The sequence below is a fragment of the Coregonus lavaretus genome, assembly GCF_964263955.1.
Source record: "Coregonus lavaretus genome assembly, chromosome: 2".
Classification (NCBI taxonomy): Eukaryota; Metazoa; Chordata; class Actinopteri; order Salmoniformes; family Salmonidae; genus Coregonus; species Coregonus lavaretus.
In genome coordinates this window covers 19838893-19952035 of record NC_139989.1, presented here as the reverse complement: position 1 = coordinate 19952035, position 113143 = coordinate 19838893, and the positions used below count along the sequence as shown (strand labels likewise).

The 113143-nt window shown below is 44.5% G+C and overlaps 2 protein-coding genes across 2 annotated transcripts; one reads left to right on the top strand and one right to left on the bottom strand.

Annotated features, from left to right (window-relative positions):
- Window positions 1-34933: 34933 nt before the first annotated feature.
- myripb (myosin VIIA and Rab interacting protein b) lies at window positions 34934-91110 on the top strand. The gene is made up of 13 exons (XM_084184331.1): window positions 34934-35148; window positions 58421-58501; window positions 58941-59038; window positions 59509-59589; window positions 59702-59869; window positions 63711-63882; window positions 64180-64838; window positions 65373-66149; window positions 75356-75547; window positions 75843-76004; window positions 76346-76444; window positions 76537-76597; window positions 90625-91110. Exons 1-13 carry the CDS (start codon window positions 35088-35090, stop codon window positions 90663-90665), a joined length of 2652 nt encoding a protein of 883 aa, XP_084040457.1. The 5' UTR covers window positions 34934-35087; the 3' UTR covers window positions 90666-91110.
- Window positions 91111-97686: 6576 nt separating this feature from the next.
- prlh2 (prolactin releasing hormone 2) lies at window positions 97687-100400 on the bottom strand (the record flags this gene model as incomplete). Its single annotated transcript, XM_084145603.1, is given in 4 exon segments — window positions 97687-97895; window positions 99866-100056; window positions 100333-100382; window positions 100386-100400. Coding segments are annotated over 4 exon segments (465 nt in total).
- Window positions 100401-113143: the final 12743 nt, after the last annotated feature.

The window sequence follows — 113143 nt, the reverse complement described above, 5'->3', positions numbered from 1 at the left end:
CACAAACGAGGGGAAGGACAGAGGGGAGGGGAGGGGAGGAGAGGGAGGGTGTAGGTTGTGATGGAAGGTTAGGAGAGAGAGAGAGAGATAGAGGTGTAATGACAGAGAGTAATAATGACAGAGAGTAATGCAGAGCCATAAACTGCCTCCCTGTTCTCCAGCAGTGAGTTTTTAGGATGCTGCAGTGTTGTTGTCAGTGTGTGTCCACAGTACGTACAGAGGAGAGACTTTTTGTGTGTTTTTTGTATATGTGTGTGCTGTCTGAGCGCTGACACCTGCATGAGGCTAGACTAACCGTATTGAGCTGCGTTACATGGGAGGAGGATGAATTGAGTTGAGTTATTATGTTGTGTTATACAGGCTATATGCTATACTATGGGCTTGATGAACACTGCTTTTCATGGGTGTGAACTGGGTGGGTGGAAAGCTGTGTGTGTGTGTGTCTTCACGTAAGTGAAGACTTTATACAGTATGACTGTGCGTTGTATGCCACATCTTGTGTGTGTGTGTCAGTCTGCTTAGGGTTCTTAGATGTATGTATGGTAACGCCTGAGGGGGGTGAAGACGTAGTCAGTCATGTCTCTGCCACCTGAGTCCCTGACATGGAGAACTAATGTGCTCCCCACACTGTCTAAGACAGTGATATCACACTGCGGCGTGTGTGTGTCACAGTGTGTGTGTGTCTTCAACCTTGTGTGTGTGTGAGTAGAAGTGGTGAGTGAAGGGATTACTGAACATGACAAGGCGAGGGGGAAAACGTGACGTGCTTGCACTCCCTCTTTCTACATCACTCTTCATCTCTTTCTCTCGCTGTGTGTGTGTGATTGATATTGCTGCATGGAATCGAATTAGACGCCCAGCCCCAAACTCTGGGTTTACGAGACGAGAGAGGGTAGGTTTTTATTGATCAGGTTGGTAAAGGTTGGAGTCTTGGTCTCTCACTCTCTCGCCCCACCTCTCTCTCACTCTCTAACTCTCTCACTCTCTCACTCTCTCTCTCTCTCTCTCTCTCTCTCTCTCTCTCTCTCTCTCTCCTCTCTCTCTCTCTCTCTCTCTCTCTCTCTCTCACTCTCTGACTCTATCTCCCTCTAGCCTATTAATGTTATTGAGATGAGTAGAGGCTTTGATGCCTCCAACTATGTAATACGCCCATTACTTTTCAGCCTCACTGATGTAAATTATATTAAATGTTATCAGAATATTAACAACCATGATGGGATGTATATAAAGGACATCACTTTTCATTACTGCATATTAGATGGTCTACATTACCAGTCAAAAGTTTGGACACACCTACTCATTCAAGGGTTTTTCTTTATTTTTACAATTTTTTACATTGTAGAATAATAGTGAAGACATTGAAACTGTGAAATAACACATATGGAATCATGTAGTAAACAAAAACATGTTAAACAAATCAAAGTATATTTTATAGTTGAGAATCTTCAAATAGCCACCCTTTGCCTTGATGACAGCTTTGCACACTCTTGGCATTCTCTCAACCAGCTTCACCTGGAATGCTTTTCCAACAGTCTTGAAGGAGTTCCCACATATGCTGAGCACTTGTTGGCTGCTTTTCCTTCACTCTGCGGTCCGACTCATCCCAAACCATCTCAATTGGGTTAAGGTCGGAGGATTGTGGAGGCCAGGTCATCTGATGCAGCACTCAATCACTCTCCTTCTTGGTAAAATAGCCCTTACACAGCCTGGAGGTGTTGGGTCATTGTCCTGTTAAAAGACCAATGATAGTCCCACTAAGCCCAAACCAGATGGGAATGGCGAATCGCTGCAGAACGCTGCGGTAGCCATGCTGGTTAAGTGTGCCTTGAATTCTAAATAAATCACAGACAGTGTCCCCTAACCCGGACGACGCTTGGCAAATTGTGCGACGCTTCATGGGTCTCCCGGTCGCGGCCGGCTGCGACACAGCCCAGGATCGAACCCGGATCTGTAGTGACGCCTCTAGCACTGATCAGTGCCTTAGTCTGCTGTGCCACTTGGGAGGCACGATTAAACATTTTATCGCCATGCAATTTAAAAGATCAGAGCCATACTGTTCAGGCTTTCTTTCTTCACCCATAGTACTAACTGTTATCCAAGCACTGGTGTGAACATTTGAGATGTGTATATTTCTCACACACCCTTGACAGCAGTAGATGTCGCTATCGTTCAGAATCTATCCTACACCATGATCTCAACCTCATTTCAACAAGGACAGAGCGTCCATCTTTCCCCACTGTCTTATCAAGCATCACACTGAAATACTACAGTTGTCTGTAACAAACTACTACCGTAAAATTTCGCTACTATTCCATCACCTTGCCTGATATCAAGTCTTCAGATCTGGGTTTGAGACTCCAACTCAGGGTGTGGAGGTTGGCTAGTGTTGCTGTTCATATTCCTCCTCTCTATTACCGCGGTACTATTGTGTACTGCTGTAGGTGTTGATGTACATGTGAAGCTGCCTGTCCATGTGGCTGGCTGTCTACTGGACTGCACGTCAGCCTCTACCACAGCCTCACATAATTAAGAAGAGGTGTATGAAATTATGAATTATGATGTTAAACCCACATTGCAGTATTTATATATTGGTTGATTTACACCAAATAATGATTTGGCATAGTTTGAAAATCATTATCTATAGTGTACACAGTATGCTCTTCCTATGTCACCAAAATGATACACAGACATCATTTTGGCTGCAAAATAGTCTTCACCAGGGTTGTATTCATTAGGGTATTCAACAGAGAAATAAGTGTTCAGATCGTTCCTACCTGTTTCAGTCAATTTTCTTCTGTTTGGTGCCGACTGAATAAGACCCAGGTAGAGATGTACTGTAGCTGAGACATACCTAGCTTCTTCTGCTGTGGGTCTTCACTGTAGTGACAGGCCTGTCACACTACTTGCATGTAAGTCCCTGAACTCACACACACACGCACGCACACACACACCTACCAAATCAAATCAAATCAAATGTTGTTTTTCACATACACGTGTTTAGCAGATGTTATTGCGGGTGTAGCGAAATGCTTGTGCTTCTAGCTCTGACAGTGAAGTCTCCCGAGTGGCGCAGTGGTCTAAGGCACTGCATCACAGTGCTAGCTGTGCCACTAGAGATCCTGGTTCGAATCCAGGCTCTGTCGTAGCCGGCCGCGACCAGGAGACCCATGGGGCGGCGCACAATTGGCTCAGCGTCGTCCAGGGTAGGGGAGGGAATGGCTGGCAGGGAGGTAGCTCATTTGGTAGAGCATGGCGTTTGCAACGCCAGGGTTGTGGGTTCGATTCCCACGGGGGGCCAGTATAAAAAAAATACAAATAAAAAAACAATTCTAAAAAATTATAATGTATGCACTCACTAACTGTAAGTCGCTCTGGATAAGAGCGTCTGCTAAATGACTAAAATGTAAATGTAAATGTAAGTAATATCTAACAAGTAATATCTAACAATTTCACAACATATACCCAATACAAACAAATCTAGTAAGGAATGGAATTTAAGAATATATACATATATGGACAAGCAATGACAGAGCAGCATAGACTAAGACACGGTAGAATATTATAGAATAGAATACAGTATATTCATATGAGATGAGTAATGCAATATATGTAAACATTATTAAAGTGACTAGTGTTCCATTTCTTAAAGTGGCCAGTGATTTCAATAGGCTGCAGCATACTCTAATGTGCTAGTGATGGCTATTTAACAGTCTGATGGCCTTGAGATAGAAGCTATTTTTCATACCTGACCACTGTGACTGACCCAAACTTAAGGAAAGCTTTGACTATGTACAGACTCAGTGAGCATAGCCTTGCTATTGAGAAAGGCCGCCATAGGCAGTCCTGGCTCTCAAGAGAAGACAGGTTATGTGCACACTGCCCACAAAATGAGGTGGAAACTGAGCTGCACTTCTTAACCTCCTGCCAAATGTATGACCGTATTAGAGACACATATTCCCCTCAGATTACAGAGATCCACAAAGACCCAATTTTGATAAACTGAGTGAAATACCACTGTGTGCCATCACAGCAGCAAGATTTGTGACCTGTTGCCACAAGAAAAGGGCAACCAGTGAAGAACAAACACCATTGTAAATACAACCCATATTTATGTTTATTTATTTTCCAATTTGTACTTTAACTATTTGCACATTGTTACAACACTGTATATATACATAATATGACATTTGAAATGTCTTTATTCTTTTGGAACTTCTGAGTGTAATGTTTACTGTTAATATTGATTGTTTATTTCACTTTTGTTTACTATCTACTTCACTTGCTTTGGCAATGTTAACATACGTTTCCCATGCCAATAAAGCCCTTAAATTGAAATTGAATTGAGAGAGACTGGTATATTGCAGAGCCATAAACTGCCTCCCTGTTCTCCAGCAGAGCAGACACTCTGGCGAATTTTATATAAAATCCTCTTTTTATTTTTCTCTGAAGGTGCCGCGTGCTGCTCTCCCCACATCCATCTGTGAGATGAAGTCACCGTTCTCTCCACATTTACATTCCCACTGCGGACCTACTCTGTATCACTCCATGGAGCAGACTGCACTGAATGGAGAATGGAGTGTCTGTGTGCGCACGTGTCTGTGTACGTGCACAAACACCCATGACGTGCAGACATGTCAGTATTCAGAGTGTTCTCATCCTAAAGCATTCATGCACATTTCTCTGCGTGGAAGAGATTATGCACTATATGAAATACCATAAGCATGCAAACATATGCACACACATTTTGGACATATCAGTCAATCTGATTGGTTGAACCTAATGGAAAATAACATCCTTGGCACCTTAGATGTAACCAAAAAAGTGTTAAACAAATCAAAATAGATTTTAAATTCTTCAAAGTAGACACCGTTTGCCTTGATGCTATTTTACTGTAAACAAATTGACAACAAACCTTCAGCATGCTTATAGAGATGGACATTCAACAAGCATAGCACTTACACAAATGACTGATGATTGGCTGAGAGAAATTGATGATAAAAAGATTGTGGGGGCTGTTTTGTTAGACTTCAGTGTGGCTTTTGACATTATCGATCATAGTCTGCTGCTGGAAAAATGTATTTGTTATGGCTTTACACCCCCTGCTATAAAGAGTTACTTGTCGAACAGAACACAGAGGGTGTTCTTTAATGGAAGCCTCTCAAACATAATCCGGGTAGAATCAGGAATTCCCCAGGGCAGCTGTCTAGGCCCCTTGCTTTTTTCCATCTTTACTAACGACATGCCACTGGCTTTGAGTAAAGCCAGTGTGTCTATGTATGCGGATGACTCAACACTATACACGTCAGCTACTTGAGCAACTGAAATAACTGCAACACTTAACAAAGAGTTGCAGTTAGTTTTGGAATGGGTGGCAAGGAATACAGTTGAAGTCGGAAGTTTACATACACCTTAGCCAAATAAATTTAAACTCCGTTTTTCACAATTCCTGACATTCAATCCTAGTAAAAATTCCCTGTCTTAGGTCAGTTAGGATCACCACTTTATTTTAAGAATGTGAAATGTCAGAATAATAGTAGAGAGAATTATTTATTTAAGCTTTTATTTATTTCATCACATTCCCAGTGGGTCAGAAGTTTACAAACACTAAATTAGTATTTAGTAGCATTGCCTTTAAGTTGTTTAACTTGGGTCAAACGTTTTGGGTAGCCCTCCACAAGCTTCCCACAATAAGTTGGGTGAATTTTGGCCCATTCCTCCTGACAGAGCTGGTGTAACTGAGTCAGGTTTGTAGGCCTCCTTGCTCGCACACGCTTTTTCAGTTCTGTCCACAAATGTTCTATAGGATTGTGGTCAGGGCTTTGTGATAGCCACTCCAATACCTTGACTTTGTTGTCCTTAAGCCATTTTGCCACAACTTTGGAAGTATGCTTGGGGTCATTGTCCATTTGGAAGACCCATTTGTGACCAAGCTTTAACTTCCTGATTGATGTCTTGAGATGTTACTTCAATATATCCACATAATTTTCCTTCCTCATGATGCCGTCTATTTTGTGAAGTGCACCAGTCCCTCCTGCAGCGAAGCACCCCCACAGCATGATGGCGCCACCCCCGTGCTTCACGGTTGGGATGGTGTTCTTCGGCTTGCAAGCCACACCCTTTTTCCTCCAAACATAACGATGGTCATTATGGCCAAACAGTTCTATTTTTGTTTCATCAGACCAGAGGACATTTCTCCAAAAAGTACGATCTTTGTCCCAATTGTGAGTTGCAAACCGTAGTCTGGCTTTTTTATGGCTTTTTTGGAGCAGTGGCTTCTTCCTTGCTGAGCGGCCTTTCAGGTTATGTCGATATAGGACTCGTTTTACTGTGGATATAGATACTTTTACACCTGTTTCCTCCAGCATCTTCACAAGGTCCTTTGCTGTTGTTCTGGGATTGATTTGCACTTTTCGCACCAAAGTAAGTTCATCTCTAGGAGACCGAACACGTCTCCTTCCTGAGCGGTATGGTGTTTACACTTGCGTACTATTGTTTGTACAGATGAACGTGGTACCTTCAGGTGTTTGGAAATTGCTCCCAAGGATGAACCAGACTTGTGGAGGTCTACAATTTGTTTTATGATGTCTTGGCTGATTTCTTTAGATTTTCCCATGATGTCAAGCAAAGAGGCACAGAAGTTGAAGGAAGGCCTTGAAATACATCCACTGGTACACCTCCAATTGACTCAAATGATGTCAATTAGCCTATCAGAAGCTTCTAAAGCCATGACATCATTTTCTGGAATTTTCCAAGCTGTTTAAAGGCACAGTCAACTTGGTGTATGTAAACTTCTGACCCACTGGAATTGTGATACTGTGAATTATAAGTGAAATAATCTGTCTGTAAACAATTGTTGGAAAAATTAGATGTCCTAACCGACTTGCCAAAAATATAGTTTTTGTAAACAAGAAATTTGTGGAGTGGTTGAAAAACGAGTTTTAATGACTCCAACCTAAGTGTATGTAAACTTCCGACTTCAACTGTATGTTTGGACCCCAGGAAGAGTAGCTGCTGCCTTGGCAGCAGCTAATGGGGATCCTTAATAAATACAAATACAAATGACAGCTTTGCACACTGATATAACGTATTTTTAAACAGTATTTGTTAAAGTCTTTGATCTCATGAGCTGCATGGGATTGGGAGGATGAGGACATGCCATGTAATTATTTCTGTCACTGGTGGGTGCAAGAAGGTCTATGTGCCAAGATAGCTTGGGGGCCACTTGTGTTAATCTTAGAATGAGTACGTGATGGAATATCCTTATTAGGAAGGGAGCTGACTGGGTTGGGAGTGACACTCAATAATGGTTGGCAACTGTTGGATGGAATTAGCTTGCAAAGCCGTATATATACTGAGAGATTTTGTATGCCTATCATTCAGATGACAATAGGCTATGCCCGTACCGCTTGTCATGCGAATCCGGTACTGTAATAATTAAATACTCTGAACCAACTCTCCCTCTATGTGTTTAACTATTCTCTTACATCCTGAAGTACTCGATACCAGAGAAACTCGTCATAACACACACTCTTGGCAACACTCACTACCAAGTTCCAAACTGCCTCTGGAAGCAAGGTCAGCACAATAACTGCTCGTTGGGAGCTTCATGAAATGGGTTTCCTTGGCCGAGCAGCCACACACAAGCCTAAGATCACTATGCGCAATGCCAAGAGTCGGCTGGAGTGGTATAAAGCTCGCCGCCATTGGACTCTGGAGCAGTGGAAACACGTTCTCTGGAGTGATGAATCACGCTTCACCATCTGGCAGACCGGCGGATGCCAGGAAAATGCTACCTGCCTGAATGCATAGTGCTAACTGTAAAGGTTGGTGGAGGAGGAATAATGGTCTGGGGCTGTTTTCCATGGTTCGGGCTAGGTCCCTTAGTTCCAGTGAAGGGAAATCTTAACGCTACAGCATACAATGACATTCTTGACGATTCTGTGCTTCCAACTTTGTGGCAACAGTTTGGGGAAGGCCCTTTCCTGTTTCAGCATGACAATGCCCCCATGCACAAAGCGAGGTCCATACAGAAATGGTTTGTCGAGATCGGTGGGGAAGAACTTGACTTGCCTGCACAGAGCCCTAACCTCAACCCCATCGAACCCCTTTGGGATGAATTGGAACGCAGACTGCGAGCCAGGCCTAATCGCCCAATATCAGTGCCCGACCTCACTAATGTTCTTGTGGCTGAATGGAAGCAAGTCCCCACAGCAAAATTCCAACATCTAGTGGAAAGCGTTCCCAGCAGAGTGGAGGCTGTTATAGCAGCAAAGGGGTGACCAACTTTTTGGGATGATTGCTGTTCTTTCTCTCTCTTGCAGCTGGGTTAAATGCTGTCTGGGGGTGGGGGGTGTAGCAGCTCACAGACTGTTAATAACCTGTCTGCGTGCGTGCGTTTGGCAAGCGTGTTTGTGGATGCGTGTGTGTTTGTGTGCCTGACCCACTATATGATCCTCTCAGGTAGCATTTAGTCAATTGAAACGGTTCGGGCTAAATGCAGAGTGGAGCTGAACACTTTACCTGCTGCCCAGTCCACATGAGTTAGAGGAGGAATCATCTCCCTCTTTCTCGCACCCTTTCCTCATCACTCTCTCACTCTCTCACTCGTTTCTAATCTCTCTCTCGAGCTCCTTCTCTCTTTCCTCATCACTCTCTCTCTCGCCATTTTCCTCTCTTTATCATTGTCTCTCCCGTTCTCTTCTCCTTTACAGCTCTCTCCTCATGTCCCTCCCACCTGACATGATAGCCATCGGCTGCTCGTAACTCCTGGGTGATGAGTTGTGTTCACACATACAGAGACACACACAGGCTGGTCTGTAGTAGTCTGTAGAGGTGGTAATTTAGGAGTTTGTTTATGTTGCTTGTATGTTCCCTGTGGACCAGAGAAGACATTGGAATTGTTAGGGCTTGATTAAGATTCAATTTATGAGAGCTGGGTTGATAACTGTAACAGCCTAATTCACAGACCTGGTTAGTTTTTACCAATGGAATTCGTGCAGAAGCTTCCTCCAAACTAATTACAGCTGAACGCACTAGCCTAGAGGCAATTTTCCTGTGTGTGGGTGCGTGCATGAATCAGACGCATACGTGTCTTTTTTTGGATAGTGTGTGCTCTCTGTTCTAACTGTCTGCTACTCTGTTGGCCCCATGTGTTCTATCAGAGCAGGTCTCTATGTAGAGGCTCAGGTGTGTGTGTGTGTGTGTTTGTGTGCCTGGAGCAGGTGATAACCCACTGCTACTGCTGCCAGCGCTCCAACCTGACTGACCATGAGCCAAATAGACATCCACCAGCTCTGGCAGGTGCCAAGCCATTGTGTGTGCGTGTGTGTCTGTGCATGCGTGCGTCGGGTGTGTGTTTTGCATTGTGTCTGTGCTGTGTGTGTTTTCTGCTCTGTGTCATCCTGCAGAGATGACTCATTGTTGTGGGTTATTATTATTGTGTGGCAGTGTTGGTGTGGGTTCTCTGTCAGTCTGCAGGCCTCCCTGGTCTCTGTGTGTGACGGAGTGAGACCCAGAGAGTCACGCTTCTGCAACTCAATTGTGGCTCCTGTTGTGCCTCCAGTTTCACCAATTCAACATTGAGTCAGGAAACTGAGTCAGGCAGCATGCAAGATCCAGTCATCGCCGTGTACTGCACTTATGCTGTGTGCTCTGACCCCATTGTGTGTCCTCAGATGATTTCAGTTGCATTAGTTCTGCACAGTGAATTAGGAAACTGGCTGCCATACTGGAGCTCTCCATGTGAAATGGCACTTTCAGATGATTCAGTCTGTGCTGCGGCTGGTCCTCATGTTCACACACAGGCGATTGGGAATGTCATGATTCTTACATCCGTTTATGGGTTGCCAGGTCTGGTGCTAAAGACCTTGTTGTTTTACGGCTTAGTGGAAAAGGATTTGAACTTGTTTAGCCTCACAATGAAACAAGGTAAAGCTACAATTTCTACACTGCGCAAACCTGTCTTTTTCAGTTAGAACTAAATGTGCACCCAGCCCACACGGTATTGGCTATACAGTTAGCTTTAGATGTGATCTATCAGTAGTAATGTTAGTATCAGAGTATCTCTGTCTCTCTTCAACCCCCGGAGTGCCGTATCTCATATGCTGCTGGGCTGCTGATAGCCTGGCTGCAGTCTGCCTCCAGGTGATACAAGTGGGTTGTGATTGGCAGATCAATGGTTCAGATCTCCTCATTTTCTCTGTGATTAAAACCAAAGATTGTGTCTTCACCGGGAGATCTTTGATACGACTCAAGTGTAATTAATCTCCTCTCTTATGTAGTCTCATCTGTCTTTTATTCTCTCTCTTTCATTTGTATTCTCTCTTTCCTTCTCTCTCTCTCTCTCTCTTTCTTTCTCATCTCTCTCTTACATTCTCTCTCTCTCTCTTTCCTTCGCGCTCTCTCTCTCTCTCTCTGTCTCTTATCCCTCTCTCTCTCTGAGCTCTGCGTGAAATACCAAGCAGGGAGGTATCCTGAGGTGCTGCTGGGTTAGAAATATCTCTGTCTCACTCGTTTTTTCTCTCACTCCCTCGTTTTTTTCCCTCCCTCCCTCCCTGGCTCGTGCACCACCCTTCCCGAGGGCAAGACGGTTCCATTCGGATCCTGTGCCACTGTGAGGTCTCCAGCGCCCAACCCCAAATGAGATATTAACACCTCAGTGTTCATATTCCCCACACGTTCCCTCCTTCCCTCTCTCTCTCGCCCTTCCTCCTGCCCCGAGAGCCCACTTTGAAGAAGGAGAGAGCTAGGGTGGGGGGGGGGGGGGGGGGGGGCGGGGGAAATAGAGAAGGAGACTGAAATAGAGAAGGTTGGAGAGGGAGAGAGAAGGAGGAGGGCGAGGCGGGATTTGAGCTCCTTCCAATGCAAACATTTCCATAATTGCACAAATCTCTTCCCTAATCACCACAATGCAGTAGATGAATATTAGAATAGGAGAATTAGTGTTCACTCTCCCTGCTGCACATGTGCATGCCTATAGCGTACGGAGAGACCTTGTGCCCATTTTTGACATCTTACAATTTGTCCTTTTCAGTTGGCTGAATTGGGCTAAAGACAGAAAGTCGAGTTCTATGGCTTTACAGCGGGTTTGCTTTCTCATACACACATGCCTGCGTACTAGCACACACACACACACACACACGCAGAGAGAGTCAGAGATATGCAGCACACACATACTCATAGGCTTAGTTTTTCCTGGAAAGTGAGGTATTGTGCATACATAACAATTAGCTCAATATGCTTATCCTGATATCCCACTGTCCCTGTTGTGTGTGAGTTCTGAGCCACACTTTGTTTGTTCCTTTTTTCTCCCTCTCCTCTGTCTCCCTCTTCCCTATCTCTTTCTTTCTCCCACTCTCTTCTCTCTCATCTCTCTCTCTCCCTCTCATCTCTCTCTCTCCCTCTCATCTCTCTCTCTCCCTCTCCTCTTCTCTCTCTCTCTCCTTCTCCTCTTCTCTCTCATCTCTCTCTCTCCCTCTCCTCTTCTCTCGCTCATCTCTCGCTCTCCCTCTCCTCTTCTCTCGCTCTCCCTCTCCTCTTCTCTCTCTCATCTCTCTCTCTCCCTCTCCTCTTCTCTCTCATCTCTCTCTCTCCCTCTCCTCTTCTCTCTCTCTCCTCTGTCTCCCTCTTCCCTATCTCTTTCTTTTTCCCACTCTCTTCTCTCTCTCATCTCTCTCTCTCCCTCTCCTCTTCTCTCTCTCTCTCATCTCTCTCTCTCCCTCTCCTCTTCTCTCTCTCATCTCTCTCTCTCCCTCTCCTCTTCTCTCTCTCATCTCTCGCTCTCCCTCTCCTCTTCTCTCGCTCATCTCGCTCTCTCCCACTCTCTTCCCTCTCTCATCTCTCTCTCTCCCTCTCCTCTTCTCTCTCTCTCACCCTGACGCATATCAATGATTCCGCACCGCTCCAGGTCTCTCATCTTTGCTCTTCTCCCATTCTTCACTGCTTTGAACTAGGGCTGAGACTCTGAGACGGTGCAGTGCACTAAAGCGATCTCTTCTCTCACTTCTCCTCTTCTTACTTTGTTTCATTATGATTTAGCACCTCAGCGGGAAGTGTGTGTGTGATCATATTTGTCTGATGTTATTGCACCAGTTAGGTGATGAAATCAGAGGCACTTTGCTGGAGGTGATAAAAGATAAGAAAGGTGATCGGTGTTCTGGCATTGACTGTGTAGTGTAATCTGTGTGTGTCTGCATGCTCTCTGCATCCTCCTAAAAATGTTGGGAAATTATGCTTTGTTCTGCAGGAGCTGAGAGCTGGGAGAAGCAATTTTTCAAGGCACAGCTGACTGTTTCTCTCTCTCTGTGTGTGTCTCTCTCGCCATCCTGGCTGGCTGGCGGGCAGTCGTATGGCCCTGTAGATGGACTCTCCTTGTGTTGTTTGGTTTAAGCTGGATCACAGTCAGTGGCCATTCAGATTAGCCTGCCAAAGCATGAGTTATCAAAGTAGCAGGCAGCTGAGGCACACACACACCAACTGACTGAACGCTTCAGAGAGTATAGATCAACCAGCTCCTCCCTAAGCATTGGCCAGACCTTGTTCTAGTGTGTGTGTGTGTGTGTGTGTTTGCATGTGTTTTTGTGCGTGCATGTGTGTGTGCCTAACCCACGGCTGCGGTTGCATATGAGGTCGCAGTCCCTGTGGCTGTATCTGAAGGAGAGTCTTCAAAGCAGTGTATATGTGTTTGTGCTAGCCTACAGAGGTGAGCTGTAGGAGCCTTGTAGCAGCTGGAGTGATTGCCTGTGGATCCATGCATTTTAAATGAAGGTTATTTTCCCCCCATCCACTCACAGGCTATGGATCTGGGGTACTCAAAACAAGTTAGGGTTATTTAAATTCACAGCATAAAATGGCCAATGGAGTATTCTTATTTTTTACTTAGACTACCTAAAACTATAACTTGTTCTAATCGTACCTGTAAGGCCATAGTTTTTATTTATTTTTGGTCACAGAGAAATGGCACTGGCAGTGCTTTCTTTGCTGCAAAAACAAAATGGAAATGGAAGTGACAATTGAGGGATAGATGTGTCAAATAACATGGCTGCACCTGTATATCAGCCTGGGGTGATATGACCACACATTCACCTGTCCTTAGGTTACTGCCCATCATGGCTGCACAGTTTCACAACAACTATTACAATATTCAGTTCTCTGCTGCTAGCTGTATCCTAGTTCTCACTGTTGGCAAGCAGTCAGTGTTGAAGCTCTGTTTGTAAACAGAGTGGTTCCCGGAGACTGACTGACTGCAAAGGGACTCAAAAACACAGCAGTGTTGTTGTTTCCACCTCAGCCCAGTGTAAAGACCCCCTCAGGCTAACGTTAGCTTAGCGCTAGCTAGCTCGCTAACACTCAGCACACACATATTCCCCACCAGTTTTGTCCCGCTGTTGTTGGCGGTTTTGTTTTCTAATGGCATGCAGGCAGCAAAACATTTCCGGGCGTCCTCCTTTACAAGTCAAATTCAGTTAATTACTTTTTACAACCAGCTGCACATGTTTATTCATTGTCGAGTTCACAGGGTCAGTTAGTGATTCGCGACATGAGGCTTCCCCTTGCCTCCCAATTAAATCACCCACCTTTTCTATCTACCATACCTTCTTCCCCACATATAGACCCATGGCATTACTATGATCTTTGACCGCAAGCAATCAGCCAGAGTGGCCTTTCACATTAGGCTATATGAGGTTTATAATCTTTAAATGGAGAGGTATGTGTCCCAACCCGAACCCATACACACGTAATGTGTTTGTCTCATTGCAATCTACTAGCTACTATGATCTCCTGAATAAATAAACGATACATTAATTAATTAAATCCACTGTGTGAGCCTTAAGCCACAATGTAATAATGTAAAATCGCAATGAAATCTGACCAAATTGGATTGCTGACAGAAGGCCTGAGTGCCTTCTCAAAATTTTACTGTGTCATTTCCACCTGCAGTGCAGTTGCTATTCATTGTGTTGTTTATGCGCTCTCCAGTCCCATCTCATCTCATTTAGGCTCTGTCTCAAATGGCACCCTTTTCCCTATATAGTGCACTACTGTTGACCAGGGCCCATAGGGGGAAAAGGGTGCCATTTGGGACGCAGCCTTAGTAATGAACATTCCTGGAGATGGAGGAATCGCCTTGGATCGCTACTGCACATGCTCAGAAGGTCGCCAATAGCGATCAGCGCAATTTATACCAATGCAAAATCCTACAGCTCTTCCCCCTTTGGCTACTATTACTCAATTTCACCCCATTTACATGAGGTACGCAGCGATTGTGATATCTCTCTCAGGCCTCATGGAATGCTATAGCACGTATTTGTTTACATCAAAGAGTGAGTATAGGGGTCTCGGGGAAGATCAAAGGCACGTTAAACTAAGAGGTATAGCTACGCCCTATCCCTCTTCTTGAGGCTTATAGTAGCTTGCACTAAGTCATGCACACTGAAGGCCATCATAATGAGGTTCTCTAGTGTTGGCCATAATTCAAACAGTGTCATAATGCACATGCTACCATGACATATCATGTTGTTGATGCAGTGTATCGGTTTTGATTTAACATGTTAGAATAAGTATTTTTTGCACTGCTCTGTCCTATTTGATTTTACATCAACATTTTACATTTACATTTTACATTACAAGTCTTCATGGGAAATCTGCTAAGTACATGCTTTTCAACGACAGTATCTTGATCAGTGTGGCTTCCCAGACCTATCCCTCCATTTTTCTAATGACTGTTCAATTAGTATTGTAATTATCAGAGAGCCAGCCTCATGTCACGAGGACCCTCCATTGATTCATTTGTTTCATTCGCAAGTAGACTAAACACAAAACAGAGCCAATGCATTCCCACCCACACAAACTAGTCTCCATATCTCACTTTACCACAATCCTCCTCCCAAACATCCTTATTTTAGCCCAGCGTTTTCTTAATCTGTCACACATTCTAACGGGATTAAACGACATGTTTACTGTTTGTTTCTAAGAATGCAACCATAGGAAATGCACGTCAGCACTACCATCTCAGACTGTTGGCGAATGTTAGCGGCTAACACAAAACAAATTGAATACGTAAGCTTCTGTTAGCTAACGTTCGCAAACTATTTACCTTGTTGAACGCACCTCAGGTTTGCAAATGGCTGCCTACGTAATGAGAGAAAGAGAGAGAGACAGAGAGAGAGAGAGAGAAAGGGGGAGAGAGACAGAGAAAAAAGGGAGAGAGTGCTCTTCCTTTGACCTCAGTGCTGAGAGGCAGCGTACGAAACATCTACATAAACTTACATGCATGTGATGTCTATTGAGCCATGAATTGTGATTCAATGTCAATCAAACGTTGACAGTCCTCTCATAATGACTGTCTTTGCAGAGAAAGAGCAAAGGAAGGGGATGATGTGTGTGTGATGTCAACCTGGACTTCCTAATGTACTCCTGGAGATTTAACCAAATAATAACACTGTTCTATTTGCAATGGACTCTTATTTGCACAGATAAGAGAGAGAGATAGTGTAACAGAGAAAGTGAGTGGGAAATATGCGTGATATCTACAGCTTGTCTCGTGTAGTCACTGATCCATCCTGGTCTGTATCTCCCAGTCTCTGTCTGTTGAGCTGTGTGAGTAGTGAATAAACCAGACTCACTCTCTGGCCTGACAGTTGGGCTGCATCCCAAATGGCACCCTATACCCTACATAGTACACTAAGGGCCTTGGTCAAAAGTAGTGCACTATATAGGGAATAGGATGCATTTAGGATGCTGCCACACACGCACTTGCACGCTGCATGCTGCCTGTCTGGCTTGTCAGGACAGCTCAGGACATGGGCCAAGCAGACAGACTGATGAGTTAGGTCTCTCTGACTGACTGCTGTCTTATGGACGAGTTAAAGCCGGACAGGAAATGGAATGAGTTTGTTGTATGTCTTTATCTGACACATTCCGCATCCCAAATGACACCCTATTCCCTGTATAGTGCACGACTACCCAAGACGTTGTAAAACGATATAGGGAATAGGGTGCCATTTTGGGACATACCTACAGAGAACATGGGAGCTTGAATTCACTGTCGATGTTGTATAAATGAATATATACTGCAGCTATACAGTGAGGGAAAAAAGTATTTGATCCCCTGCTGATTCTGTACGTTTGCCCACTGAAAAAGACATGATCAGTCTATCATTTTAATGGTAGGTTTATTTGAACAGTGAGAGACAGAATAACAACGAAAAAATCCAGAAAAACGCATGTCAGAAATGTTATAAATTGATTTGCATTTTAATGAGGGAAATAAGTATTTGACCCCTCTGCAAAACATGACTTAGTACTTGGTGGCAAAACCCTTGTTGGCAATCACAGAGGTCAGACGTTTCTTGTAGTTGGCCACCAGGGTTGCACACATCTCAGGAGGGATTTTGTTCCACTCCTCTTTGCAGATCTTCTCCAAGTCATTACGGTTTGGAGCCTGACGTTTGGCAACTCGAACCTTCAGCTCCCTCCACAGATGTTCTATGGGATTAAGGTCTGGAGACTGGCTAGGCCACTCCTGGACCTTAATGTGCTTCTTCTTGAGCCACTCCTTTGTTGCCTTGGCCGTGTGTTTTGGGTCATTGTCATGCTGGAATACCCATCCACGACCCATTTTCAATGCCCTGGCTGAGGGAAGGAGGTTCTCACCCAAGATTTGACGGTACATGGCCCCGTCCATCGTCCCTTTGATGCGGTGAAGTTGTCATGTCCCCTTAGCAGAAAAACACCCCCAAAGCATAATGTTTCCACCTCCATGTTTGACGATGGGGATGGTGTTCTTGGGGTCATAGCCAGCATTCCTCCTCCTCCAAACACGGCGAGTTGAGTTGATGCCAAAGAGCTCAATTTTGGTCTCATCTGACCACAACACTTTCACCCAGTTCTCCTCTGAATCATTCAGATGTTCATTGGCAAACTTCAGACCGGCATGTATATGTGCTTTCTTGAGCAGGGGGACCTTGCCGGCGCTGCAGGATTTCAGTCCTTCACGGCGTAGTGTGTTACCAATTGTTTTCTTGGTGACTATGGTCCCAGCTGCCTTGAGATCATTGACAAGATCCTCCCGTGTAGTTCTGGGCTGATTCCTTACCGTTCTCATGATCATTGCAACTCCACGAGGTGAGATCTTGCATGGAGCCCCAGGCCGAGGGAGATTGACAGTTCTTTTGTGTTTCTTCCATTTGCGAATAATCGCACCAACTGTTGTCACCTTCTCACCAAGCTGCTTGGCGATGGTCTTGTAGCCCATTCCAGCCTTGTGTAGGTCTACAATCTTGTCCCTGACATCCTTGGAGAGCTCTTTGGTCTTGGCCATGGTGGAGAGTTTGGAATCTGATTGATTGATTGCTTCTGTGGACAGGTGTCTTTTATACAGGTAACAAGCTGAGATTAGGAGCACTCCCTTTAAGAGTGTGCTCCTAATCTCAGTTTGTTACCTGTATAAAAGACACCTGGGAGCCAGAAATCTTTCTGATTGAGAGGGGGTCAAATACTTATTTCCCTCATTAAAATGCAAATCAATGTATAACATTTTTGACATGTGTTTTTCTGGATTTTTTTGTTGTTATTCTGTCTCTCACTGTTCAAATAAACCTACCATTAAAATTATAGACTGATCATTTCTTTGTCAGTGGGCAAACGTACAAAATCAGCAGGGGATCAAATACTTTTTTCCCTCACTGTATTATACAGATCTTCAGAGACCTTTGTTTTGTGGTTTGGAATCATTCACAGGGAGGAGGGAGAGAGTTACAGAGAGAGTTACCGAGAGCGAGAGCAAGATAGAGATGGCCACTGTAGGGTTTTGTCTTGTGGCTTGCATTGTGTCTATAACTTGGAGGAAGCTGAACCTTAGGAGCTCGAGAGGCTAGGGGCTTGTTTGGGAGAAGGGGCCATTCATTGGTTTGTTAATTGGCCGGGCTGCAGTGAAATGCCTGAGTTTATGGCCATGTTTTTGGCAAGGCAGCCTGATGTACAATGCACTCAAGTGACTGGAGAATGTGGCCTTAGGGTGACAAGCGTGGAATAATTATTCTGATGGGAAAAGACGTGCACACACACACGCACAGATACACACATCCATTACATCCCTATTCATTCCTATTATAGATATGCTTTTATGAGTACTTTTATGAGTACTCCACTCACTAACTCACACACATACGCACACACACACACTGGTGCCTTTCTCTGTGAGCTAGTCCATTGAGGGAGTATTAAAGTATTCTAAGCCTGGACCAGAGGAAACACACTCGTCTCTGCAGGGTAAGTCCATTCACTGTGTGTTGGTGGAGCGACGCAATACGACTGAAGCTGGAAAATGCTGCTTTGTTAGGAGGGAGCCGAGAGCTGCAAGAGGAGATTGTTTAAAACACAGCTGAGTGCTTCTTTGTGTGTGTGTGTGTAACATGAACACATCGATAATCCTTCTTGTAGAGAAATGGCATAGATACACTAACACACCATCTGGCAATACATTACACTACCAGCAGTATGCACACGTTACAACCCTGATGGTCATGGGTTTGATCCCAGCCTTTCTGACTTTCTCTCCTCCTGTCTTTTCGTACCCATCTGTTTCTACATTGTCTAAATAAATCTTGACTAAATAAATGAGGGTGGAGTTCTACTGCCCTTTAAAAAAATCAGCATAGAACTCTAACTGCGACAGAAAGCATCCCTGACACCCCACAGCTGTTTTGAAGAGCATTTCCACTCTGCGACACAGGAAGCCACACAGGAAGTACACTGACAGTTACCCATCATGCCCTTGGGTTTCAGGAAGCAGCGCTCCACTTCCTCAATGTCATCTCTGTTTGATTTGACCACCTCTGCTCTCTCCCAGTCGATCTTTGACTTGTTTTAGGGCCATCTAAACGGTGATGTGGCGCTGCCGATTGATATGCCATATCTCAGAGTTTGAAAGTTTAGTCTGTTAGTAGTAGCTAAAATAAAGTGGTTGGATGCTTTGACAGAGGTTGATTCACCCTTCATTTCTTGGACCACCTCTCTTCCAGCATAACTACCCTAGATATTCCCTTTCTGGGGAGAAACCACTTTTGGCCCGACAGGTCGGCTGGCTGGCTGGCTGGCTGGCTGGCTGGCTGGCTGGTCGGCTTGCTGGCTGGCTGGCTGGCTGGCTTGCTGGCTTATCAGGCAAAGACTTGCCTTCAAAGGGCGAATATAAATGTTTTGTTACCCGCGGAGCGAGCCAGGGCAGAGAGAGAACACTTGAAGGAACTGCAGCCCCGGAGATGAAAGATAGCTGGTTGTTGCGGCCGCACGGACACTCTTTCTCTCTCTCTCTCCATTTGAACATCGATCCGCATGGATTACACACACTGGGAATTATGGTGGCGGGGAAAAGAGGCTTCTATAAATAGGAGTCTGGAATAAATAGGAGTCTGTCTGGGTGTGTGATATTGTCGCCATGACCTCTCTCTGTAATATAGATAGACAATCTCAATTCTCCTTCTCGCTCTCTTTTTCGCTTTCTTTATGTCTCTCACACCCCTCTCTCTTTTTCTCTCTCTTTCTCTCTCTCTCACAGATTGGCTCCAATGGTATTTACAGTTTCTCTATCCCTGATTATTTTACCCTCTCTGCAGGTGTCATTACGTGTCTACGCGGTAGGTATATGCTATCCCCCACTGTATGTCCTACATACTGATAGGTTCTGAACAAACAGAGTAAAAACTCACGGATAACTAGAAAAAGCTCAAACAAAGTTTATTCACACACTGGGTCATACAGCTGCAAAGACAAAGACATGTTTACATAAGCACATATATTTATACCCTCCGACTAGGCGGAGTCAGCTCCTTGCACATCTAGACAGCCAATAGATCTCTGTTGCTAGTCAGGAACTTAATTGGTTCCTCTCACTGGTGTAGTCATGGCCCTGCCTGATGCTAAAACCTTTGTGGGCATGGCAGTACACTACCAGTCAAAAGTTTGGACACACCTACTCATTCAAGGGTTTTTCTTTATTTTTACTATTTTTTACATTGTAGAATGATAGTGAAGACATCAACACTGTGAAATAACACATATGGAATCCTGTAGTAAACAAAAACGTGTTAAACAAATCAAAGTATATTTTATAGTTGAGAATCTTCAAATAGCCACCCTTTGCCTTGATGACAGCTTTGCACACTCTTGGCATTCTCTCAACCAGCATCACCTGGAATGCTTTTCCAACGGTCTTGAAGGAGTTCCCACATATGCTGAGCACTTGTTGGCTGCTTTTCCTTCACTCTGCGGTCCGACTCATCCCAAACCATCTCAATTGGGTTGAGGTCGGGGGATTGTGGAGGCCAGCTCCATCACTCTCCTTCTTGGTAAAATAGCCCTTACACAGCCTGGATGTGTGTTGGGTCATTGTCCTGTTGAAAAACAAATGATAGTCCCACTAAGCCCAAACCAGATGGGATGGCGTATCGCTGTAGAATGCTGTGGTAGCCATACTGGTTAAGTGTGCCTTGAATTCTAAATAAATCACAGACAGTGTCACCGGCAAAGCACCCCTGCACCATAACACCTCCTGCTCCATGCTTTACGGTGGGAAATATACATGCAGAGGTCATCCGTTCACAAAGACACAGCGGTTGGAACCCAAAATCTCCAATTTGGACTCCAGACCAAAGGACAAATATCTACCGGTCTAATGTCCATTGCTCGTGTTTCTTGGCCCAAGTAGGTCTCTTCTTCTTATTGGTGTCCTTTAGTAGTGGTTTCTTTGCAGCAATTTGACCATGAAGGCCTGATTCACACAGTCTCCTCTGAACAGTTGATGTTGAGATGTGTCTGTTACTTGAACTCTGTGAAGCATTTATTTGGGCTGCAATTTCTGAGGCCTGTAACTCTAATGAACTTATTTCCTGCAGCAGAGTTAACTCTGGGTCTTCCATTCCTGTCGCGGTCCTCATGAGAGCCAGTTTCATCATAGCGCTTGATGGTTTTTGCGACTGCACTTGAAGAAACGTTCAAAGTTCTTGAAATGTTCCGTATTGACTGACCAACATTTCTTAAAGTATTGATGGACTGTCGTTTCTCTTTGCTTATTTGAGCTGTTTTTGCCATAATATGGACTTGGTCTTTAACCAAATAGGGCTATCTTCTGTATACCCCCCCTACCTTGTCACAACACAACTGATTGGCTCAAACGCATTAAGAAGGAAAGAAATTCCACAAATTAACTTTTAAGAAGGCTCACCTGTTAATTGAAATGCATTCCAGGTGACTACCTCATGAAGCTGGTTGAGAGAATACCAAGAGTGTGCAAAGATGTCATCAAGGCAAAGGGTAGCTATTTGAAGAATATATTTTCATTTGTTTAACACTTTTTTGGTTACTACATGATTCCATATGTGTTATTTCATAATTTTGATGTCTTCACTATTATTCTACAATGTAGAAAACCCTGGAATGAGTAGGTGTGTCCAAACTTTTGACTGGTACTGTATATGTGTGTGTAATAGGACTGTTCCTTCTCACTTCATCTGACCTGACCTCGGGCCGAATTCCTCGCTCCTCCCTAATCCACGTCTGTCCTACCTTATCAATGACTGAAACCAGACTGTTGCGCTTTGCCTCCCTCTTTAGGATTTAACAATACCATGTTTTGACAGAATGTAAACTTTCTGCACTCCCCCTTCCTCACTCAGTAACTTTCCATACACCTACAGTGGGGAGAACAAGTATTTGATACACTGCCGATTTTGCAGGTTTTCCTACTTACGAAGCATGTAGAGGTCTGTAATTTTTATCATAGGTACACTTCAACTGTGAGAGACGGAATCTAAAACAAAAATCCAGAAAATCACATTGTATGATTTTTAAGTAATTAATTTGCATTTTATTGCATGACATAAGTATTTGATCACCTACCAACCAGTAAGAATTCCGTCTCTCACAGACCTGTTAGTTTTTTTAAAAGAAGCCCTCCTGTTCTCCACTCATTACCTGTATTAACTGCACCTGTTTGAACTCGTTACCTGTATAAAAGACACCTGTCCACACACTCAATCAAACAGACTCCAACCTCTCCACAATGGCCAAGACCAGAGAGCTGTGTAAGGACATCAGGGATAAAATTGTAGACCTGCACAAGGCTGGGATGGGCTACAGGACAATAGGCAAGCAGCTTGGTGAGAAGGCAACAACTGTTGGCGCAATTATTAGAAAATGGAAGATGTTCAAGATGACGGTCAATCACCCTCGGTCTGGGGCTCCATGCAAGATCTCACCTCGTGGGGCATCAATGATCATGAGGAAGGTGAGGGATCAGCCCAGAACTACACAGCAGGACCTGGTCAATGACCTGAAGAGAGCTGGGACCACAGTCTCAAAGAAAACCATTAGTAACACACTACTCCGTCATGGATTAAAATCCTGCAGCGCACGCAAGGTCCCCCTGCTCAAGCCATCGCATGTCCAGGCCCGTCTGAAGTTTGCCATTGACCATCTGGATGATCCAGAGGAGGAATGGGAGAAGGTCATGTGGTCTGATAAGACAAAAATAGAGCTTTTTGGTCTAAACTCCACTCGCCGTGTTTGGAGGAAGAAGAAGGATGAGTACAACCCCAAGAACACCATCCCAACCGTGAAGCATGGAGGTGGAAACATCATTCTTTGGGGATGCTTTTCTGCAAAGGGGACAGGACGACTGCACCGTATTGAGGGGAGGATGGATGGGGCCATGTATCGCAAGATCTTAGCCAACAACCTCCTTCCCTCAGTAAGAGCATTGAAGATGGGTCGTGGCTGGGTCTTCCAGCATGACAAAGACCCGAAACACACAGCCAGGGCAACTAAGGAGTGGCTCCGTAAGAAGCATCTCAAGGTCCTGGAGTGGCCTAGCCAGTCTCCAGACCTGAACACAATAGAAAATCTTTGGAGGGAGCTGAAAGTCCGTATTGCCCAGCGACAGCCCCGAAACCTGAAGGATCTGGAGAAGGTCTGTATGGAGGAGTGGGCCAAAATCCCTGCTGCAGTGTGTGCAAACCTGGTCAAGACCTACAGGAAACGTATTAATTGCAAACAAAGGTTTCTGTACCAAATATTAAGTTCTGCTTTTCTGATGTATCAAATACTTATGTCATGCAATAAAATGCAAATTAATTACTTAAAAATCATACAATGTGATTTTCTGGATTTTTGTTTTAGATTCCGTCTCTCACAGTTGAAGTGTACCTATGATAAAAATTACAGACCTCTACATGCTTTGTAAGTAGGAAAACCTGCAAAATCGGCAGTGTATCAAATACTTGTTCTCCCCACTGTAGTTCTCCATTGACCTCAACATATACATTCATTATACAGTAATCAATAAGTTCTAGTCTGGTAACATGAATAATTATATTTCAAACTAGACTCCAACAATACGTACAGTGAGGGAAAAAAGTATTTGATCCCCTGCTGATTTTGTACGTTTGCCCACTGACAAAGAAATGATCAGTCTATAATTTTAATGGTAGGTTTATTTGAACAGTGAGAGACAGAATAACAACAACAAAATCCAGAAAAACGCATGTCAAAAATTTTATAAATGTATTTGCATTTTAATGAGGGAAATAAGTATTTGACCCCCTCTCAATCAGAAAGATTTCTGGCTCCCAGGTGTCTTTTATACAGGTAACGAGCTGAGATTAGGAGCACACTCTTAAAGGGAGTGCTCCTAATCTCAGCTTGTTACCTGTATAAAAGACCCCTGTCCACAGAAGCAATCAATCTATCAGATTCCAAACTCTCCACCATGGCCAAGACCAAAGAGCTCTCCAAGGATGTCAGGGACAAGATTGTAGACCTACACAAGGCTGGAATGGGCTACAAGACCATCGCCAAGCAGCTTGGTGAGAAGGTGACAACAGTTGGTGCGATTATTCGCAAATGGAAGAAACACAAAAGAACTGTCAATCTCCCTCGGCCTGGGGCTCCATGCAAGATCTCACCTCGTGGAGTTGCAATGATCATGAGAACGGTGAGGAATCAGCCCAGAACTACACGGGAGGATCTTGTCAATGATCTCAAGGCAGCTGGGACCATAGTCACCAAGAAAACAATTGGTAACACACTACGCCGTGAAGGACTGAAATCCTGTACGCCCGCAAGGTCCCCCTGCTCAAGAAAGTACATATACAGACCCGTCTGAAGTTTGCCAATGAACATCTGAATGATTCAGAGGAGAACTGGGTGAAAGTGTTGTGGTCAGATGAGACCAAAATCGAGCTCTTTGGCATCAACTCAACTCGCCGTGTTTGGAGGAGGAGGAATGCTGCCTATGACCCCAAGAACACCCTCCCCACCGTCAAACATGGAGGTGGAAACATTATGCTTTGGGGGTGTTTTTCTGCTAAGGGGACAGGACAACTTCACCGCATCAAAGGGATGATGGACGGGGCCATGTACCGTCAAATCTTGGGTGAGAACCTCCTTCCCTCAGCCAGGGCATTGAAAATGGGTCGTGGATGGGTATTCCAGCATGACAATGACCCAAAACACACGGCCATGGCAACAAAGGAGTGGCTCAAGAAGAAGTATATTAAGGTCCTGGGGTGGCCTAGCCAGTCTCCAGACCTTAATCCCATAGAAAATCTGTGGAGGGAGCTGAAGGTTTGAGTTGCCAAACGTCAGCTTCAAAACCTTAATGACTTGGAGAAGATCTGCAAAGAGGAGTGGGACAAAATCCCTCCTGAGATGTGTGCAAACCTGATGGCCAACTACAAGAAACGTCTGACCTCTGTGATTGCCAACAAGGGTTTTGCCACCAAGTACAAAGTCATGTTTTGCAGAGGGGTCAAATACTTATTTCCCTCATTAAAATGCAAATCAATTTATAACATTTTTGACAGCGTTTTTCTTGATTTCTTTGTTGTTATTCTGTCTCTCACTGTTCAAATAAACCTACCATTAAAATTATAGACTGATCATGTCTTTGTCAGCGGGCAAACGTACAAAATCAGCAGGGGATCAAATACTTTTTTCCCTCACTGTTTTTTCTATGGTCCTCTGTAGCTCAATTGGTAGAGCATGGCGCTTGTAACGCCAGGGTAGTGGGTTCGATCCCCGGGACCACCCATACGTAAAAATTTATGCGTACATGACTGTAAATCGCTTTGGATTAAAGCGTCTGCTAAATGGCATATTATTTATATTATTATATTCCGGACTCTGACATTGCTCGTAAGGATATTTCTTAATTTCTTATTTTTTTTATTATGTTTTTATTTATGTGTATTGTTTTGTAGGGTTCTATGCTTGCTTCATATATGGCACCCCTTAAGCTTCATATATGGCACCCCTTACGGTTCTATATAGAACGTAAATTGGTTCCATATAGAACCCTATATGATCTTTTTTTAGTGTTAGGTATTACTGCACTGTTGGAGCTAGACACATAAGCATTTCGCTGCACCTGTGATAACATCTGCAAAATATGTATATGTGACCAATAACATTTTATTTGATTTGATTTGAGAAGGTGACATTGCATCAAAGCATTGGGCTCTTGGTTGGGTTGTTCTTATGGGCATTTCCACAAGGCATGGTTCTCCTTCCTGAGGATTCTGAAATCTTGCCTTTTCAGCCTGGAAGTTATGTAATCTCAAATCCTTTAATTTCCAGCCAGTTGAAATATTCCGTCTAAGGTGTTAGGTTTCAGTAAGAGGATAGCCATTTTATAACACAACAATAGATTTCAAACTCTGAGCAACATTGCACTACTGGTTCAATGCAAGGTCAGAGACAGTTATGCAGGGGTTTTCAACCTTTTTTTGCCCAGGCAAACAAGCGACCCAGGGACCGCCATTATATGTTTGCACACAAAAACAAGGAGAAGTAATCAACATTTTAAAATGAATAGATTTGGTGGATAGTTATTATTATTTTGACCTCCTCACACTTCCTAACACTTATGATTGACTAGTTCTTCTATAATGTGTTAGGAGTGGCCATTGATTTGTTTACATCCTCAGATCCCTGTGTCTTCAGCTGCTGCTGTGCTCGCCTCAATAGATGTCATTGCTATAAACAAGGCTAGCGTTACCTGCAGCTATCATTAGCCACACATTACAGTCGGCCACATACTGAATGAATGGGAAGAGACTCAGGCAACGGAAAAGATTAGTGCCATATACCTTCTCACGATTTTGTCCCCTCGTAGCTGTTCTGCACTGCTTGCTTAACAGATGCTCGCTTCACGTGCACGCAGGCTCTCACAATCTCATACCATGTGCAGCCTCTCCCAGACCAATTGTGATGGATACTTTGGAAGGAGGCTTTTGGCTTCTTTATTCCCATTTCCCCATCTCTTCTTTATCTCATATCCAATTGCTTTCGCAATACATATTACCTGCATGGATTTATGTTCGGATTGGGCCCGATATAAACAGTCTGTCCTGGGATGTGTCCCAAATGGCACCCTATTCCCTACTATGGGCCCTGGTCAAGGTAGTGCACTATATAGGGAATATGATGCCAATTGGGAGGCAGCCCTGGGCTCGCTCAGCTGCTGCCATGGCCAGTTGCAGTGCTAGGGGTCTAGGGAGAGGGGGGAGGGGGGAGAAGGGAGGGAAGGAAGGAAGGAGAGAGAGAGAAGATGAGAGTTCGGGTGAGTGAGAGAATTGCCTAGCGGTGCCTGAGCAGAAGTGAGGATGTGCTGCTCCTATATTTAGACTTTTTAAGACACAAGTGAGTTAAATGAGCAAGAAAGAACACCTTAGACCCTCTAAACCGGCCAGGGGATGTGTGTGTGTGTGCGTGTGTGCGTGCGTATGCGCATTTACACACACATACACACACACACACACAGAGGTCAGCTGCTAGAGGGGATCAGTGCTGTTTCAGTCTGCCTGCTGTCATCTACCTCTTCACCTGCCTCTCCTGTTAGGGCTCTGCACTGAACACGCTCGCTGGATTAAAGGATATCTCAAGTGTTCACCTCTTATACTGGACCAGCAGTGCCAGGCCACTTCAATGCCTGTGATGGCCCAAGATAGTATCCCTTTCTCAGGGAAAGTATGATGTATTGATCCCCTGTCTGGGTCTGTTGTGGGATTCCTATTCTGGGGATTAGGGTTTGCAGTGTTTCTCATGGTGGACTTTGTCGATCCGGACCTCCTACAGGGCTGTGGCCAGAAACGCTTTCTTTACATTGAGGGCCACAAGAACATTGGAAATGTGTTAGATTGGGTCTAATGTGATGGCCTTTAAAATAAGCCATGCCACTGCTTGTGATGGCTTAGCATGCATGCCTTTCTTAGAGATGAGGTTGAGCTATCGATTGACTGTCAGTGTCTATGTGGTTTCCATTCAGACAGGTAGCCTAGTGATGGCAGGTAGCCTAGTGGTTAAGAGCGTTGGGCCAGTAACCGTAAGGTCGCTGGTTTGAGTCCCCAAGCCGACTAGGTGGAAAAATCTGTTGATGTGCCCTTGAGCAAGGCACTTAACCCTAATTGCTCCTGGAAGTCGCTCTATATAAGAGTGTCTGCTAAATGACTCAGTTTTTATTATGAAGCAGTATGAGCTCTCTCTGCATCTCCACTACATTTAAAGTTTTTTTTTTAATGTAGTGGAGATGCAGAGTGAGCTCATACTGCTTCATAATCAGTGGTTAGTGATGGACTCCCCTCTTGTCTGTGTCTCCGAATACACACACATGCGCGCGTGCACACACACACACACACAAAATAGAGAGAGAGAGAGAGAGAGAGAGAGAGAGAGAGAGAGGGAGGGTGGGATTATAGCGGATGGGAGGATGATATGGGCATTATTTTTTTATTGAATAATAGCCTTTACAATTCTCATCACTTAACTTTATTAATATGAATAGATGCTGCTCCCAGGCTCAGACCTGACCTCTGATATATTTATTTAGAGTCAAACAATATTACATAAGGATTTATATAAATCAGACATTTGCATATACCCTTTTGCTAGTGAAATACACAGTCTGATGCTGACCATTTCACCTTTTCTGTTGTGCCGTGCTTATAACTGCCTGGTTATGATTCAAATCACAGTAAAATTATGTCTGGACTAATTTATGTTTTTGTGGCTGGAAATGGAATTGGTTTTATTGGATTACATTTCCACCCAATGGCAAATACGTTTGTGTGTCTGTGTAACATTTCTTGTAAGATTTTCCCACACAAAAATAGTGAAAACGTTTTCTAATTCCTATTTTTTTATGTATTTCTTTCTTTATTTTCCGCAGATGGGAAGAAACAAAACTTAATTTGACACATAACTTGAACCTTCCGTGATGTTTTGACACATTCTTACATGGAATGGGAGAGTTGTGATCCCACAAACACCCTTCAAACATTTCACAGCAAACTCATTAAGATGTCCTCCTCAAACTTCAAAACCCCTACACTAAACATAAAACAGCTTTATTTCACCACCATCTTATTTTCTTTCATTAAATAGAGGGATCTTATTTTTTATTTTATTTTAGTCATTTTAGCAGACGCTCTTATCCAGAGCGACTTACAGTTAGTGAGTGCATACATTTTTCATACTGGCCCCCCGTGGGAAACGAACCCACAACCCTGGCGTTGCACACGCCATGCTCTACCAACTGAGCTACACGGGCCCCTTATCTTCTGTAAGGGGTTCAGAGCGGAGATTCTATTTGATCTTTGATGTTAAAGGCGGCAGGTAGCTTAGTGGTTAAGAGCGTTGTGCCAGTAACCGAAAGGTTGCTGGTTCTAATCCCAGAGCCGACTAGGTGAAAAATCTGTCGATGTGCCCTTGAGCAAGGCACTTAACCCTAATTGCTCCTGTAAGTCCCACTGGATAAGAGCATCTGCTAAATGACTAAAATGTAAATGTTAAAGAAACACAGTTTTTACCCACCCCCAACCCTCGTCTCCCCTCTCCCTGCACCACACCCTTGACAGAAACCACGCCGATTCATTAGAAGCCTCAGAAAGTCAATTATGGTAATAGTTCCTTTTGCCAGGGGAAATGGGAGCTTGGCAGAACCACAGAGGGGCTTCTTTTCTGCACTTCACATACATATTTTATTTAGATCGCATTTATATGTGCAAATTGATCGGAGAAGAGAGAGCTAACTAGGCGAGGAAGGCCAGCCTGGTCTCATAGACTAGACGTAACATAGTAAATGAAAAGCTATGATATGTTACGTTTATATATATATATTTTAATATAGTTTAGTAATTTAGCAGACACTCTTATCCAGAGCCACTTACAGTTAGTGAGTGCATACATTTATTTTTTTCATACTGGCCCCCCGTGGGAATCGAACCCACAACCCTGCCGTTGCAAGCGCCATGCTCTACCAACTGAGCTACACGGGACCTATACATATAAGACAGAAGGTTACTTAAGGCAAAAACGAATGGAGGGTGGTTGGTCAGGGTGAATGGGTGGGCATTTAATGCGAGCATCTAGCAACCCAAAGGTTGCGTGTTCGAATCTCATCATGGACAACTTTAGCCTTTTAGCTAATTAGCAACTGTGCAACTACTTACTACTTTTTAGCTACTTTGCAACTACTTAGCATGTTAGCCAACCCTTCCCCTAACCTTAACCCTTTAACCTAACTCCTAACCTTAACCCTATCCTTAACCCTAACCTTAACCCCTAGCCCTTAACCTAGCTAACGTTAGCCACCTAGACACCTAGCTAACGTTAGCAACAACAAATTGGAATTCGTAACATATCATATGAATTGCAATATGTAAGATCATATAAATTGTCATTCATAACATTTCATACAAAATGAATGAAGGACATCCACAAATTAATACATAATTTCTTAACCTTATGGAATATGGATTTGCACGAAACTGCTGTACTGCAGCAGTGGGCTGCCGACCGAAACCTCCTCTCCCCTTATACACTTCACTTTCCCAAATTCTCACTTTTGATTCTTCCTCATATCAGATAAACACACAAGACGTTATGTTTCATAAATCACAACACTTCCCTCTCCGAAAATACTCCTCACGAAAACGGTAGAGCCAACTTAATTTGGGAGGGTTAGTGTAGTGGATAGCCTGACGTTTAAGTAGCCTTTAAGGGAGAAGGAGAGAAGGAACAGATGCCGGACCTGAACTGTACATTCTCACCAATCTGTTTCACTACCTGTCTTGAGTGACAGGCATAGGGAGAGGAGGGCTGCTCGGTTTCACGTTGAGCCCACTGATGCAGAACTAAAATATGCATGCACATGGATCTGATAGCACTGGCCGTCTAGTCCAAAGTCATCCCACATTGACGTGACAAATGAGGTCTTAACCTCCCATTTAATGAACAATTACACATTCACATTTCACTAACGAGGTGAAATTACGTTGTAGCCGCCTGGATACTGCTCGATTCCAATATAGACAAGATTGATGTGATTTTGTGTGGCTTAACTCTAACACCAAACCAAACACCACACGGGACCATTTTCTGTTGTTCAATATACTTCTGGGGTTTCAGGTCATCCTCTGTGTCACTTTAAGACATATTTTCTTAGTTTCTGAGTTCACACAGAAACCACGGTTCTCTTCTATTGCTATTCTGAGTTTATTTATTTATTTATTTCCCATTTGGCTGTGCCGCGGCAGTGAGAAGCAAGCAGCCAGAGATAAAAAAAACAGCCAGGCCTTTTCATTTGGGCGCTCTGCTCTCGCTCGCTTTTGGCAGCCATTACCGTTACATGGATGACCCCGGGCGTGAATTAAGGAAGAATGCCACATTTGGCGGGAGAGGAGGATAGATGATAAATCCACAGAGAACAGAGGGAGGGAAGAAAGCCTACAAACCCAAGGTCCTTCAGGGGCACTCAGGATCCTCCATTAGCAGCGTGCCCATTTCCCCCGTCTCTATATGTTTGTGTGTGTGTGTGCATCATTATGTGAACAGTATGTAAGAAGGGTTTGGTGTAAAAGAAATAGGGTGGGCGGAGGTACTGTTACTGGCCTTTCCAGTGTTCACAATGCAAATGATTCCACTCCAGAGATCTGTCGTAGCCGACCGGGAGACCCATGGGGCGGCGCACAATTGGCCCAGCGTCGCTCAGGGTAGGGGAGGGAATGGCCGGCAGGGATGTAGCTCAGTTGGTAGAGCATGGCGTTTGCAACGCCAGGGTTGTGGGTTCGATTCCCACGGGGGGCCAGTATGGATTTTTTATTTTTAAAAATAATAATAATAATGTATGCACTCACTAACTGTAAGTCGCTCTGGATAAGAGCGTCTGCTAAATGACTAAAAATGTAAAATGTAAAAAAATGTTTGGGAGAGATTAAAAACAAAGTTGGCAGAGATTCACGCAATCCGATGCAACAGTGGCGCAAGGCGAGCGCTTTTCTCATGTTTTGTAAATCAAATAAATAAATAAATGACTGCTTACGTAACACACAGACCACAGCAGTCTGGTCTGGACAAGCAGCTAGCGCCCTTCAAACACACACCAGCTCCAGATCCACACCAAGCCATGGGAAAAAGGATTTGGCATCCAATCACACACACAAACACACATGCACGCACACAACACATACACACACATGCATATACAGACACACACACACCCTCAATAGACAGTCAATACACACAGAGACATACACAACACACACATAATATACTCCAATGGCATTGGATCATCGGATTAACAAGGCAATTATTCCCATAGAAGTGCTGGAGAGGGGCTGTGAATGGGCCTGTTGACTGCTTGATTTGACTGCGTGACATAACACCATGGACTGGCTGTGTGTCAAATGGCACCCTATTCCCTATATAGTGCACTACTTTTGATCAGAGCCCTATGGGTTTCCCTATTGCACTATGTAGGGAAAAAGGGTGCTATTTGAGACGCAGCCCATGGACGGAGAACAGGACAGAAGCCAGCTCTCTCTCACTGACTTCTTCTGTTCACAAGGGAAAGTGTTTCCCACGAAACGCGCAGCGTCGCCTGAAAGCGATAAACTGTAGTTATCTCTCTGCCACAGTAATACAAAGACATCAAATTAAACACTGCGTTTTTTAAATGGATTTCTTGACGCCGTGTCAAAGTTTGACTCGGCCGTGATAAGAAGTTTTCCTTGGTTCCTTTGTGCTTTTTTTCTCCATCCTCTTTACTCTTTGCCATGTTTAATTTCACCTCTGACTGACTCTCTCTCTCTCTCCCTTATATCTCTCTCTCTCTCTCCCTCTTTCTCCTCTTCTCCAGGATATTCAGGACCCAGTCTCTAGAATGGTACTATAACAACGTCAAGAGCCGCTTCAAGAGGTTCGGCAGTGCCAAGGTTCTGAAGACGCTCTACAGGAATCACATAGTGGAGAGAGGAGGCATCTCGGATCTACCAGGTACAGGTCATTTCTCTCTCTTTTGCCTCTTCCATGTACGGAACAGTGTGTGCATCCCAAATGGCACCCTTTTTCCTATATAGTGCAGTACTTTTGACCAGGGCCCTAGAAAGTGCACTAAATAGGGAATAGGGTGTCATTTAGGACGTAGACAGTGTCATGTCTCTAATGTTGTGTTTTTGATGTGATCTCGCTCTTCTGTATGTCCACTTCTCAACGACTGCCTGACATACACTGTATGGTCCAGCCCTAGGATGTCATGTGTTCTCTGTTGGCTATGACGATGATGCCTCATTAATGAATCTCAGTTAGTAACTCAACTACAGGGGGAAAAAAGATCTCGCGTCGAATGTACACTCGCACACATAAACAACCACACTCTGTCAGTCACACATCACATGGAGAGAAACTGAACCATTGGCTAACAGATATACACGCCCACGCTTTCTCTTTTACACACACACACATTACCTCTCTTTCGTACACACTCACACACACTCACACACAGAACGATTTCAGGACAGGGCTGTGTGTGAGTCACTAATGTTCTAAGACCAGAGAGCAGCAGGAAGCAGGAGAGCGACAACCAAGTTCATGGTATTGGTAGGCTACTGTCACTGACTCACTGAACCAACTGATATCATGACATTGGTTGTGTTTCAGGCCGACTAAATTGTAGCCGTTGCATTGCTGAATGGCGCCGGAGAAGATGGCTGTCGTTTTACGGGCTCCTAACCAATTGTGCTATTGTGTGTGTTTTTTCGCGTTATTTGTAACTTATTTTGTACGTAATGTTTCTGCCACCGTCTCTTATGACCGAAAAGTGCTTCTGGATATCAGAACAGCGATTACTCACCTCGTACTGGACAAAGATTTTTTCTTTAACGAGTCAGACGCGAAGGATTTACTTCAGACACCCGACAAGGCCCAAATCCCCATCATTCGCATGAAGAAGTTACAGAGATATAGGGGACGTACAGTGGGGGAAAAAAGTATTTAGTCAGCCACTAATTGTGCAAGTTCTCCCACTTAAAAAGATGAGAGAGGCCTGTAATTTTCATCATAGGTACTCGTCAACTATGACAGACAAAATGAGGAAAAGAAATCCAGAAAATCACATTGTAGGATTTTTAATGAATTTATTTGCAAATTATGGTGGAAAATAAGTATTTGGTCAATAACAAAAGTTTCTCAATACTTTGTCATATACCCTTTGTTGGCAATGACACAGGTCAAACGTTTTCTGTAAGTCTTCAAGGTTTTCACACACTGTTGCTGGTATTTTGGCCCATTCCTCCATGCAGATCTCCTCTAGAGCAGTGATGTTTTGGGGCTGTCGCTGGGCAACACAGACGTTCAACTCCCTCCAAAGATTTTCTATGGGGTTGAGATCTGGAGACTGGCTAGGCCACTCCAGGACCTTGAAATGCTTCTTACGAAGCCACTCCTTCGTTGCCCGGGCGGTGTGTTTGGGATCATTGTCATGCTGAAAGACCCAGCCACGTTTCATCTTCAATGCCCTTGCTGATGGAAGGAGGTTTTCACTCAAAATCTCATGATACATGGCCCCATTCATTCTTTCCTTTACACGGATCAGTCGTCCTGGTCCCTTTGCAGAAAAACAGCCCCAAAGCATGATGTTTCCACCCCCATTCTTCACAGTAGGTATGGTGTTCTTTGGATGCAACTCAGCATTCTTTGTCCTCCAAACATGACAAGTTGAGTTTTTACCAAAAAGTTCTATTTTGGTTTCATCTGACCATATGACATTCTCCCAATCCTCTTCTGGATCATCCAAATGCACTCTAGCAAACTTCAGACGGGCCTGGACATGTACTGGCTTAAGCAGGGGGACATGTCTGGCACTGCAGGATTTGAGTCCCCGGCGGCGTAGTGTGTTACTGATGGTAGGCTTTGTTGCTTTGGTCCCAGCTCTCTGCAGGTCATTCACTAGGTCCCCCCGTGTGGTTCTGGGATTTTTGCTCACCGTTCCTGTGATGATTTTGACCCCACGGGGTGAGATCTTGCGTGGAGCCCCAGATCGAGGGAGATTATCAGTGGTCTTGTATGTCTTCCATTTCCTAATAATTGCTCCCACAGTTGATTTCTTCAAACCAAGCTGCTTACCTATTGCAGATTCAGTCTTCCCAGCCTGGTGCAGGTCTACAATTTTGTTTCTGGTGTCCTTTGACAGCTCTTTGGTCTTGGCCATAGTGGAGTTTGGAGTGTGACTGTTTGAGGTTGTGGACAGGTGTCTTTTATACTGATAACAAGTTCAAACAGGTGCCATTAATACAGGTAACGCGTGGAGGACAGAGGAGCCTCTTAAAGAAGAAGTTACAGGTCTGTGAGAGCCAGAAATCTTGCTTGTTTGTAGGTAACCAAATACTTATTTTCCACCATAATTTGCAAATAAATTCATTAAAAATCCTACAATGTGATTTTCTGGAATTTTTTTTCTCAATTTTTCTGTCATAGTTGACGTGTACTTATGATGAAAATTACAGGCCTCTCTCATCTTTTTAAGTGGGAGAACTTGCACAATTGGTGGCTGACTAAATACTTTTTTTCCCCACTGTAGGTTGGGGTGCCTTGTAAGAATCCGACAGCGAGTGGGTAACCCCCCTCTACCATCAGTCCTATTAGCCAACGTGCAATCATTGGATAATAAACTGGATGAGCTCCGATGAAGACTATCCTACCAACGGGACATTAAAAACTGTAATATCTTATGTTTCACCGAGTCGTGGCTGAACGACGACATGGATAACATACAGCTGGCTGGGTTTTCTGTGCATCGGCAAGATAGAACAGCTGCCTCCGGTAAGACAAGGGGTGGCGGTCTATGTCTATTTAATTTATTTAATTATTTATTTAATTGTATTTATTTATTTTATTTGTGTCCTCAAAGCTGGTGTTTGTTGGATATATTGGCACGGTTTGTCGGCCCTCGACTTCGTCTCGGGCCTAACAACACCTGTGCCAATATATCCAACAAACACTGGCTTCTAGGGCATTATCACTTTTATACAACGGGTTACCAACATATTCAAATCATGATTGACATATTTTCATAAAATTTTTTATTTGTATTAATTTATTCGTACTATTTCATCCTTCCACAAGATATAGTCCTGACACAAATCTAGGGTTGCTAGAGACCCAGTCATTCATTCTTTTTGTTCTGTATCTATGGACGTGACCCAGTCGTTCAGTCTTTTTGTTCTTTATCATAGACGACCCAGTCTTTCATTCTAAATGTTCCATTGCCATACTGGCTGGCAACTTTCTTATCCCTTGCTAGCTAGCCAACTACGGCTAACTTACAGTCACGTCAAAAAGTTCAGCCAGAATAACAGCCAGCAAAGTAGCTGCATTTGCATTTGTTTAAGCTGTTTTCTAGTGACATTTATTTGGATACATCCATAACAATAAGCTAATGAGGCGCAATTTTGCCTGGCATAGAAAATGTGCTCACTCGTCAGCACACTGTTGTTCAGAGGAGCTAGCCAACAACACAGCTACAGTTACACAATCACTTCAAACTGAAGCTGGAAAGACTGCAAATTAGCTGCATTTCGTTTTACCTTTTTTCAATAGACTTAAAAAAAAATATATCCATAAAAAATAATGCCAGCTGATTCATGATTTAGACCGGCTGAGAAACACTGCCTGCCTTTCTGTCTCGTCCCGACTCCCGACACATTCATTACTATGGGACAGCAGGAGATCGAATTTGAATATTGAAACAATGTTGCAAATGTCGGAGACAGACAGCAAGGTTTATACAAATCTCCGCTGTTGAAAAACTAAATGTTAGTCTAAAATAAATGTGAGATAATGTCTAGATGCTTTTTATAGTGGAGATCAAGTTTGTAAAGTGCCTGACTGGGTTGATGAGACAGTGGATTGCGCAGTTAGAAGGAACAGAGTAAATAGGCATTTTAACGTCATAGATATAGCTGGTGGTAACTTGTGGAATAGACACCGGCTGGAATGCGGTTTTAACCAATCAGCATTCAGGATTAGACCCACCCGTTGTGTAATTGTCATAACAGCTGGTGCACAAAATCTAATATTAAGGAAGTCTCAAGGTTTTGCTCGCCTGAGGTAGATTATCTCATGATAAGCTGTAGACCACACTATTTAACAAGAGAGTTTTCATCTATATTTTTCGTATTTTTCGTGAATGTCAACATTCACAAAGTCGCAGGGCCAGACGGATTACCAGGACATGTACTCCGAGCATGCGCTGACCAACTGGCAAGTGTCTTCACTGACATTTTCAACCTGTCCCTGACCGAGTCTGTAATACCAACATGTTTCAAGCAGACCACCATAGTCCCTGTGCCCAAGAACACCAAGGTAACCTGCCTAAATGACTACCGACGCGTAGCACTCACGTCTGTAACCATGAAGTGCTTTGAAAGGCTGGTCATGGCTGACATCAACACCATTATCACAGAAACGCTAGACCCACTCCAATTTGCATACCGCCCCAACAGATCCACAGATGACGCAATCTCTATTGCACTCCACACTGCCCTTTCCCACCTGGACAAAAGGAACACCTACATGAGAATGCTATTCATTGACTACAGCTCAGCGTTCAACACCATAGTGCTGTCAAAGCTCATCACTAAGCTAAGGACCCTGGAACTAAACACCTCCCTCTGCAACTGGATCCTGGACTTCCTGACAGGCCGCCCCCAGGTGGTAAGGGTAGGTTACAACACATCTGCCACGCTGATCCTCAACACAGGGGCCCCTCGGGTGCGTGCTCAGTCCCCTCCTGTCCTCCCCGTTCACCCATGACTGCATGGCCAAGCACGACTCCAACATCATCATTAAGTTTGCCGACGACCCAACAGTGGTAGGCCTGATCACCGACAATGATGGGAGACAAAGGAGATGATCGTGGACTACAGGAAAAGGAGGGCCGAGCACGCCACCATTCTCATCGACGGGGCTGTAGTGGAGCAGGTTGAGAGCTTCTAGTTCCTTGGTCTCCACATCACCAGCGAACTGTCATGGTCCAAACACACCAAGACAGTCGTGAAGAGGGCATGACAACACCTATTCCCCTTCAGGACACTGAAAATATTTGGCATGGGTCCTCAGATCCTCAAAAAGATCTACAGCTGCACCATCAAGAGCATTCTGACTGGTTGCATCACCGCCTGGTATGGCAACTATTCGGCCTCCGTCCGCAAGTCACTACAGAGGGTAGTGCGTACAGCCCAGTAAATGACTGGGGCCAAACTTCCTGCCATCCAGGACCTCTATACCAGGCGGTGTCAGAGGAAGGCCTCAAAAATTGCCAAAGACTCCAGCCACCCTATTCATAGGCTGTTCTCTCTGCTACCGCACGGCAAGCAGTACCGGAACGCCAAGTCTAAATCCAAAAGGCTGCTTAACAGCTTCTACCCCCAAGCCATAAGACTCTAGAATAGCTAACCAAATGGCTACCCGGACTATTTGCATTGACCCCCCCCCCCCCCCCCCCCCCCTATTTTTAAAGCTGCTGCTACTCTCTGTTTATTATCTACATATTACCTCAATTACCTCGACTAACCTGCACATTGACTCTGTACCGGTACCACCTGTATATAGCCTCGTTACTGTTATTTTATTGTTGCTCTTTAATTATTGTTATTTTTCTTTTTCTTTTTTAATTTTTTACTTCAGTTTTAGTAAATACTTTCTTAACACTTATTTTTCTTAAAACTGAATTGTTGGTTAAGGGCTTGTAAGTAAGCATTTCACTGTAAGGTCTACACCTGTTGTAGTCGGCGCATGTGACAAATACAATTTGATTTGATTTGATTGCGTCAACCAATGGTTGTGTGCCACGCCATCGACTGCACAGTTGGGCATCAGATTGCTAAGTCATATTATGGGGCCAGGCGTAGTGAGATCTGGCAGACGTCTGCATTGTAGTCAGCCTGGAATGCGGCCATTTTGTTTGTTTGACCTCACACCCCATTGGACCACAATTCGTTGTCAACATTGTTTCCACATCATTTCACCGAACCTTGTCGAAATGATCACGTTCCATCAGCGTTGCATCACTGAATTAATGTTTGTTGACAACTCGATCAAATATCAATCAAGACTGGATGTAGACCTGATGTCTTTTCCCGGTGGGATGGTCATGGATGTTAGAGTAACGATTTGGGAGCATTATCTCGTGGTTGTGTGCTATAACATTGTTCTACATAAACATTTATTGTGCCACACTACCCTATGAAGGCTATCTTGCTTGTGCTGTAAAACTTGATCATGCATGCGGCTCGGTTATCGTGCTGTTGTGGGAATGTTATCGTAGCATTGTGCTGTTTGTGTAAACCTACATAGCATTAAGTAGAGTGGCTTCTTTTTACTGTGTGGTGCTAGCTCTGTCTGACCACTACCCTCAGGCCACACTGAGGCTAGAGAGCACAGAACTCTAGGACATATATGCACAAACAAACGAACGCACACACATATATGAGGTACATTTACATTTACGTCATTTAGCAGACGCTCTTATCCAGAGCGACTTACAGTTAGTGCATACATAACTTTTTTTTTCATACACCCCGTGGGAATCGAACCCACAATCCTGGCGTTGCAAACATCATGCTCTACGAACTGAGCTACATCCCTTGCCGGTCATTCCCTCCCCTACCCTAGACGACGCTGGGCCAATTATGCGCCGCCCCATGGGTCTCCCGGTCACGGCCGGCTACGACAGAGCCTGGATTCGAACCAGGATCTCTAGTGGCGCAGCTAGCACTGCGATGCAGTGCCTTAGAACACTGCGCCACTCGGGAGTCACCTGGAATGCATTTCAATTAACAGGTGTGCTTTCTTAAAAGTTAATCTGTGGAATTTCTTACCTTCTTAATGCGTTTGAGCCAATCAGTTGTGTTGTGACAAGGTAGGGGGGGTATACAGAAGATAGCCCTATTTGGTAAAAGACCAAGTCCATATTATGGCAAGAACAGCTCAAATAAGTAAAGAGAAACGACAGTCCATCAATACTTTAAGAAATGTTGGTCAGTCAATACGGAACATTTCAAGAACTTTGAAAGTTTCTTCAAGTGCAGTCGCAAAAACCATCAAGCGCTATGATGAAACTGGCTCATGAGGAACGCCACAGGAATGGAAGACCCAGAGTTACCTCTGCTGCAGAGGATAAGTTAAGTAAGAGTTAACTGCACCTCAGAAATTGCAGCCTAAATAAATGCTTCACAGAGTTCAAGTCACAGACACATCTCAACATCAACTGTTCAGAGGGGACTGTGTGAATCAGGCCTTCATGGTTGAATTGCTGCAAAGAAATCTCTACTAAAGGACACCAATAAGAAGAAGAGACCTGCTTGGGCCAAGAAACACAAGCAATGGACATTAGACCGGTGGAAATGTGTCCTTTGGTCTGGAGTCCAAACTGGAGTTTGTGGTTCCAACCGCTGTGTCTTTGTGAGATGCGGTGTGGGTGAACGGATGATCTCCTCATGTGTAGTTCCCACCGTAAAGCATGGAGGAGGTGTTATGGTGTGGGGGTGCTTTGCTGGTGACACTGTCTGTGATTTATTTAGAATTCAAGGCACACTTAAGCAGCATGGCTACCACAGCATTCTGCAGCGATACGCCATCCCATCTGGTTTGGGCTTAGTGGGACTATCATTTGTTTTTCAACAGGACAATGAACCAACAAACCTCCAGGCTGTGTAAGGGCTATTTTACCAAGAAGAAGAGTGATGGAGTGCTGCATTAGATGACCTGGCCTCCTCAATCCGCCTATCTCAACCCAATTGAGATTGTTTGGGATGAGTCGGATGGCAGAGTGAAGGAAAAGCAGCCAACAAGTGCTCAGCATATGTGGGAACTCCTTCAAGATCGTTGGAAAAGCATTCCAGGTGAAGCTGGCTGAGAGAATGCCGAGAGTGTGCAAAGCTGTCATCAAGGCAAAGGGTGGCTATTTGAAGAATCTCAAATATAAAATATATTTTGATTTGTTTAACACTTTGTTGGTTACTACATGATTCCATATGTGTTATTTCATAGTTTTGATGTCTTCATGATTATTCTACAATGTAGAAAATAGTCAAAATAAAGAAAAACCCTTGAATGAGTAGGTGTGTCCAAACTTTTGACTGGTAGTGTGTATATATACAGTGAGGGAAAAAAGTATTTGATCCCCTGCTGATTTTGTACGTTTGCCCACTGTCAAAGAAATGATCAGTCTATAATTTTAATGGTAGGTTTATTTGAACAGTGAGAGACAGAATAACAACAAAAAAATCCAGAAAAACGCATGTCAAAAATGTTATAAATTGATTTGCATTTTAATGAGGGAAATAAGTATTTGACCCCCTCTCAATCAGAAAGATTTCTGGCTCCCAGGTGTCTTTTATACAGGTAACGAGCTGAGATTAGGAGCACACTCTTAAAGGGAGTGCTCCTAATCTCAGCTTGTTACCTGTATAAAAGACACCTGTCCACAGAAGCAATCAATCAGATTCCAAACTCTCCACCATGGCCAAGACCAAAGAGCTCTCCAAGGATGTCAGGGACAAGATTGTAGACTGTCAATCTCCCTCGGCCTGGGGCTCCATGCAAGATCTCACCTCGTGGACTTGCAATGATCATGAGAACGGTAAGGAATCAGCCCAGAACTACATGGGAGGATCTTGTCAATGATCTCAAGGCAGCTGGGACCATAGTCACCAAGGAAACAATTGGTAACACACTACGCCGTGAAGGACTGAAATCCTGCAGCGCCCGCAAGGTCCCCCTGCTCAAGAAAGCACATATACAGGGCCGTCTGAAGTTTGCCAATGAACATCTGAATGATTCAGAGGAGAACTGGGTGAAAGTGTTGTGGTCAGATGAGACCAAAATGGAGCTCTTTGGCATCAACTCAACTCGCCGTGTTTGGAGGAGGAGGAATGCTGCCTATGACCACAAGAACACCATCCCCACCGTCAAACATGGAGGTGGAAACATTATGCTTTGGGGGTGTTTTTCTGCTAAGGGGACAGGACAACTTCACCGCATCAAAGGGACGATGGACGGGGCCATGTACCGTCAAATCTTGTGTGAGAACCTCCTTCTCTCAGCCAGGGCATTGCAAATGGGTCGTGGATGGGTATTCCAGCATGACAATGACACAAAACACACGGCCAAGGCAACAAAGGAGTGACTCAAGAAGAAGCACATTAAGGTCCTGGAGTGGCCTAGCCAGTCTCCAGACCTTAATCCCATAGAAAATCTGTGGAGGGAGCTGAAGCTTCGAGTTGCCAAACGTCTGCCTCGAAACCTTAATGACTTGGATCTGCAAAGAGGAGTGGAACAAAATCCCTCCTGAGATGTGTGCAAACCTGGTGGCCAACTACAAGAAACGTCTGACCTCTGTGATTGCCAACAAGGGTTTTGCCACCAAGTACGAACTCATGTTTTGCAGAGGGGTCAAATACTTATTTCCCTCATTAAAATGCAAATCAATTTATAACATTTTTGACATGTGTTTTTCTGGATTTTTGTTGTTGTTATTCTGTCTCTCACTGTTCAAATAAACCTACCATAACAATTATAGACTGATCATGTCTTTGTCAGTGGGCAAACGTACAAAATCAGCAGGGGATCAAATACTTTTTTCCCTCACTGTATGTACAGTGGGGAAAAAAAGTATTTAGTCAGCCACCAATTGTGCAAGTTCTCCCACTTAAAAAGATGAGAGAGGCCTGTAATGTTCATCATAGGTACACGTCAACTATGACAGAAAAATTGAGAAAAAGAAATCCAGAAAATCACATTGTAGGATTTTTAATTAATTTATTTGCAAATTATGGTGGAAAATAAGTATTTGGTCACCTACAAACAAGCAAGATTTCTGGCTCTCACAGACCTGTAACTTCTTCTTTAAGAGGCTCCTCTGTCCTCCACTCGTTACCTGTATTAATGGCACCTGTTTGAACTTGTTATCAGTATAAAATACACCTGTCCACAACCTCAAACAGTCAAACTCCAAACTCCACTATGGCCAAGACCAAAGAGCTGTCAAAGGACACCAGAAACAAAATTGTAGACCTGCACCAGGCTGGGAAGACTGAATCTGCAATAGGTAAGCAGCTTGGTTTGAAGAAATCAACTGTGGGAGCAATTATTAGGAAATGGAAGACATACAAGACCACTGATAATCTCCCTCGATCTGGGGCTCCACGCAAGATCTCACCCCGTGGGGTCAAAATGATCACAAGAACGGTGAGCAAAAATCCCAGAACCACACGGGGGACCTAGTGAATGACCTGCAGAGAGCTGGGACCAAAGTAACAAAGCCTACCATCAGTAACACACTACGCCGCCAGGGACTTAAATCCTGCAGTGCCAGATGTGTCCCCCTGCTTAAGCCAGTACATGTCCAGGCCCGTCTGAAGTTTGCTAGAGTGCATTTGGATGATCCAGAAGAGGATTGGGAGAATGTCATATAGTCAGATGAAACCAAAATATAACTTTTTGGTAAAAACTCAACTTGTCATGTTTGGAGGACAAAGAATGCTGAGTTGCATCCAAAGAACACCATACCTACTGTGAAGCATGGGGGTGGAAACATCATGCTTTGGGGCTGTTTTTCTGCAAAGGGACCAGGACGACTGATCCGTGTAAAGGAAAGAATGAATGGGGCCATGTATCGTGAGATTTTGAGTGAAAACCTCCTTCCATCAGCAAGGGCATTGAAGATGAAACGTGGCTGGGTCTTTCAGCATGACAATGATCCCAAACACACCGCCCGGGCAACGAAGGAGTGGCTTCGTAAGAAGCATTTCAAGGTCCTGGAGTGGCCTAGCCAGTCTCCAGATCTCAACCCCATAGAAAATCTTTGGAGGGAGTTGAAAGTCCGTGTTGCCCAGCGACAGCCCCAAAACATCACTGCTCTAGAGGAGATCTGCATGGAGGAATGGGCCAAAATACCAGCAACAGTGTGTGAAAACCTTGTGAAGACTTACAGAAAATGTTTGACCTGTGTCATTGCCAACAAAGGGTATATAACAAAGTATTGAGAAACTTTTGTTATTGACCAAATACTTATTTTCCACCATAATTTGCAAATAAATTCATTAAAAATCCTACAATGTGATTTTCTGGATTTTTTTTTCTCATTTTGTCTGTCATCGTTGACGTGTACCTATGATGAACATTACAGGCCTCTCTCATCTTTTTAAGTGGGAGAAGTTGGGTAAAATTACAACAACACATTTTTTTAACAAAGTAAACCAAATTACAATTACAAATGTTCCTCATTGAGGATAATTGGAATTGGAATTAGAATTTCAGTGTACATCTTGAATTGACTGGAATTTAAATGGAATTGACCCCTGATGGACTCTGGTCAAAGATAGTGCACTATATAGGGAATAGGGTGCCATTTGGGTTGCTCACCAAGCTTTCAGAAGAATACAAAACGTCTTTATCGTGTATTTCTGCAGCCCCATGGCCTTGACCCATTATGGGTACATATTGACATTCTCTTCCCTTTCAATCTGGTATACGAGGAGGAGGAGGGGGAGGGGGGGAGCACATTCAGAATGGTGAGGAGGACATTCTCAGGGACAAACGCACGCAATGTCACACACACAACGCACTCACACATATGCACGCACGCACACACAAACGAGCAAAATAAAGCCGTAACTCATGCATTCTTTGTATAGAAGAGAACTCCATGTTATCACCCCTTGTCTCAAACACACACGCACAGCCCCCACTTCTCCCCGTTCGTCCGTCATTCCATCAGCCAGCTAGTCAGTCATTCGGTGTGATGCAGTAGTGTGTGTTTCTAACTCTGAAGCTGTATAATCTGTTCAGCTCATCTGAAATGGGAGCCCAGCGGCAGCTAGCAGCTAATCCTATTAACTCCTTGTGTGATGTAAGAGTGGCAGTGGGAGGAGAGGAGGAGAGAGGGAAGGGGAGGGGAGGAGAGGAGAGGAGAGGAGAGGGGAGGAGAGGAGAGGAGAGGAGATCTTAGAGGGACAGCTGGAAAGACAGATTAGGACAGGAGGGCCTTTTGGACTCTATGGGGACACACAGACAGTGGAGCTGATTGGACCAATAGCCAGCCAGCAGTCACGTGGACACACAGACAGAGAGTGGAGTTGATTGGACCAACAGCCCCCAGTCATGTGGACACACACACAGACAGATGAAACTGATTGGACCAACAGCCACCTGTCAGGTGGACACACAGACAGACAGTGGAGCTAATTGGAACAACAGCCACTACCAGTCAGGTGAACACAGTCACCAGTCAACACAACAGCTTTGAAACTCCTAATGCTTCAAACGGTGATATAACTGCCATGACTAGTTGCTGTTCCGGTAGACTGGCTAAGAAAATACAGTGGCCCTATTCCTGCCATAATTGGTATTACCGCTAACAGTAGGCCTAATGGCCATGTCGGATACTTTTGACAATACCAGCCTGTTCCACATCAGCGTTCGAAGTCAGGAAGATGTACCTCTCGGTTCAATCAACTCATCCCTTTAAAGGGGCAATCTGGGATTGGTATATCCATTTTTGAACTTTGATATAGAGCCATTAATTCTTGAAGAACTTATAAAAACCTATAAAAGCCCCATTCCTCCGCTGTTGTTGTTTGAAGCGCAGATTGCCCCTTTAACCCAGTGTGCTATACAACAGTAATACTCCCTAACTCCACACACTCTAACAGGTCAGGCTGATGGGGGGGAACAATGGCATTTGGATGAAGAGAGGATGAGGGCAGATAAAACGTGTCTCCACTGTTCCCACAGCAGGAACTAATCACTCAGAGGACAAAGTGGCCAGGGCGACGGAGGGGATTACTAGCCAGCAGCACCAGCAGCGGGTCCATCACCACCACCCCACTCGGCCCGAGCAGCATGGCCACTCTCCTCTCTCCCCCATTAGGCTTGCTGAGCAGCAGCCTTAACACAAGCTGTCTGCTAATATTACACAAGGATTACCCCCTCCAACTTCAGGGATTAGTACCATCTATACTGTATCCAGTGGCTGGACAGTGGTGGATGAAGAGGGTGTTTGTGTACAAAAGAGATCATGTGATAGGGCGAGTGATGTGTGTTTGTGTGGGGGGGTTGTAGAAAAGGGAGATTGTGTGTCATATTCAAATCAAATTTTATTTGTCACATGCCCCAAATATAACAGGTGTAGACCTTACCGTGAAATGCTTACTTACAAGCCCTTAACCAACAATGCAGTTCAAGAAATAGAGTTAAGAAAATATTTACTAAATAATCTAAAGTAAAAAAATATCTAAAAAGTAACACAATAAAATAACAATAACGAGCAGTGGCGGCTCCTGAAAAAATTCTCAGGGGGGGCAATTTTTCTGATGATTTAGGTGACCTACACACATTTTAAAAAAGATATGTCCAGCAACAACATGAAGACAGGGGCAGCATATAAGTCAATACCAGAAGCATTTATTGACTGATCTCAAAAGTGTTGGCTTACAAAAGCAAAATAAGTTATCACAGTAAAAATAATCAAGGGTGTTCTTTCACATTCCTCAACACTGCATAAACAATATATATTTCCATAAAACACCTCATCTAATTGTGCCACAAAGTTGACAAGTCCAAGAAAAATACCAGGGTTGGTGGAGCCCTCAGTTTCATCTTTGCCTCGCAAAGCTAACTCAAACACTCCGCAAAACTTCACACACTGGATTAGCCGGCTGAGGATGTGGCGGTTCTTGCTAACCTCATCGTTGTGGCGGCGGACAGCTAGCCTGTATCCCTCATCCAGTTGAGTGGCAATGTTCACTTCCCCAAAGCAGACAATCTCAAACAGCTATCCATGTGGGTCTTTGACAGCTCATGTTTCTTAATCTTTTCTGAAAGATGGTGCATGTCCGTTACACCAGTCGCTGTCCAAGCGGTGCTGTCTGCCGTGCCGCCTTCAGGGTGAAAGAGTAAGCAGGGGTAGCAGAAGACTGCATTAGCTACATCGCAGCCTGCTAGCCAGGTTTTTCGTTCGTACCAATTTTTGTAGGACTTTCCCCCTTTAGTAGAAACCTGTTGAATTATTAAATTTGGTCTGGGAGGTCCTAATTGTTTCGTTGCCAATTTATCTTGATTTGTTCGCCGACAAAAAGGAACTTCTTTCAAAGAGACAATCGAGTTGCACTGAACGCTAGCCATCTTGACAGTAGTACGTGAATTGATTGACGCTGCTACCCGCTCTTTTCTTAGTTACGTTCATGGTTATGTTACGTATGACGAAAGCGCGTAAGTGCAAGCCCTCCCGGAACCCATAGAGATTGTATTGAAAGCTCTGATATTTGAAAAAAAAAGATTTTACATGAGAGTCTATGAGAGACTTCTGGGGCGATTTTCAACCTGACTGAAATTGCCCCAAAAGGGGCGGGGCCATTAGCCTGATTGGACATTTAGTGGCAGATCAGACGTCTAGATTAGAACACTGATAACTACTGTTGCCGTGATATAATTGATTAGAAAAAAAATCCCTTCCTTTTCCCGTTTGGCAGTGCGTCGCCCATATCGCCCTAATGAACACACCGCCCCTGATAACGAGGCTATATACAGGGGGTACCGGTACCGAGTCAATGTGCGGTGGTACAGGTTAGTCGAGGTAATTTGTAAATTTAGGTAGGGGTAAAGTGACTATGCATAGATAATAAACAGCGAGTAGCAGCAGTGTAAAAACAAAGGATGGGGGGGGGGGTCAATGTAAATAGTCCATCTGGCCATTTGATTAATTGTTCAGCAGTCTTATGGCTTGGGGGTAGAAGCTGTTAAGGAGCCTTTTGGACCTAGGCTTGGCGCTCCGGTACTGCTTGCTGTGCAGTAGCAGAGAGAACAGTCTATGACTTGGGTGACTGGAGTCTTTGACAATTTTTTGGGCCTTCCTCTGACACTGCCTAGTATATAGGTCCTGGATGGCAGGAAACTTGGCCCCATTGATGTAATGGGCTGAACGCACTACACTCTGTAGCGCCTTACGGTTGGCTGCCGAGCAGTTGCCATACCAGGCGGTGATGCAACCGGTTTGACGCTCTCGATGTTACAGCTGTAGAACTTTTTGAGGATCTGGGGACCCATGACAAATCTTTTCAGTCTCCTGAGGGGGAAAAGGTGTTGTCGTGCCCTCTTCACAACTGTCTTGGTGTGTTTGGACCATGATATTTTGGGACAGGATGGGACTAAGCACGCACCCCTGAGGGGGCCCCCGTGTTGAGGATCAGTGTGGCAGATGTGTTGTTGCCTACCCTTACCACCTGGGGGTGGCCCGTCAGGAAGTCCAGGATCCAGTTGCAGAGGGAGGTGTTTAGTCCCAGGGTCCTTAGCTTAGTGATGAATAGCATTCTCACATAGGTGTTTCTTTTGTCCAGGTGGGAAAGGGCAGTGTGGAGTGCGATTGAGATGGCGTCATCTGTGGATCTGTTGGGGCGGTATACGAATTGGAGTGGGTCTAGGGTTTCCGGGATGATGGTGTTGATGTGAGCCATGACCAGCCTTTCAAAGCACTTCAAGGCTACCGATGTGAGTGCTACGGGGTGGTAGTCATTTAGGCAGGTTACCTTCGCTTTCTTGGGCAAAAGGGTGTGTGTGTGTGTGTGTGTGTGTGTGAGTGTGAGAGAGACATATTGATCTGTCACTAACCATCCATCAGATGTTTTAGGAGGTTTAAGGACAACACACACTCACACACACCTCTCTGTCACACACACACACACACACAGTCACACACACACGCACATCGTATATGGCAGAGGTGTTGTCAGTGTCAGAAAAAATTGAATAGTTTGAGAACAGAACAGAAATCCACCATGCCCCTCTCATCTCAACCCCTAATGGCTGCTGTAATGTCTGATGAGCTGCAGTGCCCCTGGTGGCCAGTATGTTACACTACAACATGCAGCAAATGGAGCAGTCAGGTGTACTCCCAGTCTGTGCATTTCTCTTTCTCTCTCTCTCTCTCTGTGTGCGTTTGTGGTGCCAGATGCTCTGATGTAATTGAAAGCCGTCTGTACTGCCCTTCCTCCTGCTGCTGGAGGAACTTCAGCTTTAAGTGCTCTTTCTCTCTCTCTCACTCACACAAACACACACACACAAACCGGTGCTGTCGTCTGCATTGTTGTCATGGTGATATCGAGTGATTCCTCTGCCAAGCCGTGAGTGGGGAAAAGGTGAGACCGTGGTCAGTGAGAGGAAATGAAACGGGAACAGGGAGGAACACAAAGGAGATAGTTATCTCTCTCCATCTCTATATGATCATTTGACATGAGTAGGGCCCTGTGTTTTGGTTAATCATGTCACATTACCTGTATTTCAACCTTTATTTTAACCCTTTTCCAGAAATGAGAATTAGACCAAAAATGAAAGCAATTGTCTGAAGATGGTGCTGGACCATCTGACATAAAAAGAAAAGGTGACAGTTTGATGAAAAAGCTTTAAATAAAGGTTCAAATCCAGGTAATCTAACATGATTAACCAAAACACAGGGCCCTAGACATGAGATGACATGAGCTTCCTGGTTTGAGGAAAACACGCCCAGTAGAGGTGGGGAGGGGGAGGGGCTCTGCTCAGTGTGAAGGCTTGTAGGGGTTGACAGGAGAGGGTCATGACAATAGCAATGCAGTAGAATGGCATCATTCATGTGTTTGTCATGTGTACATTTGTGGGTTTCACACAGACCTGTTCCGTCTGCCTGTCTGTCATCCCCTGTCTGTCTGCCTGGACGGTGAGGCGTCGGGAGGTGGACATGTTGTTGCTGTGATAGATGACAGACCGGGTCACCTGCAACAATGAGACTGTTACTCAGGAATTCAATAGTTCTCACATCCTCAGCAAAGCACACACATTCATCAGCACTGCATGCATGCATGTCCGCGCGTGTGTGAAGGAGAATGGGAGATATAGAAATAGCGAGAAGAAAAAGAGAGAGACGTGTGTGTGTGAGAGAGATTGAGATAAATAGAGAAAAGGAGATGGAAAGTGAGCGTGGAGACAGAAAATAAAGAAAGAAACAATCAGAGAAGCATTACTGTGCCCACGTAAAAGACCAGTAAACAGGATGTCACACGGCCTCCATCTTGTGATCATGTTTGTTTGCAGGGCATTATTGTCGTCCCCCCGCATGCTTCATTTCCTTCATTAGTAGAACCATGTAGGGTTTTTTGGTTTGTCCCCATAGGGGAACCCTTTTTGGTGCTAGGTTGAACCATTTGCAGAGGGTTCTACCTAGAACCCTCTTCATAGAACCCCCTGTAAATGGTTCTACCTAGAACTCTCTATGAATGGTTCTACCAAGAACCCTTTTATCTTTGAAGGGTTCTTCCTAGAACCTTCTATAAACAGTTCCACCAGCCTTATTAGCATTTAAAATTAAACTCTTTATGACAATACATTACGTATATCATAAGGCCCTTCTTTGAGAGTCATACCCTAACACAGTGTGTTAGGAAACTCCTGGTTTTCAGGCCACATCAGGTCTGCATTTCACATTATGCTGGCTTCCAAAGTTAAGTGAAATTCCTATTGCCAGAGTGAGGATATCCAACTATTTGAACTTTTCATCACCCACATCCTGCAGAATGACTGCCAGGGTGGGGAAGATTGATTAATTGGACTACCTAAACTAGGAAAACCATCTCAGTAACGGGTACAATATGTACTACTACTAACAGATTGGATTAGTTTATAAAAATGTATGTTATGTATCTTTATGTAGCATAAGATTAATCAACCAATCAATGTACATGCAAAAACACAGACATTGAAACAAACAATTCTGAAAATCAACCTGCAATAGAGCATGCTGGGAAATATTATAATGATGGGCGTCGTTTTGAGTGTTTTACTCCACAGAGAGTAAAAATGACACGATCACACTCAACTCTGGTTATTAACACGAACATGGGGGTTCTTTTACACCACTTTTAACTCCTAAGTCAACACTGCAAAATCAACACTAGGTAAAACTGGCCAATTTGTTGTAGAAACCTATCCCTCCTCAAAGAACCCTTTTGGAACCCTTTTTTCTAAGAGTGTAGGACTTGGTTATCTCGGCAGTGCCATCGTATATCCCTGTACTACTAAATACATGATTATAGGCTTTATTTGTGCTGGGTAATATACTGTATGTTGTTGTTGGCAGTCTCTCTCCTTTAAGTCAAATGTGCAGGCAGCCACACACACACACCACACGCACACACCAGTGGAGGCTGCTGAGGGGAGGATGGCTCATAATAATGGTTGGAACAGAGCAAATGGAATGGCATCAAACAAATGCAAACCATGTGTTTGATATATTTGCTACCATTCCACTGATTCCGCTCCAGCCATTACCACGAGCCCGTCCTCCCCAATTAAGGTGCCACCAACCTCCCGTGGCACACACAGATACAAACACACACATACACCCTGCATCTCGAGCAGAGGAGAGAGAGAGAGGTCTTGGAGTGGCATTTAATTAAGCTGACCTGAAGCGGTCGAGAAGCGGTCGGAAAGTGGACTTAAACCATGCGCTGTGGAGTTGTGGTGACACGATTCTCACTTATTATCGGAAGGATAAAAAAATCCATCAAATGGACAAACAAACTCCAGAGAGTAGTGGTGGGATGGTCGAAAGATGACAGGAAGAGGAGGAGGAACCGAAGAGGAAGAGGGAGGTAGGGAGGACAGTGATGTGGATACAGATGACATCGTTGGGAGTTCTTGTCTTGATCAAAGAAGAACTGAAAGACTGACCATTCCCACTGTCCACTCCCTCCAAGCCAGGAGGGGACTAAAACTGTTAAAACACAAGACAACCTGTCCTGTGCCTGACCAAGCAGAGTCCCACTAGAGGCAGACAGACAGACCAACACAAGCAAGTCTAGTACTGTCTGTTTGCCTAGCTCCAAATATCACTGCAATTTCAGCCTCACTGCACACAGGCACTCAGAGGATGTTTAGTGGCCTGCCGCGACTCCCAGTGCTCGGCTCCGAGTGCTTCGTGTCACGGCTACAGCCGTTATAGCCCCAGCCCCTACACACACACACACACGCACACAGTTCAGTCCTTCAGGGGCACAGGCTATGGCAGGATGATAACTTCAGCTGTGACACCAGTGTTATTCCCAGAGCTGTGGCTCTAAGCTGCTAATTGGAGGAAGTTGATTTGTCCCGTGAGAGGAAGTACAGAGTCGATGAAAGACCTCCTGGAGAAAACAGATGGCCCTATGGGATACATATCTGCCACCAAATGGCTCTCTGGTTTATGAAGAGACTACTCTACACCGGCAAACACACACACACACACACACACACACACACACACACATAAACACAAACACACACACACACCCTAAGCACAGAGGAGAGAAAGAGGCCCTGGAGTGGCATTTAATGAAGCTGACCTGAAGCGGTCAGGGAGCTGACTTAAACCATGTGCTGTAGTGGAGTTGTGGGGCCACGATTCTCACTTATTATCAGAAGGATAAAACAAGCCATCAAATGGACAAACAAACTCCAGAGAGTAGTGGTGGAATGGTAAAAAGATGACAGGAAGGGGAGGAGGAACCGGATAGGAAGAGGATGGTAGGGAGGACACAGATTAGTGATGCACGGGTCAGCTAACTGAGCATTGCATTCTCTCAAGATGCAGAAATAAATAAATCATATTTCTCCACTACTGTTCCCAAATTTTGCCTACATTTGGCGTATAATATTACTGCAGGAGTTATTATTAAGGCAATAGCCCTATTCGCGCTGGACTAGTATTACTAGAGAACGTTGGTTATGTATTTATTACCCCAGAATGTCCGTTATTCCAGAGGCACAATATATTTTTAATTATGCATTTGGCGATGTTCAATTCATTTGCACAAAACGTATAAACAAAAGCATTCACTGTGAAAGTCGATCCATGTAGGCCCTTCATATACAGTGCATTCGGAAAGGATTCAGACCCCTTGACTATTTCCACATTTTGTTACGTTATAGCCTTATTCTAAAATCGATTAAATTGTTTTTGTTTCACTCATCAATCTACACACAATACCCCATAATGACAAAGCAAAAGCAGATTTTTAGAAATGTTTGCACCTTTTTTTTTTAATGAAAAAACTGAAATATCACATTAACATAAGTATTCAGGCCCTTTACTCAGTACTTTGTTGAAGCACCTTTGGCAGCGATTACAGCCTCAAGTCTTCTTTGGTATGAAGCTACAAGCTTGGCACACCTGTATTTGGGGAGTTTCTCCCGTTCTTCGCTGCAGATCCTCTCAAGCTCTGACAGGTTGGATGGGGAGCGTCGCTGCACAGCTATTTTCAGGTCTCTCCAGAGATGTTCGATCGGGTTTTAGTCCGGGCTCTGGCTGGGCCACTCAAGGACATTCAGAGACTTGTCCTGAAGCCACTCCTGCGTTTTCTTGGCTGTGTGCTTAGGGTCGTTGTCCTGTTGGAAGGTGAACCTTGCCACAGTCTGAGGTCCTGAGCGCACTGAAGCAGGTTTTCATCAAGGATCTCTCTGTACTTTGCTCTGCTGATCTTTCCCTTGATCCTGACTAGTCTCCCAGTCCCTGCCGCTGAAAAACATCCCCACAGCATGATGCTGCCACCACCATGCTTCACCGTAGGGATGGTGCCAGGTTTCCTCCAGTCGTGATGCTTGGCCTTCAGGCCAAAGAGTTCGATCTTGGTTTCATCAGACCAGAGAATCTTGTTTCTCATGGTCTGAGAGTCCTTTAGGTGCCTTTTGCCAAACTCCAAGCGGGCTGTCATGTGCCTTTTACTGAGGAGTGGCTTCCGTCTGGCCACTCTACCATAAAGGCCTGATTGGTGGAGTGCTGCAGAAATGGTTTTCCTTCTGGAAGGTTTTCCCATCTCTACAGAGGAACTCTGGATCTCTGTCAGAGTGACCATCGGGTTCTTGGTCACCTTCCTGACCAAGGCCCTTCTCCCCCGATTGCTCAGTTTGGCCGGGCGGCCAGCTCTAGGAAGAGTCTTGGTGGTTCCAAACTTCTTCCATAAAGGGCGGCAGGTAGCTTAGTGGGTAAGAGCGTTGTGCCAGTAACCGAAAGGTCGCTGGTTCTAATCCCCGAGCCGACTAGGTGAAAAATCTGTCGATGTGCCCTTAAGCAAGGCACTTAACCCTAATTGCTCCTGTAAGTCGCTCTGGATAAGAGCGTCTGCTAAATGACTAAAATGTAAATGTAATAAAAAATGTTGGTACCCTTCCACAGATCTTTGCCTCGACACAATTCTGTCTCGGAGCTCTACGGACAATTTCTTCGACCTCATGGCTTGATTTTTGCTCTGACATGCACTGTCAACTGTGGGACCTTATATAGACAGGTGTGTGCCTTTCCAAATCATGTCCAATCAATTGAATTTACCACAGGTGGACTCCAATCAAGTTGTAGAAACATCTCAAGGATGATCAATGGAAACAGGATGCACCTAAGCTACATTTCGAGTCTAATAGCAAAGGGTCTGAATACTTATGTAAATAAGGTATTTCTGTTTTTTATTTTTAAGACATTTGCAAAGTTTTCTAAAAACCTGTTTCGCTTTGCCATTATGGGGTATTATGTGTAGATTGATGAGGGGAAAAAATCATTTAATCCATTTTAGAATAAGGCTGTAACGTAACAAAATGTGGAAAAAGGAAGGGTCTGAATACTTTCCGAATGCACTGTATAAATAGCACAATAATTATACACTCAATATTTAATGGCCCTAAACCCGTCCGCCCCGCGGATACAACCGCGCGGACTGCGGGTTATGAGTCAACCGTGCATCACTAATACAGATGACGTCATTGGGAGTTCTTGTCTTGATCAAAGAAGAACTGAAAGTCCATTCCCACTGACCACTCCCTCCAAGCCAGGAGGGGACTAAAACTGTTAAAACACAAGACAACCTGTCATGTACCTGACCAAGCAGAGTCCCACTACAGACAGACCAACACAAGCAAGTCTAGTACTGACTGTTTGCCTAGCTCCAAATGTCACTGCAGTTTCAGCTTCACTGCACACAAACAGGATTCCTAGTGACCTGCCGCGAATTCTGAGTGCTTTGTGTCACAACCCCAGCCCCCCACCCCCCCCCACCCCCCGACACACACACGCGCACACACACACACACACAGTTCAGTCCTTCAGGGGCACAGGCTATGGCAGGATGATAACTTCAGCTGTGACACCAGTGTTATTCCCAGAGCTGTGGCTCTAAGCTGCTAATCGGAGGAAGTTGATTTGTCCCGTAAGAGGAAGTACAGAGTCGATGAAAGACCTCCTGGAGAAAACAGATGGCCCTATGGGATACATACAGTGGGGAAAAAAAGTATTTAGTCAGCCACCAATTGTGCAAGTTCTCCCACTTAAAAAGATGAGAGAGGCCTGTAATTTCCATCATAGGTACACATGTCCAGGCCCGTCTGAAGTTTGCTAGAGTGCATTTGGATGATCCAGAAGAGGATTGGGAGAATGTCATATGGTCAGATGAAACCAAAATAGAACTTTTTGGTAAAAACTCAACTCGTCGTGTTTGGAGGACAAAGAATGCTGAGTTTCATCCAAAGAACACCATACCTACTGTGAAGCATGGGGGTGGAAACATCATGCTTTGGGGCTGTTTTTCGTCAAAGGGACCAGGACGACTGATCCGTGTAAAGGAAAGAATGAATGGGGCCATGTATCGTGAGATTTTGAGTGAAAACCTCCTTCATCAGCAAGGGCATTGAAGATGAAACGTGGCTGGGTCTTTCAGCATGACAATGATCCCAAACACACCGCCCGGGCAACGAAGGAGTGGCTTCGTAAGAAGCATTTCAAGGTCCTGGAGTGGCCTAGCCAGTCTCCAGATCTCAACCCCATAGAAAATCTTTGGAGGGAGTTGAAAGTCCGTGTTGCCCAGCGACAGCCCCAAAACATCACTGCTCTAGAGGAGATCTGCATGGAGGAATGGGCCAAAATACCAGCAACAGTGTGTGAAAACCTTGTGAAGACTTACAGAAAACGTTTGACCTGTGTCATTGCCAACAAAGGGTATATAACAAAGTATTGAGAAACTTTTGTTATTGACCAAATACTTATTTTCCACCATAATTTGCAAATAAATTCATTAAAAATCCTACAATGTGATTTTCTGGAGAGAAAAAAATCTCATTTTGTCTGTCATAGTTGACGTGTACCTATGATGAAAATTACAGGCCCCTCTCATCTTTTTAAGTGGGAGAACTTGCACAATTGGTGGCTGACTAAATACTTTTTTCCCCCACTGTATCTGCCACCAAATGGCCCTCTGCGCTAAAGCGGTGTGGTTTATGAAGAGACGACACTAGACAGGCAAACACACACATCTGAAAAAAATGGGTTCACGGATGTGTTAAAATGAATTGGAGCAGTGCCATAGGTTCTCTGCTCTCTGCTCCTGTCTCATATCATTGCTCTCCTCTGCTGATGAGGGTGAGGTGAGGCTCTCTCAGTGTGAGCCAAGTTTCCTCCCAGCACAACCGTAGCTGACCTCCAAGCTCTCCTCTGGTGGTCCTGTGTGGCATGGTTGGTAGAGCATGGCCCTTGCAATGTAAGGATCGTGGGTTCGATTCCCGAGCTGGGGCCACCCATATGATGATTAAATCAAATACAATTGTATTTGTCACATGTGCCAAATTCAACAGGTGTATACCTTACCGTGAAATGCTTACTTACAAGCCCTTAACCAACAATGCAGTTTTAAGAAAAATAAGAGTTAAGAAAAAATATTGACTAAATAAGCTAAAGTAAAATATAAAAGCACAACAATAAAATAACAATAACGAGGCTATATAAAGGGGGTCAATGTGTGGGGTTACAGGTTAGTCGAGGTAATTTAGGTAATATGTACATGTAGGTAGGGGTAAAGTGACTATGCATAGATAATAGATAATAAACAGCGAGTAGCAGCAGCGTTGTCGTGCCCTCTTCACGACTGTCTTGGTGTGTTTGGACAATGATAGTTTGTTGGTGATGTGGACACCAAGGAACTTGAAGCTCTCAACCTGCTCCACTACAGCCCCGTCGATGAGAATGGTGGCGTTCTCAGTCCTCCTTTTCCTGTAGTCCACAATCATCTCCTTTGTCTTGATCACGTTTAGGGAGAGGTTGTTGTCCTGGGAACACACTTCCAGCCTCCCAATAGGCTGTCTCATCGTTGTTGGGGATCAGGCCTACCACTGTTGTGTCGTCGGCAAACTTAATGATGGTGTTAGAGTCGTGCCTGGCCACGCGGTCATGGGTGAACAGGGAGTACAGGAGGGGACTAAGCACACACCTCTGAGAGGACCCCGTGTTGAGGATCAGCATGGCAAATGTGTTGTTGCCTACCCTTACCACCTGGGGGCGGCCCGTCAGGAAGTCCAGGATCCAGTTGCAGAGGGAGGTGTTTAGTCCCAGGGTCCTTAGCTTAGTGATGAGCCTTGAGGGCACTATGGTGTTGAACGCTGAGCTGTAGTCAATGAACAGCATTCTCACGTAGGTGTTCCTTTTGTCAAGGTGGGAAAGGGCAGTGTGGAGTGCAATAGAGATTGCGTCATCTGTGGATCTGTTGGGGCGGTATGCAAATTGGAGTGGGTCTAGGGTGTCTGGGATAATGGTGTTGATGTGAGTCATGACCAGCCTTTCAAAGCACTTCATGGCTACAGACGTGAGTGCTACGGGTCGGTAGACATTTAGGCAGGTTACGTTGGTGTTCTTGGCCACAGGGACTATGGTGGTCTGCTTGAAACATGTAGGTGTTACAGTGCGGATGTTGCCTGTAATCCATGGCTTTTGGTTGGGATATGTACGTACGGTCACTGTGGGGACAACGTCATCGATGCACTTATTGATGAAGCCGGTGACTGATGTGGTATACTCCTCAATGCCATCGGATGAGTCCCGGAACAAATTCCAGTCTGTGCTAGCAAAACAGTCCTGTAGCTTAGCATCTGCGTCATCTGACCACTTCCGTATTGAGCGAGACACTGGTACTTCCTGCTTTAGTTTTAGCTTGTAAGCAGTAATCAGGAGGATAGAATTATAGTCAGATTTGCCAAATGGAGGGCGAGGGAGAGCTTTGTACGCGTCTCTGTGTGTGGTAGTAAAGGTGGTCTAGAGTTTTTTTTCCTCAGGTTGCACACGTAACATGCTAGTAGAAATTAGGTAAATCGGATTTAAATTTCCCTGCATTAAAGTCCCTGGCCACTAGGAGCGCCGCATCTGGATGAGCATTTTCTTGTTTGCTTATGGCTTTATACAGCTCGTTGCGTGCGGTCTTAGTGCCAGCATCGGTTTGTGGTGGTAAATAGACAGCTACGAAAAATATAGATGAAAACTCTCTTGGTAAATAGTGTGGTCTACAGCTTATCATGAGATACTCTACCTCAGGCGAGCAAAACCTTGAGACTTCCTTAATATTAGATTTCGTGCACCAGCTGTTATTGACAAATAGACACAGACCGCCACTCCTTGTCTTACCGGAGGCAGCTGTTCTGTCTTGCCGATGCATAGAAAAACCAGCCAACTGTATATTATCCATGTCGTCGTTCAGCCACGACTCGGTGAAACATAAGATATTACAGTTTTTAATGATAGGGTAGTCTTGAACGGAGCTCATCCTGTTTATTCTCCAATGATTGCACGTTGGCCAATAGGACGGATGGTAGAGGCGGGTTACCCACTCACCGACAAATTCTCACAAGGCACCCGGACCTGCGTCCCCTTCTCTTCATGCGAATGACGGGGATTTGGGCCTGGTCGGGTATCTGGAGTAAATCCTTCGCGTCCGACTCGTTAAAGAAAAAATATTTGTCCAGTTCGAGGTGAGTAATCGCTGTTCTGATATCCAGAAGCTCTTTTCGGTCATAATAGACAGTGGCAGAATCATTATGTACAAAATAAGTTACAAATAATGCGAAAAAACACACAAAATAGCACAATTGGTTAGGAGCCCGTAAAATGGCAGCCATCTCCTCTGGCGCCATTGTACATGATATATGCATGCACTACTGTAATTCGCTTCGGAGAAAAGAGTCTCTATATGTTAGGTATGTTGTTATTGTGTCTCTGTGTCCCCCGCAGAAAGCAGTGTTCACGACGGAAGCAATGACAACGATGGCAGCGTGTGTGGCAGTGACTCCACCTTCTACAGGCAGAGTGAAGGTACACAACCCCATATAGGTGGCGTCCTGGTCAAAAGTAGTGCACTACATAAGGAATGGGGTGCCATTTGGCACACAACCATGGAAACCAACAAATTAAAAATGGTAATTTGTAGCAGGTATATCTGTTTCATCAGGCTAGCACATTACATATACCCACAGCATGACACAGCATTATAGTATGGGGGTGTAGAACTACACACTGCGTGGTCTTCTTGTTCCAGAGGTCTGAGTCCCTCCCAGTCGGCCACTTGTGAATCACAGCAGCACTCCACCACAGCACTGACATTAGTTCGCAAATAAACCACTTTGCTCTGCACTAGTAATGTTTTGTTTGTCTAATATATCTGTAATTAAATCTGCTATTTAGATAATGACTGCTCCTGAAAGGGCTGCAAGTAAACGTGTGTGTGTGTGTGTGTGTGTGTGTGTGTTCGCAGGACACAGCATGGCAGAGACCCTCACTGTTGCCCTGCGTGTTGCTGAGGAGGCCATAGAGGAAGCCATCGCCAAGGCAGAGGAGTTTACTGACAGCTTGGTGAGACAATAGTCCTGCTGTGTGTGTGTGTGTCTGTTTCATTCTTTCTTTCTTTCTTTCTTTCTTTCTTTCTTTCTTTCTTTCTTTCTTTCTTTCTTTCTTTCTTTCTTTCTTTCTTTCTTTCTTTCTTTCTTTCTTTCTTTCTTTCTTTCTTTCTTTCTTTCTTTCTTTCTTTCTTTCTTTCTTTCTTTCTTTCTTTCTTTCTTTCTTTCTTTCTTTCTTTCTTTCTTTCTTTCTTTCTTTCTTTCTTTCTTTCTTTCTTTCTTTCTTTCTTTCTCTCTCTCAGATTCAGATAAGCTTTATTAGCATGAATGACAAGGCCACTGTTGCTAAAGCGACATGAGATAATGACAACAATAACAGTTAAAAATAAGTCTCTCTGTCTCTCACCATGTCTCTTTTGATTTGGAGCTTTTGGGATAAGGGTTTTGCTGTAGTTCTGACCAGGCTTTGATGTCTCTGTGTTGCAGGAGAAGCAGAATGAGGCACGCTACCTGCAGGACCACAAAGAGGAACTTATAGAGGAACTTGCCACAACCATCGTACAAAAAGTAAGTTTGGAGTTTGGTGTGGAGTTTTTGGTCACATCTAACATTAAGCTCTCGCTCTCGCTCCTCTCCTCTCGTCTCGTTTCATCTCCTCTTCTCTCCTTCTCTCTCCCAGATCATCCAGAGGAGGAAGCGTTCAGAGATGCAGACAGAGTATGACTTTGTTTGGCCCCAGAGCCAGGGCCAGCCCCAGGACAGTGAGATGTCCTCCCCCAGCCTGCCCCCTCACAGCATCCTGGCCCAGGCCAACCGGGCCCACCTCAAGAGCTCCTATTCCCTCTGGGTCAGTCTGGTTAGGAAGCCCTCACTACACTACACTACCCTACAGTACGCTATACTTCACTACTCTACACTATACTACAATACCCTACGCTACCATGCACTAAGATAAGCTACACTACACTACGCTACCATGCAATACTCTACCATGCACTACGCTATGTTACACTATGTTACACTATGCTATGCTACGTTACACTACACTACACTGCACTGCACTGCAATACACTACACTACAGTACTGTACAGTAAAGGCGTCCGCATACTAGGTTCGGTTTGCTTCTAGGAAAACTCGGCTAGGCGTAGCAAACATCTATGCCTCGCATACTCCGTTAATTAAAAGACATTTGCTTGAAAAACAAATATTACTGCCAATATTACTGTTTGTCCCTCTTGAGACGCCATAGCCTTGGCAAAAGTATTCATCCCTCTTGGCGTTTTTCCTATTTTGTTGCATTACAACCTGTAACTTAAATGGATTTTTATTTGGATTTCATGTAATGGACATACACAAAATAGTCCAAATTGGTGAAGTGAAATGAAAAAAATAACTTGTTTCAAAACCCCCCCCCAAAAAAATAACGGAAATGTGTATTCATCCCCTTTGCTATGAAGCCCCTAAATAAGATCGGGTGAAACCAATTACCTTCAGAAGTCACATAATTTGTTAAATAAAGTCCACCTGTGTGCAATCTAAGTGTCACATGATCTGTCAGATGATCTCAGCGTATATACACCTGTTCTGAAAGGCCCCAGAGTCTGCAACACCACTAAGCAAGGGGCACCACCAAGCAAGCGGCACCATGAAGACCAAGGAGCTCTCCAAACAGGTCAGGGACAAAGTTGTGGAGAAGTACAGATCAGGGTTGAGTTATAAAAAAATATCAGAAACTTTGAACATCCCACTGAGCACCATTAAATCCATTATTAAGACATTTAAATAATATGGCACCACAACAAACCTGCCAAGAGAGGGGCGCCCACCAAAACCCACGGACCAGGCAAGGAGGGCATTAATCAGAGAGGCAACAAAGAGACCAAAGATAACCCTGAAGGACCTGCAAAGCTCCACAGCGGAGATTGGAGTGTCTGTCCATAGGACCACTTTAAAAAAGCCATTGCTTAAAGAAAAAAATAAGCAAACACTTTTGGTGTTCACCAAAAGGCATGTGGGAGACTCCCCAAACATATGGAAGAAGGTACTCTGGTCAGATGAGACTAAAATTGAGCTTTTTGGCCATCAAGGAAAACGCTATTTCTGGCACAAACCCAACACCTCTCATCACCCCGAGAACACCATCCCCACAGTGAAGCATGGTGGTGACAGCATCATGCTGTGGGGATGTTTTTCATCGGCAGGGACTGGGAAACTGGTCAGAATTGAAGGAATGATGGATGGCACTAAACACAGGGAAATTATTGAGGGAAACCTGTTTCAGTCTTCCAGAGATTTGAGACTGGGACGGAGGTTCACCTTCCAGCAGGGGAAACATTTAAATGTCTTGGAATGGCCTAGTCAAAGCTCAGACTTAAAGATTGCTGTACACCAGCGGAACCCATCCAACTTGAAGGAGCTGGAGCAGTTTTGCCTTGAAGAATGGGTAAAAATCCCAGTGGCTAGATGTGTCAAGCTTATAGAGACATACCCCAAGAGACATGTATGCACACATGACTAAGTCGCTTTGGATAAAAGCGTCTGCTAAATGGCATATTATTATTATATTAGACTTGCAGCTGTAATTGCTACAAAAGGTGGCTCTACAAAGTATTGACTTTGGGGGGGTGAACAGTTATGCACACTCAAGTTTTGTCTTATTTCTTGTTTGTTTCACAATAACAAATATTTTGCGTCTTCATAGTGAATACATATTTCTGTGGAAACATAACCAACCCTGTTACACAGACAATACAATAATATTTACATTTTTTGTTCCAATACTCATTTGCATGTTGTATAAATCAAATGATACAAACCCCCCAAAAATCAATTTTAATTCCAGGTTGTAAGGCAACAAAATAGGAAAAAGGCCATGGGGGTGAATACTTTCGCAAGCCACTGTACACTTCCTCAAAATAGTCAGAATTAATCTAAGATAAATCAAGAAATCTGTAATTAAATGTTTTTGCCGAGGTGGTCTTAGTCGTGCAATTTGACATCTAACTAAGATGTTTGGGGCAGTATTTGTCAAGTTATTTTTTTTGCATGAAAACTAGTTGTCTCTCGTTGAATGACAACATTTAATTGAAGAATCCCATCCATAGTTCCCACTCATACTAGGAGTAGTTCTGTTGACCAATCACCGACAAAGGGGCGTGTACTTCGGCTACTGAACTTCGACTTACCTCAAGAAGAAATGTTGTGTGCTCGAACATCCCCCCCAAAAAACTCCTGAACAATAAAACTAACAAAAACTGAACCACATTTTGTCATAATATGTGCATGAACTGTTTTGAGCGGGAACCATGCGACAGGCTTAAGCTCCACTATACTACACTACACTACCCTTTGTCCTGACCATTTGACCTGACCCAGGAAAAACTAAATATAGTCTGTAGGTAGGGCTTGGAGTTTTGGGGTATAACTAGGACCCAGAGTTTTTCCCTGGTCAGGGCATATGGGACAGGATCAATTATTTGCCCTATGTGATGAGATATGGGGACAGACGGGGTTGAGGTCTGGCGAAGACCAAATGTAATTACTTTAATGGTGCTGGCAGATTTTCCCATGAATGCTTCTCCACTGAGGGTTGTGTAACCAGTTTGTACCTGTGACTTATACAGTAGCTTTCCAGGTAAACCTCCACACACACACACACCTAGCAGTGTTTCACAGGGGTAGTCAGAGGGGACCTGGTCCCGTGTGTGTGAGGCAGGCACAGCAGTGGAATCATGGCTATGTTCCCAGCCCTTCTCCTGTCCCAGTCTGTCTGTTACACTCAACCATGATCAAAGTCCTGCAGAAATATACAGAGATTCTCCTCAACTCCCTGGCTCACAGAGGGATGAGTTCCCTTTATTAACGCTCTGCAAACACACACACACACATACATACAGGCACACACACGAACACAGGTGCGCACATACACATACAGTCACGCACACACTCTTATGAATGAGCTCAGAGTGAGTGTGTATGCGTGTCTGTAAGTAGAGATTTAGTAGTATTTGGTTGAGATTAGTTACTCATACACTGTTTTTGTTCATATTTGTATTTCTCTGATACCCAGATTGTAGTTCTCTGATATCCAGATTGTAGTTCTCTGAAACCCAGATTGTAGTTCTCTGATACCCAGATTGTAGTTCTCTGGTGCCCCCTGCAGACTCTATATATTAATCACATCCATTAGACTGGTTGTTCATACCAAATGGCACCCTATCACATTTACATTTTAGTCATTTAGCAGACGCTCTTATCCAGAGCGACTTACAGTTAGTGAGTGCATACATTTTCATACTGGCCCCCCGTGGGAAACTAGTTCAATTTCAGTTGGATCAGTGAATACCAGCACATGGTCTGTGGTATCTACATTGCCTCCCAAACAAACCAAGCTAATCTTTTGTACCTAAGCCTGAAATGTTTGGCTGGAACTGGAGCGTGGGAAAATTGCTCCCCAGAACGCAATTTTGCCACTGTGCCTGTTACATTTGAAGCTGCCCTTGGCTGGTAGGCCCAGAATGCATCATTCTGTGTAATTCTTTGTTACCGTTTCAGCGCTTGTAGTTTTTAAATTGTGTAGCCTATCATTTACGTGTGTGTGTGTGTGTGTGTGTGTGTGTGTGTGTGTGTGTGTGCGTGTGCGTGTGCGTGTGCGTGCGTGTGTGTGTGCGTGTGTGTGTGTGCACAGAGGTCGCGGTCTGCGTTCTCCCTGACCAGTGATGATTCTCCAGAGAAGACCACTGAGGCACTAGTGGGGGCAGGGGGAGGTGGAGGGGTACAAGACTACGCCTCTCTTAAGGACACTGCAAGGGCCTCCTCACTGCCCAGCTGGAAGAGTGTGGACCGCCTGGACAACTCCAGTAAGACACAGACTGAAACATAGATCCCTCATACAGTCACACACACACATTAGAGACGTCCATAGCGAAATCATCCGTATTGTCACACACAACACTCTACACTCAACCCAGAGAGATATGTCCATATTGTCACACATTACATGCAAAGACATGTCAGTACAGTCATGTCTGTCATTTGTACAGTCAAATATGTTACATGCAACAAGACAATTCCATACCGTTACATTCACAGGAAGAATGCTGTGTTTGTCACATACGTAAAGCTCTGGATATGTTTATCTGTGCTTGTATGTACAGGTGCGTCCTCGGTGCTGCAGAGCCCTGACGGTAACTGGATCGCTCTGCAGAGCTCTCAGCACTCCCGTCCCAGCCTACTGACCAAGAGAAAGTCGTTAGTGTTCAGCGTCCTGGAGAAAGAGTCTGGCGTAGTCTCGGCCTACGACGAGATGGGCTCCGAGTCCGACCAGGAGGACGACAAGGGGGGCTGGGGGGCCGCGCTGCGCCAGTTCCAACGGAAACTCTCAGACGAGACGTACTACACGGACTCCCAGCACGACCCTGAGTGGACGTACACCCCGGTCCACCTCCCGGTCACCTCGCCCTCCTCGGGCCAGTACACCAACACAGAGACCCTCAACTCTGACTCAGAGTCCTCCTCGGTACCCTCCACCCGCCCCCGCAAACCCCTCCAGAACTTAATGAAGAAGACAGGCCCTAACCCGGACCAGCATCTTCATCCCCAACAAGCTCAGTACCACCATCATCAGCATCAGCATCAACACCAGAACCTCCCTTCGTACTCGCTCCATCCGGAGGCGCTGGATGTGAACTTTAACCCCAAGGTGACAGGGGACAGCAGGCAAAGCAACCATGTCAGGAGGTCACGGAGACGCAGGAAGAGCAAGAGGGAGCTGGCGGGGAACCACACACAGCCCCTTTATTCACCATCTGCACAGGTGGGAGGACATCACTCAAAGCCTTGAGGAAGGTTTTACTTGCAATGACTGTGATATGTGGTTGTCTTATCTACCTTAGTTGAATGCACTGACTGTAAATCTCTCTGGCTGACAGTTTCTGCTAATTGACAAAAAAATAAAGATATGGAGCGTGTAGCAGCTACACCAATCTCTTCTAATTTCTCATTGACAGTAATAGATTGAGGTACAGAGATGTTTTAATCATCTTTACTCCACCTCATTCTAGTTGTTATAAATGTCTGAAAAAAGGTGTGAAGTCATTGGTCAACCCTCATAAGACGATTGTGAAACATTACTACACCACTAGGTGGCAGGAAAGGACAATGTTTTTTCATATTGAAAGAAATAAGCTTTAAGGTCTCTCCCTATTGCTCTCTCTTTCTGTCTCTTTCTGTCTCTTTCTGTCTCTCTCTCTCTCTCTCTCTCTCTCTCTCTCTCTCTCTCTCTCTCTCTCTCTCTCTCTCTCTCTCTCTCTCTCTCTCTCTCTCTCTCTCTCTCGATCTCCACCCGTAGGAGAACAGTTTCCTGCTGAACGCCCTGCTAAAAAGTGGCATGAGTGAGGAGATGCCAGCGCCTGATGTGGAGCCCATGCCCGAGAACTCCTCTCAGGTCATGACCCCCGAGCCCGAGAACCAGGACACTGTGGCCCCTAACTCTGCGGCCCCCAGCTCCGCTAACCGCATGGCCCCTGCCCCTGGCCCCCTGTCCCCCAGCAGCTCTGGGCCCGGCTCTGGAGACACACTGGAGCAGGAGCTCTACTCCAAACTGGGCCAGCTGGTTGGACGAGCCAACAGCAAGGAAGTAGTGAGCTCGTCCGAAGACGAGACAATCAAAAGTCCCCCCGGAAGGAGAGACAGAGACCGAGAAAGTGACAGACCGAAAGAGAAGCTGAGGCAGAATGAGAGAGAGCGAGATCGGCAGAGACAGAGTGAGAGACAGAGCAGTAAAAGTAGGGATAGGACAAAGAGAGAGACAATGGAGTCAGTGAACGGGCCGGAACTGAAAAAGAGAGAGAGACTAATGGAAAGTCCGACATTGAGAGAGGAGGAGAGAGAGAAGGAGAGGAGGTTGGAGAGAGGAGGGAAGAGTTTGGAAGTGAAAGTAGATGACAGGGAAAATAAGACAGTGGAGAAGAACAGGCAAAGTAAGAGACGACAGAGAAAAGAGGTGGACGGAGAGACCGCAAAAAAGGGGGAACAAGTGGAAGACAGAAAAGAAAAGGCAGGATCCACACCCTCCTCGCCTGCAATTACCCCATCTATCCAGGAGGGGGTGCTGTGTGGTGGACAGGTGAGCAGAGCGAGGCGGAACAGGAAGTCTTTATTTCATGTTTAGCTTTAGCCATAGAGTTGGAAAGAGGGCCAAATCTAGGGATATGGATACTTGGATAGAGATGCTTGGCCCAAAGCCTGTTTTAGCATGGAAAAGATAGGAGATGAGCTCTTTAGTACATCTCTATGGCTTTAGCCTACCATCCACAACCTGTCTGTCCTGTCTGTGTCCTCACCTAAACACGGCAGGGGGCTACCCTGAGTTATCTTTACTCTTATCTTAAACTCTCTGTTTCTTACTCCTTTATCTTGTTTCTCTCGGTCACTCCTTTATTTTCCCTCCCTTTCTTCTGTCTGTACCTTCTACTCATCCTTAACCTCTCCCTCTTCGCTCACCTCTTCTCTAATCCATATTTTTCTGTGACATCCATGTCCCACATCTGTCTTTCACCTGTTTCTCTCTATCTCTCCTTCCCCTTCTCCCTTTCTCCTGTGTCTTTCTGTCCGTCCACCTGTCCGTCCATGTGTGTCTGTCTGTCAGGAGGGACAGAATGGGATGGAACTACAGCAGAGGCTACAGTTGCTCTCCTCTCTCTTACAGCAGGTGAGATCTACTGTCTCTATAACACAGGCCCCAGTCAGGGACACACACACACATACCCTTGTATGCAACATGAGTCATGACTAACAGTCCCAACCTTAACATTCACATGATGCAACCCCAAAACAATCAAATTAATCAGATTTCTGTGATGGACAACTAACACACACTCAGGCATGCACACATGCATCTATCTGATGATTCACTTCTTACAATGCTTAGACACAAGTAAGGCATCATCAAGTGAAACATGGTAGTTTTGTCAGGGGCCATAACGGTATTAGTAACTCTCTCTCTATAATTTACTTCAGTTGTCTCGTGTCCTAAATAGCACCCTATGCCCTATATAGTGCACTACTTTTAACCAGTGCGTGTAGGGAATAGGTTACCATTTGGGACGTAGGTTTGCTCTTATCTAGAGGTAGTCTATTTTAGGGACTTCTGGACACGTTCATATACAGTGGGGGAAAAAAGTATTTAGTCAGCCACCAATTGTGCAAGTTCTCCCACTTAAAAAGATGAGAGAGGCCTGTAAGTTTCATCATAGGTACACGTCAACAATGACAGACAAATTGAGAAAAAATAATCCTGAAAATCACATTGTAGGATTTTTAATGAATTTATTTGCAAATTATGGTGGAAAATAAGTATTTGGTCACCTACAAACAAGCAAGATTTCTGGCTCTCACAGACCTGTAACTTCTTCTTTAAGAGGCTCCTCTGTCCTCCACTCGTTACCTGTATTAATGGCACCTGTTTGAACTTGTTATCAGTATAAAAGACACCTGTCCACAACCTCAAACAGTCACACTCCAAACTGCACTATGGCCAAGACCAAAGAGCTGTCAAAGGACACCAGAAACAAAATTGTAGACCTGCACCAGGCTGGGAAGACTGAATCTGCAATAGGTAAGCAGCTTGGTTTGAAGAAATCAACTGTAGGAGCAATTATTAGGAAATGGAAGACATACAAGACCACTGATAATCTCCCTCGATCTGGGGCTCCACGCAAGATCTCACCCCGTGGGGTCAAAATGATCACAAGAACGGTGAGCAAAAATCCCAGAACCACACAGGGGGACCTAGTGAATGACCTGCAGAGAGCTGGGACCAAAGTAACAAAGCCTACCATCAGTAACACACTACGCCGCCAGGGACTCAAATCCTGCAGTGCAAGACGTGTCCCCCTGCTTAAGCCAGTACATGTCCAGGCCCGTCTGAAGTTTGCTAGAGTGCATTTGGATGATCCAGAAGAGGATTGGGAGAATGTCATATGGTCAGATGAAACCAAAATAGAACTTTTTGGTAAAAACTCAACTCGTCGTGTTTGGAGGACAAAGAATGCTGAGTTGCATCCAAAGAACACCATACCTACTGTGAAGCATGGGGGTGGAAACATCATACTTTGGGGCTGTTTTTCTGCAAAGGGACCAGGACAACTGATCCGTGTAAAGGAAAGAATGAATGGGGCCATGTATCGTGAGATTTTGAGTGAAAACCTCCTTCCATCAGCAAGGGCATTGAAGATGAAACGTGGCTGGGTCTTTCAGCATGACAATGATCCCAAACACACCGCCCGGGCAACGAAGGAGTGGCTTCGTAAGAAGCATTTCAAGGTCCTGGAGTGGCCTAGCCAGTCTCCAGATCTCAACCCCATAGAAAATCTTTGGAGGGAGTTGAAAGTCCGTGTTGCCCAGCGACAGCCCCAAAACATCACTGCTCTAGAGGAGATCTGCATGGAGGAATGGGCCAAAATACCAGCAACAGTGTGTGAAAACCTTGTGAAGACTTACAGAAAACGTTTGACCTGTGTCATTGCCAACAAAGGGTATATAACAAAGTATTGAGAAACTTTTGTTATTGACCAAATACTTATTTTCCACCTTAATTTGCAAATAAATTCATTAAAAATCCTACAATGTGATTTTCTGGATTTTTTTTCCTCATTTTGTCTGTCATAGTTGACGTGTACCTATGATGAAAATTACAGGCCTCTCTCATCTTTTTAAGTGGGAGAACTTGCACAATTGGTGGCTGACTAAATACTTTTTTTCCCCACTGTATAAATGTTATTCAAAGCCACTAGGAATAGATGGAGTCATGAGTGAAAAGCTGATGGTGCTGTATTCAATTTAGATATATGAAGCCGATTGCATTAGCTTATACCCTTACGGAAAAACCACATGATTTCACATGTGGAAAAATCACATGATTTCATGTGAAATTGTGACATGTTTTGCACATATCAAATGTTATTTTACGTGATATTTCACATGTGAAATCATGTAGTTTCACGTGGATATTCTTCACATGAGATTTCACAGGTGATGCCCTGCGAATGTAAATTCGTCGTTAGGATGTCTCCGGAACATCACGCAGTCGCAGTGTTTAACTTACATATTTGACACACTTTGACATACAGTACCTTCAGAAAGTATTCACACCCCTTGACCTTTCCCACATTTTTGTTGTGTTAAAGCCTGAATTTAAAATGGATTCCATTGAGATTGTTGGTCACTGGCCCTCACACAATACCCCATCACGTCAAAGTGGAATTATGTTTTTAGAAATGTTTACAAATTAATTAAAAATGAAATGCTGAAATGTATTCAACCCCTTTGTTTTACAAGCCTAAATAAGTTCAGGAGTAAACATTTGCTTAACAACCCACATGGACTCTGTGTGCAATAATAGTGTTTAACATGATTTTGTAATGACTACTTCATCTCTGTACCCCACACATACAATTATCTGTAAGGTTCCTCAGTCGAGCATGAATTTCAAACACAGATTTAACCACAAAGACCAGGGATGTTTTCTAATGCCTCACAAAGAAGGGCACCTATTGGTAGATGGATAGTTTTTAAAGCAGATATTGAATATCCCTTTGAGTATTGTGACGTTATTATCAATACACCCAGTCACTACAAAGATACAGGCGTCCTTCCTAACTCAGTTGCTGGAGAGGAAGAAAACTGCTCAGGGATTTCACCATGAGGCCAATGGTGTCTTTAAAACAGTTAGTGTAATGGCTGTGATAGGAGAAAACTGAGGATGGATCAATAACATTGTAGTTACTCCATAATACGAACCCAATTGACAGAGTGAAAAGAAGGAAGCCTGTACAGAATAAAATGTTCCAAAACATGCATCTTGTTTGCAACATGTAATACAGCAAAAAATGTGGCAAAGCAATTTAACTTTTTGTTCTGATTTGGGGCAAATCCAATAAAATGTTTTCAAGCATAGTGGTGGCTGCATTATGTTATGGGTATGCTTGTAATCTTTATGGATTGGGAAGTTTTTCAGGATAAAAAATAAACGGAATGGAGCCAAGCACAGTCAAAATCCTAGGATAACCTGGTTCAGTCTGCTTTCCACCAGACACTGGGAGATGAATAACCTAAAACACAAGGCCAAATCTACACTGGAGTTGCTTACCAAGAAGACAGTGAATGTTCCTGAGTGGCCGGGTTACAATTTTGACTTAAATATGCTTGAAAATCAATGGCAAGACCAAAAACAATGGTTGTCTAGCAATGATCAATAACCAATTTGACAGAGCCTGAAGAATTTTGAAAATAACATTTTTTATTTTTTTATTTTTTTGATTTCACCTTTATGTCTCCTGAGTGGCGCAGTGGTCTAAGGCACTGCATCGCAGTGCTAACTGTGCCACTAGAGATCCTGGTTCGAATCCAGGCTCTGTCGCAGCCGGCCGCGACCGGGAGACTCATGGGCGGCGCACAATTGGCCCAGCGTCGTCCAGGGTAGGGGAGGGAATGGCCAGCAGGGATGTAGCTCAGTTGATAGAGCATGGCGTTTGCAACGCCAGGGTTGTGGGTTCGATTCCCACGGGGGGCCAGTATAAAAAATATATATGTATTCACTAACTGTAAGTCGCTCTGGATAAGAGCGTCTGCTAAATGACTAAAATGTAAAATGTAATTTAACCAGGTAAGCCAGTTGAGAACAAGTTCTGGCCAAGATAAAGCAAAGCAGTGCGGAAAAAACAACAACAACACAGAGTTACATATGGAATAAACAAAACGTACAGTCAATAACACAATAGAAAATCTATATAAAGTGTGTGCAAATGTAGTAAGTTATGGAGGTAAGGCAATAAATAGGCCATAGTGCAAAATAATTATAATTTAGTATTAACACTGGAGTGATAGATGTGCAGAAGAGTATGTGCAAATAGAGATACTGGGGTGAAAATGAGCAAAATAAATAACAATGTAAATAACAATATGGGGATGCGGTAGTTGGGTGGGCTAATTACAGATGGGCTGTGTACAGGTGCAGTGATCGGTAAGCTGCTCTGACAACTGATGCTTAAAGATAGTGAGGGAGATAAGTGTCTCCAGCTTCAGAGATTTTTGCAGTTCGTTCCAGTCATTGGCAGCAGAGAACTGGAAGGAATGGCGGCCAAAGGAGGTGTTGGCTTTGGGGATGACCAGTGAGATATACCTGCTGGAAAGCAGACTACGGGTGGGTGTTGCTATGGTGACCAATGAGCTAAGATAAGGCGGGGATTTGCCTAGAAGGGATTTATAGATTACCTGGAGCCAGTGGGTTTGGTGACGAATATGTAGTGAGGGCCAGCCAACGAAAGCGTACAGGTCATCACGTAGTCCCGTGTAGCTCAGTTGGTAGAGCATGGCGCTTGCAACGCCAGGGTTGTGGGTTTGATTCCCACGGGGGACCAGTATGAAAATGTATGCACTCACTAACTGTAAGTCGCTCTGGATAAGAGCGTCTGCTAAATGACTAAAGTGTAAAAATATGTCACAATGGTGGGTAGTATATGGGGCTTTGGTGACAAAACGGATGGCACTGTGATATACTACGTCCAATTTGCTGAGTAGAGTGTTGGAGGCTATTTTGTAAATGACATCGCCGAAGTCAAGGATCGGTAGGATAGTCAGTTTAACGAGGGAATGCTTAGCAGCATGATTGAAGGAGGCTTTGTTGCGAAATAGGAAGCCGATTCTAGATTTAACTTTGGATTGGAAATGCTTAATGTGAGTCTGGAAGGAGAGTTTACAGTCTAACCAGACACCTAGGTATTTGTAGTTGTCCACATATTCTAAGTCGGGGGGGGGGCAAGCTGTTGCGGAGGGTGCAGAGCTGTTGGCCGGGGTAGCCAGGTGGAAAGCATGGCCAGCCGTAGCAAAATGCTGGTTGAATTTTTTATCGGTAGTGACAGTGTTTCCTAGCCTCAGTGCAGTGGGCAACTGGGAGGAGGTGCTCTTATTCTCCATGGTCTTTATATTGTCCCAAAACTTTCTGGAGTTAGTGCTACAGGATGCACATTTCTGTTTGAAAAAGTTAGCCTTTGCTTTCCTAACTGATTGTGTATATTGGTTCCTGACTTCCCTGAAAAGTTGCATATCGCGGGGGCTGTTCGATGCTAATGCCGTACGCCACAGGATGTTTTTGTGCTGGTCAAGGGCAAATGAGCAAATGTTGCACAATCCAGGTGTGGAAAGCACTTATATACTTACCCAGAAATGATTTGTTTAACACTTTTTTGGTTTCTACATGATTCTATATGTGTTATTTCATAGTTTTGATGTCTTCACTATTATTCTACAATGTTGAAAATAGTAAAAATAAAGAAAAACCCTGGAATAAGTAGGTGTGTCCAAACCTTTGACTGGTACTGTATGTAAATTAGATATGTATTGTATTTCATTTTAAATACATTTGCAAACAATTCTCAAAACATGTTTTCCCTTTGTCATAATGGGGTGTTGTGTGTAGATGGGTGAAATAAATGTAATCCATTTTGAATTCAGGCTGTAACACAACAAACTGTGGAATAAGTCAAGAGGTATTAATACTTTCTGAAGGCACTGTACATGATTATATTGTGTATGTTTATTTATACAGTAATTATTATTAAATATGACCTCACCTGGGATTTGAACTCACAACCTCTTGGTTGACAGCATTCCGATCTTCCTGCTACACCGCCATGTCTGTGTCAATAAATGATTTCACTTGGATTCCTACACTTTGGACTTCAAAGTAAATCTCAGCTTTGTTGAAAATTCACTCAAGAAAAACGTTTATATTTTTCATAGTGATTCAGGAGTAACATTAAAACTGAATAATATGCCCCACAACTATACAGAAAACCCTCAAGTTGCTGAAATAAGTAAATGAAATAATTGATGAGAGAATAGTCAGATGAACTGATAACTGAAATAGCAGTGCAGATGGCGTGCAGAGATGTATTATAGTTAATTAATCTGTATGGGACTTCTGAGAATGCTACAGACTTTGTGGCGCAGCAGAAAGATCAGTGTACTCCAGATCCAGATGTTGTGAGTTCAAATCCCAGGTGGGGTCATTTTGAAAAATCAGTACTAAGTGATCAGGTCAAATGTAATCATATTGATTAAAGATGTTTACACTATCTTAGCTGAACAGTGTGCCACTTACCTTAAAACGCCCATATCATTTCATTACATCCCTTTCAAAAGAACCACATGTGAAATGTGCAGTTTCACATGTTAAGCTGAAGTATTCACACGTGAAAACAAAAGAGACATGTGAGGTCAGTTGTTCACATGTGAAAGCATATGTTCACATAAATTAAATTTGGAGTTCACATGTTAAAACCACCTTTTCACATGTGAGGAGAAGTGCGGACTGTAACACAACAAAAACATTCACATGTAAAAATCGAATTTGCAGTTTTACATGTGAAAACTTTGAAATGTTGTCATGTGTAATTTCATGGTATCACAGTTTAACATTTTGCATCCCCATGTTGTCACATTTATTTCACATGAGATCATGTTATCACAAATGCTCAAAGATTTTCACATGTAGTTTCATGTGATCACATGCTGCTTTTACATGTTATTACATGTTATCATATTAACTTCACATAAGGTAATGTGAAATTCATGTGTTTTTTCTGTGTAGTCGTTTTCTTTAGTGCTTTTCCTTTTAATTCCTATTTCAATAAATGTTTTACATTTGTAAAGGCAGATGCTGGTGTATGACCACAGCAAAGGTGTGAAACAGCATAAAAATGGATGGATTTATTAATTATAGTATATACCATGGTGTATGTCACACACCCACACACTGTTAAGGGTACATTTTTAGTTGTGCCGGTGCTACTAAAATCCTTCTCTTGGATGGCTTACCTGTGTAAAGTCATGTCCCTTTTTATTCCAAATAAATAAAACAAATGACCGCAACAACAACGTTTTCAATTCATGGTGCTCTTGTTTATATTTTTAAAAAGCTGACGTATTTATTTTAAGAAATAAGAGCATCATGAATTGAAAACTTTGCTGTTGCTGTCATTTGTGGGAGATGCTGTGACCATTCGTCTTTTGGAATAACCAGGACACTTTAAAGTATATTTGCACAGCTCTCGGTTCCCATTAGACTTGCTCTCAATCAATTAATAATACATGGGCTAATGTCTAGACAGCTCTCCACTTGTTTGACAAAAGTATAGATCTGCAACATGTTCATATCACTCATGCACACACTGCATGGTATCTCAGGAATACAAGTCTTTTTAAAGTTGGATACACTTTCTAAAGCGCTTTCTAAACACAAATGTCGCAGTAGGAAATGGAGCCGTGTGTTGGAGCCATGTGATAATGATGTATCTTTGTAATGGAGGTGACGGCCAAAACTCTCACTCCAGCTCCCATTACCCATCTACGTACTCAGTTGGTACCTGAAATCTTTCTCTCTCACTCTTTGCTCTCTAAGTCACAGCTGAGTGTTCAAAAGGAGCCGCCTCTCATCTCGTCTCATCTCCCGCTCGAGTGCCACCCACTAACACCCCCTAATACCCACACTGTACACACTTCCTTTCAAAGCCCACGTACGTCGCTAGCTAGCTAACGCATATTAAAGAGAGAGAGAGAGAGTTGGATCAATGCACTCGTTAGTCCCACAGATCAAAGCTTCAAGCCAAGGATGATCTCATTATTGAAGCGATCATCGATCTCTCTCCTTCTCCCTCTTCCCTCTCACCTTTTCATCCATTCAGATGTACTTGTTTGTACTTTACAGTAGGAGTGTGTTTTGTTACAGACTTGTAGGTTCGAGACTACACTTTCACTTACCGTATTTTCGTACATTTTTTACTTTTTTAGTAGAGGAAAACGTGAATACAGTAATTGTAACTCTGTTAGGTCCCCTGTCACCCTTCTATGACCTCTATAACTTAAATGTATAAAATACTAGAATCTACTAATAGACAAGGTCAACAGCTCCCTTCCTCTTCCACATGAAGCCTCACACTCTTCTTCCTCCACCTGATTGCTCCTTGCAGGTCGAGCGTGAGTCATGACGATGTGTGTGTCTTCACACTGGCACTGATTGGAGGTGTAAAAGCTCTGTGTCATTGAGGCCAATGCTGTGAACATCTCGCTTGGACCCTGTCACGACTCTCCTTTCGACTGTTCCATATTTGTTTGTACTCACTAATGATAGTCATGTTCGTGCCTGTGTGTGTCTGACTCGTATCTCTGTGTGTGTTGTGTGTCTGTTTCTATGTGGCATGTCTCTGTGTGTGTATGTGGTGTGTGTTTGTGTGTGTGTCTTGATGTGTGTGTGCACATGTGTGTGTTGTGCAGAAGTGCTCGGCCACGTCGCTGTGCAGTATCACCACAGAGGTCCTGAAGGTGCTCAACGCCACAGAGGAGCTGATTGGTGAGGCGGGGGGCGATAGCGTCACCCCCTCTGAGTGCATGAGTGCGTCTGAGTCCTTCTCCAGCAGCTTAGAGACCAGGAAGCTGGACCAGAAACTCACCAAGATGGAGGAAAACGTAAGACCCACAGCCTACATACATCTGCATGTTGGTGGTCACTATCTGGCCATGCTAGAAAGGATCAAAGTGCAGCGCTTTCTAAACCCTAAATAGCGTATGTGTACTTGCTCATCTGAAGTCAATATCAGAGCCACTTTTGTCCCTCTTAGCATGACCATATAGTGACTACCACCTGTAGAGACTAAACAAGAAAGGCCCAAGGATAGAGCCCTGTGGGACCCCAACATTGTTACGCTCAGCACCCTGTGCCCATTGACCTCTCCTGTAACACTTGACTTGTCCCTCCCTGTAGGTGTACCTGGCTGCGGGGGCGGTGTACGGCCTGGAGGGGGCACTGGGGGACCTGGAGGAGATGGCCCGAGGCATCAGCAGTGGCACCTCAGACAGAGAGCTGGCCTTCCTGGAGGACCAGGTTGCCACTGCCGCCGCCCAGGTGCAGCAGTCTGAGCTCCAGGTAGGGGGTCCATTCATATCAAAACGCCCAGTTGTTTCTATGAATGCATTCCATGCTGATTACATTGCAGACGCATGTTAGAATCGACGCATGCCCAACTGTGCAGTTGATGACGTGGCAATGTGGTGGGCATGGAACGCAACCAATGTCTGATGGTCCTGTAAGGATGCAGGTTTTAATGTGGAGACTGGAGAGAATGCGGAGGATATGTAATTGTATTCCAATGGTGTCTTATTAATTAATCAATTAATTAAATTAACCTGAGCCTTGATGTACTCTACACTACATCTACAGCAAATGTAATTTTCTTTTCTGAATAATTTTTAATCTTTCTCCTCCAGATATCAGACATCGAGGTGAGGATATTATCTCTAAAAACAGCTGGTCTGAACGTCGCCGCCTGCAATCGTTTCTCCAAGTTCTCCAATCCAAAACCTAAGGTACTGTAGTATATTCCCACCTCACAATTATTACACACTGCTACACCCTCATATGGCCACTGTATTCACCGTACTGATCTGTCATTCTGCAGCCTCAAACCCTTGACACGTCACGCCAACAGAGGAGGAAACTACCTGCCCCTCCAGTCAAAGGTAACAGACAACTTGTTGAAATGATCACAAAGAAAATCTGGTTTGAACATTTGCTTTTGAAAAATGTTAAATGTTCTGTTTAATCCATTTCCTTTTTCGACTTCTTTTTAATGGAGTTTATAGGGTTGACTCCCCTTGTTGATAAAAAAAAGTACCAGGTCGCAAAAAAGACCCAAACTTTGTCACTTCATAAAATGTCAGACTGTGTAATGTCACACTGTCTCAATGAGCAGGTTTTGCCTTTCAGAAGTCTGAAAATACACTCATACCTTCTTTATGCTTTGATGTGCGTGTTGCATAGATCGTGGCTGACATCACTGTGGCAACAGAAAGTTGTCTGCTCCACAGAATAACACACCCTTTTCCATGTGTGGACGTTGGCTTGGCAGAAAGATTTGTGTTCATACTTAGAAGACTAACATCACGTTTGGATCTAAAGGAAGAGGTTGAATGGATGCCAGACTAAATGTACCAGGTAGAGAGGGAAGATATAGACAGGAAAGAAAGAGAAAGGTTCCATTAGGAAAGAGAGAAGGAGCACAGAGAATAAGAGACGAATCGGACGGCTGCGTCATTAATTAATTATTAATGGGGGTTATTCTTTTTTTGATACCATCAAGCAGCTTTTCCACATGGTTAGTGAATCACTCGGTTTTAGCCTTAGTTTCAAAGTAAAACACAACACAACAGAGGCTAAATCAAAGACGTGGTCTCATATAGTCATATAACATCGATATCAGAACGGGATCGACAGTGCATCTTTGAAAGAGACTGTTATTCGACTATCAATCAATCAAATGTATTTATAAAGCCCTTTTTACATCAGCAGATGTCACAAAGTGCTTATACAGAAACCCATCCTAAAACCCCAAAGAGCAAGCAATGCAGATGTAGGAGCACAGTGGCTAGGAAAAACTCCCTAGAAAGGCAGGAACCTTGGAAGAAACCTAGAGAGGAACCAGGCTCTGAGGGGTAGCCAGTCCTCTTCTGGCTGTGCCGGTGGAGATTATAGGAGTACAGGGCCGTTAAGGCTAGATCGCTCATTCAACATTTTCAAACGTTCATAGATTACCAGAATGGTCAAATAATAATCACAGTGGTTATAGAGGGTGCAACAGGTCAGCACCTCAGGAGTAAATGTCAGTTGGCTTTTCCTAGCTGAGCATTCAGAGGTCGAGACAGCAGGTGCGGTAGAGAGAGAAAGAGGGAGAGAGAGGGTCATAACATCAGGGCCGGGATAAGGTAGCAGGTCACGTGAACAGGTCAGGGTTCCATAACCACAGGCAGAACATCAGAAACTGGATCAGCAGCACGACCAGGTGGACTGGGGACGGGGACAGCCAGGAGTCATCAGGCCAGGTAGTCCTGAGGTATGTTCCTAGGGATCAGGTCCTCCGGGAGGGGAGAGAGCGAGAGAGAGAGATGGGAGAATTAGAGGGTGCATACTTAAGATCACACAGGACACCAGATATGAAAGGAGAAATACACCAGATAGGACAAACTGACCCTTGCACATAGATTGTTGCAGCATAGACACTGGGGACTGAGACAGGGGGGTCAGGGGACAATGTGGGCACGTCTGATGATACCCCCGGACAAGGCCAACCAGGCAGGATATAACCCCACCCACTTTGCCAAAGCACAGCCCCCACACCACTAGAGGGAAATCAACTGACTACCAACTTACTACCCTGAGACAAGGCGGAGTATACAGTGCATTCACTTTTTCCACATTTTGTTATGTTTAAGCCTTATTCTAAAATGGATTAAATAGTTTTTCCCCCCCTTATCAATCAACGCACAATACCCCATAATGACGAAGCAAAAACAGGTGCATAAGTATTCAGACCCTTTACTAAGTACTTTGTTGAAGCACCTTTGGCAGCGATTACAGCCTAGATTCTTCTTGGATATGACGCTACAAGCTTGGCACACCTGTATTTGGGAAGTTTGTCCCATTCTTCTCTGCAGATCCTCTCAAACTCTGTCAGGTTGGATGGGGAGCGTCGCTGCACAGCTATTTTCAGGTCTTTCCAGAGATGTTCGATCGGGTTCAAGTCCGGGCTCTGGCTGGGCCACTAAAGGACATTCAGAAACTTCTCCCGAAGCCACTCCTGCGTTGTCTTGGCTGTGTGCTTAGGGCCGCTGTCCTGTTGGAAGGTGAACCTTCGCCCCAGTCTGAAGTCCTGAGTGCTCTGGAGCAGGTTTCTATCAAGGATATCTCTGTACTTTGCTCTGTTCATTTTTCCCTCAATCTTGACTAGTCTCCCAGTCCCTGCAGGTGAAAAACATCCCCACAGCATGATGGTGCCACCACCATGCTTCACCGTAGGGATGGTGCCAGGTTTCCTCCAGATGTGACGCTTGGCATTCAGGCCAAAGAGTTCAATCTTGGTTTCATCAGACCAGAGAATCTCGTTTCTCATGGTCTGAGAGTTTCTCATGGTCTTAGGTGCCTTTTTGCAAACTCCAAGCGGGCTGTCATGTGCCTTTTACTGATGAGTGGTTTCCGTCTGGCCACTCTACCATAAAGGCCTGATTGGTGGAGTGCTGCAGAGATGGTTGTCCTTCTGGATGTTTCTCCCATCTCAACAGAGGAACTCTGGATCTCTGTCAGAGTGACCATCAGGTTCTTGGTCACCTCCCTGTCCAAGGCCCTTCTCCCCCAATTACTCCGTTTGGCCGGGCGGCCAGCACTAGGAAGAGTCTTGCTGGTTCCAAACTTCTTCCATTGAAGAATGATAGAGGCCACTGTGTTCTTGGGGACCTTCAATGCTGCAGGAAGTTTTTGGTGCCCTTCCCCAGATCTGTGCCTCAACAAATTCCTGTCTTGGAGCTCTACGGACAATTCCTTCGACCTCATGGCTTGGTTTTTGCGCTAACATGCACTGTCAACTGTAGGACCTTATATAGACAGCTGTGTGCCATTCCAAATCATGTCCAATCAATTGAATTTACCACAGGTGTACTCCAATCAAGTTGTAGAAACATCTCAAGGATGATCAATGGAAACAGGATGCACCTGAGCTCAATTTCGAGTCACATAGCAAAGGGTCTGAATACTCATGTAAATAAGGTATTTCTGTTTTTATTTGTAATACATTTGCTAAAGATTCTAAAAACCTGTTTTCGCATTGTCGTTATGGGTTATTGTGTGTAGATTGATGAGCAAAAAATATATTTAATCCATTTTAGAATAAGGCGCTGTAACGTCACAAAATGTGGAAAAAGTGATGCGGTCTGAATACTTTCCGAATGCACTGTAGCCCAAGGAGATCTCCCGGACCACACATTTACATTTACATCATTTAGCAGACGCTCTTATCCAGAACGACTTACAAATTGGTGCATTCAACTTATGATAGCCAGTGGGACAACCACTATGGGGGGGTGGGGGAGGGAGGGGTAGAAGGATTACTTTTATACTATTCCAGGTATTCCTTAAAGAGGTAGGGTTTCAAGTGTCGCCGGAAGGTGGTCAGTGACTCCGCTGTCCTGGTGTCGTGGGGGAGCTTGTTCCACCATTGGGGTGCCAGAGCAGCGAATAGCTTTGACTGGGCTGAGCGGGAACTGTGCTTCCGTAGAGGTAGGGGGGCTAGCAGGCCAGAGGTGGATGAACGTAGTGCCCTCGTTTGGGTGTAGGATCAGAGCCTGAAGGTAAGGAGGTGCTGTTCCCCTCACAGCTTCGTAGGCAAGCACCATGGTCTTGTAGTAGATGCAAGCCTCAACTGGAAGCCAGTGGAGTGTGCGGAGGAGCGGGGTGACATGAGAGAACTTGGGAAGGTTGAACACCAGACGGGCTGCAGCGTTCTGGATAAGTTGTAGGGGTTTAATGGCACAGGCAGGGAGCCCAGCCAACAGCGAGTTGCAGTAATCCAGACGGGAGATGACAAGTGCCTGGATTAGGACCTGTGCCGCATTCTGTGTGAGGTAGGGTCGTACTCTGCGAATGTTGTATAGCATGAACCTGCAGGATTGGGTCACCGCTTTGATGTTAGCGGAGAACGACAGGGTGTTGTCCAGGGTCACGCCAAGGTTCTTTGCACTCTGGGAGGAGGACACAATGGAGTTGTCAACCATGATGGCGAGATCATGGAGCAGGCAGTCCTTCCCCGGGAGGAAGAGCAGCTCCGTCTTGCCAAGGTTCAGCTTGAGGTGGTGATCCGACATCCACACTGATATGTCTGCCAGACATGCAGAGACGCGATTCACCACCTGGTTATCAGAAGGGGGAAAGGAGAAAATTAATTGTGTGTCGTCTGCGTAGCAATGATAGGAGAGACCATGTGAGGATATGACAGAGCCAAGTGACTTGGTGTATAGAGAGAATAGGAGAGGGCCTAGAACTGAGCCCTGGGGGACACCAGTTGTGAGAGCACGTGGTGCGGAGACAGATTCTCGCCACGCCACCTGGTAGGAGCGACCTGTCAGGTAGGACGCAATCCAAGAGTGAGCAGCGCTGGAGATGCCCAACTTGGATAGTGTGGAGAGGAGGATCTGATGGTTCACAGTATCAAAGGCAGCAGATAGGTCTAGAAGGAGGAGAGAGAGTTAGCTTTAGCAGTGTGGAGAACCTCCGTGACACAGAGAAGAGCAGTCTCAGTTGAATGACCAGTCTTGAAACCTGACTGGTTTGGATCAAGAAGGTCATTCTGAGAGAGATAGCAGGAGAGTTGGCTAGAGATGGCACGCTCAAGAGTTGTTGACATCGGAGGGATCGAGTGTAGGTTTTTTGAGGAGGGGTGCAACTCTCGCTCTCTTGAAGATGGAAGGGACATGGCCAGCGGTCAAGGATGAGTTGATGAGCGAGGTGAGGTAAGGGAGAAGGTCTCCGGAAATGGTCTGGAGAAGAGAGGAGGGGATAGGGTCAAGCGGGCAGGTTGTTGGGCGGCTGGCCGTCACAAGTCGCAAGATTTCATCTGGAGAGAGAGGGGAGAAAGAAGTCAAAGCATAGGGTAGGGCAGTGTGAGCAGGACCAGCGGTGTCATTTGACTTAATAAATGAGGATCGGATGTCGTCAACCTTCTTTTCAAAATGGTTGATGAAGTCATCCACAGAGAGGGAGGAGGGAGGGGGAGGAGGAGGATTCAGCAGGGAGGAGAAGGTGGCAAAGAGCTTCCTAGGGTTAGAGGCAGAGGCTTGAAATTTAGAGTGGTAGAAAGTGGCTTTAGCAGCGGAAACAGAGGAAGAGAATGTAGAGAGGAGGGAGTGAAGAGATGACAGGTCCGCAGGGAGTCTAGTTTTCCTCCATTTCCGCTCAGCTGCCCGGAGCCCTCTTCTATGAGCTCACAATGAGTCATCAAGCCACGGCGGAGCAGGAGGGGAGGACCGAGCCGGCCGGGAGGATAGGGGACATAGAGAGTTAAAAGATGCAGAAAGGGAGGAGAGGAGGGTTGAGGAGGCAGAATCAGGAGATTGGAAGGAGAAGGATTTAGCAGAGGTAAGAGATGATAGGATGGAAGAGGAGAGAGTAGCGGGAGAGAGAGAGCGAAGGTTGCGACGGCACATTACCATCTGAGTAGGGGCAGAGGGGGTAGTGTTGGAGGAGAGCGAGAGAGAAAAGGATACAAAGTAGTGGTCGGAGACTTGGAGGGGAGTTGCAGTGAGATTAGTAGAAGAACAGCATCTAGTAAAGATGAGGTCAAGCGTATTGCCTGCCTTGTGAGTAGGGGGGGACGGTGAGAGGGTGAGGTCAAAAGAGGAAAGGAGTGGAAAGAAGGAGGCAGAGAGAAATGAGTCAAAGGCAGACGTAGGGAGGTTAAAGTAACCCAGAACTGTGAGGGGTGAGCCATCATTTTACATTTACATTTTAGTCATTTAGCAGATGCTCTTATCCAGAGCGACTTACAGTTAGTGAGTGCATACATTTTCATACTGGTCCCCCGTGGGAATCGAACCCACAACCCTGGCGTTGGAAACGCCATGCTCTACCAACTGAGCTACACGGGACTCCATCCTCAGGAAAGGAACTTATCAAGGCATCAAGCTCATTGATGAACTCTCCAAGGGAACCTGGAGGGCGATAAATGACAAGGATGTTAAGCTTGAATGGGCTAGTGACTGTGACAGCATGGAATTCAAATGAGGAGATAGATAGATGGGTCAGGGGAAAAAGAGAGAATGTCCACTTGGGAGAGATGAGGATTCCTGTGCCACCGCCGCGCTGACCAGATGCTCTCGGGGTATGCGAGAACACATGATCAGACGAGGAAAGAGCAGTACTAGTAGCAGTGTTTTCTGTGGTAATCCATGTTTCTGTCAGCGCCAAGAAGTCGATGGACTGGAGGGTAGCATAGGCTGAGATGAACTCTGCCTTGTTGGCCGCAGAACGGCAGTTCCAGAGGCTGCCGGAGACCTGGAACTCCACGTGGGTCATGCGCGCAGGGACCACCAGATTAGAGTGGCAGCAGCCACACGGTGTGAAGCGTTTGTATGGCCTGTGCAGAGAGGAGAGAACAGGGATAGACAGACACATAGTTGACAGGCTACAGAAAAGGCTACAATAATGCAAAGGAGATCGGAATAAAATTAACTAAACATCTGGGAAAGCGAGAGAGCGGGGCCTCCCTCACTTACGTTTCACTGAAACACTCAAATATAACTCTCCCAACTTCCACTTTAGAAATTATAGTTGTTGTAAACTACAGCGGTTCAATGTTTTCTAGGAATAGACTCTAACTTAGTTTACTAGATGCAGTTAGTTAGCTATAGAATAGTTAGCATATTAGCTAGCCATTGCTCTATGTCAACGAACCAACCCCTCCTCCCACGGTATGAAACACACAGAGAGAGCCAAGCTAACGGTAACTAGTCGCCCATGTCTTGAATTCCTTTTGAACGACTCTGGTTACTAGTATGTATAAATAAAATTAAAATAAATGTAGGTTATAACTTACCCTTAGTAGCTACTGTTATCTAGTTACGTGTAAAGCTAGCTACTGAATCGATTTAGCACGTCGTTCGCGTCTGTCCCAACGGAGAGAAAGCGTCTCCAAACATTACAGCTAGGTCGTTCCAGCTATTGTTTAGTTAGCTATCCAGGTAGCAACAAGCTTGCTACATTTCGAGTACAGTAGCTCCTACTACTACCTAACGATAATGCTTCAGATAATGAGGTTAGAAAAACAGCTGAATGGTAGGTAGCTATCTGGCATAATTACAGGTACTCTTAAGTGTGAAATAACATTGGAAACAACTATCCACAGTTGCTAATAGTTACCAGTAGCTACCCGCTAGCTAGCTAGCTTTATTGGTCCAGGTAGTGGGTTAGCTATCCTCGTGCTTCACTGGGCTCAGCCGAATACAATACTTACCTACGATAATTACCTACAATAACTACCTAGATAAACTACCTACAATACCTAACTACAATACCTACCTACAATCTAAATACATGGTTTAAGCTTTACTCGACACCATATTAAGAAGAAGCTAAGCTTACCTCCCGCTTAGAGAAACCCATCCTCACCCCATCGCTTGGCTCAACTTCCTATATTCATATCCAACCCTATTCACAGTTTCAAGCACCTGTATGTGTCTCTGGCATTCAAAACCATTTAGCATCTATTCCAAAAAGAAAACACAATTTACTATTAACACTTAGAATCATATCATGTTTTTCTGTCAACATAATGTGATGCTTCTATCTGGCTGCATCACTGTGTCAATCATAGACATTCAAATCAGTAGATAGAGATAGCGCTGACGTCATCCACATATTCCTATGGAAAACTCCTGATGGCGCATGAAGCCGGGGGCACAAGACCAGACAGGAAGATAACGTGACTCAATCCACTCAAATCGAGTATAGCGAAAATAGCCTGGCAAGACATGATGCACCCCTCCTAGGGACGGCATGGCAGAGCACTAGCAATTCAGTGACTCAACCCCCGTAATAGGGTCAGAGGCAGAGAATCCCAGTGGAGAGAGAGGAGCCGGCCAGGCAGAGACAGCAAGGGTGGTTCGTCACTCCAGTGCCTTGCTGTTCACCTTCGCACCCCTGGGCCAGACTACACTCAATCATAGGACCTACTGAAGAGATTATTCTTCAGTAAAGACTTAAAGGTTGAGACCGAGTCTGCGTCTCTCACATGGATCGGCAGACCATTCTATAAAAATGTTGCTCTATTGGAGAAAGCCCTGCCTCCAGCTGTTTGCTTAGAAATTCTAGGAACAATAAGGAGACCTACATCTTGTGACCGTAGCGTACGTGTAGGTATGTACGGCAGGACCAAATCGGAGAGATAGGTAGGAGCAAGTACATGTAATGCTTTGTAGTTTAGCAGTAAAACCTTGAAATCAGCCCTAGCCTTAACAGGAAGCCAGTGTAGAGAGGCTAGCACTGGAGTAATATGATCACATTTTTGGTTCTAGTCAAGATTCTAGCAGACGTATTTAGCACTAGCTGAAGTTCATTTAGTGCTTTATCCGTGTAGCCGGAGAGCAGAGCATTGCAGTAGTCTAATCTTGAAGTGGCAAAAGCATGGATTACCTTTTCTGCATCATCAGATTTTTGCAATGTTATGGAAAAAAGCTGCTCTTGAAATATTTTTGATATGTTCGTCAAAAGAGAGATTAGGGTCCAGAGTAACGCCAAGGTCCATCACAGTTTTATTTGAGACGACTGTACAACCATCGAGATTAATTGTCAGATCAAACAGCAGATCTCTTTGTTTCTTGGAACCTAGAACTAGCATCTCTGTTTAAAAGTAAAAAATGTGCCGCCATCCACTTCCTTATGTCTGAAACACATGCTTCCAGGGTAGACAATTTTGGGGCTTCACCATGTTTCCAAAAAATTTACAGCAATGTGTCGACTGCATAGCAGTGAAAGTTGACATTGTGTTTCCAAATGACATCACCAAGAGGTAGTATATATAGTGAAAACAAAAGGGGTCCTAAAACAGAACCTTGAGGAACACCGAAACTTACCATTGACTTGTCAGAGGACAAACCATCCACAGATTTAGATAAGCTCTAAACCAGGCAAGTGCTTGTCTGCGTAGACCATTTTGGGTTTCCAATCTCTCCAAAACAGTGGTCGCCAACCGGTCGATCGCAATCGACTGGTCGATCTTCAAGGCATTCCTAGTCCATCACCAAACATTTCTGTAGAAAAGCCAACGATAAAGGCTTGCACTCCTTTTTTTTTTTTATTATTGATTTTGCGCTGTTGGCGGTAGGTGCACTTGATTCAGAAGCCCTGCGCACCGGGTAAGCAAAGTGTTCCCATTTTGAACCATTTCATTTGTCTGAAAAGACAAACTCCGCCTACCCGGTGGACCGGGAGATCTGTGGCTAGATCGAGTGCTCCTACTGCGCTGGCCAATTGGATAGCTCAAATCACCATACCTATAGAGCTTCTACGACCCCGGCCACAGCAAAGTTTGATACTAGCCTACATAAGATTTAATAATTTGTAAAACCATGACCACAGAGAGACTGTCAAAGAATACAGCAAAGAGCTGCTGTTTTTATGAGTGAGTTCATGTTTGTTTTTATTCAGCTCAGTCAACACTGTTTTTATTCAACACTATTACAAAACATAAAACGCGCTTCTCCATACTTCCACTCGCGCTGCAATGAATGAGTAGCCAAGTGTATCATTAGCCCTGTGTTTATATTATTATTAGCAGCTCGTCAAGTCTACTATAATATAGAGAGATATTTCACATTCTCTGGTCATAGGAACAACATCACTTTGTGTATGACTGAGGCAGATGCGGTGCGACTCGAGTTTCGCCATCAGGTGAAAGAGGTGTACCCTCTCTGGTCAGTCTCACCGGAGGAAAGGAAGGAGAGTGCAGGGACCGTGAGAGGTGGACCCTCTGCTGCTCTGTCCCTCCCGCCGCTGACTTGGAATTCCAAGTCGGAAACTCACCGACCTAAAGACCACTGCCGTCATGATTTGACCTTTGTTTTTTTTCGAGTTCCCAGTTGCCTTGAAAGCACCATGACCATCAGATGCAGGTACCATCAGTCCAGTAAAATAAAAAAGCAAATTATTTCAATTTATGGTCCGCAGTCCCTTGCAAGTGCTACACCAACTGATCTATTTTGTTATCAAAGCTTGAGTTTTGAAATAACAATATTGTCAGGCCAGGCCAGCCAAAAATCTGAGTGGTAGATCTCTGCTTCCTTTTTGACTGCGAAAGTGATCTTGACTCAGAAAAGGTTGGTGTCCACTGCTCCAAAAGAATGTGGTGATCGATGATGTTAAAAGCGGCACTAAGGTCTAGTAGCACAAGGACAGATGCAGAGCCTTGGTCTGACGCCATTAAAACTTAATTTACCACCTTCATGAGTGTAGTCTCAGTACTATGATGGGGTCTAAAATCAGACTGGAGCTTTTCGTATACATTATTTTGTTGCTGAGCAACAGCTTTTTCAACAACAACAAAAATGTGAGGAATGGGAGATTCGATATAGGCCGATAGTAAAACAAAACAAAAAAAAGTGTGGGTCAAGGTTTGGTTTTTTCAGGAGAGGCTTTATTACTGCCACTTTTAGGGAGTTTGGTACACATCGGGAGGATAGGGAGCCATTTATTATGTTCAATATAGGAGGGCCAAGCACAGGAAGTAGCTCTTTCAATAGTTTAGTTGGAATAGGGTCCAGTAGGCAGTTGGAAGGTTTAGAGGCCATGACTATTTTCGTGAATGTGTCGACAGATACAGGATTAAAAATCTCCATTGATCCGAGGTCCTGGCAGTTCTGTGCAGACTCAGGACAACTGAGTTTTGGAGAAATACACCTATTCAAAGAGGAGTTTGTCATTTGCTTTCTAATGATCAGGATCTTTAAGTTGAAGAAGTTTATGAATTCATCACTGCTGAAATGAAGGGCCTCCTCACTTGGGGAATGCTGCTTTTTTGTTAGCTTTGCAACAGTATCAAAAATGAATGTAGGATTGTTTTTATTCTCCTCATTCAGGTTTGAAAAGTAGGCTGATCGAGCAGCAGTGAGGGCTTTTCGATGTTGCACGTTACTGTCTTTCTAAGGTAGTCATTAGACTTTCAATTTGGTGCAGCGGCATTTCTTTTCCAATTTTCTGGAAGCTTGTTTCAGGGCTCAGGTATTTTCTGTATACCATTTGTTTTTGTTTTTAGGGGTGCGACTGCATCTAGGGTATTACGCAAAGTTATGTCTAGATCCTCGGTTAGGTGGTTTACAGATTTTTGTACTCCAATGTCCTTGGTAGGTGGAGGGAGTCTTTAAGGGCATCTAGGAATCTTTGCGTTGTCTGATTAATTTATAGTGCAGCTCTTGATAATCCTTGGTTGGGGTCTAAGCTAATTATTTGTTGCGATTGAAAAAGCGTAATAAAATGGTGGTCCGATAGTCCAGGATTATGAGGAAAAACATTTAGATCCACAATATCTATTCCACGGGACAAAACTAGATCTAGGGTATGATTGTGGCAATGCGTAGGTCCCGAGTCGATGATGGCTCCGAAAGCCTTTCGGAGTGGGTCTGTGGACTTGTGAATATTGAAGTCACCAAAAATGTGAATACAGATGCAGCTCAATAAATTAGAATATTGTGGAAATGTTAAGTTTCAATAATTCAATTGACAAGTGAAACTCATAAATATCGTGGATTAATTACACAAAAAGTGAAATAGTTCAAGCCTGTATTTGTTTTAATCTTGATGATTATGGCTTACAGCTCATGAAAACCCCAAATTCAGTATCTCAGAAAATTAGAATATGACATAAGACCAGTGAAAAAAGGAAATTTAATACAGACATGTCAGCCTTCTGAAAAGTATGTTCTTGTACATGCAGTCAGTACTTGGGTTGGGGCTCCTTTTGCATGAATCACTGCATCTATGCGGCGTGGCATGGAGTCGATCAGCCTGTGGCACTGCTGAGGTGTTATGGAAGCCCAGGTTGCTTCGATAGCGGCCTTCAGCTCGTCTGCATTGTTGGGTCTCGTGTCTCTCATCTTCCTCTTGACAATACCCCATAAATTCTCTATGGGGTTCAGATCAGGCGAGTTTGCTGGCCAATCAAGCACAGTAATCCCATGGTCATTGAACCAGGTATTGGTACCTTTGGCAGTGTGGGCAGGTGCCAAGTCCTGCTGGAAAATGAAATCAACATCTCCATAAAGGTTGTCAGCAGAAGGAAGCATGAAGTGCTCTAACATTTCCTAGTAGACGGCTGAGTTGACTTTGGACTTGATGAAACACAGTGGACCAACACCAGAAGATGACATGGCTTCCCAAATCATCACTGACTGTGGAAACTTCACACTGGACTTCAAGCAACTTGGATTATGTGCCTCTCCACTCTTCCTCCAGACTCTGGGACCTTGATTGCCAAATGAAATGCAAAATGTACTTTCATCTGAAAAGAGGACTTTGGACCACTAAGCGACAGACCAGTTATTTTTCTCCTTAGCCCAGGTTAGACGCTTCTGATGTTGTCTCTGGTTCAGGAGTGGCTTGACACGAGGAATGCGACAGTTGTAGCCCATTTCCTGGATACGTCTGTGCGTGGTGGCTCTTGATGCACTGACTCCTGCCTCAGTCCACTCCTTGTGAAGCTCCCCCACATTTTTGAATGGCCTTTGCTTGACAATCCTCTCAAGGCTCCGGTTATCCCTGTTGCTTGTGCAACTTTTCCTACCACACTTCTTCCTTCCACTCGACTTTCCATGAAAATGCTTGGATACAGCACTCTGTGAACAGCCAGCTTCTTTAGCAATGATCTTTTGAGGCTTTCCCTCCTTGTGGAGGGTGTTGATGACTGTCTTCTGCACAACTGTCAAGTCAGCAGTCTTCCCCATGATTGTGAAGCCTACTGAACTGGACTGAGAGACCATTTAAAGGCTCGGGAAACCTTTGCAGGTGTTTTGAGTTAGTTAGCTGATTGTGGGCTCCCGAGTGGTGCAGTGGTCTAAGGCACTGCATCTCAGTGCTTGAGGCGTCACTACAGACCCCCTGGTTCGATTCCAGGCTGTATCACAACCGGCCGTAATTGGGAGTCCCATTGGGCGGCGCACAATTGGCCCAACGTCGTCCGGGTTTGGCCGGTGTATGCCATTATTGTAAATAAGAATTTGTTCTTAACTGACTTGCCTAGTTAAATAAAGGTTAAATAAAATTGTATGAGTGTGACACCTTGAGTCTACAATATTGAACTTTTTCACAATATTCTAATTTTCGGAGATAATGAGGAGTTAAAGACCTGTCTATGTTGATAGATAAGATGAGAACACCCCTCCAGCTAGGATGGTGTCCGTCACTCCTCAGCAGGCCAGCCTTGGTCCTGTTTGTGGGTGAGTCCCAGACTAGAGCTTATGTAATGATTATTTAACTAAGGGACTAATGTTTTGCTGTTTCTCTCTCTGTCTTGGGAACTTCTACATTTTATGCCAAATTCTGATGAAATATTACCAGATACACTGAGTATACAAAACATTAGGAACACCTACCAAGTGACAGATTGACCAGGTGAATCAAGGTGAAAGCTATGATCCCTTATTGATGTCACTTGTTAAATTAATTCAGTGTAGATTAAGGGGAGGAGACAGGTTTTTTAAGCCTTGAGACAATTGAGACATGGATTGTGTATGTGTGCCATGGGCAAGACAAAAGATTGAAGTGCCTTTGAACAGGTTATGGTTGTAGGTGCCAGGCGCACCGGTTTGAGTGTGTCAAGAACTGCAACGCTGCTGGGTTTTTCACGCTCAACAGTTTCCCGTGTGTATCAAGAATGGTCCACCACCCAAAACAAAGCCAGATAACTTGACACAACTGTGGGAGTCCACATGGGCCAGCATCCCTGTGGAACACTTTCGACACCTTGTAGAGTCTATGCCCCGACGTATTGAGGCTGTTCTGAGGGCAAAGGGGGGTGTTCCTAATGTTTTGTCCACTCAGTGTATATGCAATGCAAACTACATTTATGGTTATGCTGTGTATTGGCTTAATTTGTCATTGTGACTATTGAATACTCTCCTTAGCTACCTGAATAGCTCAAGTCATATATTTATATATGTATTTCCTCGTCTTTTTCCAGATAAGGAGTCTGAGCAGCAAGTGATAGCACTTCAGCCGTAGTGACAGACAGATAGCACAAAGAGTCCCTCAGGGGCCCCGCGGGGTCTCTCCACTCCAGTGCCTTGATCCAGTGTCCGCCTCGGGCTATGCAGGGGCCAACACCTGCCCTGTGCACCCCACCCAGCACTCTCCTCAGCCAGGCACGGCCCCATCCAGTCACCCCCTGAATACCTCCAGACCCCCTTCCCTGCCTCTCCCAGCCCAGGACTGACCCATTCAACCCCTGTCCCAACCTACTCCATCAGCCCCCTGGGCCTCATTCACTGTAACTTCCACACCACAACGCCCACAACAGGGTGGTTTGATAGACGGTGTGTCTCTGCCTTAAAATCAGCGAACAAACACTCCTCGCCGAGACAACTCACTGTCCTACAGTCAAAAGAAGATGTAACTTCAAAGTCCTTGTACAGAAAATAAGAAAACCTCTGTCAGTCTTTTTTTCTAACTGTTTGCAAGAGTGTTGTAGGTGTTTGAAGATGTGAAAAACCATGTGAAAACTTCTGTGATGAATGTCCCAAAAGAGGCTGAACCATGTTTTATACTACTGTTCTGTTCTTGTTGTTTCTCTCACCGATGAAATGTCATGATGAATTGCAGAGCACCTACAGAACCTGTCCAATGTTGACGTTTTATTATTATCAAAAGGAATAATTTCCTTGAATTAGCGGATAACAATCCTCATTCACTAAGATCTGGTCTGATGTGTTTTAAATTTTTTTATTAGAGGTTTACTTTAAGAAACATCTGGTGTCCTCTCCTGTTCCTTAATTAAGAATTTACATTAAGGTAACAGGTGAACACATCTCAATCGTTTGAAGGAGGTGATTTTGAGATTTACCCAATTACTCTAGTGCTTAGTTATCATATTTGGAGAAAGATTCACTAAATTGCTAGGCCCGTTCAATGACAGTTGATGTAATATCTGTTTTGTAAGGCCAAAATAACTACAGGTTGTGAGAGTTTGGCATCTGGCTCCAGAGAGACCAAGGCCAAAATAATGCAATGCAAAAAAGACATTTAGTTGCATTAACAAATAATGAAACATTTATCACACAAATGGGCTACCTGTTAGTTAAAGTATATCTGTAAAGCATTTATGAACCCAAAGAAGCCACGAATTTAAGAAATTGGTAAGAAATTCTTACCAAACAAAAACATCTCTCTATGAAATTTTCACCTTTCTGACTTTTTTAAAAATATGCTTCAATCTATAGCTAGAGGACTCCTGATATCTCCAGGAGTGATAAGCATAATTTTTGTCTTAATTTGTTGTTGTCTAGTACTGTCTTTTGCTAGCTAGGGCCATCTAATTTAAGTGATGTCTGTCTTCCCAGTAGCCTACTTGGTGTGTGAACTGCTGACTGATCATAACTTGCAGATTACGGTTGACACATTAACTAGGATTAAAGGACAGGGAAATTTGTGTGTAAACTAACACTCACACTTGCATTTATTTTCCTAATAGCATTGACTTTGCTGATGGGGAAAAATATATTTACTATGACTGAGATATTTGGCTGTCCCACCTAGCTATCTTAAGATGAATGCACTAACTGTAAGTCACTCTGGATAAGAGCATCTGCTTAATGACAAAAATGTAAAATGTATTTTTTTGGGTTATTTTTATATTTCATTTGTTTCAGCTATGTGGCCTTTATTTGGCATACATTCTGATTTCTCTTCTGTGCTCTATGGCTCCAATAATTAATTGTATGTTGTGTTAAATATCTTGTAAAGATTTATACATAATGAAGTCTACTGGGCTTTATGACAAAATGCCATGAAAACCATGATTTTATTTTTGTACTTTTGAAGATTGTTATTATGCAGTTCTTTTCACTAAAATGAAGTGGGCGGAAATCAGTCTAGGTTTTATTCTCCCCCTCTGAAAGGTTTTCTCATCAGTTAAGTCTGAAAGCGTGTCATGTTTCCTTCTTCAAAGTGCTTTACATGTATGCCTGCATTAATTGTCTGAAAATGTGTGATGTTAATGGTGATGATGGTATTCATATTCCTGATAAAATGGGAGATGCGCTAAATAGAAGTTGATGCAGTGTGGTATTACTCCAAAGACCGGGGTGAGAGTCTTGAATGCCAGGCCTGTTGTTATCAGCATCTCAGAGTAGGAGTGCTGATCTAGAATCAGGTCTTCTCTGTCCATGTAACCATATTCATTGTGATCTACAACGAAAAGCTGATCCTAGATCAGCACTTCTACTCTGAGATACTCTGAGAGGCCCTGGTCTTTATATTGAGAAGATCAGATAAAATATTAATATAGAAGAGATGAAATACAGTGTTGAGAGATTCTGTTCCTATCTACTGCTCAGTAATTACAGTTAAAATGTTATGACGTTTACTCTGGTTCAGGGTGTTAAGTGCAGCTTGACCCTTCTTCAAGCCGCATGTATCGCACATGGGGTCATGCGTGGCTCAGTTGGTAGAGCATGGCGCTTTACAACGCTAGGGTTGTGGGTTTGATTCCCACGGTGGACCAGTATGAAAATGTATGCAGTCGCTCTGGATAAGAGCGTCTGATAAATGACAAAAAAATATATACAAAATAATATGTAACGCCCTGTACCAGAGCTAGTGACACGGGTTATTCCCATACCTATGGACTGCTGGGACTTCTGTTATATTTATATTATATTTGAACACTGTCCACTGGTGAGTACTTCCATCCATCCTATGATCCCATTTAGCAGGTTTTGCAGATGGTTCCTGTATGTTGTCGTTGTTCCTGGAGGTGTGTTGTGTATCAACGCATGTTTCTGGTTTTAATTAGATGTACAAAATTCGAGAAGCACAGCCAAGGGGTTCATTATTATCAATGTCCTGTATTTTTCTATTGGAAAGAAAATATTTTATCTCACCTCTCATATATATATATATATATATATATATATATATACAGTGGAGAAAAAAAGTATTTAGTCAGCCACCAATTGTGCAAGTTCTCCCACTTAAAAAGATGAGAGAGGCCTGTAATTTTCATCATAGGTACACGTCAACTATGACAGACAAAATGAGGAAAAAAAATCCAGAAAATCACATTGTAGGATTTTTAATGAATTTATTGGCATATGATGGTGGAAAATAAGTATTTGGTCAATAACAAAAGTTTCTCAATACTTTGTTATATACCCTTGGTTGGCAATGACACAGGTCAAACATTTTCTGTAAGTCTTCACAAGGTTTTCACACACTGTTGCTGGTATTTTGGCCCATTCCTCCATGCATATCTCCTCTAGAGCAGTGATGTTTTGGGGCTGTCGCTGGGCAACACAGACTTTCAACTCCCTCCAAAGATTTTCTATGGGGTTGAGATCTGGAGACTGGCTAGGCCACTCCAGGACCTTGAAATGCTTCTTACGAAGCCACTCCTTCGTTGCCCGGGCGGTGTGTTTGGGATCATTGTCATGCTGAAAGACCCAGCCACGTTTCATCTTCAATGCCCTTGCTGATGGAAGGAGGGTTTCACTCAAAATCTCACGATACATGGCCCCATTCATTCTTTCCTTTACACGGATCAGTCGTCCTGGTCCCTTTGCAGAAAAACAGCCCCAAAGCATGATGTTTCCAACCCCATGCTTCACAGTAGGTATGGTGTTCTTTGGATGCAACTCAGCATTCTTTGTCCTCCAAACATGACGAGTTGAGTTTTTACCAAAAAGTTATATTTTGGTTTCATCTGACCGTATGACATTCTCCCAATCCTCTTCTGGATCATTCAAATGCACTTCAGACGGGCCTGGACATGTACTGGCTTAAGCAGGGGGACACGTCTCGCACTGCAGGATTTGAGTCCCTGGCGGTGTAGTGTGTTACTGATGGTAGGCTTTGTTACTTTGGTCCCAGCTCTCTGCAGGTCATTCACTAGGTCCCCCCGTGTGGTTCTGGGATTTTTGCTCACCGTTCTTGTGATCATTTTGACCCCACGGGGTGAGATCTTGCGTGGAGCCCCAGATCGAGGGAGATTATCAGTGGTCTTGTATGTCTTCCATTTCCTAATAATTGCTCCCACAGTTGATTTCTTCAAACCAAGCTGCTTACCTATTGCAGATTCAGTCTTCCCAGCCTGGTGCAGGTCTACAATTTTGTTTTTGGTATCCTTTGACAGCTCTTTGGTCTTGGCCATTGTGGAGTTTGGAGTGTGACTGTTTGAGGTTGTGGACCGGTGTCTTTTATACTGATAACAAGTTCAAACAGGTGCCATTAATACAGGTAACGAGTGGAGGACAGAGGAGCCTCTTAAAGAAGAAGTTACAGGTCTGTGAGAGCCAGAAATCTTGCTTGTTTGTAGGTGACCAAATACTTATTTTCCACCATAATTTGCAAATAAATTAATAAAAAATCCTACAATGGGATTTTCTGGATTTTTTTTTCTCAATTTGTCTGTCATAGTTGACGTGTACCTATGATGAAAATTACAGGCCTCTCTCATCTTTTTAAGTGGGAGAACTTGCACAATTGGTGGCTGACTAAATACTTTTTTTCCCCACTGTGTATATATATATATATATATATATATATATATATATATATATATATATATATATATATATATATATATATATATATATATATATATATATATATATACACACAGTACCAGTAAAAAGTTTGGACACCTACTCATTCAAGGGTTTTTCTTTATTTGTACTATTTTCTACACTGTAGAATAATAGTGAAGACATCAAAACTATGAAATAGCACATATGGAATCATGTAGTAACCAAAAAAGTATTAAACAAATCAAAATATATTTGAGATTCTTCAAAATAGCCACCCTTTGCCTTGATGACAGCTTTGCACACTCTTGGCATTCTCTCAACCAGCTTCATGAGGTAGTCACCTGGAATGCATTTAAATTAGCAGGTGTGCCTTGTTAAAAGTTAATTTGAGGAATTTCTTTCCTTCTTGATGCGTTTGAGCCAATCAGTTGTGTTATGACAAGGTAGGGGTGGTATACAGAAGATAGCCCTATTTGGTAAAATACCAAGTCCATATTATGGCAATAACAGCTCAAATAAGCAAAGAGAAATGACAGTCCATCATTACTTTAAGACATGAAGGTCAGTCAATCCGGAAATTGCAGTTGCAAAAACCATCAAGCGCTATGATGAAACTGGCTCTCATGAGGACCGCCACAGGAATGGAAGACCCAGAGTTACCTCTGCTGCAGAGGATAAGTTCATTAGAGTTAACTGCACCTCAGATTGCAGCCCAAATAAATGCTTCACAGAGTTCAAGTAACAGACACATCTCAACATCAAATGTTTAGAGGAGACTGCGTGAATCAGGCCTTCATGGTCGAATTGCTGCAAAGAAACCACTACTAAAGGACACCAATAAGAAAAATAGACTTGTTTGGGCAAGAAACACGAGCAATGGACATTAGACCGGTGGAAATCTGTCCTTTGGTCTGATGTGTCCAAATTTGAGATTTTTGGTTCCAACCGCCGTGTCTTTGTGAGATGCAGAGTAGGTGAACGGATGATCTCTGCATGTGTGGTTCCCACCGTGAAGCATGGAGGAGGAGATGTGATGGTGTGGGGGTGCTTTGCTGGTGACACTGTCAGTGATTTATTTAGAATTCAAGGCACACTTAACCAGCATGGCTACCACAGAATTCTGCAGCAATACGCCATCCCATCTGGTTCGCGCTTAGTGGGACTATCATTTTTTTTCAACAGGACAATGACCCAAAACACACCAAATGACCCAAAAACAGGTTGTGTAAGGGCTATTTGACCAAGAAGGAGAGTGATGGAGTGCTGCATCAGATGGCCTGGCCTCCACAATCACCCGACCTCAACCTAATTGAGATGGTTTTGGATGAGTTGGACTGCAGAGTGAAGGAAAAGCAGCCAACAAGTGCTCAGCATATGTGGGAACTCCTTCAAGACTGGAATAGCATTCCTCATGAAGCAGGTTGAGAGAATGCCAAGAGTGTGCAAAGCTGTCATCAAGGCAAAGGGTGGCTACTTTGAAGAATCTCAATTTGTTTAACACTTTTTTGGTTACTACATGATTCCATATGTGTTATTTCATAGTTTTGATGTCTTCACAACATTAACATGGTCTACACTATATTTCTGATCAATTTGATGTTATTTTAATGGACAAAAAAATGGACATTTTAAGGTGACCACAAACTTTTGAATGGTAGTGTGTGTGTGTGTGTATATATATATATAGATATATATATATATATATATATATATATATATAGATATGTATATATGTGTGTGTGTGTGTAAAAAATGGATATGACATATAAGATAATTGCCCAATCATAAACTTGATCCTTCTGTGTTGTCTGCGGGAGGCAACCAGCTGTCCCTATGTTCCTAGGCCGCAGTGAAGTTCACTTTGCACAGCTCTGATGGACTATTCACTCATATGTGCAATCGTTTGTTGCAATCCATATCATGCGTTGGGAAAAAAATATTAAGAAGCAAAAAATACAGATTCTCTATGTGCCAAATTGCTCTGATTGAGAAAAAGTGTAATACTAATTGAATAAAGTTTGCACCTGAATGACCTCTGGAGTTTACTATCATTCCTAACATTTGGGGATTAATAAAGTATGGTCTTATTTTATGTTACAAAGAATTTCCCTCACCAATGATAAAAAAAAAAACTGACCTGCTTATTCACAGAAAGATTAGGATTTTGAGCATCTTTATATTTCTCTTGATATACCTCCTGCTTTTTATTCAACAATAATCGGTCACAGCACCAATGTACCAAAAACATAGTTACAGACTATCTTCATTTATTAATCAATATAGATTGCATTTCTCAGTATCTACCATACAGACTACAACTGGTCAGCCAGTTTAGAGGTCCCTAGACTAAGACACACTGTAGGCTTGAGAGCAAACCTTGAAAATAAAGAAAGAAAGAAAGAAAGAAAAAGGAGATAGAGACAGAGAAAGGGGGACAATCCTTGATTAAATAAAAAAGATGTTCACAGACACATATGGTGGGTGGCGAGCGGCCGGGCATGTTGTCATGGTAACCAGTCGGCGTCCTCTCCGCTAAGTGTCTTCCCGATGTTCTCCTGGTTCCTGATGATGTTGAGGAGAATCTCCAGTGTGCTGACCACGGGCCCAGGGTGTCTGAGCCCTCCGTTGCCCCCTCCTCCGCTCTGCCTCTTCCCAAAGCGCCCGATGGGCCTCACCCCACGCCCCACGTACCAGAATGGATCTATCTCTGGACCTGACAAAGACAAGACACACAGGATAAGTGGAAGCATCAAGCTAAGGTTTGAATATACACTGAACAAAAATGCAAATGCAAAATGTAAAGTGTTGGTCCCATGTTTCATGAGCTGAAATAAAATATCCCAGATATTTTCCATATGCACAAAAAAGCTTATTTCTCTCAAATGTTTTTCACAAAGTTTTTTTGTTTACATCCCTGTTAGTGAGCATTTCTCCTTTTCCAAGATAATCCATCCACCTGACAGGTGTAGCATATCAAGAAGCTGATTAAACAGCATGGTCATTACACAGGTGCATCTTGTGCTGGGGACAATGAAAGGCCACTCTAAAATGTGGTCCTCTGTAGCTCAGCTGGTAGAGCACGGCGCTTGTAACGCTAAGGTAGTGGGTTCGATCCCCGGGACCACCCATACACAAAAAAAAATGTATGCACACATGACTGTAAGTCGCTTTGGATAAAAGCGTCTGCTAAATGGCATATTATTATTATTATTATGTGCAGTTTTGTCACACAACACAATGCCACAGATGTCTCAAGTTTTGAGGGAGCGTGCAATTAGCATGCTGACTGCAGGAATGTCCACCAGAGCTGTTGCCAGAGAATTGAATGTTAATTTCTCTATCATAAGCCGCCTCCAACGTCGCTCTAGAGAATTTGGCTGTACATCCAACTGGCCTCACAACCGCAGAACAAATTTAACCATGCCAGCCCAGAACGTCCACATCCGTCTTCTTCACCTGCGGGATCGTCTGAGGAGGGGGAGGGGCATTGCTGAGGAGTATTTCTGTCTGTAATAAAGCCCTTTTGTGAGGGAAAACTCATTCTGATTGGCTGGGCCTGGCTCCCCAGTGGGTGGACCTGGCTCCCAAGTGCCAGGCCCTCCCAGGCCCACCATTGGCTGCGCCCCTGCCCAGTCATGTGAAATCATAGATTAGGGCCTAATGAATTTTTTTCAATTGACTGATTTCCTTCTATGAACTGTAACTCCTTCTATGAACTGTAACCCCCCCCCCCCACACACACACACACACACACACACACTCTCTCTCTCTCTCTTTCTTAAAAGCACACACAAATGCCTGTCCACAAAGTCCACAGTTGTACCTTAATGCGTAAACAGTAGTAATACCCCTCATATTGCTGTTCCATAACTAGTGATAATGCACTAAAGGACCAGGTTATTGTTCATATCACGGTATTGTTCATACCAATACCAAGAAATGTGGGATGAACATTGTGTATGAACAATACCATTTATTGTTAGGCTATTGGTATGAGCAATAACCTGGTAAGAACAACAATACCATTTCTTGTTAGGTTATTGAATAACCTGGTACGAACAATATCATTACTTGGTATAAGGCTATTGGTATGAACAATAACCTGATATGAACAATACCATTTTAGGCTATTGGTATGAACAATAACCTAAAAGTGGATGTCACCTTTTCATCAGGCAGTGGATACTGTTGATAGTTTTTAGGCAACACTTTACATTAAAGTCTTCTATGAAAGTTTTAGAATGTATAAGTCAGGTAAACTGTGAATGTTTAATTTATAAATACCATATCAATCATTAAAAAACATTTTCAAATCCAAAACTAAGATGTTGAAAATCTAGATAATATTACAAATTAACCTAATTTATTTTTGAAACAATTATAAATCATATCACATTATCAGTGGTGTGTTACATTCAAAATTCTTACATTTGTTTATTATGATTGAATTAGTTTATGAACAAATTTTACAAACCTTTTATAAGCCATCTGTATTAGGTTTGAAATCTGACATTTTATTTCTATTAATTATAACATAAAAAATATATAATTTTATAAAAAACAATGTGTGAAATCCTTTGTGTAATATCCAATGTGTCATCAATGTCACCTTTCAAGATAAAATCCAATGCTTATGAAGACAAATCATTCACTTATTCGATAATAAAATGTGTGTCAACTTACTTCTGTTGTCGACATTGTGGACGATGTGAAAGTCGTGCTCCACTGTGGTACTGTGAACGCAGGTGACCGTCGTGGAGAGCAACAGCAGCATCGTGAGCGCAGCCGTCAGCCAGCGGGACCCCAGGACACACTCTCTCGCCATCACTGGGCATGCGGCTGTAGTCTCAGGTATCATTGTGGATGGCAAGGCACTGCACATGGTCCGTTGTGTTTTCTAAATGACATAAAGGTAAAGATAAGTAGTTAAACCCGACTTTAGGCTTGTGTCAATGTAATCTTGTCCTATACTTTGAATTAGCCTAATTCGTGCGTAATTGCGCACCGATGTGTAATCTTAGAACAGACATATACCAATGAATTATCTACTCTGACACAAGGCTAACTAATAACTGAATAAATACGTTATAATCCTAAATATATGTTCACCTTTTATACATAAAAGTGGAGAGCACACAACCAGTTTCAACTTAACGTAAACTTTGGTAGCTTGTTGAGGTGGGTCGGTGGAGAGTTTTCCTCATGCCAGGTTCTTCATTAGCTGGAAGGGTGTGAGCGCGAATTTATATATTCCGGACTGCCCATGTTAAATGATGACTCAAGAACGTCAGTCACATAGGATACTCCGGTGGATATCGTCACCACCACTTCCTCCCCGTCCCCTCCTTCTTACAAATCTCCTTATCCCTTAAGAATGAAAAAGTAAGGTAATGGGGCTTTTGGGTTGCAGTTTTCCTTGTCCATGGCACGCCGCTGTGCACTCCATCAAGGAGTCAATGACATGTGGACAACATTAACTTAGTTAGTAGACCCGCTTTGGTGACCTTTACTTCGAGTACAAGACAGTGAACCAGAGCTGTGGAGGCGGGTATGCTTCAATCATCTTGATAAGTATCGACAAGTCCTACTGTTGTCATAGCACCAACCAGATAGTGTAAAACAGATCACTGAGTATCATTTTCAATGAATGAACTTGTGTATGTCTAATAAAATTCACTCATATTGTAATTAATTATAGGTCATTGAAATCTGAAACACTGGACCATTACTTCAATGCAACATAGTAAATGTTTATGTCATAGGCCTACATTCTTTGGTGATGTGAATATTCACATACATTAACAAATTGATGAATGCTCAAGTACAAAACTTCAATAGAGTGATATTCTCTTGAGTGTGGTGTCAATGAGTTTGCACAGTTCATGTCCAAACATCCAAAATGTGATGACAAAAGCACAGCTAGGTCAGAGAGATGAGTCACAGGTGACAGTCCGGTTGCAGAGGAGGAGGAGAAGTTCAGAGTAAAACTGAAATGTCAAAAAAGACGATGGCAGCTTTGGCCTCAGGCCCATGACTACACTCTTTAAAAAAAAGTGCTATCTAGAACCTTAAACTGTTCTTTGGCTGTCCCCATAGGAAAACCCTTTGAAGAACCATTTTTGGTTGCAGGTAGAACCCTTTTGGCTTCCATGTAGAACCCTTTCTACAGACGGTTCAACATGGAACCCAAAAGGGTTCTACCTGGAACAAAAAAGGGTTCTCCTATGGGGACAGCCGAAGAACCCTTTTGGAACCCTTTTTTCTAAGAGTTTAGGTCCAGTGAGAGTATATCTAAATAAAGATGATATACACTACCAGTCAAAAGTTTGGACACACCTCATTCAAGGGTTTTTTCTTTATTTTTACATTTTTTAATAGTGAAGACATCAAAACTATGAAATAACACATATGGAATCATGTAGTAACCAAAAAAGTGTTAAACAAATGAAAACATATTCTATATTTTGGATTCTTCAAATAGCCACCCTTTGCCTTGATGACAGCTTTGCACACTCTTGGCCTTTTTTTTAAAGGTATTTGTGACCAACAGATGCATATCTGTATTCCCAGTCATGTAAAATCCATAGATTAGGGCCTAATGAATTTTTTCAATTGACTGATTTTCCTTATATGAACTGTAACTCAGTAAAATCTTAGAAATTGTTGCATGTTGCGTTTATGTTGCTCCTGGTCACCCCTAATAAAATATTATTGGTGCAGTTTGTAAGAAAGAAATCTGTAAACAAAATGTTTTCTAAAAATCAGTCACTATTCATAAGCACACAATTGAGACAGTGGCATTATTCATAATTCCAAGCTCTTAATTCAAAACTCTTGGTGGATATTGTAGTACGTCATTGGCCTGTTTAGTATGGGTGAGGCACGGTTCACTTGGGGGAAGCAGTTTGGTTCTCCTCCATATATTAGGACAGCCATTATTGCCCTGTTGAAGAGGATCAGATGCCATGATGTAAGTAACAGTTCACCCAACAAGAGAGGATGGCTGTGCTAATAACTAAATTACTGCCAGAGGATGTATAATCATGGCTCGGATTTGCAGCCGGAGACCAAATTGAGGCTTAATGCTTGAAGATGCATATTGCATATTATTGATTTATGACGAGGAGCTCTCATTTTCAACAAAACAAATATGAGACACTTCCACCAGATACACAACCACTATCTGATTTTGCCCAAGATTCAAGCTACTGGGCAGTCATGGCCAAAATGTATTTGAGGTGTGTCCAATACATTCTCACCACACCATTTTAAACTGTATTGAACTGCTGTTAATTATTCATATTTCTTTGCTCCCAAAATATGAGGCCATCATTTTACTAATAAAATAGGACTTATCTATTATGTCAGATGCAAAGAGCAGCAGAATACCCCTTTATATCCACAAATATCAAGCACACAAATAGCTCAAAATAACATATGCACATACTATGACAGGCTCCCAAGTGGCGCAGCGGTATAAGGCACTGCATCTCAGTGCTTGAGGTGTCACTACAGACCCCCTGGTTCGATTCCAGGCTGTATCACAACCGGCCGTGATTGGGAGTCCCATAGGGCGTCCTCCGGGTTTGGCTGGTGTAGGCCGTCATTGTAAATAAGAATTTGTTCTTAACTGACTTGCCAAGTTAAATAAAGGTTAAATAAAAAATTATAACACATGTTGTGCCCCATAGATATACAGCAGGGGTACTCAATCACTATTTGAGAGATGTCAGGTCACACACATTTCCTAGGTGGCAAAGGATAATGTAATTTATCGGCGTAGTAACACACCCCCACCTCGCAACCCATGCGGCTGTTCACACCCCACTTGTTGGCAGAGAAAATGTTGCAGTTTTAAAGCTATTTTCCCACAAATCTACACATTTTGCATCAGACAGAGATTTGTTTTTGATTTTTTTCACAGCTAATTTCCTTCAATTCTATGCATTCTTCCATGTCTTGTGTGTTTATATGATACCTGCGGTCCGTATAGACCCCGTTCTGGGTCCGGATCCGGTCAGCAGTCCTCCAGTTGAGTATGAAGGATATAGTGGCGCAGTGGTCTAAGGCACTGCATCACAGTGCTAGCTGTGCCACTAGAGATCCTGGTTCGAATCCAGGCTCTGTTGTAGCCGGCCGCGACCAGGAGACCCATGGGGCGGCGCACAATTGGCCTAGGGTAGGGGAGGGAATGGCCGGCAGGGATGTAGCTCAGTTGGTACAGCATGCCAGGGTTGTGGGTACGATTCCCACGGGGGGCCAGTATGAAAAATGTACTCACTAACTGTAAGTCGCTCTGGATAAGAGCGTCTGCTAAATGACTAAAATGTAAATATACAGTATGTTGTGCCCCTTAAAATGTGTGTGCTTAGCATGAGCTCAGATAGATTGTCAGGTTGATCCCTGATAATCCAACACTACTGCCCTTCTCTCCCACTCTAGGCTAAAGACGTCATAGGCCTCTCTCAATGTTTGGTCAAATCCTGCCTCAATGAGTTTTACCACACACTCATTGCACATTAGTTTTTTTCAATTGTTTAAGCACAATTTTGAAAACAGGGCCCGCTTCGTCAAAACACTACACACAATTAGCACAACCCTACACCAAAGTAGCACAACACTTCAGATCATTTGCAAAACTATACACGACTTCATAAAAACAATATTTTGTTACCATACGAAACACACACATTTCATATGACTTCAATCTTTTTGAACCAGTTACACACTGCTGTTGCTAACCTAAAACACTTTTAGCAAGTCTAATTCTCAGTGATTAGAGTACTGTAAATGAAGTACACAGAGAAAGTGCAACTATACAAACACTACACAAGACCAATGCTGCAGACTGAGGAAAATATCATTTATTTCTCTCCATATACCCAAATCAGTCAACATGTCAACATGGAGAATCACAACAAAATGTCCCAGTTTTCATGCTACTACAGTAGTGTGCATAACACTGTTAGCTCAGCAAACAACAGACAAACGTTAAATACTGTATCCAGTACAGGTTACAATTACAGTAAATAACAACAACAAACATAAAGAATAATCTGAAGAAGAAAAACGGACAATATTGTACAGAAAATACTACAGTAAACATACTGTAATGACCCAGCTGGGTCATAAAGTAAAAGAGAGACGGGCACCAGGTGTACAGGCAGAACACAGGTTTATTCCTGAATGGGCTATTGTTCAGGCCACAGCCCACGCCGCTAAACCTCGAACATACACAAATATAACATGTCAAATCAAGGGTCCCGAACAGAAGAGAGAGAGATGAGACCGTAACCCCTATTTAAGCATTCCAAAACCCCGCGGGATTACCCATCATACCCCCCCAACCTTTCCATCTGTCCTGGCGTATTTAACCCCTGCTAGCACCCATGAGAACGATAACACACCCATGAACACAGAACACAATACAGGGTCGTTACATAGCCCCCCCCCCCTTTCTAAACCCTAGCCCCTAGGGTTACAAAACAAAATCCTTAAAACGACCCGGAGGTCGCATCAGTCTCTTGTGCCTCCCCTTGACTCTCACTGGTGGACCCCCAGAACACTCATCTGCCCCAATGTCATTTCCAGCGCCCTCCGAAGAGGCAGCCCCCGTCCCAGGCTCAGCTTGCACTAGAGTCTCCTCGCTAGACTGTCCCCGTGTGCTCACATCAGAGTCCTCACTTCCATTCCCTACCGTTTTCCTCCCTCTGTAGGGCGCCAATCGGTCCCGGTGGACCACCACCTTCCTGCTCCGTGGGGGAACCTCCACCCGGTACGTCACCTCCCCCACTCTCTCTATCACCAGGCACGGCCCCACCCAGGCACTGTCCAGCTTTGGGCACCGCCCCTTCTTGCGCGTGGGGTTGTGAAGCCACACGCGTTCTCCCGCTCCAAAGTGCCTACCCCTAGCGCGTGAGTCATAGTGGCGCTTTTGGCGCATCCCTGCGTTCTCGAGTTGCTCTCTTGCGAAGGTGTGAGCCGCTTCTAACCGGTTCTGCAGACGACGAACATAGTTCGGGCCAGGCAAAACCCCGTCATCGTTATCAGGAGGGTGGCCAAACGTCAGTTCGGCTGGGGTGCGCAACTCACGACCTAACATTAGTAGCGCTGGGGAGCACGCAGTCGATTCTTGAACAGCCGACCTACATGCCATAAGAATAAACGGTAAGTGGGTGTCCCAATCTCTCTGGTGTTTTGAGGTAACGATAGCCAGCTGTTGTGCTAATGTTCTGTTAAATCTTTCCACCAGCCCATCACTCTGGGGGTGAAGCGGAGTAGTGCGCGTCTTCTCCGCGCCTAACCGTCTACACAACTCTGAGAACACCCGTGACTCAAAGTTTCTCCCCTGGTCGCTGTGTATAGACTGTGGCACCCCAAACCGACTGATTATTCCCCCTACCAATGCATCAGCTACTGTTTCTGCCTCCTGGTCTGGGAGAGCGTAAGCCTCTGGCCACTTGGTGAAGTAGTCCATAGCAGTTAGAATCCACCTGTTACCGCTGTCTGTGGTTGGAAATGGTCCAACTATGTCTACCCCCAGTCTCTCCATGGGCTCCCCTACTGGGAATTGTTGTAGGAGGGCGTGTGACTGACCTGGAGGTCCTTTCTTAGCAGCACACTCATCGCACTGCCTGCAAAAGTCCTCCACATCCCTCCTGTGCCTGGCCCAATAGAAGCCTTTACGTACGCGCTTTAACGTTTTGGAGACCCCAAAATGCCCTGCGCCTACTCCCCCGTGAAGCTGCTGTAACACGCTCCCTTGCAGCCTTTTGGGAACCACTACCTGCCACGTCATTTCTCCAGTAGCTGGCTTTTTCCACCCCCTCTGGAGCACTCCCTCAGCCACTCTAAGGACTGAGAATTTAGCCCAGAGTCCTTTGGTGACTGGTGATAGAGGGGCTACTTCCCCCCATGGCGGTCGTCTTCTCTCTTCCACCCACCCCAGCACAGGACGCAGCTCTGCGTCCTCCTCCTGGCGACGCCTCCACTCCCCGACGTCCACAGCCTCAAGCTCCCGGCACTCTGTCACCCTCAGCTGACTCACCGTGGCGGTGACTCCCTCCTTCATGCACAGTTCCGTCTCTCGCTCCACCCATTTGGCGCAGTACCCACAGCCGTCCTCAGCACACGGGCGGCGGGACAAGGCGTCTGCATTGCTGTGGCGAAGGCCGGCCCTGTGCTCCACCTGGAAGTCGTAGGGTTGCAGCTCCTCCAACCAGCGGGCGATCTGACCCTCTGGCTCCTTGAAGGAGAGAAGCCACTGCAGGGCGGAGTGATCCGTCCGCACCACAAACGGCAGGCCCCCCAGGTAGTACTTGAAATGGCGTACTGCTGCCACGACAGCCAAAAGCTCCCTCCTTGTCACGCAGTAGCGTTTTTCAGCCTTATCAAAAGTTCTGCTGTAATAAGCTACTACGTGCTCCCCGTCAGAACCACGCTGAGCCAGCACGGCCCCCAAGCCCTCATTGCTTGCGTCGGTGTCCAGGATAAACGGACGGTTCGGGTCTGGTGAGTACAGGACAGGGGCCTCCACCAGGGCACGTTTGAGGGCCTCAAACGCCCGCTGGTGCTCTTCGGTCCACTGAAAAACAGTGTCCTTCTTGAGAAGGTGGTTCAAAGGAGCTGCTATCCCCGCAAACCCTTTCACAAACCTACGATAGTAGGATGCCAGACCCAGGAAGCTCTTAACCTCTTTTTTTCCCCTTGGAATTGGCCACCCCCTCACAGCCTCCACTTTGTCTGGCATCGTGCTGATACCCTCACCACCCAGCTGATGACCCAGGAACGCCAACTCCCTTTGCATGAAATGGCACTTTTCCGGGTGTAATTTTAGCCCCGCTCCCGAGATCCTCTCCAGCACTCGCCTAAGTGCCCCCAGTGCCCCCTCAAACGACGTGCCGTGTACCAATATGTCGTCTAGGTACACGACACACTCGTCTCTCGGAACCCCCGCCAGCACTCTGTCCATGAGCCTCTCAAAGGTGGCAGGAGCATTACAAAGCCCGAAGCACAGCACCTTGAACTGCCAATGGCCCCTATCCGTGGAGAAGGCAGTTCTTTCACGTGCCCCAGGCGAGAGGGGCACCTGCCAGTAGCCACTGCGCAGATCAAGGGAAGAGAACCACGAGGACCCTCTGACGTGGTCTAGCGACTCATCGATCCTCGGTATGGGGTAAGAGTCTTTAGTGGTGACAGAATTTAGGCCCCTGTAGTCCGCACAAAACCTAAGTTTACCCCCTTTCTTAGGCACCATGACGACCGGCGCGGACCATGGGCTATCTGATGGCTCAATGAAATCAGCCCGCAACATGTCAGCAATAGCTGTGGCTGCTGCTTCCCTCTTGGCAAGGGGAATGCGACGGGGCCGAATTTTAATGGGTTGGTTGTCCCCAGTGTCGATGTCGTGCTGAACCAGGTGCGTTTGCCCTACCTCATCTTCCCCCCAAGCGAAGCTATCTTTAAAGTCAAACAGCAGCTGCTTTAACTGTCTCTGTTGTCTCTCGTCCAGACCTTGACAGTTTTTCAGCCACACAGCCTCAACGGCGTCGATAACTTCCTCCTTCCCCCCGTCGGGCTGATGGGGTGAAGGAGCCAGTGTGTTTTGGGCTACTGGGATGCCTGTGCTTGCACCATTATGGGGAGTGAAGGTCGTTGCCGCCGGAGACAGCTGCTGGGATGGCACAACGACCAAGGGAGCAGCCGGGACGACCAGTGGAGTTTCGGCAAGCTTGGAGGAAGACGGAGGGACAGCCCTGCCCCCTGCTGGCCCTCCCGAAGGCGACATTCCCACTGTGGGCCCCCCCGACAGCCTCAAAGTGCCCGAAGCTAAGTCCAACTGAGCCCCACAGTTTTTCAAAAAGTCCATTCCCAGTATACAGGGGTCCTGTACCGCTGCTACCCACACCGGACACCCCACAGTTCTCCCCCCCACAGTCACAGACAACCGACACTTCCCTAACATGGGGGCTAGCTCCCCCGTGACAGTCCGTAGCTGGACAAGGGTCGGCTCCACCCGCACCCCAACAGGTAGTATGTCTGGTCTCACCAGGGTTACTGTAGAGCCCGTGTCGACCAGGGCCAAACATTCCACCCCCTCTACCTTGACGATGACATTGCAGAAGTCCCCAATGGTGGTACGTCCCACCACAACTACCGGACTAGGAAACACGGTGGCAGCTACACCCTGGGGAAGCAGGTCCCCACCCTCTTGCCTGCGCTGCTGGGTACCTCTTCTGCTTACTGTGGGTTCGGGGGCGGAGGGGTGGGCCCGCGCTGCCCCCTGCGCGAGAACCCGCTGTCGTTTCCCTGTTGACTGGAGAATCTGCCACACTCCCGCTGAATGTGGCCAGGCTGGCCACAACCCCAGCAGACAATGGAAGTTGAGCTGACACTGCGATGTTGTCTGGAGCCCCTCTCAATGACAAGCGAAGCGGTCTTGACTAACCCGCCCAACTCGTCGACCCACTCTGGTTTGGTGACCCCCGGCACCCCGGCCGCCGCTGCTCTCACCTCTGGTTGACTGGCAACCTCCACTCTCACTCCCTCACCCCAGATCAGCTCCCTCTTCCTGGCTATCTCCACTGCAGCCCGCAGAGATGCTGGGTCCGACATCTGAACATGCTTACCCAGTTCGGTGGGGGAGAGCGCTCTAATAAAACTGTCCCGTGCCAGCTCGTCTTGCACCCCAATCGGCATAGTTGCATAAGCCCGCCTGGTCAGGCTCAGAATATCACTTGCCAACGCCTTTAATGATTCCCCCTGAAGTCTCTTTTTGTTATTCAGTTCAATCCGCAGCATGTTGGGCTGTGCATCGCTGCCGAAACGGCCCCCCAATGCCTCCACTAGCGCACCGTAGTCGCCCCTCTCGTCCGGGGCTAGCGTTAGCAGGCATTCCGACGCCTCCTCTGCCAGGCTCAGGGCAAGCTGTAACCCTTTCGTCTCGTCAGACCACCTCCCGGCTCTAGCCAACAACTCGAATTGAGTGAAAAAAACTTCCCATTTACCTTGTCCATTGAACTTTGGAAGTTTAGCCGCTACCGTGGCTAATGGCAATAGGGCGCTGCCATCTCTGTTTACATAAGGAGGCCCAGCCATTTCCGCACGCGGTGACATCGATATCTCCGTCGCCGTGACGTCTGTTCTGGTCGAGCGGTTTGAAGGAAAACCCGCCCGTTCTGCCATCTTGCTGACTGACAATTTAACTTCCGCCATGTGGCTCTCCAGCTCTTCTACAGCCGTCATCGCCTGACCCTCCCGACCGGGTACACCCGAGCCCACAACGGACACTTTGTCCGACTCTTCCTTAACTTTCCGCCTCGCCCCGATCATCATGACCGTAGATGCGAGTCACGCCAAAGCTAACCACGGCCTATACTGAAACAGCTAACTCGCCTAATCTCGATCTATCCCGTCGTTCGAAAGCACTTCTGACACCAATGTAATGACCCAGCTGGGTCATAAAGTAAAAGAGAGACGGGCACCAGGTGTACAGGCAGAACACAGGTTTATTCCTGAATGGGCTATTGTTCAGGCCACAGCCCACGCCGCTAAACCTCGAACATACACAAATATAACATGTCAAATCAAGGGTCCTGAACAGAAGAGAGAGAGATGAGACCGTAACCCCTATTTAAGCATTCCAAAACCCCGCGGGATTACCCATCATACCCCCCCAACCTTTCCATCTGTCCTGGCATATTTAACCCCTGCTAGCACCCATGAGAACGATAACACACCCATGAACACAGAACACAATACAGGGTCGTTACAATACTATACATTATCTCTTCGCCTAGCTGGATCTGGCCAGATAATTTCATCAACATCACAAGCAATATCCTCATTAGCAAGACAACGCGGGAAGAACCGTCTTGAATGTCGAATCCATCCTTGCACAGCTGCGGCGTCGACTTGGTCACAGGCGTCCTCCATGGCCTGAATGAGGGGTACCCGAGCCTGGGGCTGGAGATCGTAAACCTTCCACCGCCATGCAGAGAAAAACTATTCGATAGGGTTTAGAAACGGAGAGTATGGTGGAAGGTATAGTACTGTCAACTGTGGATGGTGTTGAAACCAGTTCTGGACCAAAGCAAAGCGGTGGAATGACACATTGTCCCAGATGACAGTGTATTGCATCTGGTGCATTTCATTACCTCCTGTGACGATGTGGTGCAATCGGTCCAAAAATGCGAGAATGTGAGGTGTGTTGTAAAGGCCCATTTTGGCATGACGGAGGAGAACCCCATGCTGTGAAATGGCAGCGCAAAGGGTGATGTTACCCCCACGTTGCCCTGGGACATTGATTATAGCCCTGTGGCCAATGATATTTCTGCCTCTCCTTCTTGCTTTTGTGAGGTTGAACCCTGCCTCATTAATATATATGAATTCATGCAGGATTTCCTCAGCATCCATCTGCAAAACTCTCTGAAATACAGTGAAAGACAAGATAGTGTAGTTCAGGATAGGTCTAGTATACAGTCAATGTAAAAAAGTAATGTGTGCAGTATGCAACATCACAGTGCTAAAGTGAACAATACAAACCTCCACATACTCATGCCGTAGCCGTTTGACCCTCTCTGAATTCCGCTCAAAAGGCACTCGATAAAGTTGTTTCATTTGAACCTGATGTCTTTTCAGGATGCGTGCCAGTGTTGACTGAGATACCTGATGGACATTATTGAAAATGGCATGGTCACCGATAATGTTGGCTTGTAGTTCTCTGAGCCTGATAGCATTATTGGCCAAAACCATGTTTATTATTTCTCTCTCTTGTTCTTGCCTGAATATGGGCCCCCTTCCTCCTTGTCGTTCCCGACCCTCAATCCTATGTAGAGAATAATACATGTAACTTACTGTACAATGTCACAGGAAGGGGTATCACAAGTGCTGATATGGTGCATACAATAAGCAGCTGATTACTGTAACTGTAGACAGATCTTCTTTTACCTGTTTTCCTGTCGAAAAGTCCTTATGACAGATGCCACTGTATATCTGCTAAGATTTGGCTGAACTCTCAGTCCAGCCTTCCTCAGCATCAATCCGTGGTTCACAACATGGTCCACTAGTGTTGCACGAATGTCATTTGATAAGTTTGGTCCTCTTCTTCTTTGTGCACGTTCTCCTCCTGCTTCAGGTCTTCTTCGACCTCTGGCTCGGCCTCTGCCTCTTCCTCTTCTTCCTCCTCCTCCTCCTCCCCCTCCTCCTCCTCCTCCTCCTCCTCTGTGTACTCCTCCTCTCACCCTCACTCTTCTTCTGACTCCTTCCATTTTGGTTGAAGGCAGGTGAACCTACCTGCTGCATTTTTATAGTGCTTAAACCTGATTGGTGTGTCTACAATTTAGCAATCATGTGTTTGTGCACCTGATGGCTGTGTTTAACAGATTGGCTCATAGGTGTGGTAATTTGACAGTCAGTGCTTTGGAATTGCAAGGAAGTGACATCATGATATACTTCTGTGTCTGATGTAAACAAGTGTGTTTAGTGTTTTGCAAATCACTGTGTGTAATGTTTTGCAAATAGTGTGAAGCTGACAATGTGCTTACAGTTGTGCAAATCTAGCCTTGTGTTTTGCTCTTTGAGTGTAAGGTTTTGCTAATTGTGGGAAAAGTTAAATTTGAGTGTGTAAGCAATCGTAAAAAACTGTAATTAAGTCAGAATGTCACATAGCAGTCTCATTAACCTATGCAGTGTGTCTGACAACACTATAGGAGAGGCTACTCGGCGCTTGTAACGCCAAGGTAGTGGGTTCGATCCCCGGGACCACCCATACACAAAAATGTATGCACGCATAACTGTAAGTCGCTTTGGATAAAAGTGTCTGCTAAATGGCATATTATTATATTATTACAGCTGTGGAAGGATAGTGAAAACCTGAGATTGCGTTCCAAATGAAACCCTATTGCCTTTATAGGGCTCTGGTCAAAAGTAGTGCACTTTATTTGGAATAGGGTGCCATTTGGGACATATACTGAGACCCTTTGCCCAGTAGTGTCATCTCAACATGTATGAGATGAACATGAACATACTATTGGCTCCCTCCATCTACATTTCTGTATGTGTGGTGAGAAAGAGAAGGAGAGACATACAAATCCAGGTTAACACTCAGATTGTCATTTTCGAGAACAGTGATCAGAACGTCCACTCCAAGAAATCATCTAAGTAATAGATTGTATTGATCTTTGGACTAGGACAAATCCTCACATATCCACTGTACTGCACATCAGGAATGTGATTAAAAGAAATCAGCTAAAATGGCATCGTTTTTATAATTACAGCATTTATCATTATTTCATGATAGATCATATATTGACTATAAGACAGTAGCATGTTCTACTCACATATAGGGAATTACTTTCTGCTGTTGTTGAATTTCACTATTACGGTGTGAGGCAGGCTGTCCTAATATGGACACCGTTCACTATAGGAATTTCTTAGTTGACTGAGGAAACCTTGCTTGCAGGATGATTAAGTGTTTACTGGACTCAAGGTCTAAATCATTTCCGTTTGTGCCATGGTGTTTTTGTTAATGAGACTGATCATAAATTGTGGCCTACACAAAGAGTGGGCAGAGGTCCACCATTGATCTTCTCTGGTTTCCCCAGTCTAGAATGGCAGCTTTCCTGCAGCCAGTTCCAATGACCAATTATTTGCTGCTAACTGATGGGGTTTGTTTAGTGGGGGTGCTGGTGGATCAGATTCAACAGGATATGAAAAGGTATGGAAACACTATCAGTATATGGTCTGATGGGATTGAAAACATAAGAAATTGCTACTTGCTTGAAAGTCATGCTGCTAAGGCCTAACTGTAAGTCTGGATAAGAGCGTCTGCTAAATGACTAAAATGTAAATGTAAAATTTAAGGCTGTGATTCAATCCGATCAGCAGTAGATCCGCTTAATAGCGCAGTTGACATTTTAAAGGTAATTTCCGATTGAGCCAACATTTGCAGCATTTACCATG

Excerpts from the sequence above, each read along its gene's own strand:
- myripb (XM_084184331.1), top strand. The coding sequence starts at position 35,088 with ATGGATAACATACAGCTGGCTGGGTTTTCTGTGCATCGGCAAGATAGA. Across the intron at positions 59,590-59,701 it reads CCACAACCATCGTACAAAAA|ATCATCCAGAGGAGGAAGCG; the intron begins GTAAGTTTGGAG and ends TCTCTCTCCCAG. Across the intron at positions 75,548-75,842 it reads TCACCAAGATGGAGGAAAAC|GTGTACCTGGCTGCGGGGGC; the intron begins GTAAGACCCACA and ends CCCTCCCTGTAG.